This window comes from Larus michahellis, chromosome 1 (genome assembly GCF_964199755.1).
Source record: "Larus michahellis chromosome 1, bLarMic1.1, whole genome shotgun sequence".
Classification (NCBI taxonomy): Eukaryota; Metazoa; Chordata; class Aves; order Charadriiformes; family Laridae; genus Larus; species Larus michahellis.
The window spans coordinates 51,138,753-51,255,948 of record NC_133896.1 but is presented as its reverse complement, the minus strand read 5'-3'; the positions used below and the strand labels follow the sequence as shown (position 1 = coordinate 51,255,948).

At 36.2% G+C, this 117,196-nt stretch overlaps 1 protein-coding gene across 1 annotated transcript; it reads right to left on the bottom strand.

The window, feature by feature from the left end:
- Positions 1 to 6,333: 6,333 nt before the first annotated feature.
- CFAP54 (cilia and flagella associated protein 54) lies at positions 6,334 to 116,702 on the bottom strand. Its single transcript, XM_074572659.1, has 69 exons — positions 116,496 to 116,702; positions 111,136 to 111,241; positions 106,673 to 106,819; positions 104,404 to 104,575; positions 102,482 to 102,540; positions 101,011 to 101,154; positions 100,470 to 100,583; positions 100,269 to 100,370; positions 97,563 to 97,761; positions 96,402 to 96,497; positions 95,147 to 95,259; positions 94,862 to 95,030; positions 94,166 to 94,251; positions 92,823 to 92,957; positions 91,614 to 91,764; positions 89,735 to 89,793; positions 88,576 to 88,704; positions 87,715 to 87,862; positions 86,987 to 87,064; positions 86,794 to 86,903; positions 83,945 to 84,118; positions 80,192 to 80,284; positions 78,517 to 78,702; positions 77,351 to 77,493; positions 74,671 to 74,818; positions 73,534 to 73,689; positions 71,790 to 71,912; positions 69,551 to 69,694; positions 68,092 to 68,188; positions 64,936 to 65,025; positions 63,633 to 63,759; positions 62,649 to 62,760; positions 61,419 to 61,567; positions 59,598 to 59,828; positions 59,054 to 59,190; positions 57,186 to 57,367; positions 56,281 to 56,508; positions 55,846 to 56,069; positions 55,612 to 55,747; positions 53,805 to 53,919; positions 52,636 to 52,788; positions 51,914 to 52,111; positions 50,955 to 51,042; positions 50,299 to 50,505; positions 48,678 to 48,744; positions 46,498 to 46,680; positions 44,208 to 44,294; positions 42,997 to 43,119; positions 40,708 to 40,761; positions 39,098 to 39,314; positions 38,657 to 38,751; positions 36,946 to 37,115; positions 31,643 to 31,745; positions 30,146 to 30,284; positions 29,024 to 29,181; positions 28,643 to 28,828; positions 27,697 to 27,823; positions 26,128 to 26,283; positions 24,853 to 24,961; positions 22,235 to 22,340; positions 21,504 to 21,593; positions 20,767 to 20,908; positions 18,446 to 18,646; positions 16,985 to 17,193; positions 13,681 to 13,866; positions 11,471 to 11,577; positions 10,461 to 10,650; positions 9,048 to 9,125; positions 6,334 to 6,533 (listed from the first exon to the last, which is right to left on the bottom strand). Exons 1-69 carry the CDS (start codon positions 116,690 to 116,692, stop codon positions 6,414 to 6,416), a joined length of 9,558 nt encoding a protein of 3,185 aa, XP_074428760.1. The 5' UTR covers positions 116,693 to 116,702; the 3' UTR covers positions 6,334 to 6,413.
- Between the last annotated feature and the right edge of the window lie 494 nt (positions 116,703 to 117,196).

Sequence of the window (117,196 nt, the reverse complement as noted above, 5' to 3'; positions counted from 1 at the left end):
TGAGCATCAGGGGACTTACAGCATTCCTACAAGTCTCCTACCCCCACTCCACTTCATTGTCCTAATTTGCTTTTAAGCCAACCATGTTTCACTTCTAAGGCCAATACTCGTTATTCTGTTCTGCAGATCTTCAATACAGAGAAGATCAATACAGAGCTTTTTCTTGCCCGTAACAATATCTGCTGGCTTTTTTTCTTTATCTCCTCACCGTATAGTGTAACCGTGTTTACAGACAGGTAGGTGAGTACCTGCCTTCCAAGCCCTGAAGCCTCAAAAGCTCAGCAATTAGAAATTTTTGTTTTTCTTAAGTAAACACAACCAGCATTTTTTGCTTCGTTCTGTGACACCCCCTCAATTAAATCAGTTTTTCCTGCTGCTAGGACCTTTGTTTGCGCGCTTTTTTATGCCAGTGACTGCACTGTGTTTCTTCCTGGTGTTTATAAGAAACCACCAGGACATCTTGGTGTATCATCTCTGGGGAAAGGATGGCAGCAAGAAGCTCAGTTTTTACAGTGGAGCGGTGCTACCCCGGAAAAGGATGGGGGCCGCCTGAGCAAGGCAGGGCTCTCCAAGCAATTGTGCAAGGCTGTAGAAGAGTTCTCCCGGGAAAGTTCCCTGACATCTGAGATAGATGGATCAGGTTTGGAGGGAAACTGCCTTGCAGGTAGAAGGGAAATCCTCTTCACAGAGCTTTCCAGATAAGGAGAACTGGGAAATCTCTGGAAATCTCAGCCAAATATACAGCATCTGACCAAGGATTTCCCTTCACCAGGAAATGAGGAACTTATATCTTCCAAGGGCAGGGTGCACTCCTTTCATCAAGCTTTTTGCTGCAGGCACATTCAGATTTTAAAATGGATTAAAAAGGCCAACCAATTGCCTACCACTGAGAAAAAATCACAACTGAGGTATCTATATCGAGATTCTATCTATCTATCTATCTATCTATCTATCTATCTATCTATCTATCTATCTATCTATCTATCTATCTATCTATCTATCTATCTAATGTAATGATGTAGTGTAGAGAAATGCAGCCTGGGCAGGACAGCGGAGGTCTTGAGAAGCTGAGGCTCAGGACGCAGCAGAGGAGTATGGGCATGGGATGGGATGAGAAGAGATGGGTCACCAGGTCTCCCTGGTGCTGGAGACCCCATAGCTACAAACAAGTTACTGTCAGTTAAAGACTCACAGGCCTCCTGTTGGACAAAACCTGTTTTCATGGGAAACAAAGAGAACTAAACCCAATTACCTAACATATGTAAACCACCACATACGTTGAATTTAGATGTACCATGGAACTGCAAACCCATGAAGAAGGAGCAAGGTGTAAAAGTGTTTTAAACATCTAAAAATTACTCCAAATTGATCCTAGAGTGAGGAAGAAGATGACATCAACGGAGGGAGAAGAGAACATCATCGTATCCTTCCTGGCCCGTGGCTCCAGATGTGATGACTTGCTCTAGCAGCTCCTCACACACACCCCAGCGTGACACCACTGCCCTTCAGGCCCAGGGGAGCAGTAGAAGCGTGAGCATGACACGGGTGAAGGGGGGTAAAAATAGTAACAGTTTAAAATTATAACTGTATAATAATTTTAACTGTATTATTACTATTATTAAACTTTTTCTGTGTTGAAGTATTCTTTCTTTTCCCATAATAATTAGACCTGGATTAATAATGATTCTTAGATTAGGCTAAGATTTCAGTTACACTGAAAATAAATGTTTGGTTTTAAATACAAGTTGCATTTCCTCTTTGCCCATAAACGAGGTTTTCAAGGTAACAGCAGTGACACTAAGTCCTGAAGGATGAGCCACAGAATTCCTGGGGCGTAAGACCAGTCAGGAAGCTGGGGGGAAAAAAACACATGGATTTCTTCACGGTTGTAATTGTCCTTTAAAGCAGTTTTGAAGTAGTTGGTATCATTCCACTTGGTAGTGGGCTGATAAGAACGTAACAGAGCTAATAGTTATATACACGTATGATAATGAAATGTATCCAGTAATTTTATAGCATAAACAGAATGCTCATTTTTTTCCTATAGCTATGCCATCTTCCAGCTATACAATGCCAGTATCCGTGGGGAATGAAGTAAGGTGCGAAGTATGAAGCACAGACCTCATTCTGCTCGCGCGTCGCAGAGCGGCCATGAGAGCACTTTTGGAAAAATCACATTAGAGATTCCTATGTCGACCCCCAGGCCTTGGGGAGGAGAACACAAGACTGCCAGGCCAGGAAGCAAGGAGCTTTGCCTAGGATGTTGTTAATTTTTGGGGTCCACTGAAATGTTCTTTTCAATTCTGGATGTCTGCCCAGGAGGTAAGCCAGCCCTGAAGGTGCACTGCCGCTTTACAGAGCTTCGCCTTCCACACAGCTGTCCTGAGAACGGCCCGGACAGACCATAGAGCCAGATCCATCCCCTTGTGATGATTTCTTATGTCACATATTCTGGTTTTCCACTGTGTGACACTGAGATTGTTGGTGTAATTTGCTTCAGCGCGTACTTTTTTTTTCTTTGCACATTAAGTAGAATCCTAAATCATGCTGACATGAGAGACAAATGAGAATAATTCTAATTATCTCTGGGGTTTCAAAGTGGAAAATTAAATTGCAGTGGTAAATATTTGACTTCAGCACTTGCCTCTGGACCCTTTCACCCACTCTATTTTAAAGATTAACCTATGCTTCATATCACTTCTCTCATTTGATGATGTACTCAGTATCTTTAACTCAAAGAAAATCTTTGGCAAACATAAATGGAACTCTTTGCTGGCTTAATTAGTTCAGCATATTAGCCTGTAATTCCAACAATTAATTCCAGTTCCATCATTATTCTTTTTAAAAATCTTTCTTCCTGTATTTCACTGAAAATGGATTTGGAAACAAATGACTATCCCTTTTACATCATGTCTCAATTGAATAATAACTTAAATTCCCTGCCTCTTTCATTCAAGGATCTGAAAATATTTTCCAAATGTTGATGCAGAAAATGTCAAATCCCTCACTGATGAGGGGATTACTGTTATCTTCAGATAAAGAAACTGAGGCACAGCGAGGCTAATTACTACGATTATTTTGTTAGATTGATGTCATCCAAAAAATGGATAAATACTTAATCCAAACAAAAAATGAGCATGAGTTGGGGCTGTAGTGGAATTTAAAAACCAGTCACATACAATTGAATAAATCTGTGTGAAATTACTAATTTCCACATCATAAAATTAATTTAACCAGAAATAATTTCAAGTTGCTATATATTTGTAGGCATGAGACAAACCCTGTCGATGCCTTGAATATACAACTCTCTGTCAAGGCAGCAACATAACTTAAAACTATATTGAAACAGTATTTGAAAAATGAAGTATTCCAAAACCCACTCAGACCTGTCATTGTTAAGCTCCCTGTTCAATTTCAATTTGAGCCCTAGCACAATCTTGTTGATGCAGTTATTAATTACAGGACCAGAAGTTGTTTTTGTTCTCAGGATGCTTACTTTATTCAGTTCACAGAACAGACAATACCAAAGGAACTAAAAAAAAAAATCCAAAACAAACCCAAACTGTTTTTACTATTCTTTAGTTCCCTGTAGGATCCTTCTTATCCCTCGTCCAGGGGATGCACTGAATATAAATTGTCATTTAGTTCACAGTCGTTTCAGTTTGTCCCCACAGTGCACACTCCCTCGCTCACTCTCCCCTTTTGCCCCATCACACAACTTACCAGATAGGGAAATACTACCCGTTCCTTTCACAGATGTGGAATGGAGAAATATTTCAGTTAAAATTTGAAGAGACTTGGTGAACGTGCCAGTGGTTCAAAGCTGTCAAGGCAGTAAGTAGCCCTTGTGCGGTGTTGCAGGGGCAGGTGACAGAGCAGACTTTGACATAGCTGGAGGGCCCTCCCTTACACTTCAGACTGTGAAATCAAAGAAGGTGCCCTTCCCCGCTTCCTTTTAATTTTGGAGACAGTGGCACAGGCAAGTATTCTACAGAAACTTAATTGAGCATGGTGCTGACACAAATTTATTCTAGTCTCACGTATTGAAAGCTTTAGTCTGCATTCAATGGTAAGGAAAAACCCACCCAAACTATGATAATGTGTAAAACAAGAAGCAATTTACTTTGCAATTAGCCTTATACTTTTTTTCTGTGCAATTACTGGAGACGTTTAGATATGAGCTTTCTTCTTTACAAGCAGATTTTAACTAAAGAGTTTAATTATATGCTAAAAGAAAAATGTTTTCTCCAGTGTTTTCTTCTGAAGCCTGCACTGAATATTTAACGCTCTGTTTATGAGTAAAATCTGCTGCTATGGATACGGTGAGGTCGACATTATTATTTTACAGTGCTGTGTTAAAGGACGTAGTAGGATAATATTTTTGTTGCAACAAAAATGCCTTAGAAAGTGTAACGTATTTTAAATTCACATGCAAAGCATTTTGTTTGGTATTTCTCTTTTAAGTATAGGAATTGTAACAAGGTCCAGACTGGCAGCACTGAAGAAACACCTCACCTGTAATAGAACTTTACTTCCATTTTCACCTGATGCTACAGAGTGTTTTACAAATATTAATTAAGCTGCACAAAAGTCCTATGATAATCCTCAAGGTGACTCCAAAAAGAAAAAGAAAGGTTTTTTATACTTTTTACAAAGCATAGGGAAAGACTGAATAGTTTTTCCAAAAAAAAGCTGCAATTTTCTACTTGTTCCATGTAAAAGAAAAATGAGTAATGTCAATTTTTCTCTCTCCTGCTTTTTGAAGAACTGCATAACAATAAATTCTTTTAATTGAAAGAATAATGCTAAGGGATATCTCCTCCAAACTGGCTGCTAGGCATTGAGTTAAATAACCATTCTAACTCAGTTTTAAAATTGTCTTGCAAAAATACCTTCCCTATCAATTACTCAGTTTTTGCTTTCTTTTTATTATCCTATCATAATCCTTCTGATTTTCCTACTACTTAGAGCATTACAGAAAAGGCTACACAAAATAAAAAATAGCACAACTTTGAAAAAGCTACACGTAACACAAATACATCCGGTCTTCTTTCTTTTATAGGAACAAAGAAAAATAGCAGAAAGCCTAACCCCATTTCTTCCTGTTACTGAACACATTTAAGATACTCATTATGCTGAATCTTTTACCTCTCTCTCTGCCTCTGTAAAATAAACTTCACTGGTAAACCAGGTAACATTTCTCTGAAAAGCACAAACCAAGGTAAATCTGCGATTTCCAAAGAGCTCAAAATATTTTATTGTTCTATCACTGGGCTAGAGCACAGTGAGAGCCTGACTGAAGGAAAAGGGGCTGGCGTTTCAACACAGTTGTTTATTTTTCACAGAAACCGAAGCCAGGAATAGTAACTCCCGAGTCCTGAATTTTCACGATGACACAGAAGCATGGCTAGTGACAGCACAAGTCTCAAGCAGGACAAGCTCCTGCCCAAATGTCCTGGGGTTTTTGCTGTTTTTCGCAAACAAATTATTGTAACTAGCGAAGAAGTGCCTGGCCTTGTGGTGTGAGCAAAGCCTAAGGGCCGCGAGCTCGCAGTCCTGAATCTTACTGCACTCTCCAGTGTGGCCTTGTTCAACTAACTCACTTTTTCCTGTCAAATTCCCCATCTCTAACACTGGGCACGCATGTTTCCTCAGGTGGCTGTTGTTAGGACTCATTAGGATTTCTTCAGCGCTTTAAGATAATATTTACAACATTGATAACATAAGCAGAGGGGTTTTGTTAGCATTTTAGAATTATGTCCAAAATTGTTCTATATAGTACCACTTTATTTTCTAAATTGGCTTTTTTTCAGACAAATGCTTTGAAATTATGGAGACATCTGAATGATCATTTTTACCCTCAACAGCCTCTGATGTGGTTTTTTTTTAACAAACCATAGAGAAGTCTGAAATGCTAGTTTCCAAATAGAAGTGTAAAAGAACAAACTCAGTGATGATTTTAGGCCAAAAAAAACATTCTCAACCTCAAAAATAAAACCAACTCTTGATAAGTGTGAAAGCAATTAAAAACTTGCTGATGAAAATAAAACTTCAGGGAAAAAGCGGAATCTATTAACGGGTGCTGGAAGGCTACAGTCCCGTTCAGCTTTTCTAAACAATAAGAAATTATGTAAAAGCTAGAAAACCCCTAACAAACTCAATTATAGATCAAAAATAAATCAAATTTTTAATCCTCTTAAGAAACTACTTCTAATACTTTTAATTCCTAAAATTGTATTTAATTTTAAAAACGATTAATTTTTAAATAATTAGAAATAAACGAAAAATCAAGATTATCAAACACATTAGGAGCCAAATCCTGCTGTGATAAATGAGGTTGTTTCATTAACACCAGAACTTAAGTCTAAATATATAGCACTCAGCAACTGATTAAGTTATTGCAAAAACAGAATTTAGTGAAACAGAGAAATGATCCAGTTGAAAAGACTTTCTTCAGTTATTATACATCCACTGGCAGGATCAAACATATCTTCCAAACTTGCTATTGATTGCAAAGTAACATCAAATGGGATCTGAAAAAAACAGGGGGGAAAAAACCAAACAAATAAATAACTTTATTAAGCTTACAGGTACCAAAAAATACATATATATAAATAGCTCCATATTAAAGCCAGATTCCTGATCGACAACCAGTGAATAAGTTAGAAATACTCATTGCCTAAATATAAATTTGTGGTTAATGACATCTTTTGCAGGAAACTAGTAAGAGCAGGATTAAGGGGAGGAAATTTCCATGAACACTCTTGGCTGACAAAGTTTCTTCTGATTGTCTGTAGGTAAAATAAAGATATCAGACAAAAGCAGCAAGAATGATTAATAATTTGGAAGGCTTTTCCTAAGATGAGAAGTTGAAAGAATTGAGTTAACTGTAAAAGGTGAAATAGAGGGCAATGATAAACTGGTTTGCGTGTCCATTGGACGTGGAGAACTATTCAGCTGATTTAGATATTAAGAAAAACTAACTAAAGGAAAAGCTTGGAACAGGCCATCTAGGGAGGTTAACTTTTAATGCAATTATTTTATTCGTAAATTTACTTTTAAGAATGGAACTCCCAAACACTGTACTTTATCATCTCCCTCAAGAACATAGCTGTTCATTAAATAGCTTTAAAACCAAGCCAGCTGATCGATTTTTATTCTTAAAAATGAACAGTCAAATAATTTTACATGAATAATTCAATAAAAATGCACTTTTCCCACTTAGAAATATAATTCAGTGCTGAATCAAAAGCACCATAAGACACATGAACAGAAAAAAGAGGATCAAAGAAGAAAGGCTGGAAACATGGTAGGAGTTAAAGCGTGGCAGCTTGGAAAATGAGAAAACAAATACCACAAATTAGAACTGAATTTGTCCAATTAATTCATAAGAAGATGTGCAACAAAAAATTGTGTGGTGGGGAAAAATGATGTAAAATTACATATAAGCAACGTATCTGCTGCCTTCTCCCGCATGCTTAAAAACAAAGGGAATGCACTACCCTATGGTATGCATCATCCCACTGGACAATGCACACATACAGCTTATTTAAAAGTTTGGAAATACTACTTAGAAATAGGCATATGTAATGAAGTGCTGAACACTCTACAAGTTCTGTTGGCTTCTCAGCATCTTGAAGGATTAGGCTTCACTTGCTCAACCAAATCTGCCATATCTAATAGGATCTTAGTTTGACGTCTCTATCTGAAACTTTGTGATGAAAAGCCCATCGTTCCACCTGTTGAAACATTTTGGCTTGCTGTGGCATTTAGCCAGAATAAAACAGAGCAGTTAACATCATATTCTTACTGGAAAAACACCACTAAATCAGCTCCCTCACTTTCACCATAAACCCAAAGAAAGAAGCAGGCAAAGTGAGGAGGGATTCGTGAGAATTTGAAACAGGTCCAGGAGGTCTGTGTGATTCTAAGGAAGCTCAGCTGTACCTTTCCCTAGGTATCTGTCAAATCTCTGCCGTGGAAGGTGTTTCAGTGGGACTGTGAAAAGTGTAGCTTTGCAAAATTAATATCTGTGTATTTTGATGCATTGATAAAACCAGATTGAGTGATGTGAAGGTCTGGGAGTCATCTGGGAGAGACCTTCAGGATGGATAACTTCAGGATGATAATATGGGGTGTCAAGAATGGTGCAATATGTATAAAAGGGAAGTATGTACTCCTAGGTACCAGCCTGCAGGAAGCACTGGACAGCTTTACAGCTTCTCTCTTCTATAACAGGCCCCTAGCCGAACTGTTCCCAGATAAAACTTGTGATTCTCTTCTGGTAGGAAGAGCTACCTGACTGGAAAAGAAGGGTACAGTGGATGCCTTATCCATTGTCATTCCATTGTGACCAATTACAGGCAAGATATTTGAGGATTAATAGGGCAGTTGATATGTTACGGTGGATTCCAAAATCTTCCTTGGAGATTCCTTGGCTTCCTTGAGCCCTGGCAGCAGTAGTCCTCTCCTGATCGTCCTAGAATGTCTGAGAACACTGAACGCTACCGCTGCACGCTATGGGCCCATTCCCATGGTATTCTCTGGGATACCGACTACAACTGGGTAACAAGATGGATACAACAAAAAATGGCATGCTAACTCTAAGGACGTGTCATGGCCAAGGCAGAGAAAGTTAAAGAAAAGAGAGGAAAACCTGAATAACTGTAAAAAATACAGAGAGGGAAGGAAATTGCATTTGGCAATTGCATCATGGAAATTCACTGGAGTCTGTGTAAACAATGACCGGAGAATGGCGGATAAACCAGATGAATCCATTGTGAGTGAGATTAATTTTTAATACATTTTTCTATGTATAAAAAGGTGAATGTAATACTGTAATGAACGGTGAAGATATTCACAGTTTGTAATCGTGCACATTGGTATTTTATTTGTAAAGATGAAAAAATAAAACCCAAACGGAAAGCCCAACAAATGTATGAGAAAAAAATGGGAAGACACTTAGTGGTATAATCCGTGTTTCGGTTTAACTGAACAATTGTTTCATTTTAGAAAACAGATTTTTACTGTTAATGAGAATAGCATACCTCAGTTAATGGCAAGGACAGGGCTGGAACAACAGACAGCAGTGCTTTGACTTCAGATAAACAGCTTTTAGCCATTTCCTAATGGTATAAAACAAGAAAAAAACTAATGCTGTGCTATCAGTCTCCTCTGATAAGCTAACAGATGGCTTGGCTTTACCAAATTTTTCAGAACAATCAAGTTTTAGGTTATTCTAGTTCAATTCACAGCAAAACCCTTAGCTGATGCATATAAATTTTCTGCAACACAAATAGTTGTGTTTGCTTGACAAACACAAGTGCCCAAACCTTGCAGTTTCTAGTGAGGCAAAATTGCCCCCGGCTCAGGTATTAAATCAGGTGAGCCAGCATACTTTCGCTACGTGTTTACTGAAGACGTTCTAAACAAACACTCTGACAAGATGATATTTATACATGGCGTGTTAATCTTATTAGTATTCTAAACATTGTTTTTCCAATTACTGACATATATTAATGAAAGTTTGAGCAAAACCCTTCAGGTAATCAGAAACACCCGCTAACGGACAGCTCTCTACCCTCCTGAAAACACCGTGATTGGCCAAAACATCATTTGTTCTCCAAGCTGGTCAAAATACAGCCTCGTAATAATGGCACCGTGCACAACTGTCGCTGTTTCACAGCATCCATCAGACAAAATGACAGCCTCTACATCATTAATCATTTCATATAATAGATATAAAGAGAATCCTGTCACATGATAAATGTCTCCCACTTTGAAAATAAACGTCTATTTTGCCTTGGCATTTATCAAGCAGCAGTTATGCTGTGCCAACATTCTATTCCAATGACATTATCTCAAACAGAGCACATGGAAAATTCTGAAATTACCTCTTTTGTGTGTGCATATGTGGGGGGAGTTATTTGGTTGCGGGCCGTATTCAGCCTTGCTAATAAAAAGAAAAGAGGAAGGTGGCGTAGAGAAAATGAAAATAAATTCACTGCCAGTTTTAGTCTTCTCTCAATAATGTTTTTAGAAGGTTCTTATTTCACAAACCATTGCTGCCCATTTTGCATTGAAGACGTGCAACCGATTTCTAAAAAGCACTTTAGGGTTGATGGCCGTGCTAATTTAACACTATGCCAAGCATTTTCAGACGTAGATTACTATAAATTAGGCACCAATTTTCAAATCTATGTACCTGAAGATGTAGCTTTTATTTTCAAGTGGAAGGTTGAAGATGCCTGATATTTTTGTAAAATGACAAGCAATAATAAGGAAAAGAAAAAGTTAAAAATTAAATGAAAAGTGAAAATATTTCAACATTTCTTGAAAGGGGTGAGGGAAATTTAATCTTTTATGTCTGCCTTCCAAGTTACCTGTCATTTATTTCCCAAAAAGGCATCTTGAATAAATGACTGTCAGACACATTTAAGAGCAGAACTGTTCTTACTTACTTCTGTTTTTTCATCAAGATGTACTTTTGCAACATTCATTTGGGTTTTTTTTGAAGGAATTCTTTTCAAAATTTCACTTTCTTCAAGAAAACGTGTAGGTTCTGAAGCTGAAGACAAGGTTTTAGAACTTTGCATCAACATTTCAACTTGCTGCTTCAGATTAGATAATTGCTCCCGTAAAGAAATAATTCTGAAAGAAAACAAGATTTTTCATTATTGCTGTTATAAAAGAACAATTATTTGTTATTTCAAGGTTATATTTAAACTGACCTAGCCTTTATTACATATTTTTTCAGTTCTACATTTTCTTTCATTTCAAGACTGATCTCCTAATTTTACAAAAAGTTGTCCATTAAAGAAAGTGGAATTATGAAATGCATTAGCTTTTTGCCTTAAAAACGGTAAGCAGTAGTTTAAGCATGCCTCTCTAAGAAAAGATTTTCTCATCCAAGCAGCACAAGGTGTGCTGACAACCTGGGTGACAGGGGCTGCAATTCTTCTTGGCCCGTTCTTGCTTCCACTCAACCTGCTCAGCAATCCTAAAAATTCTGGGGCTAAATGAATGGCAAGGAAGAAGTAATGAAAAATTCCATAGGATGTAAAATGAAGTGCTACAACTGAGAAAAATTCTTGCACGCTCAGGGTTGTATTATGGGATGGAGAAAGCAGCTGATCCAGTGACAGAATGGGAATAACTGCTGGGATTGCTTCTTAGATTTGCTAGTTTTTTCTTACATTGCTATGACAGTGTAATATAATTAGCATGTGTTAGTTCTTTAAGAATCAAAACTGAAATGCTGATGTACTGAAAAGGCATATGTTTGGATGGGTTTATCGCTGTGTACAACATCTTACAGTTTTTATAGTGAAAAATCTCTGAAAAGCGAAAATGTATGCTTTTAAAGACTTACAGCTCTTCAGTATTTTGTACTTTATTTTCTGTCATCCTAAATGGTTGACTGATCTCTAATATAGCATGAAATAACAGGATAAAGGCAGTGATTATTTACCTAGCCAACGGAATCCACAAGTGGCCTGAAAAAATAGACATTGAACTGAAAATCTTGATGTTGCTAATCTTGACGGGCTTTGTATTATAAGCATAGAGCAGTAAAACCTGCAAAAGAGATGGAATAGGTAAACTGTAATGTAGTATGGTACAGCAGACCTATTTCAGTGATACTAGATTATAGTAGCTATCAAACACGGTGTACTGATGAAGACTTAGATAACTGACTTTCAAAAAAGGGAGGAATGTCACTGCGTATGTATTTGTACTGTACTCCATTTTTATAAGTGTTAAAACAATTTAATTATGCATATAATTTATAGGAGTTTGAAAATTAGTTATACCCTATACAGTCACCACCAAAATCCTAGTCTTGTCCTGATCTTGGTCAATCAGTCCCACTTAGGCTCATCTCCAAAGCTCCAACTTCAGGTAGGCTGAATAGAGAGCATTTACTGAATTTCCAAAGACTCTTTGTAGTTAGTTACGTTTGCTAAATGGCCTCATGCATGGCTGTCATCATACTAGGTTTAAATCTATGAAGTGCACATAACTCACCAATCTAATAAAGCTGTATCAATATATGAGAACAAGAAAATGAAATAGAATGTTCTCATCGTTCACTGAATTAATTTGCTATTATTATTGAAAATATGCTTCCTAGTGGTAGCTGAATATTTTGATTATATGGAGAATGTCAAGAATATGGCATTCATATATTAATCATTTTCAAGAATTGTCTCTGGATCTCTAATGATCTGTAAGGTCATGCTAAAGTAACCTGTAAAACTATATTGAAAAGTACCTTATTTGCATTAACTTCAAAAGGGTCTAGTAGAAGTTTTGACACCAATCTGCTATGCCAAAAATTTTGGGGATCATGGATTTCTATTGCAGTAGCGGAAGTTTTATCTACATGCTGTTCCCTCATTTTAAAATAAAACAAATTCCATGTCCCTTGCTTTCCTGCAACCTTCCAATCTCTCTCATCTTTCATGTTTAGTCTGCTTTCTTAGAGAAATGAGGTTTACCAAATCCCATTTTCCCTGTATATTTATATCTTTGCTTTTCTGACAGCCTCCCACCAAACAGTATTCTTTGAATGTATTGGTTAGCTCTAACCAAACTTAACAGAGTTAAAAAGCTCAAGAAATGGGCCCATGTTAACTGCATGAGGTTCAACAAGGCCTAGTGCACCTGGGTTGGGGCAACCCTCAGTATCAATACAGGCTGGGGGATGAAGGCATAGAGAGCAGCCCTGCGGAGAAGGACTTGGGGGTACTGGTGGATGAAAAGCTGGACAATGTGCATTTGCAGCCCCAGAAGGCCAACTGGATCCTGGGCTGCATCAAAAGATACGTTGCCAGCAGGTCCAGGGAGGTGATTCTGCCCCTCTACTCTGCTCTGGAGTACCGTGTCCAGCTCTGGAGCCCTCAGGACAGGAAAGACATGGACCTGTTGGATTGGGTCCAGAGGAGGGCCACACAAATGATCAGAGGGGTGGAACACCTCTCCTATGAAGAAAGGCTGAGACAGTTGGGATTGTTCAGCCTGGAGGAGAGGCGGCTCCAGGGAGACCTTATCTTTCAATACTTGAAGGGGGCTTATAAGAAAGATGGGAACAGACTTTTTAGCAGGGCCTGTTGCAATAATGGCTTTAAAGTTAATGGCTTTAAACTGAAAGAGGGAAGATTTAAATTAGATATAAGGAAAAAAAATGTACAATGAGGGCGGTGAAACACTGGAACAGGTTGCCCAGAGAGGTGCTATGTAGATGCCCCATCCCTGGAAACATTCAAGGTCAGGTTGGACGGGGCTCTGAGCAACTTCATCTAGTTGAAGATGTCCCTGTTTATTGCAGGGAGGTGGACTGGGTGAACTTTAAATGTCCCTTCCAACCCAAACTATTCTATGATTCCAAGACATCAAGGACCTGCAAAAGGCATGAATCCAACATGGCCTGGAAGCTCTAGATGGTTAACAAAGTCTTTCTTTGGCCTGCCACCAAAAAACTGTCACAGCATTCTGTTTGTCCTACATAGCAGGTTTGTGGCAGAGTAAATATATAGCTCCCTGCTGTGCAGCTTGCCAGTCAGCATATGTATAATTCAATAAAAAGCTGCTCAGTCAGAACACAAATATTCATTGGAAATTAGACTTAATTTGTTCCAATAACTCAATAACTAAGGAATTGCTTTGGTGTAGTTGTACCTTAGTCTCTGTATCGTTTGATGGCTTTGCCAGAGAAGGAATGTACCACTGAATGTTAATTTCCTTATTTGAAGCATTTGCTGCCCTACTCTCCGTCTGACTGTCTGCTTCTGTGATGACAGGAACCGGAGAAGCTATTCTCACATGTGACATATTTGATGTAGTTCCAGTAATTTCAAGTGACATCTGAAACACAAATGAAAATTTTAAATAGCATTTTTTCTAGTGTAACATGCAAAATCTGCTATAATCTAGTGTCTACTAGAATCAGAATGACTCTCACTCCTGCACAAATATATGCTTATTTAGATAAATGGGTAATTTTAAAAGGTGTCATTTTACCAAGTTACGACTTTTCAAAGTTCACATGATGAGACATTTCTAACCGTAATGCAAAGGACTTCTGGGCTGACTTAGAGACACCTACACTGAACAATGATGGTTACCTTTGATTTATCTTCTTTATGGCGTTACGTTTTTTGCTAAAAGATATTATGTGGACATGCTGACCATACAAAATTTAGTGCTGGAAAAGTAATTTGTCTGCTATACATATTGATAATTAAAATAGTAATCAGAATGCTAGACTAATGCTTCATTTATGTTTATCTATTTGTTTTCTCGTTAGCCGTGCAACTAACAAAGGGTGATACCTACTAAAAATTCAGTGACTTAATTTGTGAGAATTTGTCACATGTCGTATTTACTAAAATATATATGGATCATTAGCAGGCTATTCATCAAATAATTACTGTTTGGCCATCATTTACCAGGGAAGCAATGGAGGAATACTGTCAACCCACATTCATTCATGAATAAAAGCCTTTTTTAAAGTTGTGAAACATTTGATTTAAAGGCTGAACAGCACCATACCATTGCTACTTTTTGAAGCCTTACACAGGTCTGCAAAGAACAGAGGGGGCCAAACAGTGACGTTTTGGGGAAATGCTGAAGCTATTTGAAGAAGTTGTTCGAGTCTCCATCATTGATTCCAAAATGTGGACACTGGAAACAGCTGCCTAGGGAGCTAGTTCTTTTTTTAATTTTTAATGTTCATTGCTGAAAAAAATGGGGAATTTTACCCACTTTATTTTCAGAAAATACAGCTCATGACTGATACAGAGCGGTAAATCTAGGTGAGCAGAAGATGGATTTTTCACGGTGATATAATCTTACTTCATAAAGCCAGTTCCCATCTCACATCAAAATATAGTTGAAATGAAGATAAAGATGAAGTCATGCATGCTGAAGTCACGCATTCGAGCACGTGGATATGCCTTCAGCATGGCATGGGACAATTAACTGGGGATGACCTATGCCACACAGACTCTAAACACTGAGGCAGTGATAAAAGTGGCCACAGCCCATGGTATGCCATGGGATGTGCATGGATCACACACCTGTTCCAAGGATCCCCTACATTCAGGATCTTTGGCAATGAATCACCAACTAGGTTACTAGAATGGAGTGTGAACAAAATTATGAGAAAACATATATGTGGAGGTGGGAACAACCTGATTTATGTCGTGCCCCTGAACAACAGCTCTTAAAAGTACATCTTACGATATATATTTCTTTCTATAATGTGTGGTGTGTTTTCTTTTTCACTGAACTGCATCTTGTTATTTACATCATATTGAATCTTTTTGAGGAAGGATATTACAACTGCTCTTGTCAAACTGGAGGGTTGCTGAATTATATACATAAATATTTATCTATTCAACTCTCTCAAAAGCCTGAAAACAACAAACTCTCTTAGTTAAGTGTTTCCAGTCCTACATATTATCATGGAACGGAATAAAAAACAAGCATGCAAAATGTAACAGGGCACACAATTTTAATTATAGCCTTCTTAATGTAATTTGGATTCTTTGTTCAGCAGAACTGAAAAAAAACTTCGAGTCAAAAATAGAATTACAAAGACACATGTAAGCGAAACAAACTTGTACATAAAAATCAGTCTTTCAAAAATTCTATTTGTATTGTTAAAAATCCAAGTATCAAATTATAGTAACATTTTAAAAATAATTTATACAGCCTCCTGAATAGTTAAAGCTTCTAAAAATGTTGTGATAAAAATCAATGAAGCTTAGAATTAAAAAAAATAAGAGCTTTATGCTTGTTAGCTGTCTCCAACAGTGAAGCTAACACATGATTATGCAGCTTGCACCTGTCACGAACATGACAGTGAGCTCTGAAGCTTATTATTCTAGGACAGTGTAATACTAATTATGTCAAAAGAAGAGCAGACAGAGTAAAATAATTTTTGATATACGATGGCTGTTATAAATGTCACATACCATATATTTACAATTTATTCAGTGGCACAGTCAGCTCTTTGTTGGGAAATGAGTAATGATATGCTGTCCAACACTGCAGAAAGTTCACCAACTGTAGAAGAATTACTTTCACAAAACTATTTTAATTCATTTTTATACGATAACAAGTTCTCACTCCTCAAGGCTCCCCTGTCTCCATCTAATACTGCACGTAATAGGTAAAAAATAAACCATACAGAGTAACCTGTCATTTTAATTTTTTAGTATTAGGATAATTATTAATGTGAAAAGTGGGACAGAGAAAGTTTGAAGACAATTACTTTTACATTGAATATTCAAAGACTTTTACCATTCAATATTGAATACATATGCCATGGTCACCGTAGACTCCAGATTTCCAATTCAAGATTTCTCTGAGTAATATAGTCTGAGCTGCCTACGTAAATCGGCAAAGTGTAAACAGGCTATTCACAAGCCAGAGATCTGAAAAGACTGATTTTCTAGCCAGCCGATACTCAGTGAAAAAAATTGGCACACAAGGCCTTCAATAAATTTTGATAAAATATAAATTATGTATTTTTTGAAAATCATGTTTTTATTATAGACCAAATTAACAATATAGAGATTTGTACATACAAATTACAAAGCAAACGTCAGGACATTTTTGGTATGGAACATGGAGATCTACAAGATTAAAAGCCTCAGTCCTACCAAATAACACAGCCAACTTAATTAGCTAATAATGAAATCTTCTTAAATATCATTCTGCTTAATCTTCTAGGATCTAAATACACTGGGCATGGGCTACAGATCATTTTTTCAGGAATAAATAACACAAGGATATTTGCATCTGTTAACTATGTCCTTCACTACTTGCACAGGATTTTGGTTTTGCACTGATCCTCTGCATAATGAATTTCATTCTTCTATAGTGCTCTCAGAAATATCACCATTGCAACTAGCAAGAATCTGAGCAAAATGCAAGTATAATACATATTTTGAAACATCAGTAAGAAAATAAGTACCTTTAAAGAATCAGCTGGCCTACCAAGTCGCAATTCTACATCATGTAGCTCTTCTGGGAAATTCTCAAGACAACACAGTGAATATTCAAACAAATGCTTTTTAAGAAATGAATGCATTTCTGCTATGCGTAGAACAATTCCTGTGTCAAAAACGGAACTAAGGTGTCCATCTCTTGCAGAAAGTGATCCAGGTCCTGAGTTAGGGGCAGCTGTGAAAAGAGATGTTTTATGACATCATCATTTGCCATTAAAAAGTAAAATTTCTACAGATACTAAATTTTGAAAGTATAGTAAAATATGTAAATTGATTCAATATCAACTAAATGCCTTTCCAACAATTATACTGCTTGTCCTTAAATATTACTGGGTTATGCTATTTGTATTGCAGTTTTTCACTGGAGAGCTGATAATGAAACAAGCTTTGTCTGGACATCATAAATTAGCATAAAATGGGAGATGCAGTTTTGAGGTTTAGGTACTTAAATTTAGACGTGTAAGCAGAAGCGTGTTTACCACGTGTCTAAACGCCCACTAGAATAAATGCATATTTATTCACTACGGTCAAAAGAAGCTCTAAGAGCTCTTAAGACCCTAATTTAGACAGCTAGTGGCTGATCAGCTGAGTCGCTCCCTAGGCTCCATCATTGGTAACTACAGCTGAGATATGCACGCACATTTTGAGACCTACGTGTAGATACCTTATTGTCCTTATAGTTCTGTGGTGAGGTAGAACACTTTCTTTTCCTTTGGTGCTGCAAGGCAAAAAACCAACCCTCTCTGAAATTATTATTTTCAGTGTTACTGAGTTTCACTCCAGGCAGCACCGATATGTACAATCTAGTTCTGTTCTCACCTATCAGGTTGTCACTTGGATACCCAGCAGCTGGCCATCAGGTATGAATGCATAGTATTAGTGCCCTGAAATTAATGGATTTTTACTCTGTTTGAAAAAAGTAATGATTCTTACTCTGTCCTATCTATTACCATCTTTTGTTTACAGTGAAATAAACCAAGTACGTACATAACATCTGGGGTTTTAGTGAAAATACATTCAATAATGCTCAGCCTTCCCACTTACACTACGCTCAACTCTCACAAACAGGCCCCCAACTGAACAGATCGATTTCTGATGTGACTTAAGTCTCATATATCTAGAACTAAAAATAAATATAGATTATGTATTTTTAAAAAAATGCTTCAGATATAGTAATAGCAATTAAGTTTTGAGGGATGTATCATGAAGGCTTATGAATAATTATGAAAAAAGGTAATATCTTCACTTACAACATTTGTAAACTGACATAAATCTTGATTTCGGTTAATATTTTTTCTCATTCGTACGATTTAAAGGAACTCAAAATGAGAGCATCTCTGCTGATGGCCTTTGAATCTGACACTGTTGGCCCCCAAGAACAATATCTCACCAATGGCATTTTTCTAAAAGGAAGAAAAAATTCATACCAAATAGAAGGTTTGTGTTATAAAGTCTTTTTAAATAACTGTGGTAGCGAATTAAGTGAACCCATGTTATTGTCTCTTTCTTCTGGTTGGCCTTGGTGGCAAGACTTTCTCTTCCTTCACTTTGGCTCTGCTTGTCTTGTGTGATTTGTTTGTTTTCAGTAGAAGATGCTTTGGGACTTTCAGAGACAACGTTGTATCCATCTGCAAATCCAATAACAGTTCAACAGTCCACATTACGTGAATGGTTGCAATTCAAAAGCTATTTCTGCATTGTGTTGGAATTCACTAATCTGTAACTGAAAATGTAACTTTTGAACCTGGTTATGTTTCTCGTAAGAGGAAGATTCTTTCTATTCTGCTTTAATATTAGTTGGACTATTAAAGAAAATATTTCTCAGATCATGTCCAGGAATCTGGCTGGTCCTTGCAAGGAGCTAAAAGGGGTAGAGAGTGAGCCCCTCTCTCTCTCTCTCTCTCTCTCTCTGTCTGAATTTAAATATAAACCCATTATTTCTATACATTGTTCGATAGAAACAACACTAGGAGTCATCAGTCATAACTACAGCAATTGAACTTTGCATTTATATTGACCTGAACTCAGAACAGTTAGGTACTCTGAAATGTTTGTTGCTAGCTTCAATCCAGTCCCTTGTAGATATTAAGCACGTTTTCAATTAAACGGATTCTTGACTATGGACTAAAAAAATATACTTTTTGTGTGCTATCTAAATTTATACTTATGCAAAAAGAGGAAAAAAATCAGTACAGTTATCACTATATCACTGCTCATATGCAGTATTTTTTCACTGTATTAGTACATGGCTCTCTCAAAAGCCTACAGAATTCTTATGCTCTGTTTCTCATTCCAAATTGAACAAACATTATGTTACAGTAATTCCTAATAGCGAACTTCCAGAAAATAATTTTGTGTGCTTCTACAAAATATGAATGTCTCCATTATTCCTGATACTTCACTGACAATTGTAAAAAAAGTATTTAGTTAAAATGGCCACATTGTTTATAGATGAAACTTAAACAATGTGTTTCACTAATGGTTTTACAGAAAATATTTAGCATGCTGTGCTGATCATTTCCATTTCAATTTACCTTTATATATTTTGGCCTACTATTGCTTTTCTACATTTTCTATTCTTTGTATTGCCTAACAGAACTATCAGGAGAAACACCTGCTGCATTTGCTAAAAGAAAAAAAATTATCTGTAATTATAAGCAATGGAGCTCGTACAAAACAATCAGACTGATGGAGAGTCTTAGCATACAACACTTGTTTTCATAAACCAATCAAAACACATATGTTTAAACACTGTACAGTAAGCAGACGTTGCTCAGCTTTGCCAGCAACTACCAGGCAGAACAATTCAATCTTTGTCAGTCACTTGGGATGATTGAAATTAAGCCACCGAACCAAAATTTTAGCCCTAAACTAGTGGTTCCCAGTTTAAAAATACATATAGATATTTTGCCTTAGTGCTTCTATAACATCTGGCAACCATTATCCCAGAATTCCTAGTTTCACTGATTTATTTTTTTTAATCAAAAACTTCCATTTCATCAACTCCATTAGCTGTGAAATAAATGCAGAAGTTGGAAATAAACCAAGCAAAGGCAAAGTTCTACTAAGCTAATAGAAGCATCTTGAAATGATAGTCCACTGGACTGGAAAGACAGTGACATTTTTTTTATTTTACTGACTTTGCCTTTTAGAATACAGTACCCAGGCAGATAACTTCGTAAGAGTCTGGGTTTCTTGGTTTGGGGGTTTGGGGTTTGGTTTGTCGTTGGGCGTTTTTTTGGGGGGGTGGGAGAGGGTGGGCAGGAGAGACAAACTATTCAACACCAATATGCGTTTGCAAAATCAAAAGAAATCCTGAAATTCTCCAAGGAAAAGCTAATATACCTAAGGAAAAACTCTGTTCAAAATCAGTGGAAAAAAAAGCAGTGATGACTGATAGGGGGGCCAAGACCTACTCTAGAAGTCTGGGGAAGTCCTGTGACCAAGGTCCATCTGTTTTTCTAGAAGTAAGTATGTCAGCACGTGCACTCTATCTTGCTGAGCCACAGTATGCAAACAATGCAATTTTTCTTAACCTATTGAACGCCCGCACAGGCTGATACTTAAAGACCCATTAGATCTAGTCACTATTTTGTACTGTTATGCAGGATGAGGATTTTGCTTTTACTTTCCAAATTTGACTTAAAACTTTTCATAAATGAAAATTAGATAGTAAATGTATTACTAGATTACAAGGCATATATAGTGTATTATTATTTAATGTTCTTTACTAGGTATAAAGGAATACCAGATAAGAAATCTCTGTACGAAGCAAGAAGATCCATGAAAGCAAATTCTGGGATTTTCTGTTGCACTGCATCCTCCATGCTGTGTTCTTTAACACTCTTCATTCCAATTAATAGCTGAGAAGCAAGCGCAGCTTCACTAACCTAAAAATAATGTTTATTTTATTCAGAACCAGTTCACTACAATATTTATATAGATTTTAAAATCTGAGAGTAGCAAGATGATGACAAAAAATTAATTACTCAACCTACTATATTTTTAAAAGTCAGGAAAATATTCTATTTCTCTCTGACATATCGTACATACTATACTTAAATAAAACATTACTACTGACAGCTTAATTACTACATAAGTGATTTCAAATCAGATATTCTCACCTGGATGCCACTGATGTCTACCCACATGTCAAATACATGTGCACACATATCAGGCAGTGTGCTGTTTTATTTGCACTGAATCAAAGTTGAAGTAAACGGAGTCAGATCTGTCCAGGAGAGATTAAATGCACTACTCAGACAGCGTCCATTTTAATTTCCTCAAATAAGACCCATGCCAGAAATTTCAGGAAACCTTAATTCTTGTCTTGTTTGGATTGTCTTGTTCGCTTGTGTAAGTAGCATAAAATGAAACTGATGGTTGAACTCGATGATCCCAAGGGTCTTTTCCAACCTAAATGATTCTATGGTTCTATGAAATTAAAAAAACACAAAAAATACCTCTTCAGAATATTGCACCAACCTGTGTAGCTGCTCTTACTGCAATCCAGGCTTGTACTTTGTAGCCTTCTGATTTTCGGGCCTGCTCAGAAGAGAGTTCTCCAGAAGAGATCTAAAATTACACACCAGTTCACAATTAGGATTCTAAATATTTTATGGTAAACTATATTTTAAATATAGAAAAAAGCCCTCCTACTTACAGAGTTATTGTTTTATTTGCAAGTTGTAAAAATTAGCATTGATTGTAAATCCATGGATTAATTGCTGAAATTGAAAAAAATTATCCAGAGCATACTAATTGGCTGCTCCTGCTACTTTAACATGATTAAAGCCTTTCATATTTCTCATGCTGTCGCTCATATTTTTACTGAAAAATTGAAATCTGTTAAAGTATAAATATTACCACTTAAAAACCAGGTTTCAATATTATGCTTTCTTTGCAAGGTACAAATTAATTAGTACATAATCATAAATGAAAATACCATTTGTTCTGTTTCTTCCTATTTTATAAAAAAAAAAAAAGATTTAAATGTTATCATTTTATGCAACAAACATGAGAAATAAAATCAAACAAGATAAAATTCTATTGCTGTACTATATGAATTCTTTGTGTGATTTTTTCCAGTAGGATTTTCAGTATCGCTATGATTTATAAGTCACGGTTAAGTAAGAGTCTGGCAAGGTGCACGATGTTCTAAGAGAAATATATTTCCTGCTTTGAAGAGGACACTACCCAAAAGATAGAAAACATACGTTTGATTTGGAAGGCACCATCTTATCTGTCTGTGACACATCCTCACTATTTGTGGCAAAATGCAAATACAATAGTGCTATTTCAAGGTATGATCTTCTTATTAACCTGTAAGAAACAACACACAGATCCATCAATGTTACTGTCAAAGTAAACGTTACAATGATACAATCTGACTCCCGCATAAGACTAGCCATACAGCCCCACCAAACAATCATTCACGCAGCCCACATCACCTACTCAAAGTGTACCTTCTTTTAGAAAGCCATGCGATCCTGTTTTAAATTCTTAGTGAGTCTAAAACCCCGCTATGGTATGCTTAAAAAATAACACAATGATTTAAGAATATGTCAAATATAAATTGCATTATGTGCAACAAATATTCAATAAATAAATGGCAAATATTTAGTAACAAAACTGGAAGTCTGCAAGGGAAGTGATCTTTCTGTACAGAATCTGTATGGGTTCCTCTTCCTTCCTCAAGTTCAGGCATATATCCATTGTCCTGGTTTCCCTGAAACATGGGTTGCTGAATTTGTATATGGGTCTTCAGTCAAACTCTTCCAAGAATCAGCAAAAATACCCGGTGACCAAAATAGTCTTTTATTTCTTCATCAGCCTCAGCTGAGGAACGTTCTAACTTCTGACTTCTGTACCAAAATACTCTACATCTTCAGACTGACTGTGCTCACCAATTCCTGTTCTCCTTTTATTAAACTTCCTTCACCTTTCAGTTATTTTTACAGTAGTATTATAAATCAGGCAAAAATCATAGAATGGTTTGGGTTGGAAAGGACCTTTAAAGGTCATCTAGTCCAACCCCCCCTGCAATGAGCTGGAACATCTTCAACTAGATCAGGTTGCTCAGAGCCCCATCCAACCTGACCTTCAATGTTTCCAGGGACAGGGCATCTACTACCTCTTTCTGGGCAACCTGTTCCAGCATTTCACCACCCTCATCATAAAAAGTTTCTTTCTTATATCTAGTCTAAATTTAACCTCTTCTAGTTTAAAGCCATTACCCCTTGTCCTATTGCAACAGGTCCTGCTAAAAATCCTGTCCCCATCTTTCTTATAAGCCCCCTTTAAGTATTGGAAGGCTGCTATTAGGTCTACCCGGAGCCTTCTCTTCTCCAGGCTGAACAACCCCAACTCTCTCTGCCTCTCCTGATAGGAGAGGTGTTGCAGCCCTCTCATAATTTTTGTAGCCCTCCTCTGGACACTCTCCAACAGCTCCATGTCTTTCCTGTACAGAGTACTCCAGGTGGGGTCTTACCAGAGCGGAGTAGAGGTACAGAATTACTTCCCTCGAACTGCTGAAAATCACTATATCTGGAGAACTTCTCCAACATTTCTATTCCCTGTAGGTTTATAACAGTTTTTTTATGCAGATTCCTTCTGGCTCTGTAGCTCTCTCCAGATCCCTCCTATGAATTAGTTTCCTAAGCTTAGCAGCAAACTTCTGCTCACACAGTTACCATTCTGGACAGACTCGTATTGCACAGAGTTGGCTGTTCCTATAGTACAATAAATTCCATCTTTGGTATGATTTGTGTAAAGCAAAATACAAAAGTCAAAGACTGATGTACAGTTCAAGATAGGGCAAGCTAAGCGGGAAGATGGCAAGTTGTATGCTTAGTTTGTGACAATTTAGTTAACATTTCTAGTCTTGCTAACAAAAAGGATTTGAGACATCAAGAAACAACTTTAATTAAACACTCCCATAGATATAAGAGGGCTTGTATAAGCATGATTGGGATGTTTAGTTCTCTAAAATAAGAAAGCCAAGGTCCATCGATATTGCTGTATATTCTTTTAGAAAGACGGTAGCAAATTAAATAAGAGTGTAGCAAATTTAACTTGCATAACATCACCACACTCCATTTCTGTACTATCTTCCATCATGCTGACTGCTTGTAGAGGTTTATTACTATGCTACTGCTCCTGTGTTCAGAGTTCTGGTTCATTAACTTAAGTAACAGAATACCCAAACAAGCAAGGTAAATTGCTGCCTTTACACTCTCTGTAACCAGACATGGCACATTATTCATTAATGTGGTCAAGAAACTAAAAAAAACTAAAGTCCAATGTATCAGAGCTGCTTGACAGAATTTACTGGCTGGCTTGGCTCAGCTCTTCAGGCATCTTCTATTCTGATAACTAATGCCAAAGTCACTGTCCTGATATCTGTTGCAAACACATTTCCTACGCTCCTTCTGCCTCTGTTCTTCTGACTGTTTCTGGCTGCTAACCTTTTCAAGCTGGATTTCTGTTATCTGGAAGGGGGCAGGCCACAGCTCATCTTTTGAAATATGAATAAAACCCCTGTTTAATTGATAGCTCTGTTCCTGATGTTGACAGAGAGGGTACAAATTTGAAAATAGAAAAGAACGCTGTAACTTTGTGTACTCTAAAATATGCTTTCAAATGTTCTCAGCATTTGTTTTAAATAAGGGAATAAGTATACAGTAGCTTTTCTATACTGCGATAGAAGAAAACTCTCCAAAATATAAAAGATGAGTCATAATAGAAGTCCCACACCAAATCACAGAAAACTGTCAAAAAACTGTATTAATGTGGGATTAAAATAATTTTGAAAGTTATATAGCTAGTTTCTTACTCAAATTTTTGATCATGTTGCTGGCTGAGTTCTATAGCTTTCAACAGGGTTTCAGCAGCTCGAGATGACTTGCTATTGCCTGCTTCAGTTATCTGGCGTTCTACCTTACCTAAGAAAGAAATACAGAAAGCAGATTTGCAAGATTTTAATTTTTTTTTTCCATTAAGACCAACCTGTTTACCTCTGTGAAAGTTAAACAACATAATGCATTATCTGTTCTCTTCCTGATAAGCAAAGTCTTTGCCAGTTTGTTTCAAATGTAACACACAATGCGTGTATAGCAAAAATACTTCATAGAGTAGCTAAAATAATCAAACTTTGGCGTCATATTGACTCCTAACGCGTAGTGATCCTAACTAGAAGACATGGAGGAGTTAATGCGTAGGCACAGGCCTGTTCTGTGCTGCTGTTATGCTGTGTTGTGCTGTGCCACAGGGTAAATATAGCCAGCTGGCTGGAACAGAAGAGCCTGTTGGCAGCATCCCCTCAGTACCAGTGATTATACCACCTGCCCTTTCTGTAAAAGCGCAGCAAGAAGTTCTTATGTGAATATGCTTTTTGTTTGACAGTAGAAATGATGAATAGAGTTGTTTTCTTTCAAGAAAATCCTCTAACAACTCAATAGACTGAAATGAGGCAACCTTTCCACGGACAGGATCTGCATGTTGTGCTACGCCCTGACTGGGAGCCCATTCCATACTACACAGCTTGGGGTTCTCGGCATCTGAAGGGACTTAAGATTATTTACACTATCCTCTTTTTCTTTGTAGTGTTTACTTCAATAAATGGCATTTTAAGAGATACTTTACAGAGTCTGAGTGCCTTTCTGTCTGGGATCCTAACAAACCAACACCTCCGGGTGCAAAATATGATGCCACTAAAATCCAAATGCATGCAAACACTGTGTAATTCATTAGCTTTGTTAAATCATTTAGAAATACTTTATGAGCCTCTCATCTTCTTTAATTCAGACTGATGCAAAGAGGCTAATTAGCTTTCTGCAGTGTCCTTAATCTCATTGGCTACACCCTTTGATCCCTGATAACATAGAGGTGGGAGAAGTTCCACTGCAGTTTTGAAATTATTCATTGTGTAATGCGTGCTGAACTACGCTGGTGTAAACCTAAACACAGGAGAGAGATCTGCAGCTAAACAGGTTGAGAAATATCCAAATCTGTTTTGTTTTTACAGTAAAATGCCTCTGTTTTAAGAGAGGCCACATGCATAACATTGCCTAGGAAGGTAATCATGATGTACAAACAGGGTTTTATTTACCTATCTGAAAAAGAAGTTCAGCTTCCATATCTAATTTTTTTGTAGCAGATGCTCTGCAAAGCCTCAATGCTGATTCTAGATGTTTGAGAGCACGTAGCCACTGCAGTGGATCTCTTCTTTCAGGCGTACAAGCTACTTTTTCAGCTAATGTCTGTCCTAAGGAAAGAAAAAAACAGAACAGTTCTTAGTAAATTATTCAATAGAAAACCAATTTATGCAAAAAGAAGCAACTTCTGTAGAACAAATGCTGTTATGTATTTACTGTTACAATCCAATTCTCAAAAATCTGACTGATTAATGGACATAAATACACAACTACAGTGTTGTTTCACTACTTTATGATGCCATTAAGGTTTACCTAGGCCATTCAAAAGAAGCTCAGGCTACACAAATCAACCCGCTCACAAACTATCTGGCAAGACTAGCAGTAAGCCACTTCAGAACTTTATTTCACCTGGCAGTTGTAGGCAAAACCTAAACCTCTCTGAGCATTTCCAAACTCCTTTTGTACTAACCAGTTCTAAAACCTTCTTTGATGCACTGCATGTCTCTTATACTGCACTCCCCAATATTTGTATGTATTCATAGGCTCTTTCTAAAAATGTAGATTCAGAAACAGGAACTGGTCAAACACAGCCGTTACTATGAGTGAGTCTGGCCATGCCTGCACTGACAAGCAGCAAAGCGCAGTAAGAGTGGATCTCTAGAGCAAACCAGCTGGTGTTGAAGATCTGACAGCCACAGCAGATGCGTTTCAGAGTGTTTACTTTGGACTACCGCTATTCTAGTACTAAAGTAGTGGTTGGGGGTGCACCAATATGCTCCTGTAGCATATCTTCTTGAAAAAGAATCCAGAACATTCTGAGGCTGCTCCACAAAGCGAACCGAAGTGCAGCAAGTGATTTCTAGATTTTCTAGTCCATTGTAAGTCAGATATAGACCAAATTAAGTTTAATAGAAGGAACATGGAGACATTATCCCTTTCTCTTTATTTGCTATACAGTAGCAAATCTCAGACAGATCTTAAAGGTCATCTTCTGTTACTATTCAGCATATTTCCAAGTTTCTATATAAAGAAAAGTTATCAAGTTGTTAAATTAAAGGGTGACAACAATAACAGACACTATTTATCTTATTGGGATAGAGAATTACCAGTTTTATCTGATACAGAATTATACATTATCATTAGTTAGTTCCCATAGAACTGCTTCCAGAGAGATGGAACATATACAGGAAGTTTTCACAAAATGAATGCTTTGTACAGAAGCCAGAAAAGTATTGTTAACTTCCACTTAAAAAAAGATGAAGTTCCCATTAGTTTCATCAACCTATAACGTTAATATTTAAGCCTTTGTTGATTATAGGTCCTGTAAGAATTGTACCTTGCTTATACACATTGCATGGAGTCAAACAGGTATCTACTGTTGGTTTTCAAAATATTTTATTTGTATAATGAAAACAATTGATGTACTGTATTCACTTCTGATGCATCAGTTTATGTGCTGTTGCATAAAATATTATGAAAATTAATGAAAAATTAAAAATAATAATGACTTGCATTTTTCTTACCGATTCTCATTTTGACTTGCGCTAGCAAGTTGATATGTGGCAAGTAGATATTTTTTGTAGGTAGGGCCAGGCAAGTCAATGTACTGTCTTCTATATGCCGTTCAATGGGTTCTCCACAAACAAAAATCTATGAAAAGAGTGAGCTTTGTAAAATCAAGTTGCAGACAGCAAATTAAATAGCAATTTGAAAAAGTAAGTAAGATATCGCAAAGCCCTGGAACTCAAATGTGTCTTGTAAAAGAGCACTAGAAAAGGGCTTGATACTCTTGAAGTCCTTTACTTCAGTTTGCAGAGGAGTTTGGTAGTAAAAGAACAATTGATCAAATGATCAATGAACTCTTGATCAAATTCATTAATGTTAGACTTTGGTTTCTAAAAGCAAACTCCCTCAAATCAGTCTTTAAGAAACAGATTTCCTAAGTAATCCAAGCCCTAGAAAGAAACTGCCATTTATACAAAGAAATCTGACATCCAACAAAGGCCTGAAAAGAAAAAGAAAATAACATGTGTGGACCAGTCAAATTTTTCATTCATGGAAATTAAGATACATTCATGGAAGTTAAGATACAAAGCTAAATTCTTAAACTTGGATGCTCAAGAGATGGGAATTTTATGGGATGTACATCGTCCCTGAGGTACGGAGTATGAATATATCCCTCATTTTAAATGGGAAAAGGGAGTGTTCCGCATCTCTCTAAAAGTCAAACTATATTTTTAAAAGGTATGAAAATACCAGACTACATAAATGAGTATGCATGATAAGTATGCATAAATAAATTTGGTAAAATTAATTACTTCTTCACTCTATGTAATCTAGGGAAAATTTAAGTGATCAGTTAATAGGAATGGGTCTTTTAAATAAATTGTTAAAATAGCTTTCAGAATAGATAATTAAGATTGCTGGAAGGATTTGCAAATGCTGTGTAAATGACCAACATATACTCACTGCTTTAACGGTAAGCTCATGTGCCAAAATTAGTAAGTTTAATGGTTCCACTGTAGAAGAGCAATGTTCTGTATCCTCTGCTGTTTGGAGTGTTAGTATGTCTGCCAGCAGAAGCATACTTTTCACAAGAGTCAAAGAAGCTGGAGGGGAAATAAATGTATCCTCTTGGAGTAAACTGATGATATTCTGTTTGGACACAGACAACATAAACCAAAGTAGTTACTACTTTTGCTGTCTATTTATGAGGACAAATCACACAAACTGAAAAAAAATCTATTTTAGAGGCACTATTTCAAGCTTATTTAGTGCTGGCATCAGCTGTTGTGACTATATGAAAAATGCATTAAAGAAAAGCGAACAGTTTCTCCTTTGTGCTCAAACCTCCAAAAGAAGTTTAATGCCTGTCACGGGACGTTTTTCTTGCAGGTCAAGAATAGTAGCTTGCACCATCATTTCAGCCTGAGCCTCCGTATCTCCAAAGGCTTCTGCCTCTATTATTGCTTCTTTTATGAGACTTCTGCGTTCGGCCACATCGTTTTCTAAAAGAAGAGAATATATGAATAGTAAAAATACAATAGAAAAGACTTTATGGTATCTTCTACCATTCTTAAGAAGTCACTTTCATACTAAAAAGTTACAGAAAATCTGACGTTATAAATCCCACATTTACCATTTCATTGATTTTGTGCTAAATTCACTTTCAAAAGAAAGAAAAACCACTTAGTTTTTAAACTGCACTTGGTTTAAGTTCATCCAAATACATTCTTTATATAAAAGCCACCAGTAGAAATAATTAGATTTTGTAGATCAGATGTCATTCTCACCCATAAAACATATTCTACATATTCAAAAATCTGATCTTAGTTATGATTCCAAAATAGTAACATTCTTCACAGGAATTATCCAGAAGACATTAAGTAAGAGTCTGGCTACAGACCTAGACTGTGATTTTGATACTTAAGTGAGCGTCAGAGTTTATACTAACTTCATGGAACTAAGGAATGAAACCCATTTTATTCATTATCAAGCTGCAATAAATGTATTTTGTAGTATTTCATTTAAATTCTTTAATGAAAAAGAATCTTGAACATTTTTAGGAGATATATAGGAACATTTCATTTATTTGAGATATAAAAAGTGAAAAAAAACTTTTGAGACTTTTAAAACTGGAAGTATGTAGCAACAGGGTTTTTTTAATACAAGCGTACTTATTAAATTAATTACACTAGAACATTTGAAATTTTTTCAATCAAGCGATTTATCAAAAGATAATGATCACTAAATGAACATTAATATAATGCTTTGTGTTTACATTCCCTAGGGAAAGATTGTACTCAGAAATATATTATCCTTATTGCATTGGATGAATTTAATACAAATTGCTCAGTGATGATACAGCCCCAGAATTAATGTTAATATTTTTTATTTATTAATAAGAATCGTGTCTTCATAGGCTCACTTGTCCATTATACTCCAAAAGTCTCAACCAAAAAAGGCTCATACCGTCAATATCACAAACGCCATGTATCTGTGTTACTAGTGCAGTCACTAACGTTGTACGACACCTTAGCCACAGATGTACGTTCATATGATCTTGTGCTGTTGTACCGTGAGGCAGTTGAACATCTTTAACGTAAGAGTCCTAATAATTTCCAAAAGCAAGAAAATTTTACATTCTGTGTCAACTACTTTATTATAAACAAAGCAACAGGGCAGCATCAGTCTAAAATAAATCAAATCAATACAACTATATTACAAATAATAACATAATTATAACCAGAAGTTTCTTTGAAGGGTAGATACATATTTTTTTAATATCAGAAGTCCATTTATTATTAACTTTTAATATACAGAAAAAAAAGAATTGTAACAAATGAAAATTAAACCAGTTTTTATGGGAAAGTTCATAAATATATCCATATACTATGTCTCATGGAGAATAATTCTAACAGTTTGGACTTTATTCCTCTCAAACAGGAACATTGCACAAAACTCTAAGGCACATAGAAGTCTAATTGTGGAGCAGGATCAATATCAAGTTCTGGTACGTAATATAGTACTGGAAGAGTTTGTGAGAATTCTCAGCTCAACTCCCTGTGCCATTTTCACATATTATAAACAGTCTTTCTATTACTAAAATTCTACAATCCATAGTCCAAAGATTTGTTCCAGCAAGCAATAAATGGACGTGGCACCACCTGTGTTTTACTAAAAATCATCATGAATGACTTGCATTGATGAAAATTAGGAAAAAAAATATCCATAACTCAGTTACAGGGAGTCCTAAGAAAATGTAGGAGCAAGTGCAGTAAGACAGAAGACCCTGACATGCAACACAGACAGAGAATAATTGCACTGCGTGCAAGAAAGTCCGGTCTCGTTATGTACATTATAAAATCTCGCCTCACTGCTCAATTGCTGTGTCCATGTGAGTCAGTTTGACTTACTGTGCACTCGAGAGTGAATGTGCGTTGAATTACCAATAGGTTTTGCACATCGGCTTTCCAAAATATCACTGTGTGTTAGACAACAGTAGTCAGATGAAATCTTGTTAAATTTGGAACACAGCAATGATGTGAACTCATCTGTTTGGCTCTTTGAAAGAGGATACTCTGATGTTGGTTTTCAATCAAAAACCCTAGAATACCTTAACTGAATAATACAAGATTTTCACCTGATGATAGCTATTTTTTCCACTTTCTGTTTGTTTGCATTTTTTTTTAAACAAAAGGGGATTTTCAATGCTGGCATTTGAGAGTATACAAATAAAAACTGTAACTCCTAACCAGATACAAATTAAAATTATTATTATAGACATGTTGAATATACTATAGGCACGCAGGTAACTAAAGCATGTAATACATCATTTTCTCCCCAGGTTAATGGTAACCACGTAATACAAATGACTGCTATGTTCTAGTATTCTGAAAATCACTCAGCCCTTAATGCAAGACTTCATATACTGATAAACAGTAGTTTAAAACAAATATCCACACATACCGAACACTCCCTTTCATCCTTTTCTTCTTGAAAATGTGTCACTTCAATCCGAAAAATTTTTGCATCTTGGAGAAGTTGAATTGCAGAGAAAGCCAAAGCAACACTATGATACAGAAAAAATATTATTTAAAAATAGTAATTATATTTGCCATTTTATGCTTTTGTTATAATAGATACTTAATTTCTGACTGCATCAGAGATGTCTATCAGGAGTTATCAATTTTTGCTTCAGTAGAACAAAAAAAGTGCATTTGGAGAATATTCTGAATTTGTTGGCACTGCAGTATGAAAGTGAGAAAACAGCAGTAAAAGTTTTGCCAATAACAGACATAACCTGATAAAAACAGATAAACCAAGTCATATCATATTCTGTTGGAGCAAACAAAACAAAAATCTACCATAACTTTCCATTAGACAGGAAATGCCCATCAGGGATGCGCTTTTAGAAATTAGAAGATGCAAAAATACTGAAAATGACAAAAAATTAGGAGAGTTCCGTAGCTCAGCCACAACACCTTCCTCCTTAAAGCCTTTCCAGACTACATGTTAATCCTTTTGTTAAATCCACATGACAAAATACTCACAGGATCTTAGTAAACACCATCAACTAAAAATTGAGGCAGGTGCCACCCTGGCAAAACCTCGTGAGCAATGACATGACACTGAGTCTGCTGCCCCCACCCCCACCTCCCGTCCCAATCATTAATCCTTTTCTGGAGTTCACTCCAAACAGCATCGAGAAAGATACAGACACCATTGAGACCGGTGCAGCATTCAACCCCACATTGAAAAAAATTGTGAGTTGGGATCCCAAAATATTGTCAGGTTTCTTAAAACATTAAATACTAGATTTTTTGCCTTTTTATGCTGTCTTTTTAAAGCTTTCAGATACAGTGTTCAGTTTTCATGACATCTATAGAAATGTTTATCTCTAACAGCAGACTTTGTGTATACTATTATTTTCATGATATGAAGACACTTGCAAAACCAACATAGTGAGAGCATCTTTTTCACGACGGGATTTGTTGCCCAAAGAAGATGCTACTCAAAATATTCGGAGAACTGCCAAACCCAGTGTCTCATGGTATTAGTTTTCCATCTCTAATGGTACATTTTCCCCTACATCTGTAAATCTCTACTTTCCTACCTCTTAGCTAAAACAATTATGGGGTTGGTGGTTTTTTTTGCAATTCTACTTATTCTCTACCCACTGAAACATACTTTCCTAATGGTGCAAAAGTACGCAAGGGTATCCCTAGCTCACCTTTTAAAGATTTTTCAGCAGGTTAATCGCTAAAAATGTGTAACAAAAATTCCCATCTATGCTGTCTTTTTACATGGAGAAACTCTCTTTACATAAGAGACTGGTTGCTATGAAGCAAAAGAAAAAAATAATTTATTAACACCTTAAGTCCTTTTTACACTGCCAGAACACTGTAAAGAGCTTTTAATGCAAGAGAGATTAAGGCTCTGTGTGAATTTACTGCTTTTGAGAAGTTCTAGATTAATTGTTGTAAAGGCAAAGTTCTTGATTTATGCACAAAGAAGTTAGAACAAGAGCAGCACTACTCTGAAATTACTCACATTATTCTGCCAACATGTATCTAACCCCAGGATGGATAACCTCCAGAGAAAAGAGGGTAGTTAAAGCCTTCCTGTCATTTCAGATTCTATCCTGCTTGCTGTGTTTGTGATGCTGAACTGGATGGATTACACCAATTCAGCACAAATAGACCCCAAAGTAACAATGAGAACCAAAACTGTTAATATCTTGCTTTTCGGCTCTCAGAATTCAGTCCTTATGAATCTCCTTCATCATGCCTTTACCTCAGTTTTATTCAACAAAATGAAACTGTAATAAATCAATGTTGAATTTGATGATAACCTTCTCTCTAACAATGGAAACTACAAAACAGAATTTGCTTATAAAAGCAAAAGAGACAGTAAGGATAATGCAATGAAATATCCCAACTGCTTTTCTTTCTTTTTATTAAGAAGAGTTTTCCCCTGAAACCAGGCATCAAAGTTAAAGTTACAGCAAACCTGACATTTTTCAAAACATTGTTTGAGATGTATGGCTAGCATTTCTCAAATGTTGGAAGGTGCAGCACCCAAGAGTATATACAGGTTTTTAAGGAATATTAACCGCACTTCCTGGGCACCACTGCCTCCAGTTAACTGCTGTTGTCAACATTTAGCAATTCTGCAAATGAGGCTGTTTTTACCTACATGCGTACATACACATTTCATGAGTAAAATGCAGACCACAAGCCCAAAGGTTCATATATGTATTGTTTTAAGCAGTAATGTATTCACATAAGCAGACGAGTAGATATTTGGGTAATTAGAACCCTCACATGCTTAGGGGGGACACCATGTAAGGACTCTCCTTGAGATCGATCAAATTAGTCCTACACATAGTCTTATTCTGAGGCATAAATTTTTTGCAAGACAGAGGCTGTAATGTAGAAGCTTCCCTTGATGAAATTTTTGTGACCCTCTTCTGCTGTCAACAAGAGTGATGTGTCTATATATTTCCCTTGACAAAATACACATCCTTTTATCAGCTGAATCAGAAAGTGACAAGATGATCAAAATAGGAAAGTACAGCTGACTATAACAATTTCACCACTAAGTCATTTTGCCAAAGGAAAAAAAAAATGATGAATTTCTGTAATATCATGCAAAGTTTGATTTCTAGGCTGGCAGGCAGGAAGCATTCAGCTGTCTGAAGGAATGTTTCATTTGTATCTGAGGCAGATATATCAGCAGTTTCCATGGATGGCAGTGCAATAAAATTGTAAAATAGCTTAAAAAAAAACCCAAACCCTTACCTTGTTTGTTGTTTGGGGTTGGTTGGTTTTTTTCCTGCTATCTGACCACTATCAATATATAAGGCCCATTAAATACCCATCAAAAATTTGAGAGTCCCAAAAGATGATCCATAGAATGCTTGACATCCACTGAAACCCTTGATACTCTAAAAAAGTTTCTTCAATCTGAGATGAGTCATAAGCCAAGAGATAAAGTGCACTCTAGAATATAACTGCATGTCAAAAAGAAGGGTCCTGCACTGCAAATGGCTTGCATACCACCGGTTTAGCAGGGTGAGAAAATTTGGGTCAGAACTCTACTAATATGGGTTTTACCAAGCCCAGTATCAAGCTACCTCGGGCGTATGCACAGGGTATTTCATAAATCTGAGTACTGGTCCTTAGGTGGCAAATTTCTGGTAAATTAATCTAATTCAAAAGGCACTGAAACAGATTAATATTTCATGATGAGAAATGCCCACAAATAGCCTACAAATTTGTACTTCCCATCTTCACTAATGACATTACTGCTAAATTATTACAGTCCTAATATCTGAACTTTTGGGAAACTTCTGTCTTTTAAAATAACATAAACAAAACCCAGGTAAAACACCACGCTGCAATACTCTTACTGTTTTCAGTTCAGTAATCTATACGGAACTGTGAAGTTCCTGTCCTTGTTAATTGATCTTTTTTATTGGTGTACCATAGCAGATAAAAAGGCATTGTGGTATTTAAAGGCTATCTGATTTGGAGGTTTGTTTATTCACCTAAGACAACTGGGAGAAGGAAGACAGTTTGTCTTTGGCATAGAAGAAAACATTTATTTTTTGTTAATTGGGTAAAAAGGAAAAAAAAACCTTGAGACTGGTTTATCTGTTGGCCAGCTGAATCATCTACCACTTCATCAGCAAGACTGTTACAGCAATCATCACCAGTATTCCAACAATAAACAAATGTTAATTTTGCTTTTTGCTTGGTGTTTACTATAATGTAACATTTGCTGTAATAATTTTGGTGTGCTTAGTCAGAGTAGCCCTAACAAAAGTTATAAATACTGATTACATTCTACTTAATCTCAATACAGTTTGGCAAGCGACAGTGCTACACCTCTATATGCTGCACCTCTAGTTAACAATTTGTACCCTCAGAGATTTTTCAACCTAATAAAATATTAGATAAAAAAAGCTTGACACTAATGAAAAAAAAATAAAATACAAAGATGATCAGAGGGCTGGAGCACCTCTCCTATCAAGACAGGCTGAGAGAGTTGGGGTTGTTTAGCCTGGAGAAGAGAAGGCTCCAGGGAGACCGTACAGCGGCCTTCCAGTACCTAAAGGGGGCCTACAGGAGAGATGGGGAGGGACTCTTTATCAGGGAGTGTAGTGATAGGATGAGGGGTAACTGTTTTAAACTGAAAGAGGGGAAATGTAGATTAGATATTAGGAAGAGATAATTCACTATGAGGGTGGTGAGACACTGGAACAGGTTGCCCAGGGAAGTTGTGGATGCCCCATCCCTGGAAGTGTTCAAGGCCAGGCTGGATGGGGCTTTGAGCAACCTGGTCAAAGGTTCCTTCCAACTAACGATTCTATGATTCTATGAAAAATTATGCATTGTTAAATTACTATCCTTCATGTACAAATTAATTTAAAATTACAGGTATGCTAAACAGAAGAATCCTCCTAGCTAACAGATCAAAACAATGTTCAGAATTTAACTTCTACCAAAAGTTAATATATTTCTGTATGACCCATGTATTAAAAGAACAGCACAACTGTAATTTCATGAAGTTATACAAAAAGAAGTCAGAACCTCAAAAAAAATCACAGAATTTGGAAATTATAATTTGGAGAAAACATCTGGCAGATCATGTAAATAGAACAGTATTTTACACACTATCACTAACAATATAATTAATGACTGCTAAATCTATTCTTACATGTTAAAGGTTACATCAATGCTTTAATGCTTTTTAATCAAATTAATTTGAAAAGTATTATTTTAACATTTTAATTTGACAACAATAAGTACATAAAGAGGAAATGTTCTTTTAGGACAGGAACACAGGGTGTTCTAGAACAAACTAGAATTCAGTAGTTCAGAGATAACATTAGTGCTCTGCTGTACACTTTAAAATTACAAAAACACATGACCTAACATATCCAGACTTTTACTTTAACAAAAACAGTGAACACTGCAGCTTTTTCTCTGATTTTGTATAACACTGTACCACAAAAACAGCTCACAGAGAAATCATAGGCCAATAACTGATGAGCTTTTAAAAACTAAAATAAAGCAATAATAAAAAATGAAATGTCAGTGTAACTTACATTTGTAGATATACTAGAGGGGTTGTTATGTCTGGTTACTAAGATTTAGAATATTAATGTAGACATAGAGGATTGAAAGAAAATGTTGCTGGATATTTTCTTTAATCTTCTGTAGTCAAGGCTGTGCAACGTTAAGGTTGTACATAATATTACTTACGTGAAAGCTGCTTGATGCCTTTGCTGAGAAATAGCAGCAAGCTGAAGTTTGGCCTCAATAAGTGTCTCTAAATCTTCAGCAGAACACCAAGATATCTCCCCATCGTATTTGTCCTGTATGTTCTGTACAAGATGGCTAAGACTTTCTTCAGCTTCTGTCAATAAAATCCCCTAGAGAAGAACACAGCTTTGTATGATTTCAAAAAATAATGAAAGAAATAAAAAGTTTCTTTAAAAGTATTTTATTCTGTTATAGCCTACTATCACTGCACCCTAAACCAAATCAACTTGAATGCAATATGCCTTTTCTATAAATACCAACGGGGGTTAATTTTGCTTTTTTCATGTTTACAGATTCAATGTGTTGAAAGTAGCAACATCTTAACTGTGCCCACATTATTGCCATTTATGCTTAACTACATATTTTATGGCTTAGCAATATTACTCAATAATTTTTCATTCTTTTCTTTATTTTATAGCTATACTTGATAATTTTATACTATACTTCTTTCTATTCTTAGTAATTGTAAACAATACAATATTAAAACACAACATTAAAGATGTTGCAAAGAGTATTACATTCTTTTCTACCTACACTTTGACAGATCCTTGAGTGCAGTATGTATCCTGAAAGTTCACCTGTAATTTACAGTCTTTCTGACAAACAAAGCTGTAAGAAGCTGTGAAAACTAAATCTAAAAGAAAGTTATTTTTAAATAAAATCTCAATCACAGAGCTTTCAGCAGAATTCAAAAATAATTCAAAGGTTTATGTCATCCAATATCTTTTTTTGATCAGTTTCCTCAATGAATTCAAAGCTTTACTTAAAAACAAAAACAAAAGAGCAGAATGGTTAAAGAAAAGAGTAACAAATAGATTACATCTCTTAAACAAGCCCCATTCAAATTAATTTAACATTTCTATTTTAGTTATTTTCAACATGCTGTTTTCAAGTTATTTTCAAACTATGCTAAAACTTTCAAGTTTCTAGTGTATGGCGTACAGCAATCGCCAAACAAAATCATCCTCCATTTCTCCAGATGTATGTTGTACATTACTTTGTTTGTAACAATGACCAAAAGTAGATACTTCCGAAGTGGAAGACCCCTCTGAAAGAAGAATATGTCAGCCCTCAATTTTGGTCTTTTGTGATGTGAAACCCCCAAGCATGACGTTCACAATTAAACAAAACAAAACAAAAATTAAAACCAAAACCAAACCCCTTCAAACAAAGCTAATAAACTGTGGTATGTTTTCTCCAAAATGAAGTATCAGAAAGAGGAACATGAAGAAACTGAGACATTTCACATATGGTAAAGAAGGGTTTCCATTTATTTATAGAGCATACTTCCCCGTCAAAGAGTCTGTGACATGTTCTACAGGTGTCACCCTTTTAAAAGAAGATTATTTTATCCTTGAAATCCCATTCAGTCTTTACCCTTGGTGCTGAAACAGTCATACTGAGATCTGATTGTGACAATATTTCCCATGGACATTTATATATCATAAACTAGACCATTTGAAAAACTCCACCAAACCACCAAGACTTCAGGTATGGCTAGTAAGACTACAATCAGATTAGGAACAGAAATTTCTAGTCCCCTTATTCATGCCATCCTCCTGCCATAATTTCTGTTACATTGAAAACATTAGCAATGTTTTTGGAACAATCTGCAGTTTCTAAAGCCTTTTTTCCTAAAAATCAAAATTACCTTCAGCATGGCCATATTTAGTTCATCTTTACAGTCAACGAGATGCATCATTGTGCCTCTTTGTTCCTGTTGTCTTGAATTCTTATCAGCATCAACTGTCAAATACATTTCAGATGAAATTTCAGATAACAGATGCAGAACCAAAGCATTCTTAATAATTTGAAGAATATGCCTTTTTTTCTCTACTTATAATCGAGACTTTCAATATCAAAATAAGTGATGAAAAATGGAATACAGCTCTAATAATATTAGAGATATTAGCTAAAAAACCTTGAAAAACCTTAATGCTTATTATTTCAATAATGACTGTTTTTTCCAGCAACATTTATATGAATATTGTTTATAATATTTCATGTTAATGCATATGCAGTTAAAAGTGGAAAAACTATGCTTGAAACAAGTTGCAGAATGAATGTACTTTTCCACCACCCTTACAATTACCTTTTACATCTGATGCTCTGATTTTGCTTGGCTCCTTCAAGCTGTTGCTCTCAACAGAATAGACGTGTTTTTCCACTTTTTCAGGTATATTATTTATTGTGGCAGAAAGGCAAATGATGAAATGCATTTTGGCTAACGTTAATTTATTCATAATTTGTTGGTTGCACAATGGCACCATTGTTAAAGACAGACTCCAATTAAATATGTCTTCCAGTACCTACAAGAAAGTTAACAATAGGGTCTACTTGAAATTACTTATTTTACATTTTTCTTGTTCATGGCATATTCTACTTCTATTAATAAAGATGCTTATAACAATTAACACAAATAACATTAGTAATATGCTCTTAGTCATTATGGATGAGTTGCTGTTTTCCTTTCCAAATTTAATTCACTGCTTAGTAGCTCTTGCTACAGCCTCAGTGATCAGTTTTACAGTAGAGGGTGCATCTATGCAGTTATAGCTATTACTCTGTGTGTCAGTTTTAGTTTTAGCACTCTTTGAGCTAAGGTGGTCACAGAAAATATGTAGGTAAATCTGTAGTTCAGAAATCTCAACTCAAAGGAAAGTCTGTTGTTACAATTCACCTAACTAGAAAGATTAAGCACGGAAAAAAATTCTTGTTTCAGACCATTCTGGCGTATTTCATAGAATCTTTTTGGTATTCATTATAGCCTCCTTGATTTATCTTGAGTTTAATATTCTCACTTTAGATTAATAAATTTAGAAGTTGAAAGTCTACGCAGCTTTGCAAAATCATAAGGAGACCAATGAGAGTCCCATATAGACAGTGAAGTGTTCAAATCAAAAGCTCAAGATAAAGCACAACTTCAAAATAAATCTGAAACTAGTGAGATCAAAAGCTGTCAAGATAGACATCTCATTTCTATCTTCTAATATCGACTGTTGTAGAAGACACACAAATTTACTGTAACAAAAGAGACAAAAGGGGAGGGAAATTTTTTTTTCTACTTTATCAGTTCGTTTTTATGGTACAGCTTCTTTTCCACATTCTGCTAACATTTACCCCTACTGGCTCAATGTATCTGTGAGAAGGCAAGTGAAAGAAAACGATTAAAACTGAAAAACAACGAAGTCATTGGTGAACATGTGATTTTAATTAAAATGATAAATGACTGTTCATTAACTGGTTTACAGATTCACCGTTTTTTTACCCCAGAAATGGACTTCAATCCCAATCTGAATTAGGACAAATCTATGAAGAGAGCTCTGATTGATAGAAATTATATAAGCTAGATGACTGATGTTCTCAGTATTTTAGCAGGATAAACACCAGATCCTACATATCATGACAAAACCTGAATAATTCTACTAGCACACTTTGCATAGACCAGTCGCAGATTTGTACATATTATGTCTCCCATCTGAAAAATGGTGATGATGGTACTTGCCTCTCCGTTGAGAGGTCAGCCATAAAATTTAAAATTTAGGAAATGGTAAGGAGGAGGAGAGAGGAGAATATGTTTTCTATTTACTGTTTTTTACTAACAACAAGTGTATTTTCTGAACCAAATACCTCTAACTGATGCCAGAGAAATAAATATTTATGTCTAGCATAAAACTTTTAGCTCTTTCAGATCTTTTTTACCTGTAAATTTGTAACGGACAGGAGAGATTCTGAGGAGTCAAATTTCTGTAAAGCCTGTAAAATGGACAAAACCAAAAATAAGTGATGTGTTACAATATGAGTATAAAATAAGTGAGTTAGCAGAGCAGTGGATAAGTGTAGTGTATTTCCAACTACACTTTGAGGGCTCTGAAAATACCAACAATTTCTTGGCTTCTATGGGCTTTACATTTCTGAACCATAACCTGAGACCCAGAACTATCCCTACACCTCCTATGCCATTCCCCAGGATTCTTCCTCTTGAAGCAAGGGGAGTTTTTCTCCTTTGTTGGGATAAGCCAACAAAAATCCTTTTTCAAATTCTAGGAGCTCCAGACACCAACCATCAATTGCCTTTATGTTCTTCACATTTCTGAACCTCAGTCTAACTCCAGACTTGGCACATGCCTCCTCCACTCTTCACCAGAGCATAGATCTGTGAATGGAATGAAAACAAGAGCTACAGGTCAAGATGAACTTGAGACCTGAGCCTCCCTGAGGGCTCTGAAAACAACTATTCCTTCGCTTACTTATATGTGCTTCAGTTTTCTGAACCCCAACCCTAATTCTAGTCCTTGCTCAAAAACCCTTTACCTTTTCACCAGGAGACAAATCAGTCTACTGAGGGGAAGGAAAAGGCAGACGTAAAGATCATTCTCAGCCTTCATCATAACTGAGCCCTCTACACACACTGTCACTTGGGTTTTATGTGTTTTTTATTAACTCTTTTATTAAGTCTCTACTCCAGATGTAGCCCTCTATCATCTCTGTCATTCCCTGGAACATGGGTCCTTCTTATTCTGAGCGCTGTGCAAAACTCTAGCAAGCACTTAGCTTCTACATGCATCATGCCCTAACCAGAGACCTAATGCCGAACCTCCTCTACCATTCACCCAAACACTCACCAGTGAACCCAGTTAGAAAAAGACAAGTGACAAATCAACCAGAGCACATCCTAACTCTGTGAGCTCTTCAGAAAATATACAAATTAAGGAAAGGACTTAAAGATGCATTCTAAACTGGCTAGCATCATTAAGGAGTAAATGTAGCCATGAACTGTAGCCATGAACAGGGGAGCTTTGCAGAACCAGCTCCAGTGAGGATGCTGATAACTGTTTATGGCTGAACCTAGCGCGAATGTAATGTAGCTTGTGCTCTGAGGAAAATCACTAGATTTCAGTTTCTTATCTTCCCATGCATGTGAATATGAATATGAAAATGAAAGTGTCATTGGCAAATTAAAAAGGTCACCTTTTTTGATAAACATTTTACTTTTTATTAAGTTCATGTTTCATTTAAGAGGTAGTACCACTCCAGGTTGTTCTAGGAGCAGTGCTTGTCCATATTTCTGGTTTTTTAAATGTAAACATTTGACATCCTATCATAAATGTAATTGTGATTATTCCCTTATTATATAGCTCAGGCATTGATTATTTGGCTATTGCCAAAAATGATACTGCTGCTCTGTGCTGGTTATAGCCATTGTGAGGCTGCAGGGTAAGGACAGTCAGGCCGTGGGTCGGCTGGAAACTCCCTCTCAGGGTTTGGGGAGGTGGGAAACTTCCCTTGAAATCAGCTCTTTAAACTCAATTTGCTCTGCAGTGCCAGCTTCACTGTCTACAACACAGGGTAAGGGAACCAAATGTGAAGTTATGGAGGTGGGTTAGGAATTTGCCTTTCAGCACCAGCCTGTAATTATCACCAGATTAGAAATATCAACCTGTTGCATGCATAGAATGTAGCTGTACGAACAAGTTAAATCCAGGCTGCTGACAAAAGGGGTATCCCTACTTGTCCCACTAGTCTTCTATCACACATTCAGTCCAGCTCCCTAGTGCTGGCACACATACTTTGTCATGGGGTGACACCTACTCAAAAGCACTGCTTAGATAAGGGAAACCTTGATTACATCTGTCCAGGAATAACTCATTAGATTATTTTTTATGTGCTTGGAAAACGAAGAAAGGCTACATAATTGTTATGGGGGAGGCTTGCCCAGTAGCTCTGGATTGTATCTTCCTGCACAGGTGTGCTCACAGGTAGGACAAAGAAGCCCCAATCAATTGTTAACAGCTTCATAACCTTGTAGCACATTAGTGATCAAGGTAAGATCCTTACTTGGCTTTAGATATGGAGAAAATCAAAGAGATTTTCTCAGCCCAGCATGTTCCAGGCTTCCCCCACCCTGCCCAGGTGCAGACATGGAGTATGTGCAGTTTGATGAAGAGCACTGAGTGTTATATTTTGATGTTATACTTTACTGGTGTTTACCTTCATTTGTTCAGTTTTTCTGTATCCTGCAGGTATTTTCCATGGAATTCTCTCTCCACAATTAAGCAAAGACAGTTCATGGAAGGCCTCCATAAAAAATCCTATATCTGTAAGTACTTTAATCTGTTAAAAAATAACAGAGACTTTGATTTAAATAATTTTCAGTTATTCTTTTTGCTCAAAATAAAATTTATACAAGGGTAATTTTCAAGTAGATTTGGCTACTGGAATAGTACATTGGTGGAGAATGTTCTTCAATGGAAAGAAATCTTTTACAATTTTACTAAATAAGTGAAATCTCAAAGACAGGTCTTTCACATTTAAAAGCAAAAATGAATAAAAAAACCCAAACCCAAAAACATATTCTTCAAAAACTTGCTCCTGACAAATGAAAAGAACTTAATTCATCTGGCTAGAGCTTTGAGTGTCAGTCCAAGATCAACCGCTTATCAAAATCTGTTTCATAGATTTTACTCATCTTAGTTTCATAGTATTCACCTACTCTCCCTAACCCATATCAGCATTTCCTGAAAACATCTAAAACCAATAATACTTCAACTCTTACTACAAGTTAGATTCCTTAAAAAACAAAACAAAAAAACCACAAAACCCCAAAAAAACAAACCAAACCAAACCAAAACAAAAACAAACAAAAAAACCAACCAAGGGATTAAAAAACAAAACAAAACCAAACCAACAAGGGAACATTAGTGAAATGACAAAACTCTGTTCCACTATGATACTGATAACAAATCCAAAAGTGAACATTGTGAACAAAAATCATTTCTGTTTTGCACTTCAGAAAACATTTAAAAGAATGGTGGAACAAGATGAAAAAAATCAAGTAAAAAGTTTGGATCTAAGAGGGAAAATCTTATGAGCATATCTTTAAGGAGAATGCTTGTTAAATGAAGAAGAGAAAGAAACGATGGAAGTAATTAACAGTCTCTCTAGGACACTAACAGTAAAACTGTATAAATAACTCTACATTTTACTAAAATTGAGAATATAAATAATAATTGCATTTAGAAAGTAGTCCTATTCTACAATCTGTTGTGCTAAGAAACACTAAGCAACAGCTGAACTTCAAAGCCTTACTTTTCATAGTAGTGATATATGAAGAAATATTAAATTGACTACATTTAACAAAAAAATTATGAGTTTATTTGAAATACAATGTGCTGTGATAAAAAGAAAGTTTCTTTGATTACCTTGAAGATTCTTCCTTCAATACATTTAGCTGGGTCCTTACAAATCTCAGAAACAATATATTGGTATAATGTGAACAATGGTAAAATCTGTAGGAAAATATTAGGTCATCTAGTTATAAATGTCATAAAGGGTATATAATTATAGAAATGTACATTCCAATTATATATTACAAATATATAGATAATATAGGAGTACTCCTTTCACTGCCACATACCCCCACTACTTCTCTTATGCTCTGTGAAGGATCAGTGTGTTAGAAAGTTCCTCAGCTGGCTCAAGCTAATGATAAGATAATCACATATAAGATAATACTATCTTATATGTGATTCACAATGTAGAAAGTGAAGTTTCCCCAAATCATTCACTGTGTTCAAGGTGGGGTTTTTTATTGTACCATTAGTGAGTAAACGTACTGGAAAGATGTTGATATAAGGGATTTCTAAAATTGTCCTGCATTTTGATGCCATCATTTTTTTCAGTTTAAGTAACAGAATAAGAGAATTCTGTGAGCTTTAATAAAATAAATACAATGGAATTCTGTGAGCTTTAATAAAATAAATACAATGTCTGCAATTGTCTAAGTGAAATGATACCAATCGTAAAATAAACTGGATGGTGATGGGGCTTATTGACAAATTTATTTATATTTATCTCAAATTGAAAGTTTTTGTAGGGGCAACTCACAAAAAACATTTTAAAACTGAGTTCTAGTAAAGTACACAAACGCTGTTTTTATTATTATAAAATATTTCAGAAAAAGCAGATTCTTTCCTAACAGATATATTTGTTTATTCAAAATGAAAGAACTTCAAAAATTTAATTACTGTTCAGCTTTTACATTTTCCTTCACTTTAAAATGTCCCCGAGCTTGGAAAATGCTAACAGTATTGTTACTTTCTTGTCAAATGCACTCTTTGTTTTTCATAAAGTAGCTTAATACTTTTGAATTTGGATTACAAATGCCTGAGGGAAATGTTTTAATTGTACCCATACAGTTTGCAATGGATATCTGGAGTAGTTCAACAAAATTAGTCTTTGAAGTTTTATTTTTAATAAAACTTGAATCTTGATGTGTTTTGATTTAAGTGTCAAATCAACTTAGTGCCCACTATCCAAAACATTCCCACACATTAAGCATTCAGTGGAAATGAAGCCCTTATCCTGCTGAAACTGCAATTGCTTTGACCATGATCTATGACCTGGATCTATATTCTGCTAGTACAAGTGCAGAAAGAATCAAAAATGTGCACGGGCATGTGAAGCAAGCCGTCAAATTAAGTGTCCCTGCTTCCAGGTAACTGTCTGCTCCTTGATCTCACTTGATCTCCCATAGTGAGGGCAGGTAGACAAAGCTCAATAACAAAGTGAACTCCAGTAAAGCAGGATGGGAAGAAGCAAGGACAGGAGGTAAGACAGACACTTAGTTCTGAAGTTTCAGAAGAAATCAATCCAACAAATCACTTTCTGATAGGAAAGGGGTAACATCTTGCTGCCTCCTCTTCCATCTCCACCCCCTAAACCTTTTCTTCCTCCCCTGCCACCAGTCATGCAATCTTTTCCCCTCCCTTGCACTGCCTCTTCCACTTGCAGGTCCTTTCCATAAGTGGATTCAACTCCTTAAAGCAGGAGAAAAATATCTTTTTTTTCTGCTGGGGATTTTCTGTCATGCTGAGAGTTGATTTATAGAGGTATACAATAATAACCTCACACAAAAATCTGTTATAGCATACAGGACCAAATAAGAACGGAGGCAGAATTACACCTCTTTCAGTACTAGTAAGTAATTCAATCGATTTATTCCAATGTCCTGCGCTGCACCTTTGAAAGAAGTTGGATTAAAATGGAGGAAATAAGCACACGATCAACATAAGAGGGAAGCTGTAAAACCATTCCATACAGAGGAATAAGAGAATATGAGAAAGAGAAAGGCAGAAGAGACTTTTATTTACTGAATGTAAAAGTAAAATTATTGAAAGTATTCTGGACATACTGCATTTAAGGTAATTCTCAGTACGGTCTATTTCAAACTCTCTATATTAGGAAATTTCCTCTACAATGCCTAAGCTGAGTGGACCATGTGTTGTCATCTTCCTGAATAAACAAGTATCCTGTATATTCTAAAAATTGTAGGCAGCAAGCTATACCTTGCCTCCATCTTAGTGCCACAGAACCTAACCATAGAGGTATTTTTCACTAGAGCTTCTGAGCTACCTCATAAGTACACCCACACACAAAAAATAAGACTTGATAACTTAAAATTAATTTCCAGAGTATAAAAATAATACTTACTATTAAATTTTGTTTTGCACAATGTAGTTCAAACATAAGGAAATTCAGACTTGCAACTACAGTGGAGATATCAGCTCTGTAGCGATCAGAGAACAAGTCAATACCAGGAATAAGCATATTTGTTTCATATTGTGCAAAGTCACAGTCAGATGTCGGATGTGGAAGAGAAGCTCTAAACAGGGTCTGAAAGTAACAATAATGAAATACTTGTGAAAAGATGTATAGACGCTAGTGAAACACTACAAAAATCCAACCCTTGACACTCATAAATTACTTCATAAATGGAACAGAAGTATCCAGTTGCTTCCAGACAAAACCATGAAAAATCTTTTTAGAAAAAATGTTTTATGCGTGAACTTGAAAAACAGGCCGTAAATAGTCTAAGGACAGTATTTCATAGAATAAGCAAAAGAGAAAAACTAATCTAGGTGTAGAAAAATAATCATGAAAGATTCCTCAGCAAGTACTCTCCAGTACTTGAATGAAAAATCTTCCTAAAGAGCCAATGGCATTTCTCTCAGATTCCAAGTCTAAGCATCCCAAATAAATCTCTGGAAGCACTGGGAAAAAAAAAAAAAAATCACTAGGAGTTCTTACAAAGATTTCTTAGATAATTCTTAGGATAAGCCTCTGATTAGCAGACAGAAAGATCTCCATAATCAAGGAAAATGCTTAGGGAAAATTTGTTGAGATGATTCTGGGGATGTGTTCAAACATTTCTGTACCACTAATATTTCATGGAAAATGTTTTCCATCAGAAGAAAAATCTTTTTATTTTCCCCACAAGCTAAGAAAGCTAGTTTGATTTTACATAGCCTTAAGTCCTTGCCCCGCCATCATCTCAGCCATTGTTTCTGGGAGAGTTGCTGACTTTAAGGACAGTTAAACGCTAGTTCCACCCTAGTTCTGCCTTTCACTAGGTCAGCTAGTGCAGCTTAAATCATGTAACTTAAAACTGATGTGAACTTTAAGGAAGCAACTTAAATGTTCCTCCTTTAAAAAGGGAGGAGTGCTAACATTGTCTCTGATGTTGGATATTCCTTCCCAATTGTGTTTATCTTCTTGTAATTAGCAATGATTGCTACAGAAATATGCATTTACATACTCAGATCCAAGATATTAACAAGCCTAAAGCCTATACCAGAGACGGAATTTAAATAAGGCTATAAAAGCTTTCCAAATCAAGGAACAAATTATGGGCTTGAACTTCGCAAGGTACAGTGACAGTAATTGATTATATTTTTCAAGACACTCACCCTGCAAGCTGCTCCTATCCCAATTAATATCAGACCCGCTTCAGTCAAGTCGCAATTATTTCTACCATTATACAACTGGAACAACTGCTTACTACTATTTCTGTCAAAAGGAGGAATCAAAATTGTTCAGCTTTGTAACACCAGCAGTAACAGTGCTAGAAGCTAGTCAAAATTCTCCTTTACCTTTGTTTCTTCCACTTGTTCTCCCTTTGCTGAACTTAACGAGGTTTTAAACATGGCCTAGCACAGGTCACATAGGTCACAACCATGGCACAAGATGTTAGAAAGCGGCACTGGTTTGTTGCGGAAGAAGCCAACTAACTTCCTGGTGCTGCACTGGGATAAGTAAGCATTTATCCCAGTGGAGTATGACTAGTAGAATACTTGCAGTTCCTTTTCCTATATCGCTTTTGTTACTGGTATCTTAAAACTTCCTTTAAAAAGTAAATTGGAACCCTTTTTTCCTTTATAGTTGGTTGCTAAAAGTTTGAAAACTTGGTTTTAATGGTCTTATTTTCTTTGTAAATGAAACTGAATCATTTTGAGTGTCCTCTATTTTTAGGGCAAACTTGTTATAGAGCTGAGATTTTAGTATTACAAACCAATATCTTTCAATGCTAAAAAAGATTCAAAAGTTTCTTTTTCTAAAGAGTCTGTTCTCCTGGTTGAAAATTTCATTATTTCTCCGAGACACTAGCCTTTTATTGAAGTGATAATTTTTAGGCTATACTATAGGAATAATGTTAAAAAACAGAGAATAAAAACATCTAATCTAATGTGCATAAATTTTCAACTACCTCTGATCTCCAGTTTTCCTTTACAATCAACATGAAAAGAGAAATATTTTAATAGTGGGTTATTGAGATTTAAATTTTAGAAGCAATTTGTCAACTTCATGAATTCTAATTGAAATTGTATTCTTACCTTAAAAAGTATAGCAGAAAAATAGCAGTATTTAGTTCTTAATCTCATCTTTGATGTTGTTATATACCTATAGTGCAGCAAATAATAAGAAATATGAATGTGCCCATCGATATAATTATTCAAACTCTTTTATTTATTTATTTAGTATAATAATTATAATAACACAATCTAGATATTTTCCATATTGGAAAACAGTTGCCTCTTCTGTAGGTAGGTGCTCAGCCACGCCATGCAAAGAAAGAAGCATTTGACCAAAGACATACCTAGACAAAGGGAGTTGTCTAGATTCTCTTTAAAGTTAGAGAAATAGGCAATCTAAATGCAAAATTCATCTCATACAAAACTAGAAAGGTAAAGCAGGTCAAGCAACTCACAACTTAAAGTGTTTCCATAAAGGAAGCCTAAGATAACTAGCACATGAGGACTTTCACATGATAGGTGCCTAGATTAAATGAATCCCACACAGTACCTCGTAAGAGCTTTGAACCATCCTGGTCGCGGGTACTCCTCTGATCTACAATATTAGAAATCTTTAATACAAAATTAGAGTCCTCTAATCCGCATTTTACAGCCTGAGCCTAAATTGCTCTAGAAAGAGCAACTCAAGGGAAAGATATTTAAAACCCCAAGTCAGGTTCTGCCTTAGGGAGAAGCTGAGAGAGGATGGCTCCCTCCAGAACCCTGCCAGGATTTGGAATGGACATATTAGCAGTAAAGGGATAGTATGCAGCATGGCAAATAGGTGCCCAAGCACCTCTAAAAGCAGCTAGGGATTGCGTCTTGCCTCATTGGACCTGAGGCCATACCATAGATCAGAATTAAAAGAGCTGTGGTTTAGAAACAACTTAAACTCGCTCCTTTTCTTCTTGGGTGCTGATTCCTACTGTGAAAATGACACTTCATCCTGAAATATCCATCCTAATACTTTCAAAGCTACCTTGGCTTACAGATATTTTACAGTGCTATTAATACGCCCTGCTTCTTAGGTAAGACAGTTTACTCCGATAAAGCTCTGCCCTTTCATGGGTATAATGCTTCTAAGGTCATTTAGAGCCGGCTTAAATATTCCTAAATTTTATATTTTGTACATTTTTGTATTGTACAACATGTTGAGGAACAGCTCAGAATTACATCCATAGTGTTTTACCAGCAGTCAAGGAGTACTGGATGGAAATATTTATTGATGGTAGACTTTAATACAGTAATTCAAATTTCATTTAGTTGTAATTCACCAGAAAATGAGTGCTTTAGGCAGTAAATCTGCCCTCAAGATACATTAATATTTAATATGTGCAATGACTTGGGAGCTGTGATATTTCAATTGAAAATCAATATGACTGTAAAATCCTTGCGCTTATGACTTTTTATCATTTTGTTTTATTTCAGTGATCTCTCCATATAATATACAGCAGCAATTACGATCAAAGATGAGCACTCAAGAAAAGGGAACAAACAACATTCTCCAAAAGAGCAACTTTCTTCCTGAAAGGAAAAATTCCTTTGCTTTTGATGAGTCTTTTTTTATAGCAACTCATTAGTGTTTTTCAATTAATTTCAAGTTGCCTACTCTCCTGGATGAGCAATTTGTTTAAAATATGAAAGAAATACATAAAATACTTACTGAGCTATCTTAGCCACTAAGACTGCTGCATGTAAACATCCCCAAACTCCAGCCTGAGAAAGAAATTTCTGACTAATATCAGTCGATCTTCCAACTGCAAAGCAGTCTGTAGCATTTTTTGGAAAACCTAACTCTTGCCAGTTGTTAAGAGCATCAGCAATGTTGAGTGTTTCATCAAGGGCTTGACACCAATATTTAAAAGCAACTCTGTAACACATAAAAAACATACCCATCATATTGCTGACATTTTCCAAAGTGGAAGATAAGACTTACTTCATTTTACCTTTATTGCCTGAGTTATAACTAATTTTGGTTAGGTCAAAAGTTGAAATACACTTTCTACAACACAAAAAGATACCATACCTGGTCAACAGACTTATTGGGACTTATAATAAAATTGAATTGTCAAGCAATAGATATTAATTCCTAAAACCACATAGAGATGCTTAATTAATTTACTTAATTGCAATTTGTTAGCTAAGAAAAATAAACAATTTCTAGAAAAAAGCCTCTCAAAATATAGCTAATAGTGAGTTAGATGAAAGAAGTTATATGGACTTGAGGACAGTACAAGAACTTACAAGACAGTTGAAGGGTATATGAATGCCAATTAAAAAAATGAAACCATGCTCTTTTTGAATCCAATAACTATGTACCTTTTGTTTCCAGCATAAAAGTGAAGATTTCCAAGTTCATGTAGAGCCTGAACCTTGAGGTCTCTCTGGTTGTTTATTTCAAGGATTCCTGTTATTTGTTTTTCAATCAATTAGAAAAAAATATTGTCACATCATTAAATCAGTTACTGAATCTTGAACGAATTTTGCATGAGAAGTAGACAGGCATTCACATGTAATTCAATGCATAAATATATTTATTAGGCTGGTATATTTTACCTTCAAATGTACAATTTCTTATTTCTACTAACTTTAAAAGCAAGAGTAGGATGTATTTAAGGACGTGTTTATCTAAGCTTTTTTATTTTTATTTTCTCAGACTTATCAAATTTCTTCGTCTTCAGGAGATAAACTGGGAAGCAGGTTACCAGGGCCCTGCTAAACAACATTGCCTGCATACAGCACAGTAGTACTGTCCCTGTCATTTCTAGATCCTTACTTCAAATAAAATCACTTACAGCATCTGTTGACCTGCTACACTTCACCTATTACGTCATACAGCAAAAACAAATAAGCTGTAACTGTATGAGTGAAGTCATACTAGAATGTAATATGGAAGCCAAGCAACTACGTCTCATATTCAAATGCACAGACTCCTAAAGGTCTGTTTCCTAGAAAAAAAAACTATCACGGAATTAAAATGAATCTGCTGAACATTACAGCAGATTTTTAATTTGGGATTAATCAACATAACACCACTGAAGTAATGCTTTTTCATAAGATGAGATAACTGTAGAGGTTATGAACCAACTAGTGGCTTGTTTAGGATCTAATGCGGATTTTCTGAATCAACAGAAAGAAGGTTGTATATCTCTCAAAACCACCTTTCAGACAGTTATAATTGGCAGAGAAAAATAACACAGGATTAAATATATATGAACACAAATAGGCAGAATGATATTACATGTTACCTGTACACAGAAATTTATTTTTAAAATTACCAATTGTTTGTTCATAGGAAGAGATAATGACTGAAAGCTGTGACTGTGGTATTGGTTTACTCTCAACCATACTGGAGAAATTGAATTTTTCTTGAGAAATGTCATGTGGTGTTGGTAGAAATATCATTTCAGGTCCCACACTAAATTCCAGCCTTCTGTTCGAAGAGATATGACTGCTGATTGCTCTTCCAGCATTTTCTAGATCAGAAAAGCGATTTATACGGTCAGTTCCGATAAATATTGTACTGTTTCCACCACCACAAATATTTCTGCACCATATTATTCAAACAAATATATGATTCCTGTGTGCCCCATTTTTATCTGGTTTCCTACGCTATGATTCTGTCTGTGTGTCTCCTAATTAAACTCGTTGGACGTAACACATTTGTCAGTGCAACCAAATGAAAATATATGCCCTGTTAGAGAAAAAAAACTTGGGAAGATCTTCCAGTCAGTCCTCTGACAGAGGTTTGGCTGCAGACAGGCAAGTGACACAACCAGATAAAAAAAAATATCTATCATCCAACCATAAGACACAAATCACAGAAAATCAGGCTTAGAGCTTGTGCTTACAGAACGTCATAACTTTATATTCTGTGCTTTTTCTAATTGTCAATAACAACTAAAACTTGATTTGTAAAAAAATCTGTTCCTTTTGGTGTTTACTATTTTAACTGCATATACACTTTAGTAAGCGAGAAACAGTTAAATAAATAACTCACCTTGTGTGTGCGCAAGAAATAATGAAAGTAGTTTTCTGCTGTGTCTCAATGATCTGCTGTGATATTTAGATTTTTGTAGAGTTTCTCTAAAACATTTCAGTGTATCATTCACATCGAGAGGTACATAAACTAGAGCTTTTGCTTGACTGCAATCTAAAAGGAATGAAATTATGAAGAACAATTTTGCATTACATAAATAGATTATTTTTAGTAAACCACCCCTCAAAACATAAATTTAAACAATTCCAGAACTTCAAAACTGAAATAAATTCAAGTAATGGTCAGCTTTGTTTCCTGTTGGATTATGAATTAAAATTATTAACCACCAGGAACACTTCTGAGCATTTATATCTGTTTCAGTGTTAAATTTCTGTTGTCATATGACATCTATATTCCCTGAATTACATCTGCCCTGGGCATGTATCATCTCAGTTCTCTGCTCTGAATTCTGGTGTCTGAAGTCTGGAAACATCTTTTGCTACAACTGCTGATCCCATTTACTATAATTCCCATAGTTTCTATGTACCAAACCTGTGAGTCGTCATGCTCTCTCCACTGAATGCATAATATTATCTACTCTTACATACAGCATTATTTATTGTTTAATGACTTTTCTCATCTGAATTCAACACAAAGCCTTGTGTGCAATGCCTTGACATCTCTGTGATACGAGGAACTATGCTTTACAAATTTGCATTAATGACTATAACAGTTTAATCCAGACTGGAAAGCACAACAACTGTAGGTAAAAGAGGTGTTTTGTCACCTTGTAGTTCACTTCAGTTTTTTATATTGATTCTATCAATAACAGTGCACGTTCACATTAACTTCTGGTTATATTGCTGGATATCCAACCATACTGATGGAAAACTGGACCAAGACCACCAAGCTCACTCAACATACTGTAGGTCATCTGGCATCTGGATGACAATTGCTTTTCTCTGCTTTCAGATACAGTCTGAATATATTTGGAAAGGTCTTGACAACATTACTATCCATCCCAATTATCAAGAATAATAGTTTGAAGGCAACACTGAGTTTATATTAAAAGAAACAGATTATAGGGGCAGTGAAAGACCTATGATAAGGAGGAAAAAAAATATACAGTATGAAAAAAAGGAAATTGTTTGGGAGAAAAGAGGACTCATGATATTGAAATGTGCTCTCACCTGTATAATCCTTTTTCATCTCAGGATAGAAAAAGCACCCAGGAAAAATCTGTTCATGAGCAGAATGGGCGACAGGCAGCTGTAATTTCTGCCCTATGTAGTTTCTGCAACTCATCTAAAAAGCAAATTTTCTCTCATGATAATTGAATAAGATTCAGGAAAAATCAATATTTTGTACTTAAAGTCAAATATCTAAATACACAGTCACATGACAAAATAAAATAGGACTAACTTACAAAGACACCAATGACTCATAGCTAGTATCCATGTCAGTAAGAGGTGAAAAAGGGACAACACCTAAATATTGGATATAACATGTAAGTGTTAGATTTTAATGAATTAAGCTATTATGGTATTTGCTATAATCACGAGCAACTTGTTGGTGTTCAGCAAATATTCCACCTTTCTTTGGGTAAATGCATGCTTTCGAGGAACCTGTCAGTGTAAGCATGCCTAAAGGGCACACTGCCTGTAAAACACAATGTAATGCTGCACAGGGATATACAAAATAGCTCCAAGCAAGTAAGAGAAGCAGTCTAACCCTGTCAGAGGAGCAAATTTCCAGACTTCTGTAAAGGGCTATTCCAGCACAGATATTTTATTTTGCTAATGCAGCTACATCACTTCAGAAGTGGAAGAACCAATTCAGAGCTACTTCTGGTCTCTCTGAACGGCACTGCATTGTGAAATGTAGCCATACCCTCCAGATTTCAAACCTGATGCTGTCTTTTTTGAACAATTCTTATTATTGTTATCTAACTTTAGTCTTTATTCTGTAAGTTGTCTTTCAAAACTGTGATTACTTTTCCACATTGCTCAGATTACAGCGCTATGTGGTGGTTTGCCACACTACCTTTTTTTTTTTTAAGACAGAGGACTATGTTCTGAACGGGAGGGCCAGAAAGAAGTCAGCAGGAAACAGCCTTACAGAGAGACAAGAGTGAGCACCTCAGTTGCCCTTGGCGAGCCAGGAGTGCCTGCTGGGTTCCTGCAAGCCCTGGGCAGCAGCGCTCTGTCTCTAGGCAAGGCAGTGGCTCCTGAACCCCATGTTCATGTTCAGAATATACCCATTCGTAATTCCAAATCTCACTTTGGAATTCCACACCTCTCCTTCAAGTCCTGTGTTTATATTAGTCATAGAAACATATTAAAAATACCAACCATGCGATTGACTTTAGTAAAACTTCTTAGAAATAAACCTTAGGTTAAAAAAAGAAAAATCCTAATTTTTAATAGCTAATTTCATGAAAAATTTCCAAGCAGAAATTTCAGTTTACTAAATAAGCAGAGGCATGGCTTTTAATGAGAGGAGTTTGCTGAGCAGCTCAGGGGTTTTTTGTTAGTGATCAAGGTTTTCAAGTTTTTTATTGGTATTACCAGTGCTTGAGTTAACCCAATTTGATTAGTTTTGGCTTTAGGAGCAGTGTTTCAATGCAGAAACAAAGCAATTTCTGTGTATTTAATTTTAATTCATCACAAAGATTGTGCAATATCCAAATAAATGGTTTCAGGTTAAAAGAGCGGCACCAAGAACCAACATGCAATTAGATTTAGGCTCATAATATGGAATGGGTGCATGATGCATGGAAGAAATGTTCTCTGGGTCATCAAGTCCAGACCTCTGCTGTTGCTTGAATCATGTTATATAAACCTTTTCATGCACTTCAATCAATTTTGTTCATTAATTTATTATAATTTACTATTTGTAAACATTATGGAAAACTATATTAATCTAATCATTGAAAGTATTTCTCTATATTTAGTTCACATTAAGAGTCAGAACCCAAAAAAGAAATCTGTGGTTCACCTTATGTGCATTATCAGATAGATGTTTTATGAAATGAGATTCATGGCTGTCACGGCCACTGAATTGCTGTATCCTTTCCAGCAGCTGCCTCTGAGCATACACCAGCAGTGGACTCACTTGTTCTGTGTATCTCTCACTGAAAAAAAAAGAAAACTACAGTAATTAAGCAAAATAACTGTATATTTAACTATACAATATTGCTTTTCAGTTTTTATTGGAGTTGGTGTGACTTACTGTGTAAATATGTTAAATTGCACAGCTATGTGTACCAGTGCTTCCCACTTCTTCATTTGATATAGCAATTCTATTGTTTTAAGAATCAGATTACATATCCATTTCAAGTCAACCACATTCACGTCATCCAGGGGAGACTGTGGATGGAGATTAGAACCACCATTCTCATCAGTAATACCTCCTATACAACTGGGAATGGAGAAGTCTCCTTCAGGATCCAAAATCTACAGAGAAGAAACATTATTCTACCTGTTATTTTCAAACTTGTTTTTAGGACAAATGAAATTATAAAGAATAGAAAATACTGCAATCTTCTAAAAACTTGTTACAGAGTATAACTTGGAGCCATCAGAATACAATGAAAGAGAAAGAAAACTATCTCTACTCAAGATGTGATAATGAAGAGTATACTGTCTTAGTAAAATTGATTTTTACCTTAAGAGACCTGCTTGCTTGTAGTTCAGTTATCATATCAATGATCATGTCTGATGCCAAATAAAATGGCAACCAGATGGTGTTCCTAAGAAAACCCCTGGTAATGGGAAATGCATCCATATCGGAATGTGAATGGTTAGCAACCAATTGTAATTCTTGAGTATAGTTCCAAAGTTCTCGACAAGCATTTTGAAGCAACGTCCAGTGGCCACCACGGTGAGCAAGAACCTATGTATATCATTCAAAATAGACTTATACTTAGGAAATACAGGAATCTAAAGTTTCATTCTTTTATTGCAAAGCTTAGGTATAAGTAATCTTAATAACAGATCGTTCAATATTTCAATTCATATAAAGCATTATAGAACCTTAATTTGGAAATTTTCATAGAAGCACTAATTTATAAATTAATTTAATTGTTGCTTTTGGTGTGAGAATAAGAAACAAAGAATTAATTCACACCACATATACATGGGTTTTTACTTGGGTTTAGGAGGGTTTATGGGAAGAGTAGTCACTCTACATTTCCTTTCAATCACTGGTCCTTCTGTTTATACTACCAAGGCATTCACAAAGACCTGTGAAGGCAAAGGTAAGTCTGCAACTATTTCCAGAAAGATTTAAGAAACATGAGAAGGAAAGTTACAAAGACTAAATGAAAAATGAAACACTTATATCAATTATTATATGTTTGATAGAAACATACATTACAATAGGTGATATGTGTGCCATATTTCATACACTGTACTTGGACATTTTGCAGAAGATGAGAAATCACTGCTTTTTCCCACTGAAGTTTTTTTGACATTTCTGAAGTGTGCATTTTTTTAAACGTAGAAAGTAGTAAGTATTGTAATGAAGTGTTTAGTAATAAATAAAATGTTTGGTAAGAAAGTTTATCTTACCACTGCTCTTCTTAAATGCAAAAAGATTTTTGTAAAATGCTCCAATAAAATTGTATGTGACAGAAACTGCTTGCATTCTTTGGGGGAATGAGAGACAGATATTTCTGTATCCTTTGTCGTTTGAGTTCGAGGAGTATCTGTTCCACTCAGGTTAATGCTGGACTCAGAAGATTTATCTGTACCTGAAAACAAAAGTTCATTGGTTAAAAATGAGTTAGAGTTCTCAAAAAAGTAAAAAAGAAAATATTATCAGCCAGCTAGGATTTTCCTGTGGCAACTAAATACTGAAATGTTAGGAAATGCCGATGTTAAGGTTATCATATTTATAAGGTTATGATATTTAAAATATACGATACTTCTACTTAAGTGTTGGGAGAAGCAGGGATAAAAAATGGTTTGAGCAAAATATTAATGTATACCCAGTAGTTTTCAGCCTCAAAGACAGAACACAACCCTCATAGAAGTTTTAAGAAAAAATCACCATGTGGCAAGCTCCAAACAACCTTTCTGAAACTGAGGCCTCTTAAAAGGAGAAGTTAGGAAGAAGGGAAGATTTGTGACAAATTCTGTGGTTTGTGTAGAAATGCTTCATTATTTTATTCAATACCAAATATCCTCCGAGGGGAAACACAAAGGTTCACGGTAGTGGAATACAGTGATATTTGAGGTATAGGTTTCAGGCAGAAGCTAATTTCAAGCTAAACTCTATGTCAAACTACACGCTTCGTGAAATTCTTTCATTCAGAACTGCTGCAAAGGCTAGGAGGTAATAAACAGGATTTTCATTAGTTTTCAGCAACTTTCAGTGATTCGGTTCTCAGTGACTTGTAAGCATCAAGACAAAGAGTATAACTAAAAGTAAGCTGTTGCAAAGAGAATCAGTGAACTCAACTGCTAGTTTTTGTTATACCTCCTTGGAAAAGGCAAAGAGGCTGGTTGATTCTTACCTAAGGAAGTCCTACATGGAATGTTAGGAGAATTTTGCTCTCTACAGCTGTGGCAAGAATGTGTTCCCTGAAGTGCTGTTGAAAACACCAGGCTTCTGATTTCTTCTTGAACTTACGGTGGCTAGGCAGACTACTTTGCATTGACTTGTATGTTATCACCAACATCTTTGGTAATCAAAGTTCTATATTTCACAACTACCTACACACAGGAGCCTTTCAGCTTCTGTTGAAACCTTAAAGGATGTTAATGGAAACAGCTACGACAATAACAGTCAAACATGAAAGACAGAGAACTGAAGTAAAAATAGTAGAAGATAAAAAATTGATCCCGAGGTAGCTTCTGCCACAGGAAAACACTGGGGAGCAAGCAGTGGAGAAAGAAACCTAAATTATTCTACTTAAAATTTGGAAGATAATAATAAATGTCAGTCTATAATTTTAAGACAGGCTTATAGCTAGGATATCTAAAGGAAAGGACAGACCAATTAACGGCCAAAGAAACTGATAAAAATTATCATTGCATTTGGAATAATCTGGAATATTATCAACTTAATAGGTCTAGGTAGTGTGGCTTCTGCAAAACAAAAGCTAATTTATTAGACTTTATAAACTTGTTACTAAGGTATAGGATAAAGAATAATCTCTTGATAAAAAGTAACATATTTATCAATACAATAAACAACTCTCAGAGTTATTAAAAATGCCCCATTATTGACTATGACTTCATTTATAATAGATATGCCAGAGAGAAAATACAGAGGACATTTTCAAAATCCAGAAACATCTTGTCTTCAAATTGGCATAAGTGTTTTTTCAAAGTTGATGTGGAGAACTAATGATGGAAGTCAGGATAGAAATTCAGAGAAAGAAAAAGGTAAGTTGAAACTGATTCCAATTGTGCATCTATTAAAAGGTTCTTACAGGTTTGTTTTTTGGTCATTGCTGACTTTTTAAGGAGAAAAGAAGTTGGTGTTTTCATGTTATTCTCTGCAACTTCTCTCACCACTACAGTGCCAGAATTATTTAATGAGAATATTTCAGGATCCAAAATATTGTACCTGCAGAATGGAAGAAAAAGAACAAACCACAAAAAAAACCCAAAACACAAATATAATATTAAAAAGAATTTTGATATACACACACAAAATTCAGTTTCACAAAAGTGAGGTTTGATTACTTTCCAGCATCTTTAGGAATCAGAAATAATGAATGATTGCCAAAAGTTACGAGGAACCAAAAAATAGCACAGTATAATACATTTCAAAACTTTCATCTGATCAGTCAAGTGAGACGTCACCTGCCATAATATGGAAAACAAAACTTTTTACAAAGTAAATTAATTTGCATTTGGAAGCTGAACTGTTCATATGGCAAACTGACTGATGATACTGTAATTCAGTCTGTTTGCATTAATGGCAATAACACAACAACTTATAGCAATCATTGATAATGCAGTAAGATATACCTGTCCAGATGCCATGAACCACAAATTCCAATATTATATTGCTCTTCCAGTTTCTTTCTAAATAAGTTGTAGTGTGCAACTGCCAGATAGATATTCATCTGAGACCTCCACGGCATCTCTTCAAGACATATTTGATGAAACTTCTTTCGGTTTAAGTAATCACTCACGATTGGTTGCAGAAGTACTACTAAGGTGTGGCGAGCTACTTTTTGCAACTCTTCCTTGCATTTCCTAAGCCAAAATATATGAAGTCGCAAAAAATGAAACTGTGTTTTCTTGAAGCTCTAGAAAATATTATCATGATAAATATACACAGAAGTCTCCCATTGCATATCCACACACTTTTATTAACTCAGAAGAATATGACATATTTCTAAGAAAAGGATTTTTGCTGCAGCCAAGAAAAGCAATTGTGCTATCCCTCTTAAAGTGCACTTAACAGACACTATACCCTAGATTTTACCAACTCCCATAAGATGTTTGTCTTCGTATTTACAAAAAGTTTACTTCTGTGTTTGAAATAATTTGTACCTGAATCATCCAAACAGATTATTATAGCAAAACCAGTGTGTTTCACGCAGTCTGTTCCGAAGATGGAGCATCTGCTATTATTCTGTAAATTTGCATCATTCGTTTTATTGCTGTGTTTTGGTAGCTAATCATCCTCAATGTGAAGAAAACATTTTATTTCAAATATGGATGCCTGGCTTTAATTTTCAGCCTTAGATGTTTTTTATGTTTCTCTGGCAGATCAAACAATTCTTTATTACCTGGCATTTTCTCTCTGCGCAGATACACACAATGCTGTAGTCAAATCAAATCTCATATTTTCATTTTTTATAAACTGTAAACTGGTCTCCTTATTAATCTAAATTATTTTTCTACCTGTTTTCCACCTTTAAAATGTGGGCAGAACAGTATACCATATGCAATGTTGTTATATTATACAGCAATGTTATTATGTAAAATACGAAAGACTAGCTAAAAGAGGAGAAAGCCCAGGGTAAGTTAAACATCCCCTCTTCCACTGAAAGCCATGAAAATCATGTTAAGTAAGGTGGGTTTTTTTCTGTCAAGAAGGAAGAATGGACAGTTTAGGTAAATATTTAGAAGACAGCGTATGGAAGATTTTTTTTTAGGTTCTTTATTTAAAACATTTCCAGAATCAGTTTTGTCATTGCTTATATTCAGATATTTCTAGTTTTCTACTTGCTAATTGCTGGAAGCATAAGTGACCAAAGCACCAGGTAATGAATGCTACAAATTCTTTTAGGTCAGAAGGTACTGTTATTAGCAAGTTAACCAAATACATACAATTATCTGCCAAAAGAAGGGGTGAATGAATTATCATTTGTTTCTGTCAAGGTTCAGTTTTCTAAAAGCTAGAGAACAGATAATCCAAAAAGACTAGTAAAAGGATGAGAAAAATCACTCTGAAACTACCTGAACATCAAGAAAAAATATTCTTTATTTCTAACAGGAAAGCTCCCCAGTTTGAAAAGCATTATAGCATGCAGATTAACATAGCTCTTCCACTATGATGAATCAACACGCTCAAGCTAACATAACTGAAATGCAGTCTTTGATTATTAATACAAAGACCTCAAAATCCTCAACAGTTATTCTCTGAAACAGAAATGAGATAGATTTTGTCCTCTTGAGTGGAAGCCAATTTTATACCAAACTAAAACAGAAAAGTGAGTGAACTGTGCACAAATTCATTCCTTTGACAAAAAACAGTTTTAAAATACACACTTATAAACTAAATTTCAGTCAAAATATTTTGGTTCTGTATATGAAGCTGATAACATGTTCATTTACCTTTGTGCTTCTGGACATTTCGTTATGTCTGGATGTTTCATTAAATACTGTCTAAGAGTCTGTCTTCTTCGAATAGGACTCAAGGCTTCTGTTCTTGGTTTCTTCAAAGTTGATGCCTCTGGTTTCTTTAAAGGTGAGGTCTCCACACTCTTTAAAAAAATCTTCTGTGAAAATCTTAAATATACTTCAAATACTTATTTATATCTACATTATCAATTACTTGAGGTATACAGTGGTTTGGCTTACGCAGGAACAGAACAAAACAGAAAATAAATTCTGGAACTGTTTGTCAAAATAAAACAGCAAAAGAAATATTTAATATTTCAGAAAGCTTTACAATTTCTCTGGAAGGTATATGTCAAATGCCTGACACTAAGAAGCTAGCCAGGTCCCCAGATATTTTCTTTCATATACCAATGTTTTTAATCTCAAAAAAAAAAATATTTTTCTATTCTTCTCTATATTCTTCTCTATAGTTCTTTTGCTATTATTATAAATAGTAAAACTTTGCAATGTAAAAACTGAGAGAGAAAACCCTTTCCCTAATCTGTCTCAAATGCTAGCAATATTAAGGCATTACTAGAGGGTTATGAGGGAGAAAACTCTTCCTCCAAAACAATACAAACCTATTAAGATTATTCTTACCTTCCAATAAAGCAAAAAATTATTTTTAAAAAGTTCTGAACAGAAAGCCTTTATTGTGCAATTAGAATATCTGCACAAGGAGTTACTCACAAAAAAGTATAAGTACAACATATTGTGCAAAAATGCCGAAATCGATCTCCTTTTCTTAATATGTTGGTACCCAACCCAATATGTTAATATCCTATTAATAATATCCTATTAACATATTAATAATAATTCATTACCATATTAGTTATTAACATATTATTGATAATAATTAGCATATTATTAATATCCTATTAACATATTGCTTTTTCTAAAGGGAGCTGATGAAAGGCAAGTTTTCATTGATTTTGGAATGCATTACTCTGACTCATCTCAAATTCCTCACAATTGTTGGTCTTTCAGATAAATCCCAAGCAAACTTTTCTTCCTGATTTTAGGAGTGCAGAGGTGAGCTGAGGACTAGAGTTTATATCCCCAATTTTAGTAATTATGCATGTCTCTAGCTCAGGTTTTTATGAGACAGCTTTTAAAAATTTATTTTTGTGCTTATGGTATTGCTGCCCAGTAAAGACATACATGTCGCCTTAAAAAAAACCTCACTTTCTGAAACCTCACCACTCCTGTAGTGTTTCTATCCATGCCTTCTGACAGAGTTGGAGAACTTGTTTCTTGTGTTGAAATTCCATTATTACAGAGAAGGTGGTCATTCCTCCTGACAAACAAATAATGTTAAAATCATCACGATCATCATCATGTTAAACTCCTTTCATAGTTAAAGGGTTATCTTTGGGAATAGGTAGAGCACATCCAATTCCTATTTCATTGGGAGTTTTCAGCAAGTTTTTCTTTCCTTCTTCCCCTTCAAAAAATTAGAAGTTCTCACCTTCAAGGTTTATTATAGAAATCTGAATTTATAGGTAACAACTATCTTACCTTCCTAACTCCTAGTAAAACAAAACATTTTGCTTCATCACCCAAATTCTACTATGAAATTCTGTATAGAACTTCTTCATGTCTAATTCTTTTGGTCTTTTGTAACAGCAATACCTGTTCCCTATAACATATTTCCTTTCCATTGATTATTTCCCTTTCAAATTTTAGAAAAGCTGGTGTGTGTTTTTAACAAAGCTGTAGTTGAATTTCTTTGAGATCCTGTTAGGTAAGTGTCTACGATTTGGTTCCACTTAACTTTTCAGTATAGAATTTTTTTTAGACACTACAGTAGCCCCTGATCAGTTTGCTTTTGATCTAACCCAACACGCTTTTCCATGTTATCCCGCTGCCTCATAATAATACATTTAACAGCCATATTACCAACTGGTGTCTGTGAAAAGGAAAATCCTGGAAACTGATGATTGTAGACAGGAGTTTTGAACAGACACAGCCAAGGGAGAAGTCTCCATGTGTAACGAGGTCACAATATTTTGTGTATAATCTGGAATATAATCCTCTGTGTTCATGGAATTTCTGCAGACTGTGAGCCATGGAAATGGTTCCAGATGAGTCTTCTACCAGGTACAATTTACAGGTTCTGCTGGTGAACCTAAGTAGTAGTTTTTCACTACTACAATAATAGACATCTACCTTTTCAAGTAAACTTGCACATTGTCTGCCCATTCCAGAACGCATTGAAACTTCTCTTCATTCAGGATTTTGTGCAAAACTTGAACAAAGAACTCAAGAAAACGCGATTTCTTTCTGAATTTCATCACTGCAATAAAGTAACAAATAATTAACACAGGTTTTGTATTTATGCTGTAAAACATTTCCAAATTCAGCTATAATTACAGCTATGTATGTCTCAAAGCATGTATTTATGCCATGTTGCAATGCTGATGAAGAAAAAGCATACCGATATTGAAATCAAATATGTCACAATACACAATAGCAGTTCCTTAATACTTGTTGTTGTGACCGGGCATCCAGAATCACAAAGTTCACTCTATTTACACTCCTAGAATGACAAACATTCTAGGGACTACAAAAACAGGTTTGGAACTATTTTTGTATCACACAGTACATAGTACAAAAATATTTCATAGCAATATTCAACATGCCTAATTGTACACATGCCTGAAAATCCTGCAAAAACAATAAAGCAAGTATAAACAGAGTAACTGCATCCTATTCACTTAGGTTGCTCTTCTTGGTGACAGTCACATTAGTATGGAAGCGTCACATTAGTATGGAAGCATCACATAGTTCTCATTGCAGCAGTGAACTGTGTTGTCTAGGTTTTAGGCAGCTTTTTAATTGTTTGCAAACTGCTTTTACTGTTTGGCTGTCTTAATAATTTTTTACCACTGAGAAATAAATAAGTATTTATCCTACCTGAAAGCTATACTAATTTTAACGGCTACGCTACATTGTTATTTTGAACACCAATATTAGAACAAAAAAAAATCAGGCCGTGACAAAGGCCACATACCAGAATCATAAATCCTATTTGAAAAACACAAATGTACTCAGACTTTTGGGAATTCCTCTTTCACTAACATTATTTATTGTGGAGATGGGGTATCTCAATTTAAAAAGAACATCCCACACAAATATAATCTTTGAAATCTTGACACAACTTTAAAAAATGAGCTCATTTTTAAGGTCATTAGAAAATAAACATTACTCAAATTCTTTAAAATATTAATATTTTATATAATTAGCATCATCATATAAAATGATTTGTTGCAAGTATTTCATACACTTCTAAATGTGACTATATTAAGAACTTTTTTCAAGCTATGTTTTACTTGATTTTATATATTTGTATATTCACAAAATGAAGAGGAAGTTTCCAAGAGCTTATTCCAAGCAAGAAGTAGATAGCTTTACTGGCAACTTTCTGAAGTAAAGATGCCTTTACAATTAAAATAGCCACCAATTATCCTACCTTCTCGATACGCATTGTTTGATGTCCAACATGAAATTACAGGGTAGAGGAACAAAGGATCTTCCTGTCCTGTAAGCTCTGATCCACGAGCTACACCAATAACAAAATCAAATCCATTATGACAAGCAGAGATAGTCTACAACAGAAACTCTACCTGGAATCATAACTGAAGACTAGAAAAATCCTTCTTTAGCACAGAGTTTGCTTTTAAATCTCTCACTGTCATCAGAGAGAAAATCAAACGCTTGCTCTTTTCTTCTAACATAAGTAGTTCTGCCACTTAAATAATGAAGAGCTTATGGATGTGATTGATGAACTTCCAGCTACTAGACAACAAACAGGATGTCTGGAGTTCATCAGAGGTCTAACAAAGCTCCATACAAATCATCTGTGAAGGAGGAAGTGCAGTAAGGACATGTCCAAAACCGTATTTAAGGCTATACAGAATGAACTGAACACACGATGCTACTACTGACTAGTGCTTACATACATGCTCGCCATATGGATAGCATAAGTAGGTAAAGGAACTTTTTTTCTTCACATAAATGTTTATATAAAGATATGTATATGAATGCATTTCTATTTTATAAATAATATATTAGATATAGTGTAAATGATATATACAATATATAGCTATAAATAGTATATACAATATATAGCTATAAATAGTATATACAATATATAGGAGAATAATAACTTGGATTCAAGCTTCTGAGAGTTAAATATAACTGTGTTACTAGCTGATGAGCACCAGAACAAGGTTACATGTGCTAGCTGCTATTTTGCCTTAATAAAAAAACATGACCTACAAATTTTGTGCTTAGGCAAGTTGTGGGGTTGAGAAAGATCAATGCAGCCAGTCCCTGAGAAAAGCGAGGTTAAAAAGGCACTCTGGAACAACCAGTTGTGATAGTGGATCAATAGCTACACCCTCCACTGGTAGCAGTCAGTTGAAGTCTGTTGAATGCAAATCATGTGCAACTGAATAGGACAGCCAGCACGACAAGCAGATCTTTTTTAGTTGCATTTTAGGAGAAGTCACACCCTTTATTACTACTCTCTCCTGTTGGACAAGTTCAAAAATATATTCCTTCAAATGCGCATTTTCACAAGGAAGAATACCTCCCAAATTTTTTTAAATGGGAAAACATTTCACATTTCAGAATTTAAATTGTACTGTGTATGAAATATTTGGTTTTCCTCAGTTTCTTATGAAAAAGGCAGATTCATTTCTTTTATATTTTTCTCATAGACTATCATCAATGGAATGCTAAGCCTTGATCTACTTTTAAGGATTTCCTATGACAGGGTTTTTTACAAAATATTTTTAACTGCATGCCCTACAGGTGTGCACATTGTCCTAAATCACTTATACATATTGGTATATCTATAATGGCAGCTCTAAGCTTTGTTATTTGTTTTGCATGGCTTCAGCAACAGAATCCTCTTCAATTTGTATCCTGAAACTTATTGACGAATATGCTATTTCAGCAACAGAGCAGACTTCAGCCATCAAGTATTTGCCAGTTACTGAAAATGCGTTCTTCTCTAACTTATCAACCCATTAATTTAACTTCCATTATGTAAAAATGGAACATCATTTTATTAAGTAATCAATGTAATTTTCCATTAACTTACAGAATTCATTCACTCTGTAAGTTCTTCTGCAGGAATGCAGGCATCGATGTTGGCAGCAGAAAATCAGTGCACAGATGAATGGAATTTTTGTGTCACTCTTTTTATTCTATTTATTACAGAAATTCTTTCTCTTCTTAGACAAATGCATTGTGGGTTGGACTAGATGACCCTTAAAGGTCCCTTCCACCCCAAACTATTCTATGATTCTAGAGATGATGGACGATAACTAGAACATAAGTCAGCAGCATGCCCTTGCAGCAAAGACCAGTTGCATACTGGGCCGTATTAGGAACAGCATAGCCAGCAGGTCAAGGGAAGTGATTATTCCTCCCTCTTCAGCACTTGTAAGACCACATCTAGATTACTGTATTTGGTTTTGGACACTGTAGTACAAGGCTCTGACATACTGCAGTAAGTCCAGAGAAGGGCCACCAAGATGATAAGGAGCTAAAGTGCACAACAAAGCAGGAAGAGTCTGAGAGAATTGAGTTTATTCAATCTTCAGAAGGCTAAGAGGAGTCTACACCTACCTATAGGCAGAATACGGAGTATGGAGACAGACCATCCTCATTGATGGCACAAGAGGCAATAGACACAAGTTGCAAATAAGAAAATTCCAAATAGACATAAAGAAAACCTTTTTTTAACCATAAGCGCGGTCAACTATGTGAACAGGTTGCCTGTCTTTCTTCAGAGAGATTCATAACTTGACTGGACAAGTGCCAGACCAACCTGATCTAATTGTACCTGTTTTGAGCAGGGGGTTGGAATAAATGACTTCCAGAAATGTCTTTAACCTAAATGATTTTATGATTCAATCCAGGCTCCAAGGAGTACAAGATGCCATGTAAATGCAATGGAAGAAAAATCAGTAGTGGCTCTGTGTCTTAAGTTCTAATCAAATTTCTTTTATAAGTAAGTCCTACATATTCACCTAACTTTGGCAGAACTATTAGCCTGAAAATTTTGTGCTTAATCCATACTCTAAGATATTTTAAAGTTGATGTATTCATTCCTGAGTTACAAGTAATGCTAGTATACATGCGATTCCTTCTGAAAGAGGACAATTTCTGTTAACTTTCTTCAGGAAGCCTTTTCTCCACTAAAATTTCCTGCAGTGGTCATTACTACTAGCAATGGTAGGATAGCAACACATGCTATAAATGGACAATGGTCTTTGCCACTGCATTTTCTGATTTAGGAAAATAAGAAAGCCTAAATAATACAGAACCCAATTTACATAAATTGAGGGAACACATATATTTGCAGAACAGAACAGAACAGAACTGACCATTCCTTTCTAAGAAGGAATGAGTGTTTTGGTGGAAATGATGAAAAAGATCAATAAAAGTCATTATACACATCACTTCCATGGATAAATAACGTCACTGGAATTATGATTTTGGTTGATTTATCATGGAATATATATGAATCTACTTCTTAGGAAAATAATTTTCACAAATAAACCACAGAAAAATGCATAGAAAAAGGTAAGAAATGTTTTAATAGTACACCCACCTGGTTTTGTCAGTTTGAGGAGATTTGATTCAAGAGCACTTAGATTTTCTGTTGCTTTTTCCATTGCAGCTAAATGGGATGTCTTTGCAGAAGTGGTCTGAAACATCCAATACTTAGTCATGAAAATTTAGCTTTTACCGAAGTAAACCCAGCAGGTCAATAGTGGAGTCTGGGTTAGATCACAAGTCTTCTAATGCTATATCTGATAATTTCAGCAATATTGTCTTATTTTTCTTTTCAAGTGAAAATTGATGTTCATAAACTTTTTAGTATGGCTGGAATAACCTGGCCATGATTCATTCTTGACTGATCTCCAAGGGAGTAAGTAGAGTTGCTCTGCCACCAAATACATTTTTAGGGAAGTCCCACATGCTACTATAACAAATTTGAACAGATGGTTTGACAAAATGTGTTGTTTTCCAGAAAAATTAATATTTTGTAGATTATTTACTGCCTACAGAGATCAAAATCTTCCTCTGTAAAGAAAGTTCTTCTTTTTTCATTTCTGAAAATACAATTTTCAGTCAGCCCTACTTGGGTCAACATATTATATTGTTCCTACAGTCTTAGATTACTTTCCTTTTTTTGCTTTGAACTTGGGAGCAGCTAACACAAACTCAGCAATAAACAATGAAGAAAATCATTTGTCCTGGATCCTATCAGTGTCCTACAAATTTTCTTCCAGAAATCCTTCCCTGTGAGGTGATTGACTCTTTGTCACTCTCTCCAATATATCTCAGTTTCATGCTCACATTGCTTCCTTTCTTCCTCTCATTATTCCTACTTTCTTACTTCTTTCTCAAATCTCATCTCTAGTAAAATCTCTTCTAAAATTATTTAAAGAAAAAACAGGAAAGTACAGAGAATCAACACTTTACTCTGATTCTAACTTGTAGGATATCCTCACAACCTGATGCATCTCTTTGTAATTTAAGTATTCAGGTCTTTAAGGTTGAAAGTTCTTCCTACGTTGAGAAATATTTTTCAGTCTACACAGTTCTTAAGTTACTCTCTTATTATGACCCAGTTTCAAGCAGCTGCTACACTAAATTAGCGGCTAAGTTTCTACATTATTTAGGATATTTTTGCTCTTCTTTACTTACGTAATTCTTTAATTACTTTTTCTGTCTAATAAAGCATTCCTGCAAACTATACATGAAGATCAGTTAGAGATGCTTGTATAAGTATCTGCAGGATCCCCATGGCTCTGAACTGTAATGTTGCTAACCCCTCTCAGGTTCAACAAGATGAGACCCTGTACCCACTGCAGTCTGCAACTGGTCTTAACAAAGATGGCTACAATTAAACAGAAGCCTCTCAGCTGTACTTTGGGATCTCTTATTCTATGAGGAAACATTTCATACAATCACTTCTAAACCAAAAAGTTAATAGATGAGGTCTTCAAAAATAATAAACACAGGATTTAGAGAAAATAAAAAGTGAAAGTCAGAGCAATTACTTTAACCTCTTTGTTAGTCTGTGTTTCTTCAGTTTTCACAACTCCTGACTGGCAGGGTGAGATTGCTGGCGAGGAATCCAACAATTTTTTCCCATAGTTAACAATAATTACAGCTAGTTCATATTCTTGCCATGAACGTAGTACCTATTAAAGAATCATGTTATATATTTTTGTTTTCCATAACATATAACGTTTCATTATTGTCTACTTATAATTGTCAAAATGCATGAATATTATAAATAGAAATTAATTACTCGATACTGAAGTTTCCTTTATTAAAAAACCCAAGACTATAGACCTCTAAAGTAATTGGAATTGCAGATATGTTATCTGTGTATTCTACTTTGGCTTAACCTATCCCTCAGAGAATAGAAAGATTTAACCAGAAGTATCTATTTCTGTGACTGACAGTCTCCCTGTTCTCAGGCAGTACTGCTATCAAAGAATATAAAGGGTAACTAAATGATCCTCATTTACCTCTCTGGTATCAAGTGCACATTTGTAAATCTCAACTGTATTAGTAAAAGGACTGGTGAAATTTATTTTGAAAATTATGAAATTTGTAACTGAACAGTGTGGGGAATGCTTTTAGATGGCTTTATCTTCTTTAAATAGAGCTCTAAAGCCCAACGTACTTCTACTACATGCAAGGTAACTTCACATTAGGATGTTTGTCTTCAGGATAGAAAATAAGTGTATAGATTACTTTAGGACAAATACAGTACATGGCCTGACTATTCTGTTGAAATACTAAATCTAAGGAGAAAAAAAAAAATTATCAGTACAAGCAGACAGTTATTTAGCTGGGGAATCCAACAACAAGCAGACACTATATCAAGGTTTCAAGGTTCCTAATAGGCTTTGTTGGCCTTGATCGCCTCCGCCTGGGCTCTCCCCCCATGGGGCCAGGAGCTCTCTTTCAGCTCAGGCCTGAGCCTATCTGTCTGATAGCCGGCTCCTATCTGTCAGGAATGATGGTCTCCAGTGCACTCCAAGTCATGCCTGGACCTGGCCATGGAACCACTGGTCTGGACACCTGACCTGCGGACTGACTCCTCAGCTTGGCCTCAGACTGCTCCCACCATGATGGACCAGCCTTTTGTGCTGTGTCTGATCTTACCTCCCCTCATCAGACCTGATCCTGACCTGCGGCTTGACTTCCCAGCTTCATCTCGGATCTGCCCCATCACCACAAATTCACCCGATGATCTGGACTCCTGGTTGAATCTGACAGCCAGGTGCTTCCCTGCCAGCCATGGCATTGGCCTCGGCTCCTGGCTTGCCAGCCCTCACTGTGCCCTGACACTACCCTCACACCCACGAAGTAATTGGTTAATACCAAGAAAATGGCGACAGTAGGGCTTAAAATATTCATCTTTATAAATCTTAAAAGAATGGAAACTGTGTCTTCTTGCAGAGCACTTTTAAGGGTTTTTGACATTGATCTGGTCTTGTGAGATAAGCATAGAAATGCAGCTCCCATAAAGACTGGGGTGAGGGATCACCAACATGGGGGAACCCCTCAAAGCATCAGCCGCAGCTCAGCTTTGATATGAGCTCTTCGCTGAGGTGTACTCAAAGCTAGAGGAAAGCTGACTTTTTCAGCATCATACAGTTACCATGGCAGGTACTTTAACTCTAGCATGACTCCACAACTGAAGAAAAAAATCCTACCTGTACCACATTTCTCATCTCACTAAATAGATTGAGTATCTAAATCATAAATTGATCTACAGATAGGTATTATCATTGAAAGTCAAGGTGTTTATGTTCCTGACAGCACGTGGGACCAAATTGTATAAAGTCTCTTGTATCTAATTAGCAGATAAACTATGTATGTTATTCTGATTAAAACTATAAATATGGCCTATACGCAGCAAGTAAATTTTTAAATTTATATATTACATATATGCCTTATTGAAAATAATACCACCTTAAATGTAAAAATACATGCAATGATATAAAATACAGATTTCATGTCATGGACTAAAAATTACAGCCTGTTTTCTGAACAAAGGAAAATTCACAGTTTTATTAAAAAGTCAAAATTTCATTACTATATAAAATGCCCTGATACAAAGATACTAGTAAATATTTCTAGACCTTTGTCCTTTAAGAGTGTTTGTTTTCTAAGATATCACTCTGAAGGCCAGCTTACTAAATCTTTTTTTTTTTCTTTCTGTAAATGACAAGAGCTATATCTTAAACTAAGCTGTAAGCACAATAATCCACACCATACCTTTGCTGTATAAAATGAAGTACAAGCTATCATATGCTGAATACTCTCGTAACATCCTGCCTGCCTCCTCTGCAAAGTAGCACTTGGAATTTCTTGAAGGACAGCCAAGCATTTAATGAGAATCTGTTAATACAAGGGTTAAAACAAAGTCTGAAGTCTGCAACACAACTTACAAGCTCGTACCTCTATACAATCTATTGCATTTGATGGTGAACTTCTTTAAAATCTAATGGATGGGATAAGAAGCTAGCTCTACAAAAGCCAACAATAAAATTTCCATTGAAATTAACAGTTTCAAGATTTCAAACACAGCCCTTTGGAATAAATGACATGTTCACATAAAATCGCAGATATTAGATTACAGATACATGATGATTTTTGCTGATTCAATTAAGATGAAATCAAAGGATGCTTAATTTGGTAAGATGACATACTCCTAGTAGAGGACTACTTAAAACTATATTGAGATGGTTAGAATTTTAAATGAAAGAAAAATGTTTTCAGTATGGTCTAAAAAAAAAGGCTTCTTTCCCCATTTTTGTCTAATAGACATGAAAAGAACACGTGACTAAATTATTTTTCCCTTTCATTAGGAAATCTGAAACAGAAGCCATTTCCAGTGGCTAGCTATGCCTTTGGTAGGTCATCACAGCCAACTACAACTTAAGCAAGAGGCTATCCCTGTACGTAAACAGATTTTAATTTTTTTTCTAAACACTCCTAAAAACTTGTCAGAGCCCTGAGTGCCCCAACAGTCGCTCCATGAGCAGCCTCACTTGGGGCCTCCTCCCACACCTTCTGTCCGGGGGCCCAGGAGTCCCAGTTAAGCTCAGACACAAGCCTCCAGTCCCTGCTTGAGCTGTGGTACTGGTGTGCAGCTCTTCAGTTCTGTCTCCTGGATGGATCTTGGACCTGTGTTGTAGACTTGTCTCCAGTCTCTGGCTCCAACTCCTGCAGCTCCTGACTTTTTCTCCTGGATGGACCATGGACCAGCCCAATAACTTCACTTTCTCTGGACTTTCAGTGGATCCTCTTATAAACACCCTGCTTTGTCTGCCATGTTCAGATGCTGCTAGTCTGTGCCTTGCCTGCCCTGCAGTCGCCTCTCCCTTCCTCACAAAGCAAACACGCTCTTACTGCTGCTCCCTGACAAAACTACTTAATTACGGGGAAAAAAATTGCATGTTTCTACTCTACCCTTGCAGAATCTAAAAAACGTGTCTGCTGCTTCAGAAATGGCAGGAAAGGATTCAGGTACTCTGTTTTCAAAAAGAAGGTGCTTGCTTCTGGAAAGGAGCACATGCCTGAAAACTAAAGACTCCATTATCAAAAACATTGACTAGCCTTCTTTTTTTAAGAAAACTGGATATGAATCAAACATTCAAAAAAAAAAGCCACAGGCAAATGCTGCTTTTCTGTCCTCAAAGGTGCCATCTGCAAATAGCATTCAAGTAGAGGTCACATTATAGATCCTACTATAGTTTAAAAATACCAACAAATCCTGAAGAAACAACCAACATTCTGCAGTTACTTTAGCATATCTGAGGTAGAATCTATGCAGCTTACACTGAACATATATGCATTGGGAATACATAAAACCATAAAAGGCTTTTCTTTCAGCACTACTAAGAACAAAAAGCCTATATATTTAGCTCTCACACTGTACGCTCCATTATAAGTTTAATTTGAATCACTATAACTTCAGGACCTGGATGCCAGCTGCTTTGTCTTAAAATCTTCTCACCTGAACTACTGGCACTGAAGAAATCTTGTGGTAAATAATTGGAGCAAGGAGACCATAACATTGTACAACAGACTGCAGGGTATAACTTGCATCATTCAAACAATTGCTAAGTTCAATTGCCACAGTCATTCTTTCACATTCTGATAATCTAGCAACCTGTAAAAGAAACACATTTTGATTCAAATATGAATTCTGTTGCTTTAAATCATTTGAGAGTGAAAGAAGGCAGATAGTATTGCAGTTTAAAAAGTAGTGTAAGCAGCAAGCAAGATAAAAGTTTAAAAATTAATTTACATTGACACCTGTTAGAGGTATATAAAAAAATGCAACGTTATTCATGATTCTAAAGGAGACAATTGTTCTTGACCTGATTGTGTCCTCGGAATTTACCCATATAATTTACAAAGCCCGGTTAACAACCGCAACCTGCGCGGAGTGGAAATTTCACATGCTAACCTCTCAGAGTAGGTAAGGGAAGGATAACAATTTCTTCCGTTCCCTTCCAGTTATCTGCTGCAGTCCTTGCATGTGTGAGGAGATCCAGTAAAGTCACTGAGAACCGACTGCTCACATTTTCATGGGGACTTCAGCAACGAGAGAGTGGAATAGGAATGCAATAACACAGGAGGCAAAGCTTTACTATCCAAGTAAAAAATAAAGGGGTCTCTGTCATTAACACGCCATTATACTATAAGAAAGTCTGAAATAAGAGGAAAGAAGCTTAGTATATTAAAACCATGAAACCCTGTTAGAAGTTCAATATTAATGAAAATATATGTATTAAAAAGCAGAAATGTTTAAAATTAAAAATCTAAGGTGCTTCTTAGTAGGACGAAAATAACAATTATTATATTTCTTGCTTAAATTATAATCTACCACCACTGAAGTCAAGGAAAATCCCTCCTCAATTGGAATCAGTAGACTTTGGAGGCAATAACTGATTCAGAAGCCATCTTCCACCAGGATACAAAGTAACCAACAGCTACTAAAACACTTCAGAAAGAAAGACCAGATAACTCACAGAAAAGGGAGTACTCTGTAAATAGGATTAGTACATTGCAACATATCTTGCAATGATGAAATAAAGCTGTTCAAAAAGTAAATCAAATCCAGTAAATTATTTTAAGCCACACATACCTGTTCCTTATAAAGTATCTCATTGGAACAGATGGAATCACAGAAGAGTGCTCCTTCCATGACATTAATGTCACAGACAGCAAATATATTCCTCAGAAAGAGGTGCAAGGTAATAGGAGAAGTCTGAGATACAGCTTCAAAACGTAACCTACAAGATAAAAAAGCAAAACAATGGCAAAAGCATGTTAATGATGATTCTGATATATCATGCCTGAAACCGCATTATATTAAAATGCAGCCTTTCATTTTAAAATTATGGGCAAAAGGGATTACTGTAGCTACCCCTAGAAATAAGATTTATACATAAAACTGAAAAAAATGCTTAAAATTTCTAACATAAAAAAATAAAAGGGCTAAGACTCCTTTTCAAATTGTTGTCCACCTTCTACTGTCCTAAGACAGTTTTTCCTTAGTTGTTTCATGTAATCCAGTGAAACTTCCTTTGAACTTTCTTTGAAAACTTTGGAAGCTACAGCTTATTTATTTTAACTGTCTCCTTTTACACATTATTTTTCTGTATTCTGACAATGATGCACGCAGTTGTGAAGTCCATCACTAAGTATTAGTAACAGACTCCTTTTCATCACTGATGTCTTTTATTACAAGTCTCAAAAGAATCTCTTTTCTTCCGCCTGCTTTTTTGTTGTTTTTTTTTTTCCTTCCCTGGGGATAAGGGGGGCATTTGTCCTTGTTATATTTTTTTAAATATTTTTGTTACAGGAAAAATCCTACGATTTTGAAGTATAAGAAGTAAACTCCCCCTTCTCTTCGACTGTGTTTCCTAAAAGAGACTGAAACTCAAGAAGGAAGATCAAGTCGACACATTTGCATACTTGACATTACCAGGATATCAACAGGGCTTCTGGCTGGAAACAAGAGGTTTCCTTTCCTTCCAGCTCCCTCTACTGCCTCTGTACTTTTAAGCTTGTCCAACTAATTTCCTAGCTACCGATCAGCAAGGCTGAAACTGGCTAATTTCAGGTCTGATACTGCAGCTTTGAGAATGTTCCATATTAATTGCAAAGAAAAAAATCAGGCTTGGATATAGCTGTCAGAAAAGTAAAATCTGCTTTCCGTGCCTGTTTAAAATTTGCAGTCTTCATTTGATTTATTTGAAAGCAGCTTCATTCAAAAGTTATCTTTAGAGCTGCGTGTGTTTAAAAAAAAAAAAAGCAGCATAATGACCAGACTTGTATTCTTGCTTTGTTGCCCAGGCCAGGGATAGACTTAAAACATCCACAAAGTTATGAAATAGGATGTCTAGTGATTATCTGCCTGCATCACGCAGTCCACAGGCTGCCTGTAAATCCCAAATGCTCTTCCAAATGCTCTTATGGCATGTAACATCAAGCCCCCGGGTCAATTTGTATGCTTAGTATCAGATACATGGTGGCACTTGAAGGGCAAACAGGACACACGCCAGTGGTCTGGCTGAGCCCCAAATAACAAGAAGTAGGTTTACACACATTACTTTCTCCTGCAACAGGATTCAAAGCACACACAAGCCTACACTACCTGCTTCCATCCAAACAGCGCTACCATGAGAAAACCGTGGGCTTTGATGCAAGTAAGACAAAACAATACAGAGAAAACTCTGGGTACATTATACGTCTCAGAATAGCTGATTACTGGTTATTCTGTCTGTAAAGTGGAAATGGAAGTATTATGATGAAAAGTGTTAGGAAATCCCCCTAGTATCTATTTCTTGAAACAAAGATCTTTATTTCTTGAAACATTCAAGAACTATTAACACACACGCAATAAGGTTGCTCCTTGTCATTATGGTTTCAAGACTAAGCCAGTCTGTCAAACTGCAACAGAGATGCTGCAAAACTTTTTCATACTTTCTCCACGTTTGGCTAAACTTTCCTAATGAAAGTATCAGTCTAAAAAGAATTCCACACAGGTGAAGATGGTGATTTGTGCTCAGTTGTATTGGATGTTAATTCATTATCAAATTATAAGCAGCTGACTAACATCTAAAAGTATTAATTTTTATTATAGTATTTCATGTCTATTATTTCATACAAGTCTCTTTCTTTTATCTGGGAAATAATTAAGTTTTGATTTGTTTTTGCACTTGGATCTATTGAATTTCAGCAAATGTAACCATAAAACTTCTAGCTGGGCTTTGTCATAATGAAAAACCTATAATATTATGACTGAACACTTGAAATTTATTTATAAATGAATTACTTTAAAATATCTCTTCTAAAGCACTTTAGTATATTCAAAGATTGTTGGCAGATGTATATCTGCCCCAAAACAAAATTAGCAAGGATTTACCCCTTTTGGCTGGTGTTCTTCACAAAATTTTCAGAATTTCTGAACTCTACTGCTCCCTTAATTGGAAAGTCACGAACACAGTGCATATTACATCTTTTGCATATGAAAATACATCACACGGAATTAATCGCTACTTGATAAATGTTTCCCAATTATCTTAAGAAAACAATCACTATAAAGAATTAAGTGTGTAAATGCTAGTAGTTCCATAAATAACAAAAATCCTCTGCTAATTATAAAACACTATATTTTTATAACACCTTTCACGCCTTTTTGTTTTTCAGAATGTTTTTCATATCGCAAGTCTGAACAAATTTCACAGCCTGGTACTCTTTAAAATAAAATGTGCCCATCTATAATTAACTATGATTTTAATTTTGTTTTCGCCAGTTACCTGTTTTCAGATATAGTCAAATTGCTACTTGCAGAAATAACAGCTGCATTGGCAGGCAGTGGAGAAGAATTTGAAACAAAATAATCCCACATTGGTGAAAATGCTTCTCTGGCTAATGTGTAGTTGCCAGTCTGATAGGCTACCTACAAAAAACCCAACAACAAAAAAATTTAGCAAGTTTCCATGTTCAACAAATAACCAAGACAAATATGATTATAGTATAAAGAAACGTTTTAAAACTGCCCCTCCAGCATGTACATTTACCATTTCTGTAAGAATATTCTAACATATTTGAATTGAACACATGTAGTAGCAATCTTATTCTACTAATATTAGTTTGCCTTCAGAATTAGCATCAGAGAAGGCAAAAGTGTTTCTTGACTGTTAACCAAGGATCTAACAGCCCTTTGTGGAATACTTTATATGTATTGTGCTGCAGTTTTTGAAGGCATATCATTTCATCTAGGTTCATTTTACTTTTGCTAATAGTGCAGAATGCCCCGCTGCTCTGGATAATGGGATGTAAATGGAGCCACACAAGTAGGCATAAATTAACGTGGATACCTCTTACTCTAGAAGATTTTAGGAAATCTTCTAACAGTTCCCCATGATCTGATCTACAGGGCTAGACAATTTCACTCTTCTCCATGTCACAACCTGTTTTAAATTTTCTTTATTAAGAATACAGAAAATTATGATAAAGGTCTGACAGAGCTTTTGTGGTCTTCCACAAGACACTACAAAAATAATTTCAATATGAAAATGGTTGGATTTGATACCTCATAAGTTCAATCACATTCTTCATCCCGTACTGTAATGACTAATAAGATGATTTCTAGCACTTGGTCTCAATCACAAAAATAAAAATAAAAAAAAATATAAAAAAGAATAAAGAAGTTGAATGCAGACTGAAAAACAGGAACTGGGATAAGAAAACTAGCTGAGAGACATCTTTCCCCTTAAACTGGAATTTCCAATAATTTTGAATTAAGAACTGAGTTACTCAAATATACCATTTGTTGTGTTAAAATTATGATTTGAGCTTATCAAGCTTTTGGCAAGGAAGTCTTGAGTTTTTACCAGAAAAAGTTTTAGAGCTACCAGTGAAAACAAGTAATTACAACCAAATTAAAGTATGTGTTTATTATCAAAGACCCTAACCCTACCTCAGTTAGATAGGCTCGAACAGTAGTAGCAGAAAGAGGTGGATATGCAAGGATTGGCTTAGTCGTTTCCCCAATGGCATCACCAATAAGTTTTCCATCAGAAGAATATGCTGCGACTGCAAATACGTATTTCTCATTGGGATCTAAGCCCTGTATTTCCAAGAGGCTTTTCCCATCAGCTGGTATCTATCAATAGAAATATTTTCTCATTACTTCTACTGTACATATCAAAACCAAATCTCAAACTCTAAACTTTTATTGTTAAATAAATAGTGGTCTTGGATACAATCAAAGTACAATGTAGATTAACAGACATGTCATGTTTCCACATAATATTAGGTTCTTGAAGACAATGAGAAAACAATGAAACAACAAGGGAAAAAAGTATCAGTTTTCTCTGGAATGCAGTTGAGTATACAGAGAACATAACCTAAGAGAACAGCTAAGTACCAGGACCTGGAGTTTCTCTAGGTCATTTTTGTTCATTTGCACATTCACACCATGAGTGTGAATGCTTTTGCAGTCATTGAGATGGAAACTTTCTACCCCTGAGCTATGCTTCCAGAAAAAGAGCATATGATTTCCTCCGTAGATGTCACGTGCATGTGTTAGATATGGGCAGAGGATGTCTCAGATCCTCTCAGCACCATTAACACAACTTTGGAGTTTGTGTAGATAAACAATATATTTTCAAAATCTTCTCTTCATTTTTCCTTCAAGTAATTGTCCACCTGCACTTTAACATCATGGTTCATTCCTAACAGGCTTTTCCACCTTTCTCTCCATAACCAGGACAACTTACACACAAAGGAAAGTTTTAAGGTCTTGAAACAACAAACAACTGACACAGTGACTGAAGCGCAACGCGAGAAATGAGAAACGAGAAATGAGTAATGTAGCATCAACACAGTGCTCTTATTCAAATTCTGTCCGGCCTTCATAAGGAGACCTCTGAACAACAGAAATCTCTTCAAATGTTGGGGATGAATCCTGAACCAGCAGACCAGAAATTAGCGAAAGGCAGTCTGTAGTATCCCTTTAGAGCAAACTTTTCTCATGTTGGTAAGTTGGTAGATCATTCCACCACAAAGAATTCTAAACTTCTTCCATGGAGCAGGCATATAGTGACTTTGCAGATCAGCCTTTTGCAAAAGCATATCATAAAGCAATCAGAAGCTCCATTGCTGAGACATATGGTCTGTGCATCTCTAATGCCTGCCAGAGCTAAGACAGTCAGTGGCTTAGACAGACTGCAGCAAGTTCACAGAAAGAACAGCTAGCAGTGGGGTGAAAGTCTCCAATGAAACACTAAATTCACCTGGAAAGAGCAGTGTCTGGGGCACACTCTATAAATACATGATATACTTTTTTTCCCTTTTATATTTCTTAGATGTCTCTCAAAAAACAGTTATACCAGAAGGGACAGAGACTTGTCTAACACGAAGCTTTTGAATCATTTAATTCATTATTCAAAAAAGGTTCTTAGAACTTTTTTTGGGTTTCGGCATGCCTTCAGCCTATCAAAATTTCAATTGCTTAAAAGAAAGATCAAAAGGTTTGTCAAAGGCTTGGCCAGTTACTTGATTAAAAAAAGATGGCAGATGTATACATTTAAAAAATTAGGGTTTTTTTAAGGAAGAGAGAATGACCTAAAGGAGTTTTACTTCTGTCTTACCTCTTCTCCTGCATTTGGAAGTTTATTGTTATTTAACCTTACTTTCATATTCCTTCCTCCCGCTACAGAGCCCAAAATACTGTACCACGAAACCTTTGAAGAAAATGAAAACAGAATGAGTTGATACATAATAGTATTTCCTAATAGTATTACTATATTGCTAATTTTGTAAAAACAGTCTCTGGGGAAAAAAAAAACTTTGGTAGAAAAATGTATACTCCAGCTGCACTAGAAAGATTAATTAATTGATTTAGCTGGAGAACTAGATACACTACAATGGCAAAAGAAGCAGATGACTCTCTATTAGCCTATCTCCTACCTTGAGCCACCCTATACTTCCTGTAGATTTCAAGTCTAGATCCCTTATTTCATCCTTGCAATCATATTCTTCTGAAGTTGACATCAGCTTCTGATACAACATACTCTTAAGGACAAATCCTTAAAAGCAGGCAACAGAAATGCAGATATGATGTAATGCAGTAATATTTTCTAAAGAAGCTATGCTCTTAGTTCCGACTGAAATCAATGCTTTTTTAATGCCATCGAGCTGCTGATAATCTAATTGGGCATATCATCTACACTTTTCAATATCTTTAACCAAGGAAGAATGTGAGCATGCATTCCTGGATCAGTGCTTAGTCATGTCCAGTGAGATCAAACATGGAAACTAATTTTGATTTAATCTCTGCAGAACTGGGAAGATGGATTTCAGTAAGTTATATGTCTGATGAAGTTCTCTTGCATTAAGCTGCTTCTTCTAAAAACTCTATTTACTTTCAGTAGACATTTAAACAGACCTGAGGTTTGGCAGAAGAGGTCATTTTTCAACATATAAAAATTCCGAACAGCTAAATTGTTCATTTTTCGTGTAATACACATGATTTTTCTTGCAATGCATCCTGACTGTTTTTTAGAAGGAGATATTGAAATAAAGGAGATTCTTTTCAGGAAATGACCAACTTTAAAATCTGGACATTTTAGAGATAATTTGACTTCTAGTACAAGAACTATGCATGTCTAATGAAATCCTAAGTATCCATTTCCAGTTAATAAAAAATACCTTTCATGACTGTTCAACAGCTATGTGTATCTGTTGTGGTTTAACCACAGCTGGCAGCTAGGACTACGCAGCTGTTCACTCACTCACCTCCATCCTCCCAGTAGGGTAGGGAGAAGAGGGAGAAAAAAAGAAAAAACCCTCATGGGTTGAGATAAAGACAGTTTAATAGAGCAATAATGGAAGAGAAAAATAATAATAATTATAATGGTAAAAGAATATACAAAATAAGTGACACAATGCAATTGCTCACCACCCGATGATCAATTGCCCAGCCTGTCCCAAGTAGCAATCGTGGATTCCTGCCCCTGCCTAACCCCATTTATGTACTGAGCATGACGTCTACAGCATGGAATATTCCTTTGGCCAGCTTGTCCTGTCTATGCTCCCTCCCAGCTTCTATGGGAAGCTGAAAAGGTCCTTGACTTAATCTAAGCATTACCTAGCAACAACTAAAGCAATATGTGTTATCAATATTATTCTCATACTAAATCCAAAACACAACAGCTACTAGGAAGAAAATTAACTCTATCGCAGCTAAAACCAGGACAGCATCTTTAGAAAAAAAAATTCTTCTAGAATAGCTGGGCTCAAACCACAATAAGAAAAATCTTCTTGCACCATCTAGTGGCCCAATATGTTACGTTCACCCTCCTGTATCGAACAAAACATTTACTAAATTTTACTAACATTACTAACATTTACTAAAACAGATGAACTACTAGACTTTAAATAATTATTTTTTTTAATTTTATGTTCATTAGGGATAAAAATGAAGAATTTTTCCCTAATTAATTTATTTGAAATTCACTAATCAAACTGCAATAAAGCTGCAAGTTATGAAACAACTGTTTGCAGAAACATTCTTAGCATTATTAATAAGACCTGAGTTTCTACTGGTTTTATATACACATCATTATTTTGAAGCAGCTTGCAAAATCACTATGAAAGTTTCTCTCTCGAGAAAACTGCAACCAGTAAATTTTTCATACTTCAGCCTGTTTGAACCCTTTCTGGACATATGAAGGAGAATAAAGTGATTTGGAAAGGACAGCATGGATTTACGAAGGGCAAATTATGTCTGACCACCATGATTGGCCTCTGTGACAAAATTACTTGACTTACAGATGAGGGGAGAGGAGCAGATGCCATTTACCCCAACCTTAGCAAGGCACTTTTTCCAACACTGTCTCCCAGTATTCCTATATCCAAGTTAGGATGATACAGTATGGGGGTGTGAACAGATAAATGGGTAAAACAATGGCTGGAAGGTCAGACTCAGTGAGTAATTGTTAATGGTGGTACTCTACATGGAGGGTAGTAACAAGGGGAGCACTGCAGGGGTCTATCCTGGGACCTGTCCTGTTTAGTATCTATAGCAATGACCTAAGGGAAAAAGTGAGCACACACTCACCAGGTTTGCAGATGATGCCAATTTGAGGGAAACAGTTGATATCCTTGAGGGCAGGATTGTTATTCAAAGGGACCTAAAGAGCCCAGAGGAATGGGCCAACAGGAACCTCATGAAATTTAAGAAGGACAAATGCAATGTCTTGCACCTGGGAAGGAAGAATCCCTTGCAAGGATACAGGCTGGGGACTGACTGGCTGGAAAGGATCTGGGGGTCATGTTAGACAGGAAGCTGAACATGAGCCAGCAATGTGCCATGGCAGCAAAGCAACCTAAAAGCATCTTGAATTTTCTTAACAGAAAAACAGGAGACTGAGGAATGTGATTATCCCCCTCTGCTTAGCACTCATTAGACTACATCTAGATACCAAGGCCAGTTTCCCTCCTGCCACCCATCATTCTAAGAAGAAATGTTGAACAACTAGAGTGATTGCAGCAGAGGATCATCAAGATGAGCTGCAGCTCTAGCCCTGCAAGAAGAAGCTGAGAGAGATGGGCTTATTCTTCCAGAAGAAGAGGTTGCTTCAGGGGATCTACTACGCACCCTTGAGTGCCTGCAAGCAAGGGATGAAGAAAATGTAGCCAGGCTTTTCACAGTAGTGCATGGCAGGAAGATGAAAAACAACAGACCTAAATTGAAACAAGAGAGATTCCAATTTTCCTTGGGAACAGGTTGCCCTGTAGGAACAGGTTGCCCAGAGAAGCTGTTTAGTCTCCATCCTCGGAGGTTTTCAGAACTGACTGGATAAAGCCATGAGCAACCTGGTCTAATCTCACAGCCGACCCTACTTTGAGCAGAAGGTTGGTCTAGAGACCTTTTCCAAAATCCTGTATGATACAAGTAGTTCTGTGATTCTACATGTTCAACTGAAGGTAGATTTTTTCCACCTGAACCGTGGCACTTCAGCAGAGGCTTCAGTGTGGTACTTTCTTGCATGACATGACACAACAGCCTTGCATCTCTTTTGAGGGTAACTAGGAGTACATTAGCCTCTAAGTGAGAGAATGAGTTTTTGGCAAGTAGAATAAATAAGTGTTACACAACAGAAACACCAAGGATCATGATGCATGAGACGAAGAAAGCTTCATGCAAATGTGAAGATTAAAAAAATGAGTCACTATTGATTCACAAGGAGGAAAAAAAGCAGACTTAGTTAAGTCAGAATAACATAATCTTCTCAAGAACAACAGAGAGAACTGTGATGGTATATCACTGCTGAAACAACTTTTGTTCTCTTGTGTATTGTTTAATTATTTCTTACGCCAGTAATCATGAAAACCATTACCTGAGTATCTGAAGAGAATGGGGCTGGCTTAAATGTCATGGAGCAATGTGATCTAGAAAGTAACAGAGGAGGAGGAGGAGTCCTGCTTTTTTTCTTGCTGCTCATAGCTTCTTTGAGACTCTGATACAATGCACTTTGTTCAGCTTCAACTTGCTCGATTAAAGTTAGCGCTTCCTATGATTTAAATTAAAACAAAAGGGAAAAAATATTAGAACATAATAATCAGACTGATTTAACACTTCAAAATGGTTTTCAAAATGACCTTACAAAAAATTCACTGCTATGTAGAAAACTTCTAGTAGATTTTCACATCATCTTACATCCTAAATGAGGATGAATGGTACTTTGTGTAAGCCTTACATACGCAGATTAATTTCACAATGTACAATAAAGGGAATGCAGGGTTGCATACAAAAGAGGCAGGGCTGATGCATATCCAATTTTGGAAGAACCTATAGGAAAAAAGAGACTAATCAAATAATGTTGATTAGCAATTAGTGGCAACCAGTGATTAGCTCCAACAAGAAACAAAAAAGATATCAACTCTTATTTAGGAGAGAGCTGGAGACCTAATCTGTGGAATTTCTGAAGGAGCTGTAGAAGTGGTTACACTGATTTTCTGTATTCCAGAAATAGAGGAAAGACATAAAGTCCAGCAATAAAGAAAAGGGAGGAGAATGCATGCCTGGAAAACACAGGGCTAAGACATTTCCCTTGGTTAGCTGGAGAGAGCTGAGAGCTGACAGACAGTCTATTAGTGTCTTGCAAAAATGTGGGGGCCTCCTGAACACAGTGATTATGTGGCCATTTGGTTGGAGATCAGGGTACATATTTTTTTCTTACTGGACTGAATGGCAAATTGGTAGGTTTATTCACCTTGTTTGCATTGTCAACATAAGAGAAAATTAACTTGGAAATTTAATATTCAGAACTTAGTATTTTTATATCTTTACTTGTGAGCTGTCCAGTGCAAATAAAAGCCAAAAAAGGCCAGTTCACAGAGATAAAGAGGCTGGGTATGCGTTGGAAGAAGAGAGAGACGATATATTCCTACAACTAGGGGTTTTATTTCAAAAAAATTAGTACCATACACTGGACCAAGTATTTAGGCTGAACCGAGTCTGAAAAATAAACTGAAAAAGAAAATTGCAAGTTATTGGTTATTCAGTGGCAGTCCTGTAATCTTGCGCCTTAATAGTTCCTTGTTTCTGTCCTCATACATTTATAAGGCTATAAGAACAACCACACTGGGTTGGATCACAGACTGAATAAGCCTTGTATCTCATGTCAAAAAATTACCAAAAGCTAGTCATAGATTTATAGAGAAATGGGGAGCTAAGACTTAATAGAGCCTTAATCACATAACATCACATAGCTCATCATTTGCACACACCCTCACCTTGCCCCATTCCCTCCCCGGTTAGATTAGGGTTGCATCCACCCTAGTGAGAAATGTTTAAGGAAGAATATAAGATAAAGAACAAGATATGGAGTGACTCCTTCCCTTACACAACCATTCAACTTTTGCAATCAGTAATTAGAAACTTGACTGCTTCCTTAAAAATTATAGTTCTTTGTATTAATCTGTACTATGACACAATTTTTAATTAAAAGAATCCCAGACTCGTTCTTCTCTGAGCACATATTTCTTATTATGATGTTCTACAATAAAAAAGGCAAAATCCTCTACTCAGAAGCATGAAAGGTATGGATTTGCTGTTCATGAAGTGAGTACCACCCACCTCAAGGAGGAAAATTAAAGTATATAATTAAATATTTCATCGTAGTACAAATATCAAAGAAGATCATGCTAAGTTTGTCCAGGCAGAGTTAATTCTGACATTTTCTGGCAACAGACTGAAAACATATTGTATTCTTTTACCTACATCTTTCTCTGTGAAAAATGCACAACCGTAAAATATAGTGAAGGTCTTCATTGGTGTATGTGTCTTCATTGGTGACTACAGTTACAACTTTCATACCATATCACTACACCTTATTTTCTTAAATGCCTTATATTTTTCAAATATATGAGTGAGATTTTTAGTGTATGTCTTTTCTGATCCAATTTTTGCATTCTTCTGACATAAAAGATACGTGTGTTAATTACCGGGCTTCCACATTTGTAGCACTTAAAAGAAAAACACTTCCTAGTAACTTCTTGTTTAAAATATTTTTTCATATATTATATAGTGAGAATTGCAGATTCTGTTATCTGCTGTACAGGCTACAAAGAAATTTTATTCCCCACTGATGAGAAGGCAATTTTCCTGGACAGATGCTGGTAGAAATCTCAATGGAAAGACTCCCATTGATTTGAAATGAACCCACGAAGAATCTACTTTTAGCCTCAATAAATTCCAAAATCTCCAACTTTTAAACTGTTCATTTAATAAGAATAAAATAAAGTCCATGTCATCATGGACTTTATTTCAACCAGCCAAAGTCATCTAGGACAACTCATAAATGTTGGAAAAAGAAGGATGTTGAAGGTTGTAATGGGAAGAAGGAAACTTGCATGACATTTTGGCAAGGCATAGGTCATCATTTCAATAGCTGATTAAGTGTAGAAAGAAAGATCATCTCTTCTTCCAGGTTTCCTGCAATCTGTATGTGTGCACAAAATTTGGGGATGTGCTCTTTTCTTGTTTTAAGTCACTTTATTCTTTCATCTTAATGAAACTTCTCAGGGAAAATTTGACAACATGAGTTAAAAACACCCAATGACCCTCAAGTTCCTTCTATTTTTCTTCTTTTTGTAAGAAGGAGTAATCCAAGTCTTAATTATACAGAACACAAAAAATCGTGATAACGATAAGGAATTTCTACGATAAGATTTTTTTTATTACCTCCAGTAGCTGCCTTTGGGAAGAAGTGGGGAAATTCTGTGCAGCCTTTTGCATCAAAAAGATTGCTCTAGATAGCTTATTCTTTTTTATTTTTCTCATTATAAATGCCTCTGTAAAATAGACGATATAAGACATTTACGAAACAGCAGCAATAATTTATTATAGTCCTAAAATCTTAATTAATAAGCCTTACCTGTTAAATAACTGAAATCTTTAATATTCTTCACATGAGACTTGCTAGACTTAAGACTTCTGTCATCCTTTTGAGCACCTATGGGGGAAGGAAATCCCTAGTTATTCATTCTGACAGTGCTATTGAGAAAAATTCAGCGAGAGGGGCTAATACATAGTTTTGTAGTAAAGCTCTGCTCCATCTCACGTTCTTTTCTTTGGTTCAAGGAGAATTTCTTGGACTGATCACGCCACTAAAAATATTCCACCCTCATGCTCTAACATCTTCAGTAGTTATACTAACATCACAGGAAAAGAGGGATCTTGATCACAGGGAGCAGTGCACAGGGGAGCTCTGCAGTGTCAAACTAATACTAGCTTTTAATTCAAAAAAAAACAACACCAGGAATGGGAGACCAAGTAGAGTTTTTTCAGAAAGCATTTGGCAAGAGTGGGATATCTGCTGACTAGGAAGACATAAGGACAGCTTCACGGAAGCAGAAATTCAGATTACAAAGAGCATTGAATAAAATATTCAAGTTATTCTCTAGAGAGAAAATTTGCATTACAGAAAAAAAATTTCTACAGAGCATCCCCCGATTCTCCATTACTGACACTGTAACAGTTAATATTATAACTGAGATACCACAGCAAACTGTCAGAAAGTAGATACTCCTTTGTTTCTTAGTGTTATATTAATAGAGAACTCTAATCAAGCTATGAAGATCAGTTAGCTTTACTGAAACCTACCTTGTGTCATTTTAAGAAGTTTCACAGCTACTCGATGTTGGGCCTGAATGAGCTCCAAGTGCAAATCCATTACAAAACCATTACCCATTCCTGCCTTATCGTTACCACATCCCAAAACAAAATTCAAATTCTGATCATTTGAGTCCACCTAATAAACAGGAAGTGGCAATTAAGCAAACGCAAACTTTTATTACTCAACTTACTGCATTTATCTTGACATTGATATTATTATTTCAGTATTTTTTCAGTAATATTATTCAGTAGATTTACAAACACTGAAATTTGTCTTGTTTGTGTAATATACAGTCATTCAAGAAAGCATGGAAGGAAGGAAAATGACTATATGGAGAAAGCATGGATGGCGGACAAAGAAAACTAGACAAAACTAGAATCAACAGGAAACTGGATTAATAATAAATATGAAACTGCAGAAAAACTGTTTTATTGTGTTATCAGTCCACAAAACAAAGATCATATTGGTGTAGAATGATAATATTTAGAAAGTCCAAACTCTCCTCAACAGCAAAAATTAATTTTCATAATAGACAGTTGCAAGCAATAAATATGAAAAGAATTTCTGCTTTTATTTTATAGGGAAAAGCTAAAAATTATAACTATTTCCAAAAGGAAATTACAAAGAAAACTTAAAAGAGTTTATAGTTTATTACTGAAAGAGAAAAATGCTATTTCTACTACACAAAGATTTATTTTTTCTGTTATCTTCTTACATGGAGCAGGAAGATAAGGTACATTTGATAAAGCCAAGATTTCTAAGTATGAAGAAAATATGAGTCATGTGTCATCAAAATCCAATACATTATTTATAGATTTTGTTGCAGTGTAGCTTTTTGTAGACTTTACCTTTGTACAGCAGTTGTCAAATATCGACTTTCCATCTGGTAGAAGGGTCATTAAGCGAGATGTGTTTACTCCATTAATTGCTTTTTCAAGATTTTCATAAGCAACTTGTAATTGTTCTTCAGGACTTTTCTGAAAACACATACAAATGCATTTTATTAGATAGCAACGTTAAAAGCTATAATATGGGCTGTCAAAAGTAAAGTGCTATTATTTTTAGCTGTCGCAGTTTAAACTCCGTCAAATAATCTTTACATAGTCACTGCTCCCCATGCTTTCATATACTAATATCAATGTTTTAAATTTCAAGTAATTTTAATTTTCAAGGACTGATTTTCCTTCAGCTCTCAAAAACTAATTTACTTACTCAAAAAGCTAGCTTACAGCAGAATGAAACTGAACTTAGAGAAATAAGTTGACACAGTGTTTTTCACAAGCAGTTCTTCAATTTTCCATTAGATGCTGTTAAGAAAACACTAATTTTTTTAGAAAACAACACCTTTAAGTAGACTGTCACGGAATTAAATCTCCATGTGTGTAAGCATTAAGACATATCATTGACAAAATTCCTGTATGCTCAGACTAATGTACGTCTTTTCTTCTTAGTATGTTCTAGTAAGTAATTTTGAACTATTTGATTGGCCACTTCTGCAAAGTGCTGAGCACTGAACACACTGAACAAAGCAAGGACACTCAGGATCTATTCCACATCACCCTTATAAAAACAAACAAACAAAAGCACAACCCAAAATATTTTCCGAAATGAAGCAAGGCTTAAAGTTTGTATGATCTTTAAAAAATGTGCTATTAAACCATTTAAAGCTGGTATTATACATTGGCACAGAATACAGTGGAAATCAGTATGATCATGCTGTAAAAAAGTTTCAAATAAAACTCCTTCCATTCACAGATTACTATAAAAGACTACATGAAAATTTTCAGATTTGATTTCATTTGGAAAAATAGCTTTGCTTTTTTCCTCTGCACTAGCACGATTGTGTGAAACATTTCAGCTTTATAAAACTACAATTGTGTTTACAAATACAAAATTGTATAAATATTGTATGAATAAATAAAAAATTGTATGAAAAGCTTTAAGCAGAAGTAAATGTTCTTATGCTATTCAAAAACCCTGTATTAATGAAAATGAATGAGACATTACCATCAGTATTTCAGGAATATCACAGGTTTCATCTTGCCAGAGAGAGGCACTTCTTTTTCCTTTTTCGTAGGAAGAAAATCAGAACATGAAAATGAAATATACTCAGAAAAATTTAGTACCATTTGATTAGCTCTACTACTAACTTAAGAGTCTGGCAATAATTCAGTTCTTCTGTACTTGAGTATGAGAGGTAATTATATTGTTTCTTGAAAAGCTTTTTGGGGTTTAAACACAATAGCTACATATATACAATTATACTAACTCAGTGTATGGTTATCCAATAATGTAATACTTTAAAATGTACCCTATATTTCATAGCAACATTATACCTAAGCCAATGAAACTTGGGCTTATTTTGTAGTTCCTCACATTGTTGGAGCATTCATATCAATTTTCCATTTTTAAATCAATTCAAATCTATTGTTATCTATTCACAGTAGTTTGAACACTAATTTAACTTATAGAAGCATTTTTAAATAGGTGAGGTCATATTTTTATGACATATGCTATTTCAATTTAATATTCCTTGAAGGGGTATTACCACCCTGCTAATGTTTTTTTTATTGTCTACCTTATTTTCATTTACAAAAAATGCATCCAGACTTATGTTTTACTTTCCAAGATAAGAAGCAGCAGCCAAAACAAGAGGAAGCGGTTTCTTTGATCTTGTTTGCAGTCCTCTAGCCTGTCAAAATTTTATTTCTTCACCAAAATAAATTCATTTTTCCTCCTTTCAGGGGGACAACCTTCTAGTCACATACTCCTTGTGACACTTTTGCCTCTTTGTTTCTGCTTGTTCACTGTGTCTTTCTTGTAAATAAGAAAATCTATATTCACTCAACACTCGTTCAGTAAAAAGACTCTTCTCATCATAAACACGTGCTTGATTCACTGTTTATCAGACTGTTTTGACCAATGGCTCCTATCTATTCAGCTTTTTTTCCTCCAAAACCACATATTTAAACTGAATGAAAAAGAATAGCAGTGATGCTACAATGAGGATTCATCCAATCTCCAACAGAATGGTATGATATTCATAACATCACAGAAAACAATACCTACTGTACCTTTATAATGAATAGTAGTGTTCCAAGATTTTCTTACTTTCAAAAGAGCAAAAGGTATTGTCATTCTCTTCTACTCCTAGATATGCTCTAAAGTGGCCCTTAAAATCTAAAACATTTATGAGAACTATGATTCATATTCCAACGTCGTACATCCACAACCACAGAAAACTTTTAAATGTCTAAATATTCATACTTTACAGCATTATTCAGGTTTTGGAAGGAAATATGTTTAATGTGATTGCAATTGCATTGGATCCCAATAATGTCAGCCAAGTTAAATTCAGTTTCAAAGACAACTGAATTCCTATACAAAAATGAAGACCTGTGTAGACAGAAGATCCAAATTAGTGACCCAATAAAGCTAAAGCTTCAGTATGATCTCAATATTTCCCTCTTCTGTTTGGCCTGACACTGGTCAACCAGCACTTAAATGCTCCAAATACGCTGCAGCACATAGCGCCTTCTGCCTAGTCAATATTCAGAGAACATATGAGTGATCTGAGGCTACTCTGAAGGGGCTGAGACATGTAGAAGACCTGTGGGGAGGGTGAGTCATAAGAGATGTGATTCAAAATGGGGTCACTTTGGTAGAACTGGAAATGGAAGGAAATAAGGCATAAAACCTTTAAAAACCAGGTTTCATTAGCTCTGATTATGGATGAAGTCGTGTGTACAAAAAATTATCATTCTACTCTTAACAATCTCTTTACAGTAATTTTTGAATATTTCCATTTTTCAAAGTTCTCATTTCAGAAAAGTTCTAATCTTGAAAGTCATTCCTGAAAGAAAGCAATTCTTGTTGAAAGGTTTACCTGCTTTTTTCTTCGACTTACTTGTAGAATCAGCTACGTTTTCCAATACTGTGGTTAGAGATAAGGTTATCTCTGCAAGTATTACAACATTAATGTCTGCTATGATGCTCTTCTGAATTACTTCATTTATTATCCAGAGTACACGAACCCACTAAAAACAGGGGGAGGGGAAAGAAAAAGAATCAAGACGGAGTTAAAACAAATTTTTGGAATATATTTATATATTACAGAGGTAGATAGGGTTTTGCACTCAAAATTATTTAAAAAGATTCATAAACATGGGCACAACTCCTTTCTTGGATTTGGCTTATTTTTTTTAAATGCCACCAGACTAAGATGCTGAATTTATGCTGCTCCAGAGCCTCTATTTCTTCAGACAGCAGACCTTTTTTATTTTAGAAGATTATTATTTTTTATTATTTTATAAAGGTTTATGAATGTTCTATGGGCACAACTTTTATGTCCTGTCATAGTGTGGTAAGCCTTCCAGCAGATTTGATCATTTGCCTCTCATTTATCCCTGTATCTTACCACTTAAACAGTACAAAAGAGACCTGAATGCTCCTGTTGTACACACAGAGGAAAGTAACGGTATACTACCTTCTGGTTGAATCTCGGAACAATTTTACTACAGGGATCAGGGCCACAAAATGAGCTCCTCCAGCAACTGTTTGGTCAGCATCAACTGGCAGCCCAGAGAAACTAGTGTAAATTATCCTTCAGAAGACTGCATTTCACCAAAAACCTCTCAGTCTCAGGAAAAGTTCAAGGTAAGGCTGTGGCTCTATCCAGTGGGCCAAATACTATTGACCCCCATCTCCCTTCTCTTAAGCCATAAGGTTTTTGCCACTTTCTTCAACTGATCTAGGGAACTTTCTTGAAATACATTGATATTTTCCATGACAACACATCAAATGTGTCTTCTTACATCATGCCCGAATGCTTTCACTATTTTAGCTTCTTTCCCCCATGGCCCACTGGCAGAGAATGGGTTACTTCACTGGGAAAAGGTTAAGAGATATTTTGATACTGGCACATGGCAGCACAATGTGTTCAACGTGTATACACAGTTCACATTTTCAGTGAAGAAGATTCATCTGCATTTTACCAGAAGAAAATGTACTTAGACTGAACAACAGTATTTTATCTTGGCTTTACTATAACAGACTATATTTATATTAAGAGAAATGCGTTATAATAAAGGAGTACTTGGTAAGCTTTGTATTTGTGGATATATTTGAAGCAGTCACTTCCACTCAGTCGGATTTGCTGAAGTCCCATTTTACACTTCTGCCACAAAAACATTGTTACATCAACAAGTATTTCCTTGTCAGGTTGGATATTCTGGAACGAAAAAACAACATAATTGTAGAAAAAGGTATGTATATAAACCCTCTCAAAGCACTCAGTACATACACAGTCTCAAAATTTTTCAAAGTAAGTAAATAAATCATTATCATATTTTACTTTCTTATAAGGGATGACAACATTTTGAAAGCTTAAGAAATATTTTTTAAAAAGTAATTTCTGGTAGACCGCTCAAGCCTTTCTTCTCGCAACAACACAAGTGGGTTTAGAGGGTGGGTTTTTTATTGTTTCTTTTTTATTGTCAAGCTCTTGAAAGTAACACGGACAAGGAAAGCAGTGAGACGAAAATTACATGGGAGAAAAAGGCAAATTAATTATCTGTGAAATGTTACAATAGTCAATAGATTCTGGGGAAACTAAGTAATGTAATTTAACAGTTTTTATTTGTTTTATTGCAGTGTTTTTTAATTACAGTATATAAATATTTGCAGAAGATCTAAATTAGTAGGTTTGATTTTGCATTGACAGAGTACTTCCATGAGTTGTTGGTGCATCTCAGATGAGGGAGCAGTGAAGAGTAACTTAACTAGAAAAAAGGTTGGAGTGGAATATCTAACAGCTGAAGGAAATGTTAAAACACATCTGCATCTTGTGAAGAGAATAATTAACCAGTTCAAAACTCTATTCAGTTAACCTCCTAATTAAAACATTCTAAAAGGCAAGAGAGTCCATCTACACTGTGTTAAACACATTCTGAATGGTGATTAAGGATCAGTACACATCTTTATCGCCATTTATATCAGAGTTGGACTCATTTCATTGCATCTTAGGTGCAATGAAACTCAAGCCTGCTATACTTCCACTATCTGTACACTCACATGTGTATGAGCATAAGATTTCAGAGATACTGAGAAGTTTCTTATATCTAATATAAGAAATTTGATGACTGCTTATTTAGCTGAAACATGCAATCAGCTTTATGATATTCCAACTGTATTTACTAGCTATTAAACATTTTTAAGGTAGTCTGAGTACATGGCACCAATAAAATTAAAAAAAAAATAAACAAATAGTTTTTGTTAAATCACAAATTGATCACATCTTATGGGTATATTTTTTCATTTTTGCTATTGCATTTTTTGTAGTTTGTTAATCATGCAACTGATTCCTTTGGTCTGAAATTATACACATTCATTACAGATTATGTGATTCATTCAGAAGAAATGTCTCTAGTTTTATTATACCTGCTTAGATGTGGAGACACAGGAATACACCGTTGTTGCCAAAATCATAAGATCGTGAGAAGGCTCTCCATGCCTTAAGGAAGTCTCTACATTCAGTGTTTATAAAAAAGGAAGAAAAGGAAAGGCAAGATGTTATTTTTGCTTACAAACCTATGTTTGAAAACATCTGAGTGAATCAACTTGCCAATTTATCTCAGCAGATAATATACTCTAAGAAATAGAGTGACAGATATTCCCAAATTTATTCACTTTCTGTGAAAAGTGAGCATTGCTATTTTTGGAAATTGAAAGTTTTCAAGACATTTGCATTTTTTGGAATGTTATACAATTAAATTACAGTTGCTTTTCTTGCAAGTTTTTCCTGCTTCGATGCCAAGAAATTTTACATAAATGAAGTGTAAGGACAAAAGAAAGTCAAACATGTTTGTTTCACTTTTTTCCTGAAAACCTGTCTGAAAACATGTAACATGATGTATGTTAAACATGCATGGTATTTCACACTCAAGGGAAATGGTAGAGAGTCATATTTTGGCAAATGAAAACTGGACAAAATTCAGTACGTTGCAATTACTCAGTTGCTAGTTTCTGTCATAGAATACTGCATGCACCATATTAAATAGTTTTTAAATAATAAACAAAATTTCTTGGTGCAAAAGTATTTCAATGCCAACACAGCTATAACTGAACAACACTCACTTCCAATTGTTTGCTTGTTTTCAGAACCATGAGGCAGCCTAGCTTCTTTGGTAGTATTTTCACTAATAGAAAAACCGTGTTTAAATCTTCTGGGAAATAGTAAAGGTTGCATCAGTGTAAGAAGTTTGAGTTCCATTTCAGCTTTCTTCCATGTTGGGTCATCTTGAGCCTAATTGACAGAAACAACCAATAGAAATTTGACTTTAAAATATGTGCTTTGAATAGTCTTCCTTACGCTCATAGGAAAAGACTACATAAAGAATGTCTAAATAGCATCCAGATTACCTGAAGAAAATTAACAACAAATTCAATAGCAGAATCAAACACGTCCCACTCTTCATAGCTGAAAGCTAATTTTATAAATTTCACAGCAGCATCTCCAGACACCCCCTTTTCTCCTGCAATGATGACAAAAATGTTTTATCTGTTTTATATACATATTCAGAAGTTTAATTTAAGCAATAATTTGGGTATTGATAAATACAAAGATAAAGCTCCACAAGTGTTTTTGAACAGTCAGGATAATCTTCAAGGATTTTTTAATAGCTCTAAATGATACAATAGCTTTATTACTTTGCTGTAATGTCTATGCTACATACAACTTTCATGATGTATCTGCAGTGTCCTGTTACATTCCAAAGATGCTGTACTATTATTGATATTACCTACTGTACCTGGGTAGAGGATATCAAGGACCTAGTCCTTTCTGTTGCAGAAAGAGCTTAAATATGGGTATCACCCCATAATGACTCTTCTTTCCAGACATTTTGAACAACAACAAAAAAAAACCCGCGTAGAAACGTGAACAATTTCTTGCAAGATAGGTGAGCGTTTCTCATTACTGTATCAGAAAATGTGCATGTATATCAGAAAATGTGCATGTATACATAGGGAGTCTATTATCTCACACTTCAAGTTTATCCAAACCACACTAAGGCAGAAAAGGGATTTACTGGTCCTTGGAACTCCACGCAAGTGTGTTAGCTAGTATATTCAGCAGTGTTTCGCAGTCCTAAGAATATGTCACAGTCATTGTCACATGACCTGGATCACTTGGCTAAAATATGTTAGCAATATTAACTTCATAATAGACACCTGTTATTTTCCAAAGCAGTACAATGATTGATCCAAGGATTTTAACAAGCTTACAAAAGTCCTTCTGTTACTGCATCCCTCTTTTCTTCTATGAGAATGTACCAGGGCATCATTGCAGAATTTGGCCTTTGAACGATTGTTTAGGGGCATTAACATATCTAGATGAACTGCTATGCTGAACAGTATGTGATTACAATGTCCATATATTACTATATGATATTTAAATAATACTTATGTTAAGAAAATCCTAATGATAACTGTACATAATAATCCCTTTTGAATGCCTTAACATTATATATATAAACAAGCATATCTCACTCAAAGAGAACAGCATTTTGCAATTCCTTTATGCATAGAACTGCTATGAACGTGAAAATTGAGTTCTGCTCACCAAGCATTTCCATCACTGGGTACAGAATCCTTTGAAAATTCAAAGCTAGTTTACCTGTTAGTATCAATTGCAGAAGGGTTGATGATGGATTAATTATACCAAAATGATCAGTGCAATAGCTTCCTTGAATACCAGTACTGCTCATTCCACCTTTAATACAGACAAATCATCAAATCAGTTTATATTGTTGTATTTGACTTATTGTATTCTAATTATCCAGTAAACATAGCAAGAAAATATAATTCTGAATTGTATTTAGTCTCTATAAAGTCTTTTATTAACAAAATATCTCTATACCTTTGACTATTCTGTCCAGAACCTAGCAAAAAAGGTTTGGAGGGAATCATCAAGGCCAGTGTTTTTCTCAAGTTCTTAAATCTAACTTTGAATGATTTTTTTTTTTTAAAATAAGGTATGAAACACCATGATGGGTTGCCCTTGCTAGGCCTCCGGAGGCCCACCCAGCTGCTCACTCACTCCTCAACAGGACATGGGGAGAATATAAGATGGCAAAGCTCATGGCTTAAGATAAAGACAGTTTAATAAGAAAAGCAAAAGCTGTGTGTGCAAACAAAGGGAAAAAAGGAATGTATTCACTACTTCCCATCGGCAGTGAGATGCCCAGCCAGTTCCTGGGAAGTAGAGCCTCAGGATGTGCAGCAGTTGCTTGGGAAGACAAGCATCACAACCGCAGATGTCCCTCTATCCTCCCCCTTTACGCCAGCTTTCATTGCTGAGCATGACATCATACGGTACAAAACAGCCGTTGGGCGAGTTTGGGTCAGCTGTCCCAGCTATGTCCCCTCCCTACCTCTTGCCCACGCCCAGTCTACTGGCCTTTGTGGGGAGGAGTGTTGGAGAGGCAGCCTTGATGCTGTGCAAGCCAAAACACTGGTGTGTTATCAACACTGGTTTAGCCACAAATGCAAGGCCCAGCACCTTATGGGTTGCTACGAAGAAAGTGAACTCCATTCTATTCAGAAAAGATATGTGTAAGTTACTGTAGATTTTTACTGATATAATAGACAACTGAGATATAGGCCCACAGTTTTATCTTAAATTTTATGAAGATAAAAAAGATTGCCTGCTGTTACAGGTGCTATTGTTAAATGAAATATATGTCTTCAGGCAAGGTCTTTCATCGCAAAGAAAAAAATGGTAAAATTGAGGTCTGGGCTCCTCACCAACACTCCTTTTGCTTCTTTATGCTGTTACCTGAGAGGATTTCCAGGCCTGCAAAAAAAAGCTCTGAAATGACATCACGAATTTCAATTTCATCAGGAACAGGTGGAGCAGGGCGCAACACATGCCTGCTACTATCAGACAGAGCTTCCAGGATGGCAAGGAACTGAGCTGCGGCACTGTCGAACATTTCTGTCAGCAGCCGTTCAGTAGCAGTGCGAGGCCATGGCAGCTAAGTAGGAAAAGGTAATGTAAGCTTTGTACTGTCTAAAATGCGTTACAATAAAGCAAGATTTCTTTCAAAACAGTTCACCTTCAGAAAGTAAGTACACATTTAAAACAGAAAATATACTGTAAAATATATTGTTGTTATGAATTTTATGCTTCAAAGGCATAGCAAAGCCTCATGCTAAGTGGGTACAGTACTTAAGAAGTGCCATAATTTCATAGCAACCACACACACTGCTGCGTGGTATTTTACTTAGAAAATAATACAATAGAAATTATGAGTGAGAGCATTAAGGCCATGTAGTTTAAAGCCACCCAGATCTCTCCTTATAATGATACAGACTTGACCATAACGAGCTAAGTTCTACACACTTTGCAGAAAATCACAGAAAGATTAGGATGCTCAGCACTGCAGTGAAAGCAAAACACTGTAATATTCTCTCACTTGCACATTTCAAAGAGCATAACGTAAAAATACAAGGCAGAACACACAAAAATATACTTGCACTATTGACAGCTAAGAAATCAAATAGATTTTTCTTACATAGATGTAAGAAAATAATTTAAATTTTTATTTCAATATTCTGTTTAGTTACCAAACCACTACCAGACATAAAGTAAATCAGAGATACAGTACTTTAAAATGTCATCATCCATTCGTGTTTCAGTTCTATTTATTTGTCACTGTCCCAAGTTAGATCAGTTTCCCATTGTTAAAACGGGAAAAAGGAAGACCTGGGGAACTACAGGCCAGTCAGTCTCACTGCTGTGCCTGGCAAGATTGTGGAGCAGATCCTCCTGGAAACTATGCTAAGGCACATGGAAAATAAGGAGGTGATCTGTGACAGCCAATATGGCTTCACTAAAGGCAAATTGTGTCTGGCAAATCTGGTGGCCTTCTACGACAAGCTTACAGGGTTGGTGGATAAGGGAAGAGCAACTGACACCATCTGCCTGGACTTGTGCAAAGCATTTGACATGGTCCCGCATGATATCCTTGTCTCTAAAATGGAGAGACATGGATCTGATGGATGGACCACTCGGTGGATAACAACTTGGTTCGATGGTCACACTGAAAGAGTTGTGGTCAACAGCTCAATGACCAAGTGGAGACCAGTGATGAGTGGCATTCCTTAGGGGTTGGACCGGTGCTGTTTAACACCTTTGTAGTAACATGGACAGTGGGACTGAATGCACCCTCAGCAAGCTTGCCGATGACACCAAGCTGTGTGGTGCAGTTGACATGCTCGAGGGAAGGAATGCCATCCAGAGGGACCTTGAGAGGCCTAAGAGGTGGGCCTGTGAAAACCTCATGAAGTTCAACAAAGTCAAGTGCAAGGTCCTGTATGTGGATCAGGGCAATCCCAAGAACAAATACAGGCTGGGCAGAGAATGAATTGAGAGCAGCCCTGAGAAGGACTTGGGGGTGTTGGTAGATGAGAAGCTCAACATGAGCCAGCAATGTGCGCTTGCAGCCCAGAAAGCCAACCACATCCTGGGCTGCATCAAAAGAAGTGTGGCCAGCAGGTTGAGCGAGGTGATTCTGCCCCACTACTCAGGTCTCGTGAGACCCCACCTGGAGTACTGTGTCCAGCTCTGGGGTCCCCGACATAAGAATGACATGGACCTGTTGGAGCAAGACCAGAGGAGGGCCATGAGGATGATCAGAGGGCTGGTGCACCTCTCCTATGAATACAGGCTGAGAGAGTTGGGGTTGTTCAGCCTGGAGAAGAGAAGGCTCCAGGGGGATCTTATAGCAGCCTTACAGTACCTAAAGGGGGCGTACAGGAAAGATGGGGAGCGACTCTTTATCAGGGAGTGTAGCGATAGGATGAGGGGTAACAGGTTTAAACTGAAAAAGGGTAGATTTAGATGAGATATTAGGAAGAAATTCTTTACTGTGAGGGTGGTGAGACAGTGGAACAGGTTTCCCAGAGAAGTTGTGGATGCCCCATCCCTGGAAGTGTTCAAGGCCAGGCTGGATGGGGCTTTGAGTAATCTGGTCTAGTGGGAGGTGTCCCTGCCCATGACAGGGGGGTTGGAACTAGATGATCTTTAAAGATCTTTCCAACCCAAACCGTTCTATGATTATATGATTCAAAAACAACCTCTCAAGACTTAAGAGAGTTCTCCAATGTAAGTACAAAAAAATTTAAAAACACGTCAGCTTTTTTCCAAAGTACCCCTTTATCTTCACAGTAATTTAACACAGCAGGACAAACTCAGGACTCCCACACACTTGGTATGAACAAGAGTTCTCTTATTTTTATTGCTAACATAATTGCTAAAGGAAAAAAATGCTAGAAAAATAAGTATTTTCTACAGTTATAAGTACTACATCTTCCCTCAAGTTTGTTCTGAGTTTTAATAATAAATTGTTAACTATGAAACGGAAAGAGTAAAACTTTCTCCTTGTGAATAGCACCATATGTATTAAACAGAATTATATCACACGTTCATCACATGCAAATAGTAAACAAAGAGATGGATTATACAAAATGTTAGACTTACATTTTGTGCTTCTTTCAGGCTAACTCTTAACTTAGGTCGAAAGTAGCTTTTCGGCTTTCTTCTGGATTCATATACTGCTCTCTTGAAAATCATCACTGACATCTGACACAAAGAAAAAATTAAGTAAATAACTGTGTTACATGTTCTGTTCATAGAGATTGTAACTACTCTGCCTGTTTATAATGAATTGCAGAATGATACCTTTAGAGTGGCCTCTCTAAAAATCTTTTTTGTCTCTGAATTTTCCAACGAAGAACTGATATTTGATAATTGCTTCAGTTCATCAATTTTAATCAGACCACGGCGAGCAAATATCTGTCCAAAATATTAAAAAAAAAATATACTCCGTTTTCATATTCCATATGTTGGTATTTAATTTTAGAATCATATAATTCTTGAACTCAGACAACTGCAAAGAGCTGCAATGAAACCAGGTCATGAACAACAATTGAAAAGGAAAAGAAAACCTTTGCAAAATACCCTTTGTATATATGCATGGGGGCTGGCCACTACTTAATGCTAGAAGTCTATGACTATGATTATATTACAAAGCACTTTTGTATTTAACTTTGAATCAATTACTCATTTACATATGGAAACACACCTCCACTTTGCAGTTAAATTTTGGAATATGGGCAGAACTCTAAATACATACGATCTGATAATAAGCAGGAATATTTAAATAAATATTTATTTCCCATTTGATTGCATCTGCAAGGATATGTATGATAAATCAGGTTACCTCTCCATGAATGCTGGCTTGGCAATCAAAGTAACACTGAGAAACTGCAGTATATAGGGTTGCTCTCCACGTCAAATAATGTACAGATAAGAGTGGAATGGATGATTCCATACATATACTGGCCCACAGTAAGTATTCCAGGACCTGTATTGAAGAAATCCAGTTCTAAACTGAATGCATTTTAACTCGTATAAATGTACTTCCTATTACTAAGGAACACACACAAAGACTTATCCTCATCCAGTAGGATAAATTAAAAGAGGAAAAAAAAATCACAGAAATTGTATTAATTTTTAACTTGTTTTATTGATACAAAGCATTCTTCCTGCATATTGTTTTTTTCCCATCTGAAACTGTGGTCAAGCATTACATTTTAGCCCCAAGCTACCTTAACCACTCCAGTTCCCTATAGCCTAGCCACCGTGACAGAGGTGCCGCCCTTCTCTCTCACCTGCTCTTATCTTGAGAGTTATCCCTCTCCTTTGTGTCAGCTCTAGTGATAATTTTTTTCTAAGTTAGTTTTCAACTAGATTAGCAAGCTTATCTGGAATGCAATGGAGTCTGCCGTCTTTGGTGACAGACATGGAACTACATTATTGGCTCTTAATTTTACGGCCAATATAGCCACTGCAGCAGTATAATTTTAAGAATGAGTCCTACTAAATTGATTGAACAGTATCTTCCCCTTGTATTTTCTTTGGGTCAGCTGTTCCCTGAGGTACACAAAATACACGCAGCCCTAGTCCTATATTATGTCAACATACAGATTTTCTTTTTATCTGAATTTAAAGAATCTGAAGTACCTACAATCAGTTCCTCTGTTTCCTGTAGAGTAAAAGTCTGAACACATTAAAGGAGGTGCTAAATCACTTCTGATTTCAATAAAAGATGTTCAAAGAGAAAAAAAATCTTTCCTGGTCCATGAAAGATTAATATAATGAACAGATAAGAAAATATACTGGATTAAGGTTTAGATAGACTTTTTTCAAGATTTAGGAGAAAAAAGTAAAGCTAAGACAAAAAAAAATTACATTCACAGTTAAAAGGAAAAGGGCAGGGAGGAAAGGCCAGATCATTTTTATCAAGTATTTACAACTAAAAACCTATCCACCAGGTGTCAGTATATTTCCACATTTTGAAAAACAAAAGACAATTCTTGGGACTCCATATAGTTGACAAAAAAAAAAGCACCTAGAGCCTTCTGAAACAGTCTAACATATCCTGTCTCAAAGACCAGCAAGACATTATGTTGGGCTCAATTCCACAACTGAACAAAAAGCAGAGTCATGAAGGCATCAGGGATTAGAAACCGGCCATTTTGCAATCTAGACATTTTATTCCCCTGTGACAAAGTGCTACTATTGGCAATGACAATGAAATAGAAAAGTCAGGATACAATGTTATGCAAAATACAAGTACATTTTCCAGTCTTCCGTAAATTTTTAAAATGTTTCTATTTATCTTGCCATACCTTAGCAGACTGACCTATCACCATCAAATGTCTGCATATGGTGTAAATATGAATAGTACCTGCAGAAATAAATGAAAATAAATAAAAAACAGGTTAAATTCTATAATCCTACATGAAATTCATTGTGCTGACCAACGGAAACTTGTTCTTAATATCTGGGTTGTTATTTTCAGAGGCTGAAAAATAAATTTTTCAATAACTACTTTTAAATTAGAGAAGATGAAGCCATTAAATACTTGGGCGATATTAGTTTCAAAAATACCTACACAATGAAGTAGTATAATAAAAGAATGAAATCTTAAAAATGTACTACATCAAATTTTTATTAAATAACTGACAGATAGAAAAACCTTAGTTTTATTCCCAAATGCTAGCCTTTTTTAAAAAAAATATTATCTCTTCTCACAAACCTTACCTTATATGATTCTTTGATTCTTTTAGTCTGTCATGGCACTGTCCTGGCAGACAACACCACTACTATGTGATATTAAGTATGATAAGTGAAATGAAGAAAATTGATTGCGACTAGAGTTTTCAAGAGCATCAAAGTGACTTACAAATAAAATCCTGTCAAAAATTTCCTTAATTTAGGCTGTATCACAAAATTGCTTTTCAAAAATCAGCCCCAGAAGTACAAAAGACGTAGCAGTTTGGGGGGGGAGAGGGGGAGTCTATTCTTCTGTCTGTGTGAATGTTCAGAAAGGGGCACCTGTGGCAGCGGGAGGCATCACAATGTCAACTGTCATAGCTAGAAGGGTGTTATTATCCCAATAAGTAAGAATGGAGCAGGCATTAGGAAGATTTCTTTTTATCAGTCAAATGTGTAATGAGGCACAAAATCTATTGACAGAAATTGCAGAAAAATGCTCAGGAACTGGGGAAAATCTGAGCTATTGCCTGCTTCTAATTCGATTAGATTATTTGCCAGGCTTGGTACAGAGAGCTGTCCTGCACACATGTAATGGAATTTAAGAATGGCTGGTGAGTATGTTTTGATTTTAATTCTTCTCCCATAGAAAGAGACAAACCAAAAACATACCTCAAAAGTCGGGTCTGAGGGCAACGTCAGTCCCAGCAAAACAAAAGGATAAGAATTTTGACCAGTTATAGCTCTCAGAAAGTAAATTTTCCAGTGTTAAATTAAAAACACATTATCTCCTCAATTTATATTGCAACAATTGACCATAGTAGAACCAGTTAATAATAGTCTTTTGACTTTTGACTATATAACATTGCCTTTCAAAACAAAAATATACTGTTGCTCTTCTTGAAATAAAAAACTTGATACACCATTCTCTGTGTATCTAGTTCCCAGAATTACCATTTTTTCCTCATTTTTTTCCTAATTCAAGCATTTATAAGTAGCACACTAAAATCATATACAGCGATTCAAATTCTTAAATGTCATATGGTATTTTTAGAACAGTTTTATTATTAACTCTAGCCTTAAAGATCATTTAAAAACCACAAAGACGTAACGTCAGACTATCTTTTCTACTCTTAGATCTGCAATCCCCTTTTCAAAAAAACCCAAACAAACCAAACTCATTAACACAAACATTTTATTGATTAAAAAAATCTTGAATCTTGAGGGTTTTTTTAATCAGGGTTCACTCAAAAAATGCCCTTATGCTGTTAGATTTCATTTTATTAGTACGCTCTACCCACAGCTATGATGAAAATGATATTACTTTTACAACACTCCACCTGAAAAAGGCACACGATGTAGAAATTTCAATTTTAAAATCCTTATTTCAGAAAAAAAACCCAAACAGACAAATAAATAAACAAAAAACCCTACTGTGATTGAAGACTGACTACAGATTTATTCATAACCATTAGGTTGACCTTAAAGAATATCTATAAAGTTTTCCTCCATGGGTTTGCTTAGCAAAAAAATGTAAACCGAAAGCCTGAGGTACCATTGTAGATAAGCCAACACAAACTCTCCTGAGGCAGAGCCACTTGCATAGCGAGTCGTAATGAGGACAAGACATCGAAACAAGTCTGCAGGGACTCTTGATTCTGGAGATTTCTGTCACTGTTGCAAACCATCTGATAAATGCAAACATTTCTCTCTTGCAACGCGTGGAACTAAAACACATGGAAGCATAGATAAAATTAATATATATAGTTAAAATAGATGTATATGTCAGTTTCACATCAGCAAAGTACAACAAAATGGTGAGTATGAAAAGACCAAGCATACCAGAAAAAAAAAAATCAGCCTGACATTGAAATGAGCATTAGAATATGGAAAAAGTCTTAAAGCTTTAAGGTTGCTGTACCATTAGCCTGAGTCAGTTTCCATCACGTCACAGGATGAAAATGCACCTAGTGCACTAGGGCTGCTGAAAGGGAGAAAGGATGAATGAGGCATTAAATTGATATTCAAACAATCTGGCTTTAATTCTTCACTTCTCTGTAGATGTCCTCTGTAAATTAAGGCAAATCTTAACTTCTCTGCACTTTGCTTTTCCATCTGTATGACAGATGCCTTGTTTCTCACTCTTATCCATTACTTTTCCCTTCTACAGACGCATCGTTCCTTCTCTTCCTTGTAATGCCTAACATAATGTGATCTCAGCCTTGTCTGGAGTACAGTATAATCTGAACAAACCAACACGTGAGAAAATGAGCTAAGTGGGACACCGCCAGTCAGTAACTATCAACCTCTCAGAAGCCTACTAACCTGCTAACATTTGAAACTATATTATTTTTTGCAGTTAATTCACTGAAACTGGAAGTTTCAAGCCCTGGAACTCCATTTCTGTGTTTTCCTTAGTGTTATATTAAAAAAACAAAAGCTAACCACAGAAACCTGCCAAAAAAATTTACATATAAAGCCTTTAGATGTAATCATTTGTCACATTATCATCATCCATTTCCAATTGTAGAGATCATTGTCAAACTAGATTCCACATCTGTAAATTTAGGGATATCTCAGTGTCTAAAGGCCAAGGCTTTTCAGTATAGGCTCTTGATAACATCTGGCACTATGATTGGTTCAAGGTCTAGGCAGACACATAGAAAGCAGGAGAAACCATGTCTGGAACTTCAAATTTATTTACAATGCATTTTAAAAAAAAAAAAAAATAAAATAGATCAACAGAGTCTTTGATCATATTCTCTATCAAGCTGAACTATGTTTGAAAAACAAAAAAATAATATAAACTGAGTATCTCTTCTATCACGACATCTGCTTCTAGCTTTTAAGCAAACTGATTTTTTCTCCTCACTAAACACCTATTTACAAACTAACTGACAAGAGAAATATGAATTTGATTAGCTCAATACACAGGAGATGCCTACAAATTCCTTTTGTTGTTCTTGATCACAGAATAACTTGCATTAGTTTATTTTGAAATATCCACCATGTGCTGAAAATAGAGCTTCTCAGCAAAGCACTGCTTAAGATAAAATCTAACGTGTTTTTAGCATTCCCCCTATACCTATTGAAACACTTTGTTCTATGGATAACAAATGACAAATTGCAAGTTCCTCGATAAGCAATTAACCCAAAAGGATCCCAACATATTCTTGCAGTTGCTCAGCTTCCCAGAGCTCAGAGAACTTAAAAAAATATTCACCATTTTGCCCTTTTTTTCATACTGAGCAAATAAGCTATTGATAGTAACGCAATGCTACTTTTTTTACTATGTCACAAGCTTTTTTTCAGTGTAGTATTTTTGCCCATTTATGGTACATATTACAGTACAGTTTTTTAATTTGCTTGCACTCTGTCCACTCCTTAAGATCACGCTGCACAGAAATTTCTACAATTGCGGGATGGTTATCAAATTTTGCCCATATCCTGATTCTGTGGTGAATAGCAACTACTTCAGAGCAAAAACTGCTGTAGACAGTTACAGAATAACCTGCGCAGAGAAAATTGTCTTTTTAACATTAAGTTGATAGTGGTTGGCTTATGCCACAAAAGCATAAGCACTTATATCCTCTTAAAATGGACACCAATTCTGAATGTTCATCTCATCTATATGACTGCCTGTTAAATCTCAATGTAATCTATAGAGACAAACTATTAAAGACTAGTTAATATTAATATATAATTAATATAACAAAATGAAGTACATTTGTGGAGGATAAAATAGGCTACTTATTTCGAATCTGTAAATGTATTTGACAAAACAAACAAACAAACAAACAAACAAAAACCAAACCAAAACCTACCGTAAGTACTGCATTTTTATCTCTCAAACCATTTGGGAAAAAGGTGGATTTAAATCGATGCACGTCATCTATGATGTCGTCAGGGTTTACAGAAATGAACTGCTGAAGGTACCTTCCATAGCACTGTAGAAGTGCTAACTTATATTCCTGAAGAATGAATAATATGTTATTTTGTAGTTTTTATATTACATTTCTATTTCTATAAAATATGTGTGGTTTGTATTATCTTTATGTAAAAAAGTATCAATGTGAAATAGCAGCTGGAAGTACAACACTAAAGTTTATACAAACATTCAGCAATGTAATTTCTAATGTGAACAGTCGGCATATGAAATACTTAAAAGATGAGCTCGTGGTTTGGGAGTTTGTTTATTTTAATCATAAATATGGCATATTACAGAACAATTGTAAAGTATGATCCTGGGCTAATACAATAAACTCAAAGGGTTCCTGGAATGTCCTGCAGCTTTGCAACAGTAATGATAATGATACTACACTTCTGAGAAAAATACTTCATAATGTAGAACTTTATAAAGAATATACAGACATGACCACTTCTCTTTCCCGTTTCCCTGATGTCAAAGCTCTTTATTTTTTATTAAAGCAGAGGGGAAGAGTGACTTAGTATCAGAAATCAAACACTTCAGAATTAGATGCACTAAAAAAGAATGAAACAAGTGACAACCAGAATTTACCTATGGCCAAGAAGTCAGCATTAATAGGCCAGAAAGTGCCACTAGGTCTTAAAGAACTGTTAACAAGCAGGATGTTGAGCTTTACGTCTCATTCAAAATACAGCTCCCCAGCAGCATGTCAAACCACTGTAACATCATGCTGAGGCTATGGTTCAGCTCTGACTCAGATGTGGAAGTGTTACTTACTGAATCACCTCCACCACTTCCTGCAGCAAAGATTATTTAGAAGTTTATCTACGAACTTCACTAATTCTAGCACACGCACACATACACCAGTCATGATAAATTCTAGGGGAAAAAATAACTTATTTGTATTCATTAAAAATGATCCTTTAATCACAGGAAATTTAGAAGTATTTCCTTGCACACACTTTTTTCAATATAAATTCCTACCACCACGGTAACACTTACCCTGAATTTTTAATCATCTGAGGAGTCTAACTCAGATAACCCTGTTGTCCTCTTTGCTGTGTGAAAGCAGCAGCCATACACAGAAACTTTTACTTTCCATGGACAGCTATGGGCAGCCAGCCACTTGTGTAATCTAATACATAGATTCAGGCTGTGGTAACTCTCAGAATCTGAAGTCATGGATCAGAATCCTATTAATTTAGTTACTAATATATAGCAAAAAGGTAATTTCTCTCCCAAACAGTTTAAAATGTATGTATAAGATGAGAGACAACAGACGGATACAGGCAGCGAGGGAGGGGAAAAAAAAATGAGTCAGTACTGATTTGTACAATGACTAATGGGCTAACTAATTTCCAGAGATATGACATAATGAATTTAGGTGTGTCCGAAAAGATACATAGCTGATGTATAATAGGAAGGAATCTAAAGTGAGAAGGCATTAAAAAAATAGCAGGAAGACAAAGTTAAGTTGGTGCTTACCTATTGACTACTTATATTCAATAATTCATTTTTAAAGACTACGCATCATTAAGTATTATATGACATAAAGACAGATTAAAATTGAAAATAGTAGTTTTCTACTTGGAGTCAAGAGGAGTACTTATGGAATAGACTCTACCCCACTTATCACAGAGTTTCGCGTGACACCACATTCATCTTTCCAGTAATGCATTAAAATTTGTAACTAAAATCCATCTCATGCTTTATCTTTCTTTTCATCTCTAGGGAAAAAAATTGATAGAATGAAAACTAAGTTTGTAAAGTCAAAGAACTGCACTTAAAAATGTAAGTTCCAAAGACAGCTCATTTCAAAGTTTTAGCCTGACCAGCAAAACAACTTTTTCAATGACACTGATAACTTCACCTTTACTGTAGAAAACCACATTACACTAGAGGACTGAAGTTGCAAGCAGAAGTCTTTACTCAGAATTCTAGATTATTTTTAGGCAATCTGGGGTCAGGTCATTAAGCACCTTGAAGATAAGGACCAAATTACTACATTTGAGTTGTGTCATGGGAAGCCAACATAAAGCAGAGAGAGCAGGGTTTGATGCCTTTGAAATAACCTTACTAAGCATGATGTGAGCGCAGCAGTTATCAAGAACTAAAAGCTCAATGTAATATTCCAGGTAATTCCCAGGGCCCAGAAGCTATGAAAACTTGAGGAAAACATGAACATGAAGAAAACATTAATGGAATTGCCTAGGCACTGAAGGGTCTATTAATAAATGCAGCTCTTCGGGCTTCTTTAAGAACTCCTGTGAGTATTCCTAAACTTATACCATGAACCTATGCCCTCAATTATAATGGCTCCACAGTTACCGACTCTTCTATATATGTCTTCTTCAGCCTACCAGTGAGAGTTGAGTGCTGCTGAAGATGAGCTTCAGCTTGCTGTTTGTTGTTCAGGAGGCAGGCCACTTTTGCCTAAGTCCTTAGGGCAGATGCAGTGAGGGATATATAAGACTTTGTAACATCTGCATGATACTCATACCTTTGCCCAGGTCTGCGGAAAAGCTCACCTAGTAGTCACTTATATATGCTTTCCATAAATAGCATAAATAACATTTATCCTTGCTGGATTCCATAAGCGAAGGTCGTAATAGTGGAAGAACAGTTTCACTGTATGTGTTCCTCCAAAAGATCACCCCTCAAACTGTCTTGATACATTTCTAATTATGCCCTCTTCTAGGTGAAAAGAGGGAATCTAATAGTGTCATATGCTGCACAGAATGAAAAAGGGTGAATACGGGTGACAATTGGCATTTAATTGCTTTCCTAATGCAAAAGTCAATAGACTGTTCTTAAAAATGATTTTCAATTTAAACACAGTGTCAGTTATCCGTTTTTGTTTCCAGGGTGAGGGGAATTAAAGTTTAATACTCCCATTCTGAAAAAAAATACAAACTTGGTTTAACCTACTTTTTTATTCTCTTTATGTTCAAAAATTAAGGAGAAGCTACAGAAACCTTTCCGAAAGCATGGAAGAATACTACTAATAATTATAGACTTTCACTAACTTTTGTGCTATAAATATAATTTTTCCATTGCAACCAACTTTTTAGAAGACTAATATCAAAAAGTATCTGAAATAGGCCTGAAAGACTGAAGGACGTAGTTAAAATGTATACTTGAGTGCTTCATAACACAGACAGACTAAACAGACAGAGTTTTAAGCTAGAAAAGCATTATTGACCAAATAAATATCTTCTAATACGTTCCTGGAAAAAAGTAGAAAAATCCAACGTGAATCATTACAAACACAAAATCACACTAAGTAGATAGCATCTATTTAGGAGCTGTCCCTTACTATAAATAATGCTAGTTCTATACAAACTTTGTATTTTCTCAAGCAACTTTTCAAGTACTGAACCTTTAAAATAAATTAACCCAGAATTCTGTAATTATTCAGTATTTCTGCTTGTTAACTATGTCACTCAGGACCACACACCCTTCTTCAATCCTAAAAGGACTGACTTGCAACTAGCTTTGAACTGTACATCTTTGAGCTGTTTCTGAGTGTTCTTTAGTAATTATCCTTGGAAGCCCCAGATTTTACAATACGATCTTCTGACACAAACATCACTGAGGTAATAAGTGGCATACCTTTGAGGGCTTTTTTCCCAGAAGACACAAAGGACAAATATAATATAACATGAAACCAGTCTTATTGAGTCAGACCAATAGTTACGAGCCTGGCATCCCATCCAACAGTGGCTAGTAAACACACGGCTAGGTAAGAGTACAAAAATAGCTATAATGTAGTGAAAAATCCTCCAAATACTCTCAAAGTCTTCAATGATCTCGCTCCTGAATCCTTTTTGGTTGCAATTTACCTTTTTTGAGGAGATTAGAAGTGCACACAGAATTAAAGATGCAGGAGCATCATCAATACATATAGCTGTATAATGTGGAATTGCACTCTGGTTTTTGTTCTCTGTTCCTCTCCCGATAATTCTTTACATTCACGTTTGGTTAAGTGAGCACTGAGTTGAAATTTCAGTGGAACAAACCACTTATCATTGCCAATTTGTACTTAAGCAGCATCTACAGGCACAGTCAGGTATTGTACTCTACCGTGCTGAAACATCAAACCAATATTAAAGAAAGATTTTGGAGTGTTAAAAAAGTCAAAGAGTGCATAGGAAATACAGATAGTAAAAAATATATCAAGAAATCAGGGCAATCTTACAATAAGATATAAACCACCTACTTGCATTGACATTATTTTGTAAAAGTTTTTCCTACTTTCTAAACAGCTTTCACTAAAACATGATTAAAAATTAAAGTAGTGTAGAAACATAAATGAAACAAAGACTGTGACTGAGCCTTTTCTGTTTTCATATGACTTACTTTGATCTGGGCAAGGGAATCACCAACTTTCAGAAGTTTTTCATTGTAATACCACTCTGGCAGTCGAGGCTTATATTTGATCCAAATATTAAACAAAGTATTTGCTCTAAAAAAGATAGAGGAGAAAAGGTTTCAGATTAAACTGGCAGTAGACCTGTCATAACAAGTAAATAAATCAGGAAAACTTCAAATTGTGAAAACTCCTTTCTTCCAAATCCATTTGAACTTACACGTATTTCAAAAAAAAGTTATCATTAAAACTGTATTTAACAGGCAGCCAAGGACATTTCTGGGTTTCATTTCTGTCACCAGTTTTTATCACACACTTAAAATGGGATGAATTTTCTCCTCTGTAAATTCTTATTAAAATGTCTTAGTTTAATCCCCTTCAACTGTTCAAACATGGTCTTAAGTGGAAAATCTCTCCCACCTTTCAGCTAGCATTTGAAAGGTTCTGTTTGAAGAAAACAATTTGATATTTTAAAGAAACTCAATGGTTTACAGCTCATAGCAATTATTAGACTGGAAACTACAAATGCTAAGAGCAGGAAAAAAGATGCAAAATTAACAATGCGTGTCAGGTAGCAGCAAACTTAGGAACTGTTAGACATGGAATAAACCATAGAGCTATAGAGTAGACAAAGCGATGGTATATAGAGCTATAGAGCTCATGGTGTATAGAGCTATACCATGAATCACAAAAGAAGAAAGTCATTTGAAAGCCTCTAAGATGAATAGCATTTGACATGAAATGTTCAGCAATTTTAAGTCATAAAGGGTAGAATTCAGAGAGAATAAGATGTTTGTTAGAACAGAAAGAATTTTACGGCAATAGTTGTAATGCTCTTCTGTTGCCTCTACCTGTTATTCTAGCCATAATTGTCATCAAGGATGACTTTGTGTAACAAATTATTTATTTGGCTGAACTAGCAAGCCTCCCATAAACGGTAACTGGCTCTAAGCAGTTTGCCTCTTCTACAAAGGAACTGACTACATCAACGCCAGTGTTAGGGTCCCTACTGATTGCTGTTTGATGGGCTAGTGCCTTCATGTGTACAGCTTTCCCACCCTAGACTTCTTTAAGAAAGCTATATTCAAACTGGAAAACAAAAACTGATCAGACAGACTGATAATAAGCACAGGGATTTTTCAGAAAAGAATTCTGTTACCGAATTATTAATAGCATTGACAGTGTTCACAGTGCCAGGCATCTCTCACATTTATTCTCTTAACAAATCACTTGTACAGAAACCTCAGCAAAGAGTGCCTTGTGAAACCACAACAGCTAAATTATTCATAGGTAGCAATTTTTGAGGAAGGAAAACAACTGAAGAGAGAGGAATTAATGTCTTAACCTTCTAGATGAATTCTCACATGTAAACCTTATGCTTGCTGGTGTGAGGTAGCTGGACCTTTTCAATCTCTTAAGACAGTGATGGTAGACTAGAATGCAAGACACTTTCTTAAGCTGTTTTCTGACATTCAGGAACTTGGAATCCATTCTCATAGTCTCCCAGACAGCTCTTCATTTCAGCTTATAAGAAGATTCCCAATAAAAAAAGCACAATAAGTAACATCATTTTTTTTCCACACAGAAAGCCGCGAGCCACCTTCACATTTTCAAGGTGAAACAGATGGCTGTATGAGAAACCTGTCAAAATGATCTTTACACCAAAGAATTACAACATCATAATCCTTTTTTTTCTAAAGTGTCATCTCAGCACAATTCTCAGTTCATGAAAGTAAACAGCAAAGAAACAAGTAGGACATTCTAGAGGTGTATCCTAGAGGAAAAATGCAGTAACAGCACAAACTAGGCCAAAAGCAACAATCTGAATAAAATGTTTTAAGGCCTTATGTTTTTAAAGGAAACCATAGCCCAGTCTAATGAAGAGCACCTTCCAACTGGGGAATGAGTCCCTCCTGTCCATCCATAAGCAATTAACAGTCTGGGTGGCTACTGAGTTCTTATATTGAAAGAAGTATCCCACTGCAATTAGTAGGGATAAATCTGCAAAGAGGTTCCAAAGTGAAGGAATCTGTCCAGCATCTCAACCTAGTTCCCTTGGACTATCAAGGAAAGAAGCTTAGGAAAAGAATTCCAGAGTTCAAGAGGTCTGATGGATACTACTCGGGGGGTAAGGAGAAAGAAGGGGAAAAAAAGGTAACCATCAGGTTATAAGGCTGTGAAGGAACTGATAGTAAGATTGACTGTGAATAAAGCTTGGGAAGGTAAGACTAATAAACTTCTGATCAGCTGGAAAGTCCTCAGTGAAGGTCATCTTCATTTTTGTTTTGAATGCTCATATTAACACACGAGATTCTTAGATGTAATAAACAAGTGACAAATATGTAGTAAACTAGTTTAGTAAAGTAGTGACAAATCTGACTAGACATTCAACTTCAATGGGAAGATTAAGGTAAACCATATCTGCTACAACGCCACTACTAACTACAAGTGAGTTCATGACACAGGAATGTTTCTTTGACACAGACAAAGGAGGAGAGTGAGACACTTCCCAAACAGCTCATCAGTCTTTCCTTTAAACAGGCTGTAGGACACCAGAATAACAAGTTAAGCAAGTGAATTCTTAAAAAAATACTGGGTTGTTGGAGCTCAGAGGTGAAATTTCTTTATTTCCAACCACTCTATGAATAGTAAAAGAAATTTCCCTAAGGTCAACACATAAGGCTGTGCACAAGGCAAGGCCCCCATGGCTACACTTCTGGGCCAAAAGCCTTTACTACAGGTAGTAAAAGATTCTCTGATACTGATGAGAAAATGTCTTATTAAATAAGGGTCTCTAAGCCACACAACGTGAGATAAAAGCAATAGTTAAAGGTAATCCTTTGATGGCCCCTTTGCCAAGAGAAATGGGGTAAAACAACTTCTCGTTTACTTGAGGGAAAAGTACTTTTGATTGCTACTTCTGGTTGAAAAGACTCACGATTCCAGTAAAGGCAGGTCCTCGGTAATTTTTGTTTCTTGCATTGTAACATTTTAAGTGCCTAAATTATGGCCTTACTGTTGACTTATCAACACCAAAGGCTGACAGCATTGGAGGAATTAAGCTGACAATTGTATTTTTCTAAACTGAACATACTTGCCATGTGGGAGCTGGTTTTCTTGCTCCTCAAATAACAAGAACACTTTGATCTCAACCCATGCCAGGAAAAGCAGCTTGACAAATGACACAGCAAGGAGTCTTTAGAGCATGTAGGAAAGCATCTGTAATAGCCATTACCTTCAGAAATTCTTAGGAACAACTAGACTAAGGCTGGTTCTACAAGCAGCACACGCTCCAATTTTGAGTTATCAAACAATGAGAGGTGAGGGAGAAACAACCCTGAAATTTCACAATCACAAATAAATGCCCATGACTTCGCTAGCTGCCTGAACCTATGCTGACCATCAGAATTCCAGACTTCTACCTCTATACTGCCCCTCTACAAATGAAAAATGCCGGAGGATGTGGAACCACTGGGAGCTTCATGTTACACAATGTTCTCAATGCCCTGGAATTTTGGTATGGCTCATCAGTACCAGTGTAGCCCAGGTAGCCTTAGTTCTCACCTCCATGATGAATGCTGCAGAATTCTTTGGATGAGAAAATGTTCTCATGCCAACTCTGTTATGTGTAGACATGGGTCACATCCACAAAATACCAGTTTGAATATGACAGAGCCTACTCAGGTCAAAATATTCCAGAGTAAGTAAAGAAAGCCTTGGAGCCACTGTTCTCAGAAACTGGTAACTTGGCATGACATTGCAAACAGATCGGATCCAGCATGCCCAACTCCCAGCCAAAAGATACAATGAATGTGTAGATTTGGTGGTGTCTGAAGCAGCTGAGATGTCCTTCTTCTATGGGGCCTACAGTGGATAACTTTTAAAGTAATAATAGAGATCAGCTAAAGCTAAAAAATGCTGGAAGCTACAAGAAAGCCTTAAAAGTAGCAAAGCACTGAAATTAGCTGCTGAAGCGATATAAAAAGCCAACATACTGAGATTCAAAACACTAGAGGCAAAAGCCTGGAGGCTGATACTTGTATGATAGATCTAGGCCTAGACCTGACGATGAACGTGCCACATAAACAAATTAGAAATCCAGACAGCTTAGAAAAGGAAAGCTCTCCAGCGCAGGCAAATGCCAGGCTGTAGAATCTGAGTAGCTCCTGAAAACATATACAGCTCCTTTCGAGAAGGGTCATTTGTGGACTACATCTAGGAAAGTACCAAGTAAAGTATGTAACCTAAGCGATGCACTAACCACCCTGCAACCTAACTCCCATGTTTGTTTTGCATGAAATTTTTATAACCTGGGAAACTTTCATTTTTCATGTTAAAGACCTGCAAATTTAGAATAGAACTCTGCTCAGATAATAGTGATAGAAATACAACCATTTACCTCAAAAGAAGCAGTCGAACTCCTATCTCATAATGTACCTAAATGCAGCAGGGAGAGCTACATGAGAAATGCACAGTCTATAAAAGACATATGCATGCACTATGAATCATACACTGATTCTAGTTGCTTTATCTTAACTGCAGTACAAAATCTAGATTTATGCATACCCACAGATATGCACGCATGCGAGCAAACAAATATGCATGATTACACTTGCCATATGCTCTGCCCGCATTTATGTGTATAAAAATATACCAATGTAGACATAGACGTACGCACAAAAAGAGCTGTGTGGTGTTATCCTTATGTAGCCCTACTGCGAGCGCCATCGTTTAGAGGCACATACGTGCCCACACGTCCTCACCCGCGCAGGCAGGAGCACAGGCTGGTGGGCTGCCAGTTGCTCCAGCCCCGTGAAGGGATTTTCCTACCGGGAAGCTCAGGAAGCTCTTGATACAGCCAACAGTGGTGCTGACAACTTCCACAACACCTTGTGCTTTTTCCCCCCTCTAAAGCATTAACTTCTAGGAAGTGTTGAGAAAGGAGGTGTTCAGATTTTGGAGGATTTTTAATTAAAAAAAAAATAAATTAAAATTAAAAAAAATATATAGGAAAAGGGATGGCCAGTCTTCTGGCACGCTGCTGGAGAAGCTGACCCAGGAGAACAACCTCCTGGCTAGCTCCAGGGCCAGGGGGACCGGGAAGGAAGGGGGCCCCTGGGCGGTGGGATGCGGCGCGAGGAGGGGACAGGGATGGGGCGAGGAGGGGCCGCGGCGGTGCCCGGCGGGCCGGGAAGGGCAGGCCCAGGCCGGCGGGGAGGCAGCGGGGAAAGCTCCCGTGGGGCGGCGGAGGGGACGGGGCTGGAGGAGAAGGAAAGGGAGGTTTGAGGCAGGGGCTCCGGGAGCGGGTGAGGACGTGGGGACAACGAGGGGGCGGCGGCGCAGCCCCTACCCGCGGCGGTGCAGGTCGTGCTGCTGCGGCTGGGCCTCCCCGGCGCCTGCCAGCCGCCGCAGGAAGCCCAGGACGTCCCGCAGCTCGGCCTCGAAGCTCTCTACCACCGGGTTGCCCGGCGCCACGGCCCCGAAGAAAGTGGCCGGCGGGGGGTTCGGGACGGAGGCGGGCGGCGGCGGGCCGGAGGGCTCCGCCATGCTCCGGCCCGGCCGCGGCGGCAACGCGCCGGCGTCGCCAGGCAACGGCCTGGGGCAACGGCGGCCGGGGAGAGGCTGAGGGCGGCTGAGGGCTCCAGCTGAGCCCTCCCGGCTCCAGGAAGGGCGGCGGAGGGATGGAAGGAGGCCGATGGTCTCCTGAGGTGCATTAAAAAGAGCGTGGCCAGCAGGTGGAGGGAGGTCATCCTCCCTCTCTACTCTGCCATGGTAAGGCTGCATCTGGAGCGCTGTGTCCAGCTCCGGGCTCCCCGCTTCAAGGACAGGGAGCTGCTGGAGAGAGTCCAGCAGAGGCCTACGAAGATGTTCAAGGGAATGGGGCACTCTCTTATGAGCAAAGGCTGAGAGACCTGGGTCTGTTTAGCCTGGACAATAGAACACTGAGAGGGGACCTCATCGATGCTTATAAATATCTAAAGGGTGGGTGTCAACAGGATGGGCCAGACTCTTCTCAGTGGTGCCCCGTGACAGGACAAGGGGCAACAGACA

Excerpts from the sequence above, each read along its gene's own strand:
- CFAP54 (XM_074572659.1), bottom strand. The coding sequence starts at position 116,692 with ATGGCGGAGCCCTCCGGCCCGCCGCCGCCCGCCTCCGTCCCGAACCCC. Across the intron at positions 24,962-26,127 it reads TGAACTTCTTTTTCAGATAG|GTAAGGTAGAACGCCAGATA; the intron begins GTAAATAAAACC and ends TTTCTTTCTTAG. Across the intron at positions 10,651-11,470 it reads TTGTGGATTCCGTTGGCTAG|AATTATTTCTTTACGGGAGC; the intron begins GTAAATAATCAC and ends GTTTTCTTTCAG.